Source organism: Dendrobates tinctorius, unplaced genomic scaffold, assembly GCF_039654945.1.
Source record: "Dendrobates tinctorius isolate UK_male_01 unplaced genomic scaffold, ASM3965494v1 ptg000019l, whole genome shotgun sequence".
NCBI lineage: Eukaryota > Metazoa > Chordata > Amphibia > Anura > Dendrobatidae > Dendrobates > Dendrobates tinctorius.
In genome coordinates, this window is record NW_027361687.1 from 67,230,318 (window position 1) to 67,374,496 (window position 144,179).

The 144,179-nt window shown below is 45.7% G+C and overlaps 1 protein-coding gene across 1 annotated transcript; it reads left to right on the top strand.

Annotated features, from left to right (window-relative positions):
- Positions 1-821: 821 nt before the first annotated feature.
- On the top strand, positions 822-58,605 carry LOC141082725 (SLAM family member 5-like). The gene is made up of 4 exons (XM_073566654.1): positions 822-867; positions 1,736-2,062; positions 55,874-56,131; positions 58,151-58,605. Exons 1-4 carry the CDS (start codon positions 825-827, stop codon positions 58,291-58,293), a joined length of 771 nt encoding a protein of 256 aa, XP_073422755.1. The 5' UTR covers positions 822-824; the 3' UTR covers positions 58,294-58,605.
- Positions 58,606-144,179: the final 85,574 nt, after the last annotated feature.

The window sequence follows — 144,179 nt, forward strand, 5'->3', positions numbered from 1 at the left end:
GGCTGTTTCTCGGCAAAGGGACCAGGACTACTGATCCTTGTACATGAAAGAATGAATGGAGCCATGTATCGTGAGATTTTGAGTGCAAACCTCCTTCCATCAGCAAGGGAATTGAAGATGAAATGTGGATGGGTCTTTCAGCATGATAATGATCCCAAGCACACTGCCAGGGCAACAAAGGAGTGGCTTTGTAAGAAGCATATGAAGGTCCTGGAGAGGCCTAGCCAGTCTCCAGATCTCAACCCCATAGAAAAGCTTTGGAGGGATTTGAAAATCCGTGTTGCCAAGCCACAGGTCCAAAACATCACTGCTCTAGAGGAGATCTTCATTGAGGAATGGGCCAACATACCACCAACACTGTGTGCCAACCTTGTCAAGGCTTACAGAAAACGTTTGACCTCTGTCATTGCCAACAAAGGATATACAGTATAACAAAATATTGAGATGAACTTTTGTTAATGAACAAATACTTGTTTTCCACCATAATTTGCTAAATAAATCTTGATAAATCAGACCAAGGAGATTTTCTGGATTTGTTTTCTCATTTTGACTCTCATAGTTTTGGTCTACCTATGACGTCAATTACAGGCCTCTCTCATCTTTTTGAAGTGGGAGAACTGGCACAATTGGTGGCTGACTAAATACTTTTTCCCCCACTGTACGTTGTACCAAAATCACAGCCTGGTCACATTGCATATTAACTTTTGGAACTAGATGTTACGAAGTAGAAAGTTCCCCTTTGGATGGGTGTTTACTCTGCAGAATGAAATTCCTTGTCAGCTCTCACTATGGTCATAATAGACAGGAGAGCATGACCAAAGAAGATGCTCTGTCTTTTGGGAATATTAATGAGCATTTACCTAAAATGTGAGTCCTTATCTCTTGTGTTTCCTTTCAAATTTCTATATTTCTTAAAGTTTTTTCTTTAACATTAAGTTTGTCATTTGCTGTCACAGCTTTTGAAATGCTTGAATTTCTGATGATGCGAATTTACATCAATGAAATATTACTGGACACCCATAGCTGCCATTGATATTACTAATTATATCTAAAGTGCTAATCTTAATCAGTATCATACCAATTAGCATGGGTCACCACCATGACGTGTTCAGAGAGGACCCCAACGCAGAGCAGGGAGAACGTCCAAAATCCATGCTGATGGATCTGAGGTTGGATTTGAACCCAGAACCTCATTGTTTTAAAATAAAGTACACAAAATTTAGTGCAAATCTTGTGGATGTAGTTGTGGTTTCACAATCCAAAAACATAGTCAAATGTCCTTCAACTACTTGTTTTCATTACTTCCAAACTTGGATTGCAAATATGAAACACTTTACTGCTGTTACTGCAATGAACCATGTCCATATTATCTCTTCTATAGAATGCAAAACACTGTTTTTATTTGATAGTATGTCACCAGTAATGAGCAAAAAAGATTTGCCAGACTCTGGATCTAGCATCCATGCCGGTACTCCGTTCCAACCAGATGAACTTCCTCTGCCGGCACTAGACCACCAGCATTGTGGACGTCTCTAGCGTTTATAACCTAGTCGCTGGCCAACACATGACATCATGATGTTTCAGGGTTGCCCAGGATGCTGGCATTCAAGTACCCACCGAAGAAGTTTACACGACCCAGGTCACGGAGTACCAACTTCGACACTGAACCAGGGTCCTGCAAATATTTTTGCTTCTTTCTTTAAGTCACTTTTTAACCTGTTTTATCAAATTACAGGTATATTATGTGAAGCTTCCTGCGGAGAGAAGAATTATGTTGTCGGTTCCTTGGGCAGTGACATCATACTTCAGGTGGATCCAGTTGGAATCGTTGGAGATATCACTTGGCTCATTTCTGGAAATCATTTTGCCACCACCGAACCTGGAAAAAATATAGAAATTCGAGACAATCGATACAAGGGGAAAGTGTACAGCATGGAGAATGGGTCGCTACTAGTGAAAAACTTGGTCAGTAAAGACCAAGGAACCTATATAGCGAGCACCCTGAAAGGCTCCTCCGGAAAAGAAAAACTGTGTGCGCTGATCTATGACCTCAGAGTATATGGTAAGTGAAAGGTCTGAAGAAGGACTGTGCAGTGTAAAATAGATACAGTGCCTTGAAAAAGTATTCATAAACATTTTCCACTTTTCTACATTTTTTCACGTTACATCCACAAACTATTTTATTGGGATTTTAAGTGATATTAACACAGATATTTGTGATGCGTAAAGGAAATGATACAAGGTTTTCTAAATATTTAAAAAATATAAATCTAAAAATTGTGAGGTGCATTTGTATTCAGCCCCAGAGTCCATACTTTGCAGGGAAAAAAAAAATCGGCAAGTTTTCTTTAAATAGCGTAAGAAAAAAACTAAAATCTATCACCGACTTAACACTAATTGTAAATATTTAATATAAAATATCACCTTTATGGACATATTAGAAGGAAGAAAATTTCTCTATCATATTAGATTAATATGTAAGGGGTTACAAAGACTGCTATACGACCCTACCCCTTTAAGCACTCCCGATTCTTAATGTAGTTAGAGTATGTAAATGTGATTTCATGCTGTTATGTATGTAGTGTTTTCCAATCGTTATATATAATGTTTTATAATATTGTGTAATGTATTTCCATAGTTGTCTAGGGACAGTGTAGTACCTTAGTTGGTCCACTAGATGGGGTACATGACACCTTAGCATAATAAATAGTGTATATAGTAAACTATAGGCAGAGTTAACTGGGGGTAAGGCAGGAATAGTTTCCTAGTTAGAATCAGAGGGGGATTGATTCAGGTGGGCTTAGAGCCCGAGCTACCCAGTAGCTCCATAATATTCAAAGCCAGGAACCCAGCCATCCAGGGACCACTGGGCCAGAAGTGAAGCTTTAGCAGCCATGTGACAGCAGTGTGGAACAGAGCCTACAGCTGAGGCCATATCAGTACGGGGACGCAGGTGTCTCTATAATGTGGCAGTTTACTGCATGGGCTGATGCCCTCGTATCCAGGTCAAAACGGAAGAGGGAACTCCTAAGCGTAGTAAGTCTGAACAGGGAGGATGCTGTTTTACCGCAAGAGGCAGTACAACCCTGGCACATACTGAAGGCAGTAAAAAGAAGTGCAAGGAAAGTGGACTGCATGGAACCCTATGCTGATGTATCTAAAAAGGATGTGCTGTGTAAAGAAAAAAGTAAAGTTCTGCGTTTTAAGTTGCAACTGGACTGTGTCTCTGTTTGTGCTCAAACGACTGGAGGGGGCCTTAAGCAATGTAGAAAAGACCCTGAATGTGCGGATAATGAAGAAACAGGTACACTGACAATGGGATGTTTTTTGCATGTGATGGTAGACCAGGGCGCGCAAGACCCGATATTCTCAGCCACGACTACTGCCCTGGCGCTCCCTCAAAAATACATTAGGCCCTAACATGTGTCACTCATCTAGGGTAATTGGAGATGATTCTTCACCCTAGTATGGGATCTATCACATCCCTTCCTGGCTGCTAAGGTTGGCACCATACACTTTACGCTGTGGTGCCCATGCTCAGATGTTGACTCACCCTGGATGATGCTGTGAGGCCCTGAGAGGGGACAGATAGATAGAATATTTTTATATATATATATATATTGTGTCAGGGCTAAGGGTCGTGTAATTGATGGGAGATATGTGCCTCATAAATGGCTTGTCTCTATAATGTAAGGCATAAGTAAAGCGTACCAGATATTATTATTGTGGTTGTTTGAAGGACCTGTGGTGAGGTCACAGTCAGGTGACCAGTCAGCTGCTGAGTTTGTGGGTGTGGCTACAGCCTTATAATGTGGCCTGCTCCTGAACCAGGGAGTTGTGTGTGGGGAGGACTAAGCCTCCCATGTGTGCTGAGACTCCTGCTCTGAGTCTACAACTACGGACATTTTGTGTTATTTTGCCTGAGCTAAAAGGCTATTTGTTTGGTGTTACGTTGCCTTGTGCGTTTATGCCGTGAATAAACCGCAAGCACTGTTGAAGAACCTGTCTCATATTTGTCTCCCGCTGCACCTAAGCGAGCCACATCCCCACAATATATATATATACATATACAGTATATATAGGTTGGACTAGTGTATAACCAGATTATGCCACATTCTGTCTCGTGGCTCACTAAAGCTGGCGAGAGGTTGCATGGTTTACTATACAGTGGGTACAGAAAGTATTCAGACCCCTTTAAAGTTTTCACTCTTTGTTTCATTGCATCCATTTGGTAAATTCCATAAAGTTCTTTTTTTTTTTCTCATTAATGTACACTCTGCATCCCATCTTGACTGAAAAAAACAGAAATGTAGAAATTTTTGCAAATTTATTAAAAAAGAAAAACTGAAATATCACATGGTCATAAGTATTCAAACCCTTTGCTCAGTATTGAGTAGAAGCACCTTTTGAGCTAGTACAGCCATGAGTCTTCTTGGGAATGATGTAAAACGTTTTTCACACCAGGACTTGGGGATCCTCTGCCATTCTTCCTTGCAGATCCTCTCCAGTTCCGTCAGGTTGGATGGTGATTGTTGGTGGACAGCCATTTTCAGGTCTCTCCAGAGATGCTCAATTGAGTTTAGGTCAGGGCTCTGGCTGGGCCAGTCAAGAATGGTCACAGAGTTGTTCTGAAGCTACTCCTTTACTTTAGCTGCGTGCTTATGGTCATTGTCTTGTTGAAAGGTGAACCTTCGGCCAAGTCTGAGGTCCATAGAGGTTTTCATCCAGGATATCTCTGTACTTGGCCGCATTTATGTTTCCTTCAATTGCAACCAGTCGTTCTGTCCCTGCAGCTGAAAAACACCCCCAAAGCATGATGCTGCCACCACGTTTCAATGGTGATATTGTATTGGGCTGGTGATGAGCTGTTTCTGGTTTTCTCTACACATACTGCTTAGAATTATCACCAAAAGGTTCTATCTTTGTCTCATCAGACCAGAGAATCTTATTTCTCAGTCTGGGAGTCCTTCATGTGTTTTTTAGCAAACTCTATGTGGGCTTTCATATGTCTTGCACTGAGGAGAGGCTTCCATCGGGCCACTCTGCCATAAAGGCCTGACTGGTGGAGGGTTGCAGTGATAGTTGACTTTGTGGAACATTCTCCCATCTCCCTACTGCATCTTTGGAGCTCAGCCACAGTGATCTTGGGGTTCTTCTTTACCTCTCTTTCCAAGGCTCTTCTCCCACGATTGCTCAGTTTGGCTGGATGGCCACGTCTAGGAAGACTTCTGATGGTCCCAAACTTCTTCCATTTCCGGATAATGGAGGCCACTGTGCTCTTAGGAACCCAGAGTACAGCAGAAATTCTTTTGTAACCTTGGCCAGATGTTGAGCCTTGCCACAATTCTGTCTCTGAGCTCCTTGGCCAGTTCCTTTGGCCTCATGATTCTCATTTGTCTGACATGCACTGTGAGCAGTGAGGTCTTATATAGACAAGTGTGTGCCTTCACAAATCAAGTCTTATCAGTATAATTAAACACAGCTGGACTCCAATGAAGTAGTAGAACCATCTCAAGGAGTATCAAAAGGAAATGGACAGCATGTGACTTAAATATGAGTGTCTGAGCAAAGGGTCTGAATACTTATGACCATGTGATATTTCAGTTTTTCTTTTTTAATACATTTGCAAAAATTTCTACATTTCAGTTTTTTGCAGTCAAGATGGGGTGCAGAGTGTACATTAATGGGAAAAAATTGAACTTTTTTGAAATTACCAAATGGCTGCAATGAAACAAAGAGTGAAAACTTTAAAGGGGTCTGAATACTTTCCTTACCCACTGTAGGGGATGGGAGTGGGCAAAAAGTGCACAGCTGAGAGCCTTCACTCAGGAAAGCTTCCAGGAGCTCTCAAATGAGCAGATTAACCCCTGCACTGCTAAAAGAAACCTGCTCTGTTTAATTTGAAGTTGAAGTGCTTCTAATCAGCACAGGAGTAGGAGAAATCAGATGCTGCGGTCTTCTAGCTCCTTTCTGTCTAGGTAAACCTGTGACAGCTCCGTTCTCAGACATGGATATGCTTTGATCTAAACTCTCAATTGTAGCTCTGGCAGGATGTTTAGGGTTGTTGTCATACTGGTAGGTAAACCACTCCCCAGTCTTAAGTCTTCTGCAGCCTGTAAAGGCTATGTTTACACGTTGCTTTTTTGCTGTTTCTTTTTTCTGCAGCATAAAAGTACAGCAAATAGTGAGATTAAAACGTAGCTTTCAATAGACTGATAAAACAAGTGCTGTCTTAAAGAAGTTGTCCACTGCTGGGACAACTTCTTGTCATACCTTTCGCTTGACCCCATAAAATAGTAAAGCTTATATTCACCTCCCGTGCCCAGAGTGTTGGCACTCTCTCTTGGGGCTATTGCTATAACACGTGACACCAGCGCCCAATCAACACTGGCGTCACTGTCTCATGTCGAATTGAGCATGAAAAGGAAGTCTAGAGATCAGCTGCAGCCCAGACTTCCTCTTCATGGTCGATTTATTCGAAGGTGGGGACAGTGACGCCACCGCTGATTGGGTGCCAGGGTCACATGTCACAACAACTGCACAAGAGCCCTGGGAGAGCAAGTGCCGACACCACGGCAATGTAGCTGGCACGAAAGGTGAGAATAGGCTTTAGTATTTTATCAGGGCCAAACATTTTGATCAAGAAGGGGTTGTCCTAGAAGTGGAAGACTCCTTTAAAGAAGAAGAGAGAGGCCTCCACCCTGGTAAATGGTCAAAGGCTGATCCATAGGCCTGATTCATAAAATAATAAGACACACCCTTAGGGTGTGTGCACACGCTGCGGATTCTGCTGCGGATTTTTAACTTTATCACTAGTTTAATTAAACTGTACTAATCCTAATTGCCATTCTCAGGTGAGAACACTGAGACATTATTATGGTTTAAACTTGAGAAAATCACTAAAATAAATGGGTTTCACATCCTGCTGTACCTTCTTTTTCCACTAAAAATGCAACAAAATGCAACTTTTCTTGTTGCCTTTTTGCTGCTTTTTGGCATTTACTCATTGCTTTCTATGGGTGAAAAAATGCTGCAAAAACACAATGAAAGAATTGACATGCTGCAGTTTTAGAAACAGCAGCAGTTTTCCAATTCAGTCAGGAAAAGGAAACCAATGTGTGTGCATAAGATTTCTGAAATCGCATAGGCTTTGCTGATACTGTAAAAAACAGCTTTTAATTTGCATAAAAACATAGCTTAACAAGTTGTTTTCCAGAATTGCCATGTGTTTATCTTCAATCATTGTCCCATGAAATCTGACCAGCTTCCCTGCCCTTAATATTTTACATTTAGCACAAAAGTTACACTTTGATCTCATCTGACCAAAACACATTCTTCTACATGCCATGTAGGTGACACAGCGAGCATGTGGAAGAAGGTGCACTGGTAGATGAGACCAAACTTGAATTTTTGGGCTACAGGGTAAAACGCTATGTGTGGTGGAAAACTAACACGGCACATCACCCTGAAAACAACATCCCCACCGTCAAACATGGTGGTGCCAGCATCATGCTGTTTGGAGGCTTTTCTTCAGCAGGAACAGAACAGCTGGTCAGATGGGAAGATGGATGGAGCTAAATACAGGGCAATCATGGAGAAAATCTGTTAGAGGCTGCAAAACACTTGAGACTGTGGCATAGATGCCAAACAGCTGTACTCAAAAGTTTACATACTCTGACAGAATTTTTGATTTCTTGGCCTTTTTTTCAGAGAATATGAATGATAACATCAAAAATTTTTCTCCACTCATTGTTAGTGGTTGGGTGAAGCCATTTTTTTGTCAAACTACTGTGTTTTCTCTTTTTAAATCTAAGGGGTAAGGTTTCTCCTTGTGGAGAGTGACATACCAGCTCTGGCTTGTCAAGGTAAGGAGGCTTATTCGCCGTGCAATGCTCCTCTGGGAAATTTAATATGCAAATTGCCTCTTCAGAGAGAAAGAGGACTTTTACTCTACAGCGCCACCCATTGGTACTAGCGATTCTACAAGTCCCAATCAACCCTTTATCGAGTCTTGTAATATGACTTAGGATAAAAGCCAAATCAGAATCTCAATTTGCAGACACGGTGTTTCGGGCTATTTGCCCTCGTCAGTGCAAAGTATGAGATCTGATTTGGCTAGGTGAGAGGCTCTGGACTGAGGTCTAAGGGGTAAGGTTTCTCCTTGTGGAGAGTGACATACCAGCTGATATGGCTTTTATCCTAAGTCATATTACAAGACTCGTTAAAGGGCTGATTGTGACTTGTAGGATCGCTACTACGAATAGGTGGCGCTGTAGAGTAAAAGTCCTCTTTCTCTCTGAAGAGGCAATTTGCATATTAAATTTCCCAAAGGAGCATTGCACGGCGAATAAGCCTCCTTACCTTGACAAGCCAGAGCTGGTATGTCACTCTCCACAAGGAGAAACCTTACCCCTTAGACCTCAGTCCAGAGCCTCTCACCTAGCCAAATCAGATCTCATACTTTGCACTGACGAGGGCCAATAGCCCGAAACACCGTGTCTGCAAATTGAAGTTCTGATTTGGCTTTTATCCGAAGTCAAATTACAAGACTCGTTAAAGGGTTGACTGTGACTTGTAGGATCGCTACTACCAATAGGTGGCGCTGTAGAGTAAAAGTCCTCTTTCTCTCTGAAGAGGCAATTTGAATACTCCTTTTAAATCATAATGACAACCCAAAACATCCAAATGACCATAATCAAAATTTTAAATACCCTGGTGATTTTGGCCTGATAATATGCACAGAAGTTGACACAAATGGGTTTGAATTGCTACTAAAAGTAACATCCTCACTTGTGACCTGTTTGCTAGTAATTAGTGTGTGTGCATAAAAGCTGAGTGAGTTTCTGGGATCCAGACATACTCTTGCATCTTTCATCCAGCCACTGATGTTTCTGGATTGTGAGTCATGTGGAAAGCAAAAGAATTGTCAGCGGATCTACGGCAAAAAGGTAGTTGAACTGTATAAAAGAGGAAAGGGATACAAAAAGATATCCAAGCAATTGATAATGCCAGTCAGCATCGTTCAAACTGTGATTAACAAATGGAAAATCAGGGGCTCTGTAAAAATAAAACCACGGTAAGGTAGACTAGCAATATCGTCGACAACTACCAGGAAAAGTGTTTGGGATATAAAGAAAAACCCATATATAGCATCAACTGAAATACTGGACTCTCTGAAAACTAGCAGTGTGGCTGTTTCAAAATGCACAATAAGGAGGCAGTTGAAGAAAATTGTGCTGCATGGTCGCGTCGCCAGAAGAAAGCCATTACTGCGTAAATGGCACAAAATATCTCACCTACAATACGCAAAACAGCTCAGAGACAAGCCTCAAAACTTCTGGAACATGGTAATTTGGAGTGATGAGACCAAAATTGAACTTTTTGGCCACAACCTTAACTGTTACATTTGGAGAGTGGTCAGCAAGGCCTATGATGAAAGGAACCATTCCTACTGTAAAGCACGGAGGTGGATCGCTGACGTTTTGGGGATGTGTGAGTTACAAAGGCACAGGAAACTTGGTTAAAGTTGAAGGAAAGATGTGTCACGATATGTAAAGACCCAACGAGGGGGTCGGTCGGTGGACAGCACCACACACACATAACTAGATGGAAATGGGGAGAGGAAGGCCCTACTGATAGGGAAATGCTGGATGGACACCTCCTGCTCAAACCTGAGACTGACCGTGCACTACCATAATGCCCTAAGTGGGTCATTCCACACAACGCCATCAGGAACCTCGTTCCTCACTGCTATCTAACACTGCCCTGGCTAGTGCACTGGCCGGCAAGGGCGCTAGCTTCACCACTGCAGATGGAACACAGGGGACAGTGACAAACATAAGATAGATGAGAAAAAAACACCAAACTTAGCTTGATAGCCTCATCTGCTGCAAAGCAGCGCACAAAAGGAGAATGGCACCCAGACTACAAACTCCACAAAACCAGCTGATACACCACAGCAGCCAGAGCGCTGCTTACTCCAGGCTTGGTCAATATAGATTGCTCTATCACCAACAGTCAGCTGATGCATCAGGTGACCATTTAAAGGATGGTCGGAGTGGTCACCATCCACATCAGCTGACCTAGCAACTTTGCAGTTTCAGCAAGCTGCGAGCAAGGGAAACTGACATTAACCCCCACTGGTCTGAAATGAAAAGAGATACATTTACAGTAAATCATACTGGAACCAGAGCTGCCACGAATCCAAAAATGGATCTTGACAGAACTCCATTTTCAATGAGGGGTCTCTGGACCCTCAACACCGGACCTCTTCAGAAACGACGTTTCGCGAGGACGCCTCAATCCACAAAGATTCACTTCCGCAGACACCAGATCCTCAGGTTTACGGCAATCACAGTCCAATAGAGATTGCAATAACGTAGGCTCCAGAGGCAGAACAAATCTCCAGAGCGCCAACCTGTGGAATATGTTGTGTACATACATTACTAGGGGGCAACTCCAGCTGGAAAGTCCCCAAGCTGAGAATGGCCGACACCCAATATGGCCCTATCACCCTAGAACTCCAGGTTCCAGTTGCGTACTTCCACCTGATGTTTATGGTGGACACCGACACATACTCATTCATACACAGGTCCGGACCTGAACGTTTATTTCCATGCATGCGTTTGCCAAAGGATGGTGAATTCTTTAAGGAACCGACAACAGAGGCATCCCCCTCACCAAAACTCATACCCTTACTACATACAGAGGAAACCACCACCCTCCCCTGATCCCTCCTCCTAGTGGACACCGAGACTCAGGTTTACTTGTGGTGAGGGTTGAATCCTGCCCCTATTCCCTGGTAGCACCTTAGCTGCCTCCACTAGAAATGAAGGGGAAGGATTAAGAAGGATGGCAGAGACAGTAGCTCCCAGGCAGAAGTCCTTACAAGACTGGTCCCAACTGACTACTTCCCTGGACTGGCAATTTATGACTGGGTTGTGTTTCTTCAGCCAGGGAAGGCCTAGGACAATGAGAGTTGGCATACCCTACAAGATATAGCACGACAGTGACTCTGCATGAAGAGTCTCTATGTGCAAGTTAATATCCACAACTTGGGTCACTCTCCCCTGGCTGAGAGGAACAGAATCAATTGCCTGAACACTAATGTGTCTCACCAGCGTCCTACCCATCAGACCATGAGTCAGAACAAAGTGAGAATCCACCAAATTGACTCCTGCTCCACTATCCACAAGCACCGGTATATTCTTAGTAACCCAGCCAACCACCACTTCATCAGGATTGGTACACTGATATGAAAAGATAGATGAAATATACACACCCTGGTTGCTTCCCTCCACATGAACAGGGGGCACAGCTTTTGAGATGGTGTACATACTTTGGCATGAGCTGGGCAGACATTGATGTAATGACCTGTAAGTCCACAGTAGAAACATGCTCCCATACCACGGTGAACCGCAGGCAACTCCGTTTGAGGAGACACTCCTCCCACCTGCATAGGTTTGTCCGTCTGCACTAGTGTTTCCTCCTCCCTAGAAAGAACAAGAGGGGGCATATTTTGTGTGTTTCTCCCTGAGGCGTCTATCCACCTGAATTACAAGTACCATGGCGGCTTCCAACAACCCAGGAGTAGCTTACTGCACCCGAGTATCCTGTAGCCTAGCTGACAGATCCTGACAGAAATTACTCTTAAGAGCAGGGTCGTTCCACTGTGTGTCAGTGGCCCATCTCCTAAACTCTGAGCAGTATTCCTCAGCCGGCTGGCCCCCTTGCTTGATCTTACGGAGTCTAGACAGGAGTCTAGCCAGGGAGACACCATCAGGATCCCCATACACTAGCGCCAGTGTCGCAAAAAAACTCATCCACTGACCGCAAAGATGGTGAATTGGTTGGCAGTGAGAAGGCCCAGGATTGGGGATCACCCTTGAGAAGGGAGACTAAAAATTCCCATATGCTGTTCCTCACTCCCTGAAGAACGAGAGAGGAGTCTTAAATATAACTTACAGGCCTCCTTAAAAACCAAATATTTATCTCTCCCTCCAGCGAGAACCTATCTTGGGTTTTGATTGAGCCTGCACATGAGAACCCTGACACCTAGTGAAGTTGCTGCACCACATGACACCGCAGCTACTTAACCTCATCTGTGAGGGTCTGGCTCAGCTGAGCAAAAGCCTGTGCTTGAGCCATCGATTCACCGGAAAAAAGTATCGGTCGGTGATAATGTCACAATCCCACCAGGAGGTTGGTCAGCGGATAGTTAGGTGTCGGGTTCCTGCAGCGGCTCAACAGGAATCCAGAGCCTCACATTCTGCTGTCTCCCATTATTTATCGACCGCAGAGGAGTTTGCTCAGCAGTCCCGGCATCCCAGACGCTCTGCCCTGACCTGCTCTGTGGGTCTGGCTGTTGCTGCCACCTTTGGGTCAGCAATAGCAATGCAGGCTGCTCAGCAGCAAATTGCTCCAGAGGCTAAGTCCTTCTGTCGCTCCACTGAGCATGCTCACGAGACGATCTCCCATTGGAAATCGGGAGTCATATGTCCAGGTCCTTCTCCTGATCTGATTGGTCCATCTCAGGGATCTGGAAGCTTCCGGAAGGTCTTGGCAATAAAAGGTTCGCATGGCCCCTCGGCCATGCGCTAGTATAGACTCTAGTTGCTACTGTGTGAATGGTGATGGATGCATGAACCTGCGAACGACTCATTAAGATCCCCTCCCTCTGATATTACGAGTGTGAATAGGGACTTAGGTTTAGAGTCAGTGCCAGCCAGTGGCAAGCTACAAAGCCACCAGAAGCCTCCTCTACAGTGCTAGCATCCGACAGTGTGCCTGCTACCGGGAATTGTCAAATAGCGGCAGTGTCTCGCCGTGCTGCTGTCTGCAGCTCCTCTTGGTGTCCGCAGTTGCGACGCCGCATGCTCCGTAGGTCTAGATGGACTCTGAACTTCTGCCTAGGCAGCTCCTGTGACCATATACTGTGCGTGCACTTCTCTGAGAACTGTGAATCCAACAGGCTCAGTATTTAAGTTAATGCCTTAGGCGTCTCTGTGAAGTTAACAGAGTGCGCCCAGTACACACCGGGTGACGTTCAACCCTTGTGCGATATACCACCATATAGCGCGTTTACCATTACTTAGCAGCAGATTAACACCTCCTGCACGGTGGATGCCGGGCGGCGAACGCACTTTCCGTTATTTAATATTTAGTGCGTTCCGCCATCGCTAACATTATACTAGCGCCAGGATCTGGCTAGTAATGGCACACCTGCAGCAGCTACAGCGGTACATTCGGCAGCTGGAGGGCAGGTTGGCGGCTATCGAGAGCTCCACCTCAGCTGCGAATGCTACAGTGGCCGCTGCCCAGGCAGTCGCAGAGGCTGTCTCGCATGTGCCCACACCCACGCCTTTGCCGACAATATCCCACCTCCCATTACCCGATAAATTTTCTGGTGACAGCGCCTCCTGCAGGGGTTTCGTGAGCCAGTGCTCTATCCAGCTTGAGATACTGACTGCGCGATTGCCTACAGAGCTGGCTATGGTGGGTTTTATCGTCTCCCTCTTGTCGGGCAAGGCGTTAGAATGGGCCACGCTGCTGTGGGAGCATGGTGATCCCGTGGTTCTGAGCGCTGCTCAGTTCCTCACATCCCTAAAGCAGGTCTTTTTGGGGCCACGGATCACTCACGACACCTCTCTCCAGCGACTAGTGTTAACACAGGGATCCCTCTCTGTCAGCCAGTACGCCGTCCATTTCCGGACACTGGCTTCCGAGTTGGAATGGCCTGATAAAACCCTTATCCCTGTGTTCAGGAGAGGTTTGACGGAGCATGTTAAGGATGCTCTATCTACCAGTGAGGTTCCCGTAAGTCTGGAGAAAGACCTGGACATGTGACTCCCGATCTCCAATGGGAGATCGTCTCGTGAGCATGCTCAGTGGAGTGACAGAAGGACTTAGCCTCTGGAGCGATTTGCTGCTGAGTAGCCTGCATTGCTATTGCTGACCCAAAGGTGGCAGCAACAGCCAGACCCACAGAGCAGGTCTGGGCAGAGCATCTGGGATACCGGGACTGCTGAGCAAACTCCTCTGCGGTCGATAGATAATGGGAGATTGCAAAATGTGAGGCTCTGGATTCCTGTTGAGCTACTGCAGGAACCCGACACCTAACATTACCCCCCCTCCTAGGGCTCCGCTCCTACGTTTGCCCCTGGTGACTTAGCTATCTCTGACACCTTCCATGTGTCTCTTCTCAAACCTGTTCACATGTGCCGGTTTTCCGAGACTTCGGATAAGTCTGAGGCCTATGCCTCTGTGGGACACAAGGTGGTAGGTGGCAAAAAATTTTTTTTGGTGGATTGGAAGGCTCAGAGGGGGAGGGGGCCCTAGGAGGGGGCGTAATGTTAGGCGTCGGGTTCCTGCAGCGGCTCAACAGGAATCCAGAGCCTCACATTCTGCGGTCTCCCATTATCTATTGACACAGAGGAGTTTGCTCAACAGTCCCTGCATCCCAGACGCTCTACCCAGACCTGCTCTGTGGGTCTGGCTGTTGCTGCCACCTTTGGGTCAGCAATAGCAATGCAGGCTGCTCAGCAGCAAATCGCTCCAGAGGCTAAGTCCTTCTGTCGCTCCAATGAGCATGCTCACGAGACGATCTCCCATTGGAGATCGGGAGTCACATGTCCAGGTCCTTCTCCAGATCTGATTGGTCCATCTCAGAGGTCTGGAAGCTTCCGGAAGGTCCTGGCTATAAAAGGTTCACATGGCCGCTCGGCCATGCGCTAGTATAGACTCTAGTTGCTACTGTGTGAATGGTGATGGATGCATGAACCTGCGAATGACTCATGAAGATCCCCTCCCTCTAATATTACAAGTGTGAATAGGGACTGAGGTTTAGAGTCAGCGCCAGCCAGTGGCAAGCTACAAGCCACCATAAGCATCCTCCACAGTGCTAGCGTCCGACAGTGCGCCTGCTACTGGGCATTGTCGAATAGCGGCAGTGTCTCTCGCCGCGCTGCTGTCTGCAGCTCCTCTTGGTGTCCGCAGCTGCGACGCCGCATGCACGGTAGGTCTAGACGGACTCTGACCTTCTGCCTAGGCAGCTCCTGTGACCATATACTGTGCGTGCACTTCTCTGAGACCTGTGAGTCCAACAGGCTCAGTATTTAAGTTAATGCCTTAGGCGTCTCTGTGAATTTAACAGAGTGCGCCCAGTACACACCGGGTGACGTTCAACCCGTGTTCGATATACTGCCATTTAGCACGTCTGCCATTACTTTGCAGCAGATTAACACCTCCTGCACAGTGGACCCCGGGCGGCGAACGCACTTTCTATTATTTAATATTTAATGCGTTCCGCCGTCCCTAACACGGACAGCACGACACTCTCACAACAGGATGGAAACGGGGAGAGGAAGGCAATATTGATAGGGAAATGAGGGATGGACACCTTCTGCTCAAACCTGAGCCTGACCCTGCACTACCCTAATGCCCTAAGTGGGTCCATCACCCCACCGCCATCAGGAACCCCATCCCTCGCTATCACCTAGCACTGCCCTGGCTAGTGCACAGGCCAGCAAGGGCGCTAGCGTCACCACTGCAGATGGAAAAAAACAGGGGACAGTGACAAACATGAGACAGATGAGGAAACAACAACAAACTTACAATATCTTGATAGCCACCTCTGCTGCAAAGCACCGCACAGCAGAAGAAAGGCACCCAGACTACAAGCTCCACAAAATTAGCTGATACATCACAGCAACCAGAGAGCTCCTTATTCCAGGCTTAGTCAATATAGATTGCTCTCCCACCCACAGTCAGCTGATGCATCAAGTTGCCATTTAAAGGATGGTGGGAGTGGTCACCACCCACATAAGCTGACCTAGCAAAGCTGCCAGCAAGGGACACTGACATTAACCCCCGCTGGTCTGAAAGGAAAAAACTACATTTAAATCATAGTGGTACCAGAGCTGCTACGAATCCAAAAATGGATCATGACAAGATGAATGCAGCACATTATCGGCAAATACTGGAGGCAAATTTGCAATCATCGGCCCAGAAGCTGCGCATGGTATGTACTTGAACATTCCAACATGACAACGATCCAAAACACAAGGCCAAGTCGACCTGTCATTTGCTACAGCAGAAAAAAGTGAAGGTTCTGGAGTGGCCATCTCAGTCTCCTGACCTCAATATCGTTGAGCCACTCTGGCGAGATCTTAAGTGCGCTGTTCATGTTCATGTTAGCCCAGGAATTTACAGGACCTAGAGGCTTTTTGCCAAGAAGAGTGGGCAGCTTTACCATCTGAGAAAATAAAGAACCTCATCCACAACTATCATAAAAGACTTCAAGCTGTCACTAATGTTAGAGGGGACAATAAATGGTATTAAGAAATAGGGTATGTGCACTTTTGATCAGGGTCATTTGGATGTTTTGAGTTAACATTATGATTTAAAAAGAGAAAACACAGTAGTTTGACAATAAATGGCTTCACCCAACCACTAACCATGAGTGGAGAAAAAGTTTTGGAGTTATTTGTATTCTCTGAAAAAAGGCCAAGAAAGCAAAAATTCTGCCGGGGTATGTAAGCGTTTGAGAACAACTGTAGCTACAATAGTTTAGATCAGAGCATATTCATGTGTGTGAAAAGTGCATTTACCGTCCAGATACAAATCACATTGAGAATCAATGGCAAGACGTGAAAATTGCAGATCACAGATGTTTCCATCTAATCTCACTGAGCAAGAGCGAGTGTACAAAGAATAAGGGGACAAATGTCACCTCTAGATGTGCAAAGCTGGTAGAGAAAGACCCCAAAAGACTGCAGCAAAAGATGATCCTACAAAATGAGTACTGACTCAGGGGGGCTGAATAAAAATGCACCCCACAATTTCCAGATTTATATTTTTAAGATAACATAGAAAACCTTGTATCATTTCCTTTACACATCACAAATACTTGCTACTGTGTGTTTGTATCACATAATAATCCTAATAAAATACATTTAACCCCTTAGTAACCAAGCCTATTTTGACCTTCATGACCAGGTCAAATTTTTGAAATCTGACAAGTGTACATTTATAAGATAAAAACTCTGGAACGTTTCAACATATCCTACTGATTCTCAGATTATTTTTATGACACATTGTACTTTATAATAGTGGTAACATTTGATCAAAATGATTTGCATTTATTTGTGAAAATATAAAAAAATTTGCAATTTTGAAACTGAATTTTTATGCCTTTAAATCAAAAAGTTATGTTCCACAAAATACATAATAAATAACATTTTTACATGTCCCTTTCTCTACTTCTCACTGCTGGCAAAATATTTCCCAATCCTGGACCCCCACAGGTCATACCTCCCATTACTACCCCCTCCTACAGCTCCATATCTAATATGAACTACTGCAATCTTTCCGACGTAAAACCTGTGCCCTTGACGCCCACCCCCTTGCTCCCTCTCTCTGGAGCACTTTGGAATGCCCGCTCCATCTGCAATAAGCTTCATGTGATTCATTACCTCTTTCTCTTTTGCAATCTTGCCTTCCTCGGCCTCACAGAAACGTGGCTGACACCCTCCTCCCCTGCTACGTTGTGTTACGGTGGCCTCCATTTCACCCACACTCCTCGCTCCGGCAACAGACACGGTGGAGGAGTAGGTCTTCTCCTTTCTTCTAACTGCACCTTTAAACCAATCCCACCTCTTCCCTCCCTAATCCTCCCCTCTTTTGAAGTCCACTCTGTCCGCATCTACTCTCCCTCCAACCTCCAAGTGGCCTTCATATACCGACCTTGGGGCCGACCACTGCCTTTATTGACCAATTCTCTACCTGGCTTCTTTACTTTCTTTCAACTAACATTCGCACTATCATCATGGGTGACTTCAATATCCCCACTGATAGCATTCAGTCAACAGCCTCCAAATTCCTGTCCCTTATTTCATCTTTTGGACTTGCTCAGTGGTCCTTCTCAGCCACCCACACAGACAGACATACATTAGACCTGATCTTCACCAGTCTCTGCTCTCTATCTAACTTCACTACCTCCCCTCTCCCTCTATCCAACCATCATCTACTCACTTTCTCATCCCTGTCATCCTCACGTCATCCCTGTACAGCAACATGCGCACCCCCCGCAGAAACTTTGCACACCTAGACACTCACATGCTCTCTGACTCTATTCTACCACTGGCATTCACATCCTCACTCTACGAAGCAGACAGTGCCACTGCTTTCTACAATGCCACTCTCACATCAGCTATTAATGCAGTTGCCGCTTTTGTTCATGGTAGAGTATCAATAGACAACCCTGGCACAATAACATCACTAAAATGCTCCGGCAAGTGTCCAGGGCTGCAGAACGGCGTTGGAAGAAAATAAATTCACAAGACGACTTTACTGCATTCAAACAGGCAACACTCGCTTTCAAATCTGTCCTCACCTCTGCTAAACAGGCCTTCTTCACAACCCTCATATCTTCCCTAAACTATAACCCCAAACAGTTATTCAATACTTTTAACTCCCTCATCCGCCTACCACTGCCCCCTCCAACCTCCCTCATCTCTGCTGAGGACTTTGCCACACACTTCAAAAATAAGATCGACCAAACAAGGCAAGTCTTCATTGTTCAACCACCACAACCCCTTGTATAGCAGACTAATGCCCAAATAACATAACCTCACTCTCCAACATCACTGAAGGGGAGCTTAATTGTCTCGTCTCCAAATCGCACCTCACTACCTGTGCACTCGACCCCATTCCATCCCACCTCCTCCCCAACCTCACCACCACTCTTATCCCATCTCTAACCCACCTCTTCAAAGTATCATTATCTTCTGGTACCTTCCCTTCTGCTTTCAAAGAAGCCACAATCACGCCTATCCTTAAAGAGCCAACCCTCGACCCAACCGCTAAGTCCAGTTGTCGCCAAATATCACTGCTCCCATTCACTTCCAAACTCTTGGAGCAGCACGTCCACGCTGAACTTTCCTCCCACCTCTCATCTAACTTGCTCTTTGACAATCTACAATCTGGTTTCCATCCCCCATCATTCCACTGAGACAGCCCTGACCAAAATTACTAATGACCTACTTACAGCCAAAGCTAACGGTCAATACTCTATACTTCTCCTTGTAGACCTGTCCTCTGTTTTCAACACAGTTGACCATTGCCTCCTACTACAGATCCTCTCCTCCTTTGGGATCAAAGATCTGGCCCTATCCTGGATCTCCTCATACCTTTCCAACCATACATTCAGCATCTCCCACTCACACACTACCTCTTCATCCCACCCTCTCTCTGTTAAAGTCCGGCAAAGCTCTTTTCTAGGACCCCTACTCTTCTCAATCTATACACTTGTCATGGGACAACTTATAAAGTCCCATGTATTCCAGTACCACATATCTTCCTTCTTCTCCTCTCGCTTTCTCAAACTCAAATCTGAACTCATCATCTTTCCTCCATCTCACAGATCTTCCTTACCTGACCTATCTATCACAATTAATGACATCATGCTTTCCCCTGTACCGGGAGTACACTGCCTCGGAATAACCCTTGACTCTGCCTTGTCCTCAAACCGCACATCCAAGCTCTTTCCACCTCCTATGACCTCTAGCTCAAAAATATTTCCAGAATCCATCCTTTCCTCAACCCTCAATCTACTAAAATACTTGTGCATACCCTCATCATCTCCCACCTCGACTACTGCAACATCCTTTGCTGTGGCCTCCCTGCTAATGCCCTCGCACCTCTCCAGTCCGTCCTTAACTCTGCTGCCAGACTAATTCATCTCTCTCCTCGCTACTCCTCCGCTTCTCCCCTCTGCAAATCTCTTCTCTGGCTCCCATTCCCCCAGCGTATCCACTTCAAATTACTAATACTGACCTACAAGGCCATCTATAACCTGTCTCCTTCATAAATCTCTGAACTAATCTCTCGATATCTTCCCTCACGTAATCTCTGGTCCTCCCAAGACCTCCTTCTCTCCCCAACACTTATTCACTTCTCACCCAACCGCCTCCAAGATTTCTCCCGACTATCAACCACATTCGGGTCCTTCAGACGGAACCTGAAAACCCACCTCTTCTGGAAATCTTACAGCCTGCAATGACCCCGCTGCCTCCTCAACACTACTGCCTCACCATCACCAGAGCTGCTGCAGCCCTACTGTCTCCTTCCCCACCATCCTGAAGAATTTAAGCCTGCAATGGCAGAGTCATCTCTCCAATGTATCTATTTAGCTCCAAATTTGTTATTTTCACAATGGTAACAGGAGGAAATGGACCATATAATTTGTTGTATAATTTCACCTGAGTACGCCGAAACCCATACGTCAGGTCTTAGAAGGGAATGAGTGCTGTTTTGTATTTGAACACAAAAATGCCTGGAATCGAGAGTGGATGCTATGTCATGTTTAGGCCTAATGTGCCTAAACAGTGGAAACCCCCCACAAGTGACCCCATTTTGGAAACTTATCTAGATTTGTGGTGAGGACTTTGCACCCCCAGGTGCTTCACAGAAGTGTATAAGAGAGATCTATGAAAATAAAACAATCACATTTTACCCTCAAAAATGTACAGTATTTTAGTCCCAATTTTATATTTTCACAAGGGTAGCAGGAGAAAATGAACCCCAAAATTTGTTGTGCAATTTCTTTTGAGTATGCCGATACCCCATATTTTGCAAGAAAACTACTGTTTGGGTGCACTGCAGGGCTTGGAAAGGGCAGAGTGACATTCTGGAACCGAGACTTTGATGGAACTGTCTGGAGAGCTCCTGATGTGCCTAAACAGTGAAAAGAAACACAAGTTACCACATTTTCAAAACTACACTCCTCAAGGATTTTATCCATGTTTATGGCAAGCATTTTGAACCCACAGGTACTACACAGATTTTGATAACATTAGGTTGTCATACTCAAAATTTTCATATTTTTCACAAAAATTTTGTTTTGGTTTCAAATTTGTATTTTCACAATGGATCATAGGAGAAAACGAACCCCATAATTTGTTGCGCAATTTGTCCCGGACCAGACTATACCCCATATGTGGTCAAAAGCTTCTGCTTGAGCACATGACAGGGCTAGGAAAGGAAAGAGCACTATTTGACTGGGATAGAGTGTGAATGCTATTTCGTATTAGAAGAGCCCATGACATGTGAAAGCAACAGAAACCCCCAACAAGTGACCCCATTTTGGAAACTAGATCCCACACGGAATTCATCTAGGGGTGTAGTGAGTATTTTTAACCCATAGGTTTGAAACAGAATTTTATAACATTGAAATGTTGAGATATGACATTTTAGTGGTATAAATGTAATTTTTATATTTCCTGCAAATTTGTCAGGTACACAAAGGTTAATAGGTGAAAATAGACCCCACAATTTATTGTGAAATTTCTCCTGAAGGTGGTGCTGCCCCATATGGTGTCAGAAATTACTGTTAGGCCACACGTCAGGGCTGAGAAGGAAGGAGCGCTATTTGACTTTTGGAGCACAGATTTTGCTAGAATAGTTTACGGGCGACATTTTCGGAACCATGAGGGTATGTGCACACGTTGTGGATTTGGCTGCGGATCCTCAGCGGATTTGGCCCTGCGGATCCGCAGCAGTTTTCCATGCGGTGTACAGTACCATGTAAACCTATGGAAAACCAAATCCGATGTGCACATGCTGCAGAAAAACCCTCCTATTTTCCGCAGCATGTCAATTCTTTGTGCGGAATCCGCAGCGTTTTTACACCTCTTCCATTATAGGAATCCGCAGGTGTAAAAACGCAGGGGAAATCCACACAAAATCTGTAGCAAATCCGCAGTAAATCTGCACTAAATCCACAGGTAAAACGCAGGTCATTTTATCTGCGGATTCTGCAGAATCCATGCGGAAATATCCGCAATGGAATCCGCAATGTGTGCACATACCCTGAAGGTGTCAGAACTGCAGGGAAAACCCTCAAAAAGACCACATGAATTAATCTACGGCTACAGCGACTATTATTTTTTTTCTGGAGAATTGCAAATCTGCCAGTCTAATACCCATACTTTGTGTCCTAATGCAGTGTAGAGCCCTCATATATTGTAGCGCCCCCCTATACATTGTAACATAGTAACATAGTAACATAGTTTTGAAGGCTGAAGGAAGACCTTATGTCCATCTAGTTCAGCCTATTTTTAGTGCAGCTGTTCTACATTGTTGATCCTGGAGAAGGCAAAAAACCCACAGAGTAGAAGCCAATTTTCTCCATAGGGAAAAAAATTCCTTCCCCTAAGCTGGGTCAACCATCTACCTATAATATTCTGTTATTCGTAACCTTCTATACTGTTACTCTCTGATATACTTGTACATATATATTAAGTCTCCCCTAAGTCTTCTCTTTTCTAGAGTAAATAAACCTAATTTTGATAACCTTTCTGGGTAATGTAGTGAACCAACTCCATTTATCATTTTAGTAGCTCGCCTTTGAACCCTTTCAAGTTCAGTAATGTCTTTCTTGAGCACCGGCGTCCAAAATTGCAAACAATACTCCAAGTGTGGTCTGACGAGTGATTTGTACAGAGGGAGAATTATGTTTTCATCTCGTGTCCCCAGACCTCTTCTAATGCATCCCATGACCCTATTTGCTTTGGTGGCAGCTGCCTGACACTGGGCACTCCAATTTAGCTTCTTATTGACTAAGATGCCTAAGTCTTTTTCCATGTCTGATTTCCCCAGCAGTTTCCCATTTAGTAAGTAATTGTAGCATCTGTTTCTCCTTCCCATGTGCATAACCTTACACTTATCTGTGTTAAACCTCATTTGCCATTTTTCAGCCCAATTCTCCAATTTACTCAAATCTGTCTGTAGTTGCAAACTGTCCTCCTTTGTGTTAACTACCTTACATAGTTTTGTATCATCTGCAAATACTGATATTTTACTGTGTAAGCCATCCACTAGATCATTAATAAATATATTAAATAGTAGGGGGCCCAATACAGAACCCTGTGGTACCCCACTAGTAACCCTGGCCCAATCTGAGTATGCACCATTAATAACCACTCTTTGTTTTCTATCACTAAGCCAGCTACCTACCCATCTACACACATTTTCCCCTAGCCCAAGCTTTCTCATCTTACTTACCAATCTTTTATGTGGGACAGTGTCAAATGCTTTAGAGAAGTCGAGATAAATGACATCCAATGATTCTCTGATTCTCCTTGGTCCATTTGAGAGCTTACATCCTCATATACTGTGCCCTCATATACTGTAGCCCCCCATACAGTGTAAACCCCCACATATTGTATTGCCCCCTTTACATTGTGTCCCCATACAGTGTAGAACCCCCATATATTGTAGTACCCCTATACATTGTGTCACCATACAGTGTAGAGTGCCCATAAACTGTAGCACCCCCATACAGTTTAGAGCCCCCATATATTGTAGCGCCCCCATACATTTTGTCCCCATACAATGTAGAGCCCCCCCATATATTGTAGCGCACCCATACATTGTGTCCAGCTTGTGCTTCTGGCGATATGCACCCATAAATTAAGTGCCTTCTTTTCATTACAATAATGCAAAACATGTGGCCTCTTATTGTGCTTTAGGCACAGTGGGGCTCAGAAGGGGACATTTGGATTTAGGAACGCAGAATTCACTGGATTTTATTTTGGAGGCGGGAGCTATGTTGCTTTTCCAGAATCTTTGTCTTAGCTGAAATGTGGGACCCCCTATAGTTCCAGTGACAGATGACGGACCCGAGTGAGGACTGGTTTTGTACAGGATAAATTAGGGGTTTTATTGGTAACATTTTGGGGTACGTAATATTTTTTGACCGCTTCCAGAATAAGGCTGGATTACATTCTTGTGTTCTGCACTGAGCGCTAACGTCAGGGGTGTTTGTTCCGGTGATATTCATTTTTTTAGGTGTGCACAGATGTGTAGTCTCTCACACTTGTGCACTAAAAGATGGCTAAAATGATGGGACACCACCGGAACAAAGACCAGTCCAAAGTAGCTCCATCTGACTCATGAGAGAGTGGTTCTATCCGAGGAATTGGGGGAATTTACACAGAAGTCCCAACGGAAGGGCTCAGCGGAGAATGCAGGATAAATGTGACCCAATTCTCATTCTGATTTTTGGGAGATAAAATTAACAAATAGACAACAGTACAGGAATAGTTCTTATTTTCATTTTTCACTGTTTTTCATATGTAGTATAAGTGATGAGGTGGATTTATTCTTCGGGTCGTTGCGATTAGTGATACCAGATTTATAATGGTTTTTTTGGGGGGCAATTGCCAATATCACACAGTAAAAATGCTGTTTTATAAAAAGTAGGTTATATTGTCATCATAGTCTGAGAGCTGTAATTTTTACATTTTTTGGCGAACAGAGCTGTATGAGGGCTTATTTTTAGCGAGAAGTGTTCCAGATATTTTTGGTACCAGTTTGGGGTACATAAAGTTTTTTTGTCGCTTTTTATTCAGATTTTTCAGACACAGAATGAACAAAAACCAGCAATTCAGTTTTATTTTTATGGGAGTTTTTGTGATGTTCACCATGCGGTAAAAGTGATAAGACAGATTGCCATGGACAAGGCTAAACACTTCAAAAAAGACCTCTAGGACATCAGGCATCGAGTAGCAGCAAAGGAGAGGTGAGGAGGATGAGCAGCTGTGTATTTGCTGTGATGGGGAGGCCTGTGAGAGGAGAGAGAAGAGGGCCCTGTTTCTTCAAGCTTGCAGCAGAGGAAGATCCCTCCTGCTGAAACTAAGTCCCCTTGGGACAGATATACTGCAGCCTACTGTGTTTAGAATGGATGTCTTTGCTTCACTTAACAGAACACTCTCATACCTCCCAACTTTTGAAGAAGGGAAAGAGGGTCAAAGGTTGTGGCAAATTTTAGGCCATGCCCCGACCACACCCATTTCACAACTAGCCACACTCATATCCACACCCAACTGCCCCCATTTAGCACTGCTGATCAAACTTACTGGTACTGAGGGCACAGTGGCTGGCATTATGGGCACAGTGGCTGGTACTGTGGGAATACTGACAGGTACTGAGGAAAAGAAAGAAAACAGAGAGAGAGAGAAAAAAGAAAACAGAGAGAGAGAGAAAAAAAGGAGAGTGAGAGAGAAAGAAAGAACAGAGAGAGGAAGAACAGCGAGAGAAGAAAGGACAGAGAGATAAAGAAGAAATAACAGAGAGAGAAAGAAAGAGGGGAAAGAAAGAACAGAGAGAGAAAAAAAGAACTGAGAGGGAATGAAAAAAAGAAAGATTAGAGAGAGAAAGAGTGAACAGAGAGAGAGAAAGAAAGAGCAGAGAGAGGGAAAGAAAGAACAAAAAGAGAGAAAGAAAGAGGGGAGAGAACGAAAGAACAGAAAAGAAGAAAGAAAAAGAAAGAACGAGCAGACAAAAAGAAAGAGAAAGAAATAAGGAACAGAGAGAGAAAGAGGGGACAGAAAAAAAGAACAGAGAGAGAAAGAAATAGGGAAATGAAATAAAGAGAAAAAAGAAAGAGGGGAAAGAAAGAACAGAGAGAGAACAGATAGAAAGAAAGAACAGAGTGAGAGAAAGAAAGAGGGGAAAGAAAGAACAGAGAGAGAAAGAAAGAGGGGACAGAGGTAGAGCAAAAGAAAGAGGGGAAAGAAAGAAAGAACAGAGAGAGAAAGGGGAAAGAAAGAAATAATAGAGAGAAAGAAAGAAAGAAAGACAGAAAGAAGAAAGAAAAAAGGAAAGAACAGAGAAAGAAAGAGGGGAAAGAAAGAACAGCGTGATAGAGAGAAAGAAAGAGGGGAAAGAAAGAACAGAGAGAGAGAAAATAAGAGAAAAAAGAAAGAACAGAGAGAGACAGAGAAAGAACAGAGAGAGAGAAAGAAAGAAGTAAAGAAAGAAAGAAAGATAAAGAACAGAGACAAATAAAGAAAGAAATATAGAGGGGAAAGAAAAAGAAAGAAAGAAAGAAGGGAAAGAAAGAACAGAGAGAAAGAAAAAAGATTAGAGAGAGAAAGAAAAAAGATTAGAGAGAGAAAGAAAGAAAAAGAGAGGGAAAGAAAGAACAGAGAGAGAGAAAGAAACAGATAGAGAAAGAACAGAGAAAGAAAGAAACAGAGAGAGAAGGAAAGAACAGAGAAAGAAACAACGAGAGAGAAATAAATAAATAAAGCTTCTATAAAGATACTATAGCAGCCCGGCTCCCATTGTAGTGCCCACCTGAGCCTCCTGATGCAGGACATATCATGATCCACTCACATGGCCGGCATCCCCGATTCCAAGGTGATCCCTTTGTCCGCGCTGTCGGAGGAGGAAATGGTGATGGATCTGAAGCATTCTCTGAAGTGCCTCCATGGTTCTGTCACAATCTCCTCCCGAAATTACCTAATTTCCCGTTAGCTTTCAGCACGTCACTTCTGGTGGAACGTCACGTGCGAGTTTTAAAGTGCTCCTCAGGGCACCACCGTGTACTCCTGTGTCCGCTGGAAAAGTCCGCTTTGTATGCCTCGTACACACTTGGCTCCGCTCCGTACATCCCGTACACACTTGGCTCCACTCCATACACACAGGCTCTGCTCCACACACCCCATACTCACGTGGCTCTGCTCCATACACCTCGTACACAAACGGCTCCGCTCCTCACACCTTGTACACACACGGCTAGGCTCCGTACACCTCGAACACATGTGGTTCCGTACACCTCGTACACATGCGGTGTGGCTCTTTAAACCTCGTACATGTGCGGCTCTGCTCCGTACACCTCGTACACGCGCAACTCCACTCCATACACCAAGTACACGTGCGGCTCCACTCTTTACACTAAGTACACGCGCGGCTTCGCTCCTTACTCCTCGTACACACGCGGCTCCACTCCATACACCTCGTGCATGCGCGCCTCCACTCCGTACACACGTGGCTCCGTACACCTCGTACACACATGGCTCTGCTCTGTACATATCGTACACACACAGCTCCACTCCGTACACCTCGTAGACACACAGCTCCATTCCGTAAACCTCATACACTTTCGGCTCCGCTCCGTACACCTCATACACTGGGATGATTTAGTGAATCCTGCTTTGAGCAGGGGGTTGGACCAGATGGCCCAGGAGGTCCCTTCCAACTCTACGATTCTAAGATTCTATGATTCTATGATACACACACGGGTCCACTTCGTACACCTCATACACACACGGCTCCGCTCCGTACACATGTGGCTCTGCTCCATACACCTCGTACACATGTGGCTCCACTCCGTACACCTTGTACACACGCGTCTCCGCTCCATACACCTCATACACATGCGGCTCTGCTCCGTACACCTCGTACACACGCGGCTCTGCTCCATACACGTGATACAATACACACATGTGGCTCTGCTCCGTACACCTCGCACTCACACTGCTCCGCTCTATACAGATCATACTCACGTGGCTCCGTCCACCTCGTACATGCACGGCTCCGCTCCGTACACCTCGTACATGCACAGCTCCGCTCGTACACCTCATACACATGTGGCTCCGCTCCGTACACCTCGCACTCACACTGCTCCGCTCCATACAGCTCATACACATGTGGCTCTGCTCCGTACACCTCGCAATCACACTGCTCTGCTCCATACAGCTCATACTCACGTGGCTCCGTCCACCTCTTACACACGCGGCTCCGCTCGTACACCTCATACACATGTGGCTCCGCTCCATACACCTCGCACTCACACTGCTCCACTCCATACAGCTCATACTCACGTGGCTCCGTACACCTCGCACATGCACGGCTCCGCTCCGTACACCTCATACACATGTGGCTCTGCTCTGTACACCTCGCACTCACACTGCTCCGCTCCATACAGCTCATACTCACATGGCTTCGTACACTTCGTACACACGCGGCTCCGCTCTGTACACCTCATACACACGTGGCTCTGCTCCGTACACCTCGCACTCTCACTGCTCCGCTCCATACAGCTTGTACTCACGTGGCTCCGTACACCTCGTACACGCGTGGCTCCGCTCCATACACCTCATGCACACGCGGCTCCTCTCCGTACACCTCGTACGTATGCGGCTCCTCTCCATACACCTCCTACACACGCGGCTCCTCTCCGTACACCTCGTACACACGCGGCTCCTCTCCGTACACCTTGTACACACGCGGCTCCTCTCCGTACACCTCGTATACACGCGGCTCCTCTCCGTACACCTCGTACACACGCGGCTCCTCTCCGTACACCTCGTACACACGCGGCTCCTGTCCGTACACCTCGTACATACGTGGCTCTGCTCGGTACACCTTGTTCACATGGGGCTCTGCTCCGTACACCTCGTACATACACGGCTCCGCTCCGTACACCTCATACACATGGGGCTCCGCTCCGTACACCTCATACACACGTGGCTCTGCTCTACTCCGTACACCTTGTACACACACGGCTCCGCTCAGTACACGTCGTACACATGGGGCTCCGCTCCGTACACCTCATACACACGTGGCTCTGCTCTACTCCGTACACCTTGTACACACTCGGCTCCGCTCAGTACACGTCGTACACATGGGGCTCCGCTCCGTACACCTCATACACACATGGCTCTGCTCCCTACACCTCGTACACACGTGGCTCCATACACCTCGTACATACACCTCTCCACTCCATACACCTCATACACACACAGTTCTGCTACATCCACCGTGTAAACCCCTCCTGACCCCACACAGAAACTTCACCTCATCCAGCACCATGACAACCAGCACAGCAGAGTCCTGCAGAGTGCAGACACGGAGCCCCCTGATCATGTGACCCCTGACTCCTCCCCTCCTGTGACCTCATCACAGGTCCTGTGCTCACAGCCACAGAAAAACAGCCTAGGACGTCATTGCAGGCTGCGGTGGGTCTGTCTGGGAGGACGAGGATGGGGTGCATGAAGGGGCGTGGTGGCTCAGTGCAGTGCGGGGAGAAATAGAGTGCCGGGCGGCACGCGAGTGGGGGGGTCAAAAACGGGACTGTCCCGCGAGAATCGGGATGGTTGGGAGCTATGCACTCTGCTCTCTGGCTGACCACATGTCTTGAGACACTGTGAATAGGTCTGGACAGCATGCCTCACCCCTCCTGTCAGGGGTTAAAAAGTGAAACTAAATATTGTGCCCTATTAACACTGTTAGGCTGGAATATGGGCAGGAAATGCAGGAAGCCCTCCACATCATTAACCTCAGCTTCTTCCAGATCAGGCAGTATCCAAATATACTTAACAGAGATACTTAACAGACAAGCCAGGCTCTACCCCAGATCAAGATTCTAAAATGGCATCTGATGCTCCCTCTCGCACTGCCTCCCCTTCCTCACAAGAGGATTACTCCAGAGAAAATATGCAAGAAGATGCAGGAAGGAGAGACACCCACTCCAACACCTCTACTATACCTTCAACAAGCTCTGCTAATGCCCCTGCGGTGACACCATCTTAGAATTTGGCATTGGTGATGTAAGAAATCAAAGTTCTCCGTTCTCAAATGGGGAATATACTGACCAAAACAGAAGGTAATATTACCCGCTTGGAAAATTTATAAGCTTGAGATACAAGGCCTGAATGCATCAATCTCTCAATCTCACAAGTTGCCGATAGACTGACCCATAGTGTTGAGCGATACCTACCGATATCGGGAAATATCGGATCGGATTGGATCGGACCGATACCCCAAAAATATCGGATATCACCAATTCCGATACCGGAAACTAATGCAAGTCAATGGGACACAAATATCGGAATGAAAATAAACCCTTACTTTCCTTGTAGGTTAATTCTACATGAAGGAAAACAACTAAGAATAATGTAGAATGTGTTGGGGGAGGTGGAGGAGACATTAAAGGCATAGAGGTTTAGCCCAATCAAATGGAATAGCAGGAATTAATTTTTTTAAGACGTTCGGAGTTACAAAGATATTGACTATGTTAAACGGGTTGTCCGGGCTTTTCACATAATCTCAGTGCATATCTGGGCTGCAGAATGCTGACAATAAGTAATTTACCTTCTGTGGCTAGTCTGCACGGTTTCCAAGAAATCATCTCTTGCTTCTAAGATAAACGTCCGGGGGTGTGTGTTCTGGCATTGAAATGAGAACTGGTCTTTTCCTCCTCCCTCACTAGTTTCACTTTCCATAGATCACTGTTCAGTGTGTGTCTGGGGGAGGAGCAGTTGGGTGGTCTGGTCGCAGCCAATCACAGCCATGCCATTAGTTAACATGCCTAACATGCATAACAGGATGTGCCCACACTTCTTAGGATTCCTCATTGGCTGAATAAAATCAAACTGGCTCATTGCATTATGGGAACTTCCAATTCCGGTATTCGATATTCTAAAAGTATCGGAACTCCGATACAGCGAATATCGGCCGATACCCGATATTGCAGTATCGGAATGCTCAACACTACTGACCCAGTTTTTAATCTCTGCCACAGCTGCTGCAGAACAAAAGGTGCAAAGTCAAATAATAGAGCGCCACTCTACACAGATTGACTCATTATTTGATATGATAGAGGACCTCGAAAATCAAAACCTCCAAAATCATATTCGCATACGGGGTTTACCTGAAGCAACTGGCACAGCCGATCTTATTCCCACCCTTTGCGGTATCTTTAATACGCTCCTGGAAAGGCCACCTACAGAAATACTTATGGACAGAGGACACCGCGCTTTAAGACCCCACAACAATGACTCAGACATCCCCAGAGATGTAATTTGCCGAGTTCATTATTTCAAAACCAAAGAAGAAATTATGAAACCGGCTCAGTCCAAAGGACCTATGGATTTTGATGGGGCCTATTTACATTTTATGGTGGACCTATCTAGGTCCACCTTAGCAAAACGTAAGGCTCTGCGCCAACTGTTGGATGTTCTCAGAGAAGTCCCCTACTCGTGGGGTTTTCCCTTCCAATTTCAAGTGCACAACCAGTATGAAACTTTGTTACTGAAGAACCCACATGGATTGCGGTCATTCCTAGAGGACATGGATCTTCCTGAAATTATTATCTCTGATTGGCCCACAAACCCATTGACTCCTTCGGACTCTTACGTGAATTGTTGAGAAATACAACAATTCCAAAGACCCAGAAGATGACCATCCTCTCATTCTCATCCAGTTGAACAATGATATCTCTGGTTGTTTCTGTTTCATTCTAGAAGATTCAATGAAAGCTTGTCCATTGAATTTAATGTATATTCACCAAGTTCCTTTTTTTAGTGTTTATATTGTGGACTTAGGCATACCTCCCAAGTTTTGAAGAAGGGAAAGAGGGACAAAGGTTGCGGCAAATTTTAGGCCACGGCCCCGACCACACCCATTTCACAACTAGTCACACCCATGTTAACGCCCCAACCACACCCAATTAGCACTGCTGATCACACTGACTGGTACTGAGGGCACAGTGGCTAGCATTATGGGCACAGTGGCTGGCGTTATGGGCACAGTGGCTGGTACTGTTGGCACATTGACTAGTACTGAGGAAAAGAAAGAACAGGAAAGAACAGAGAGAGAAAAAAGAAAACAGAGAGAAAGAAAGAACAGAGAGAAAGAAACAAAAGAAAGAAAGAGGAAAGAGAGAACAGAGAGAAAGAAAGAGGGGAAAGAAAGAACAGAAAAAAAAGAAGGAAACAGAGAGAAAGAAATAACAGAGAGAGAAAGAAAGAGAGGACAGAAAAAAGAACAGAGAAAGAGAAAAAGAGAAAGAAAGAACAGAGAGAAAGAAAGAGGGGAAAGAAAGAGAACAGAGAGAGAAAGAAAGAACAGGGATAAAGGAAGGAAGAACAGGGGAAAGAAAGAAATAGAGAACAGAGCGAAAGAAAAAACAAAGAAAGAGAAAGAAAGAGGGGAAAGAAAGAACAGAGAGAAAGAAAGAGGGGACAGAATAAGAACAGAGAGAGAAAAAAGAAAGAGGGGAAAGAAAGAACAGAGAGATAAAGAGAAAGAAAGATGGGAAAGAAAGAACAGAGAGAAAGAACAGAGAAAGAGAAAGAAAGAGGGGAAAGAAAGAACAGAGAAAGAAAGAGAGAAAAAGAAAGAGAAAGAAAGGGGAAAGAAAAAAACAGAGAGAGAGAGAAAGAAAACAGAAAGAAAGAGGGGATATAAAAAAAGAGAGAGAAAAAAAGAAAGAGGGGAAAGAAAGAACAGAGAGGGAGAGAGAAAGAAAGAGGGAAAGAAAGGGGAAAGAAAGAATGAACAGAGAGAGAAAGAAAGAGGGGAAAGAAAGAACAGAGAGAAAGAAACGAATGAAAGAAAGAAAGAAAGAAAGAAAGAGGGGAAAGAAAGAGAGAACAGTGAAAGAAAGAGGGGAAAGAATGAACAGAGAGAAAAGAAAAAGAAAGAAACAGAGAGAAAGAAAGAAAAACAGAGAGAAAGAAAGAGGGGACAGAAAAATGAACAGAGAAAGAGTAAGAAAGAACAGAGAGAAAGAAAGAGGGGAAAGAAAGAGAACAGAGAGAGAAAGAAAGAACAGAGATAAAGAAAGGAAGAACAGAGAGAGAAAGAGAGAACAGAGAGAGAAAAAAAATTAGAGAAAGAAAGAAAGAAAAAGAGAACAGAGTGAAAGAAAGAACAGAGAAAAAGAAAGAAAGAGGGGAAAGAAAGAACAGAGAGAAAGAGGTGACAGAAAAAAGAACACAGAGAGAAAAAAGAAAGAGGAAAGAAAGAACAGAGATATAAAGAGAACGAAAGATGGGAAAGAAAGAAAGAAAGAAAGAACAGAGAGAGAGAAAAAAAGAGAAAGAACAGAGAGAGAAAGAACAGAGAAAGAAAGAACAGAGAAAGAGAGGAAAGAAAGAATGGAGAGAAAGAAAGAGGGGAAACATAGAATGGAGAGAAAGAAAGAGGGAAAAGAAAGAGAACAAAGAAAAAGAAAGAACAGAGAGGGAGAGAAAGAGGGAAAGAAAGAACAGAGAGAAAGAAACGAAAGAAAGAAAGAGGGGAAAGAAAGAGAGAACAGTGAAAGAAAGAGGGGAAAGAAAGAACAGAGAGAAAGAAAAAAGAAAGAGACAGAGAGAAAGAAAGAAAAACAGAGAGAAAGAAAGAGGGGACAGAAAAATGAACAGAGAAAGAGTAAGAAAGAACAGAGAGAAAGAAAGAGGGGAAAGAAAGAGAACAGAGAGAGAAAGAAAGAACAGAGATAAAGAAAGGAAGAACATAGAGAGAAAGAAAGAACAGAGAGAGAAAAAAAATTAGAGAAAGAAAGAAAGAAAAAGAGAACAGAGTGAAAGAAAGAACAGAGAAAGAGAAAGAAAGAGGGGAAAGAAAGAACAGAGAGAAAGAGGGGACAGAAAAAAGAACACAGAGAGAAAAAAGAAAGAGGAAAGAAAGAACAGAGATATAAAGAGAACGAAAGATGGGAAAGAAAGAAAGAAAGAACAGAGAGAGAGAGAAAAAGAGAAAGAACAGAGAGAGAAAGAACAGAGAAAGAAAGAACAGAGAGAGAAAGAGAGGAAAGAAAGAATGGAGAGAAAGAAAGAGGGGAAACATAGAATGGAGAGAAAGAAAGAGGGAAAAGAAGGAGAACAAAGAGAAAGAAAGAACAGAGAGGGAGAGAAAGAGGGAAAGAAAGAACAGAGAGAAAGAAACGAAAGAAAGAAAGAAAGAAAGAAAGAAAGAGGGGAAAGAAAGAGAGAACAGTGAAAGAAAGAGGGGAAAGAAAGAACAGAGAGAAAGAAAAAAGAAAGAAACAGAGAGAAAGAAAGAAAAACAGAGAGAAAGAAAGAGGGGACAGAAAAATGAACAGAGAAAGAGTAAGAAAGAACAGAGAGAAAGAAAGAGGGGAAAGAAAGAGAACAGAGAGAGAAAGAAAGAACAGAGATAAAGAAAGGAAGAACATAGAGAGATAGAAAGAACAGAGAGAGAAAAAAATTAGAGAAAGAAAGAAAGAAAAAGAGAACAGAGTGAAAGAAAGAACAGAGAAAGAGAAAGAAAGAGGGGAAAGAAAGAACACAGAGAAAGAGGGGACAGAAAAAAGAACACAGAGAGAAAAAAGAAAGAGGAAAGAAAGAACAGAGATATAAAGAGAAAAAAAGATGGGAAAGAAAGAAAGAACAGAGAGAGAGAAAAAAAGAGAAAGCACAGAGAGAGAAAGAACAGAGAGAGAAAGAACAGAGAGAGAAAGAGAGGAAAGAAAGAATGGAGAGAAAGAAAGAGGGGAAACATAGAATGGAGAGAAAGAAAGGGAAAAGAAAGAGAACAAAGAGAAAGAAAGAACAGAGAGGGAGAGAAAGAGGGGAAAGAAAGAACAGAGAGAAAGAAACGAAAGAAAGAAAGAAAGAGGGGAAAGAAAGAGAGAACAGTGAAAGAAAGAGGGGAAAGAAAGAACAGAGAGAAAGAAAAAAGAAAGAAACAGAGAGAAAGAAAGAAAAACAGAGAAAGAAAGAGGGGACAGAAAAATGAACAGAGAAAGAGTAAGAAAGAACAGAGAGAAAGAAAGAGGGGAAAGAAAGAGAACAGAGAGAGAAAGAAAGAACAGAGATAAAGAAAGGAAGAACATAGAGAGAAAGAAAGAACAGAGAGAGAAAAAAAATTAGAGAAAGAAAGAAAGAAAGAAAAAGAGAACAGAGTGAAAGAAAGAACAGAGAAAGAGAAAGAAAGAGGGGAAAGAAAGAACAGAGAGAAAGAGGGGACAGAAAAAAGAACACAGAGAGAAAAAAGAAAGAGGAAAGAAAGAACAGAGATATAAAGAGAAAGAAAGATGGGAAAGAAAGAACAGAGAGAGAGAAAAAAGAGAAAGAACAGAGAGAGAAAGAACAGAGAAAGAAAGAACAGAGAGAGAAAGAGAGGAAAGAAAGAATGGAGAGAAAGAAAGAGGGGAAACATAGAATGGAGAGAAAGAAAGAGGGAAAAGAAAGAGAACAAAGAGAAAGAAAGAACAGAGAGGGAGAGAAAGAGGGGAAAGAAAGAACAGAGAGAAAGAAACGAAAGAAAGAAAGAAAGAAAGAGAGAACAGTGAAAGAAAGAGGGGAAAGAAAGAACAGAGAGAAAGAAAAAAGAAACAGAGAGAAAGAAAGAAAAACAGAGAGAAAGAAAGAGGGGACAGAAAAATGAACAGAGAAAGAGTAAGAAAGAACAGAGAGAAAGAAAGAGGGGAAAGAAAGAGAACAGAGAGAGAAAGAAAGAACAGAGATAAAGAAAGGAAGAACACAGAGAGAAAGAAAGAACAGAGAGAGAAAAAAATTAGAGAAAGAAAGAAAGAAAAAGAGAACAGAGTGAAAGAAAGAACAGAGAAAGAGAAAGAAAGAGGGGAAAGAAAGAACAGAGAGAAAGAGGGGACAGAAAAAAGAACACAGAGAGAAAAAAGAAAGAGGAAAGAAAGAACAGAGATATAAAGAGAACGAAAGATGGGAAAGAAAGAAAGAACAGAGAGAAATAAAAACATAGAGAAAGAGAAAGAAAGAAAGAAAGAAAGAAAGAAAGAAAGAAAGAAAGAGGGGAAAGAAAGAAGCAGAGAGAGAAAGAACAGATAGAAGGAAAGAGGGGATAGAAAGAAAGAGAGAGAAAAAAAGAAAGAAGGGAAAGAAATAAAGAACAGAGAGAGAAAGAAAGAGGGGAAAGAAAGAAAGAAAAACAGATAGAGAAAAAAGAAAGCAGGGAAAGAAAGAACAGAGAGAGAGAAAGAACAGAGAAAGAAAGAACAGAGAGAGAAAGGAAGAACGGAAAGAGAGAAATAAAGAGAGCAGAGAAAGAAAGAACAGAGAGCGAGAAAGGAAGAATAGAGAGAGAAAGAAAGAGATTAGAGAGAGAGAAAGAGGGGAAAGAAAGAAAGAACAGAGAGAGATAAAAAAGAGAAAGAACAGAGAGAGAAAGAACAGAGAAAGAAAGAACAGAGAGAGAAAGAGAGGAAAGAAAGAATGGAGAGAAAGAAAGAGGGGAAACATAGAATGGAGAGAAAGAAAGAGGGAAAAGAAAGAGAACAAAGAGAAAGAAAGAACAGAGAGGGAGAGAAAGGAAGAAAGATTAGAGACAGAGAGAAAGAGGGGAAAAAAGAACAGAGCGATAGAACAGAGAGAGAGAGAAAGGAAGAGGGGAAAGAAAGAAAGAAGAGAGAGAAAGAAACAGAGAGAGAAAGAAATAAAGATTCTATAAAGATACTATAGCAGCCCGGCTCCCATTGTAGTGCCCACCTGAGTCTCCTGATGCAGGACATATCATGATCCGCTCACATGGTCAACATCCCTGAGTCCAAGGCGATCCCGCTGTCCGCGCTGTCGGAGGAGGACACGTTGATGGATCTGAAGCATTCCTTGAAGTGCCTCCATGGTTCCATCACAATCTCCTCCCGAAATTACCTCATTTCTGGTCAGCTTCCAGCATGTAACTTCCGGTGGAACGTCACATGCAGAATTTTAAACTGCTCCTCGGGGCTCCGCCGTGTACTCCTGTGTCCACGGGAAAAGTAACCTCCCGGCCGGGGCAGTCTCAAAATCGAGACTGACCTGCTGGATCCGGGACGGTTGGGAGGTAAGAATGCTCCCCACCATACACCTTGTACACGCATGGTTCCGCACACCTCATACTCACACGGTTCGGCTTTGTATGCCTCGTACACACACGGCTCCGTACAACTCGCGCACACACATGGCTCCACTCCGCAAACCTCATACACATGCGGCTCTGCTTCATACACCTTGTACACATGTGGCCACGCTCTGTACATGTACACACATGGCTCCACTCCGTAAACCTTGTACACATGTAGCTTTGCTCCGTACACCACGTACACATGCGGTTCTGCTCCGTACACCTCGTACACATGCGGCTCTGCTCCATATACATGCAGCTCCACTCCAAGCACCCCGTACACACACATGGCTCTTCTCCATACACACGTGGCTCCGCTCCATACACACACGGCTCTGCTCCGTACACCGCGTACACACACGGCTCTGCTCAGCTCCGTAAACACATGGCTCAGCTCCATACACTTTGTACACACAGGGCTCCGTTCTGTACACCTCAGGCTCCATTCCGAACACCCGGTACGCACATGGCTCCGCTCCATACACATGCGACTCCACTCCATACACTCCGTACACACACGGCTCAGCTCCGTACACTTTGTACACACAGGGCTCCGTTCCATACACCTCGTACACACAGGGCTCCATTCTGTACACCCATGGCTCCAGTTCGTACACACACGGCTCCGCTCCATACACACGCGGATCCACTATGTACACCCCATACACACACGGCTCTGCTCAGCTTCGTAAACACACGGCTCAGGTCCGAGATCGCTGTGTGACGGGGATCAGCGACTGGCCTCCCTGCCGGTTATCGCTAATCATGCAGCATCGGCCAGGGCCGTTTTTCGGTCGCTGGTCTCCCGTTGCCCAGCACGCATCGCTGCGTGTGGCAGCAAGAGACCAGCGATCACCGACGCTGGACGCTGGTTTCTGATGTAAACATCGGGTATCCAGGAGCAGCGGGACTCCTGGATACCCACTGTTTACCTTGGAAACCGGCATACACGCTGGTTTCCATGTAAAACATCGGGTATCCAGGAGTCGCGCGGCTCTTAGATATCCGATGTTTACATTAGAAACCAGCGTGTACGCCGGTTTCCAAGGTAAACAGCGGTTATCCAGGAGTCGCGCTGCTCCTGGATACCCGATGTTTACATTAGTTACCAGCGTCCAGCGTCGCTGGTCCTGATCGCTGGGGCTGTCTTGTGACAGCTCACCAGCGATCAGCCTAACGATGTCCCAGCGATCCCATTATGTCGGATCATTGGTGGGATCGCTGGGACATCATTATGTGTAACAGGGGCTTTAAACTTTGTACACACAGGGCTCCGTTCCATACACACATTGCTCCGTACATCTCACACACGTGGCTCCGCTTCGTACACCTCGTACACACACGGCTCCGCTCCATACACCTCGTACATATGTGGCTCTGCTCCGTAGGCCTCATACACACGCGGCTCCGCTCCGTACACATCATACACACTCGGCTCTACTTCGTACACACACGGCTCCGCTCCATACACCCCATACACATACAGCTCCGCTCCGAACACCTCGCTTACACTCGGCTCCGCTCCGTACACCTCATACACACAAGGCTCAGCTCCGAACACCTCGCACACACTCGACTTCGCTCCGCTCACCTCATACACACACGGCTCCGCTCCGAACACCTCGCACACACTCGTCTCCGCTCTGTAAACCCTGTACACACAAGACTCTGCTCCGTACACCTCATACACATGCGGCTCCGCTCCGAACACCTCGCACACGCTCCACTCCGTACACCTCGTACACACGCGGCTCTGCTCCGAACACCTCGCACACACTCAACTCCGCTCCATACACCTCATACACACACGGCTCCGCTCCAAACACCTCGCACACACTCGGCTCCACTCCGCTCACTGGAACACACACGGCTCTGCTCCGAACACCTCGCACACACTCCGCTCTGCTCTGTACACCCTGTACACACAGCTCTGCTCCATACACCTCGCACACATGCGGCTCCGCTCCGAACATCTTGAACACACTCTGCTCTGCTCCGTACACCTCGTACACACACGGCTTCACTCCGTACACCTCGCACACACATAGCTCTGCTCCGTACACCTCGTACACACAGCTCTGCTACGTACACCTTGTACACACACGCTCCACTCCGAACACCTCGTACAAACTCGGCTCCGCTCCGTACACCCATGGCTCTGCTTCGTACACCTCACACACACTCAGCTCCGCTCCGTACACCCCGTACGCAAACGGCTCTGCTCCATACACCTCATACACACACAGCTCCGCTCCGAACACCTTGCACACACACAGCTCCGCTCCGTACACCTCGCATACACACACGTGGCTCCGCTCTGAACACATCGCACACACACTGCTCCGCTCCGTATACACACCTCTGCTACATCCACCCTGTAAACCCCTCATGAACCCAAACACAAACTTTACCTCATCCAGCACCATGACAACCAGCACAGCAGAGTCCTGCAGACACGTAGGCCTCTGATCATGTGATCCCTGACTCCTCCCCTCCTGTGACCTCATCATAGGTCCTGTGCACACAGAAGAGAACAGAGCCTAGCAATGTTGCTGCAAGCTGTGAGCAGCTGCGGGGGGATCTCTGGAAGGGCGAGGATGAGGTCGATGCATGGAGGGGCGTGGAGGCTTATCTCTCTGCAGTGCGGGACAAATAGAGTCTTGGGCAGGACAGCGGGTGGGCAGGGCAAAAACGGGACTGTCCTGCAGAAAACGGGACGGTTGGGAGCTATGACTTAGGTGTAGCTGGAACTGTTAGAATCATGACACTTTATTTTATATAATGTGATCTGTACTGTGGATATCCGAGGGTAATGTCATTCGATCTATCTTGCCTGTGAAGGAGATTCTACTGAGATTCTACTGAGTCCTTAGACTAATAAGTTAGACACAAATATGCGATGTACACCGTGTGAATGTGAGATTTATGAACATACAAGTAGATACCTGTAGTTAATATGAAAGACTAACACAACTTTCAGAAACACCTAATGGTCTAGAATGAACACTGGAATATGTTCTAATAGAGTTAATTACTGCATTTTCCTTTCCTTACAGGTTGCCTAGTGTTATGCATCTTTAAATCCTTGTGATAGTTGAAACATAGGGTTCTTGTTTTTGTTAGCATTTTTATATTTGTGAGGGGAGTACAGGGCGGTAGTCATAGCTGATAGCATTTGCATTAGCATGCCCGGAACATCACTTAAGGGGTTAGTGAGAGATGATGGACTTTACAACCAGGCCAAGATCCCTGGGAGTTATTCAATGTTGCTTTGAAAGACACTTCCCAATTAGGGCAACTTGTTTTATGCAAGTTTACTTGGGAATGACTCCGCTATCACAGGTTTCCTTTTCCCTTCTTTACTTCCTCGGCCTAGGATCGAGGATTTGGCCTATTCTCTATATAGGCTCATTTCAACCTCTTCTATCTTTATGCTTTACCTATTTCTTCTCTATATCTGTACATTCTTCCTTGCCCATCCACCCAGTCTAAGTTGAAATTGGTAATATCAGACATGGCATTAATTAAGATAGTTTCTCTAAATGTTAAAGGGTTTAATGTCCCGCAAAAAGGTTCTCAAATTCTATATGGGATGTATAAAATGAGAGTGCAAATTCTTGTTTTACAGGAGACCAATTTTAAAAGTAATCACTTCCCAGAAATGAAGAACCGGTACTACACAAAATGGTATCATAGTTCGAATCCGATTGCTAAATCTAAAGGGGTCAGCATTGCTATTCACAAAAATTTCCCCTTCACCCTACTAGGGCTTGAAACTGATGACAACAGACTTGTTTGTTATTGGAGATCTCTTTTTTGAATCAGATCTACACACTAGCTAACTTTTATCATCCAAGCAAAGAGCAGGTGAAGACTAGGCTGAGATACCTGTGGCAACTGGAGGGTTTTATGGAAGGCCTTTAGATTTTGGGGGGGAGACCTCAACCTGACGATGGATAAGATGTGGGACCAAAGGTCACACCACAAAGTGAACAAGACTAAACAACAACGTGTCCAATGACATCCAATTACATAAAACATGTAAAGGGGATTAACTAGGAGTCCCTAATGCAGTCTAACGCTCGATCCTTCCTAGCCGCGGAGGTTGGCACCCTAAGGGGGAACGTTGTGGCGCCCCCGCTCAACGGTGGCTGCCCCTAGGGACCCTGATAAACCCTGCAGCCACTAGGGATCCCTTCCCCGATGCTAGAGGGACCCCTATCATTAGACAGAGACCAACTATAATAAGGAGGACCCTAATCCCCAAAAGGATTAAAAACAAAAGGAACACATTAATATGATGGCACTATAGTGATGGCATCGTAGTGACACGAATCAAATAAATACAGTGAAGGAGATCCACAGCATATAGTGTATCAAATTTCATTTACATGAGGTTAAAACCAATGGCACCAAAATGCAAACTCCACAAATGGTAATAATTATATGATAAGTCACTAGATAACCCAAAACTTGCATGAAAGGTGACAATGATCATGCCACTAGATTAAAAAGTCAGGTACCATTAGAGACATAATTCAGACACTCAGTAATCAATGCTGCAAATACTCATCATGTCACACGCCATCTGCCATATATGTGAAGCGCCTCAAAGCATTTCGCCCCATCTGGGCTCATCAGGAGGGCCGATCTCAATAACAATTGTGTCCTGATGTGGTATAGTAGATGTGCTGGCATGATAGCCCTTATTTTATAGTTACCACCACAGCGTTCGCCAGCTCCGGACGCTGTGTAGGGACACACCCCCTTAACCCTACTGCGCATGTCCCAACTCGAAAGGACTCATCCATTGGTTATACGGAGTGTCTCATTTACTTCCTCTCATCGAGTAAGCATATCATGCTTTGATTAACGCCCCTGTCACGGATGTATAATACGGATAAAACCATCCTGAAAAGAGAGTGTGAATGGATCTTTAGGATGGAGAGTCTTGAACCAAGGGGATTAAATGAACAACTGTCCTTTGCCTGTTTTTTGTGATTTTTCATCCTTTTTCAAGGGTTTTCTGTATATTATTTTTATACTAAACCCAGATATAGTTCCTATGAGGACCAATATGTAAGACTGGACTGTTTTCCAAATTCTTGTTAAGGTCTAGGATAAAGACCTACATGGATCTACCATGACAAATTCTTTTGAGGATTATTTTCTCCCTTATATCATTAGGGACTTGACACCCCGCTCTGAGACCACCCAGATGATTAAGTTAGCTTGAGGTCTGATAATGGCCAATCATAGATGTATACATTAGCCAAATATACATAAATAAAGGACATAATGCACCTACTAACATGATGCTTTGATCATGGATTTATACTGTATGTGTCCTATTTGGCACTGTATATAAGAGACGAATATGGGCATCAAATGTATGTCATTTATGGGGCTGGCAGTTTATATTGCCCTTGCTCTGCTAACTAAAATATAAGATTGGGTTCACCTATTGAAATTGTGCTTGGTTATGGATGAATCCTGCCGGTTTTCATTGAGTGCTATGCACCCGCTCTGAATACGGGCATTGAATGGCCGGTGGTGGACAGGCGTAGTAATAGGGATCTGTAATGGTGGTGCCTTCCAGCTTGAGCCTGCACGTTAGACACTTGTGTGTCATAGATGCAGTGAGTGCGCGTTTGAGAGGCCGTGAGTTTGCACGGTGAGATCCACCTTTGTCTTACCCGGAAATAATACAATCAGTTCCGGGTTGTACATACGCAAGCCCCATACATTGGTATATTGGTGAGCGACATGCGCAGTAAGAACTAGGTCAAACTGACCCGGAAACACCAATACATGTTCCGGTTAATACATATGCATCCCCCGGTAACTGGCGCGTTTATCATCAAACGCAGCATAATGACGGGGTATGGTGGGATTGTTTATACATCCGTGACAGGGGCGTTAATCAAAGCATGATATGCTTACTCGATGAGAGGAAGTCAATGAGACACTCCGTATAACCAATGGATGAGTCCTTTCGAGTTGGGACATGCGCAGTAGGGTTAAGGGGGTGTGTCCCTACACAGCGTCCGGAGCTGGCGAACGCTGTGGCGGTAACTATAAAATAAGGGCTATCATGCCAGCACATCTACTATACCACATCAGGACACAATTGTTATTGAGATCGGCCCTCCTGATGAGCCCAGATGGGGCGAAACGCGTTGAGGCGCTTCACATATATGGCAGATGGCGTGTGACATGATGAGTATTTGCAGCATTGATTACTGAGTGTCTGAATTATGTCTCTAATGGTACCTGACTTTTTAATCTAGTGGCATGATCATTGTCACCTTTCATGCAAGTTTTGGGTTATCTAGTGACTTATCATATAATTATTACCATTTGTGGAGTTTGCATTTTGGTGCCATTGGTTTTAACCTCATGTAAATGAAATTTGATACACTATATGCTGTGGATCTCCTTCACTGTATTTATTTGATTCGTGTCACTACGATGCCATCACTATAATGCCATCATATTAATGTGTTCCTTTTGTTTTTAATCCTTTTGGGGATTAGGGTCCTCCTTATTATAGTTGGTCTCTGTCTAATGATAGGGGTCCCTCTAGCATCGGGGAAGGGATCCCTAGTGGCTGCAGGGTTTATCAGGGTCCCTAGGGACAGCCACCGTTGAGCGGGGGCACCACAACGTTCCCCCTTAGGGTGCCAACCTCCGCGGCTAGGAAGGATCGAGCGTTAGACTGCATTAGGGACTCCTAGTTAATCCCCTTTACATGTTTTATGTAATTGGATGTCATTGGACACGTTGTTGTTTAGTCTTGTTCACTTTGTGGTGTGACCTTTGGTCTTTTAATAATAAAGTATTGATTTTAGGGTCTTTCATATGATTTTTGGTTTGAGACCCTTTCTATTTGATAGTGATTTTTATAAGATGTGGGACTCCTAACTGGGTAAGTCTACGATTCCCCCTACGCAATTATAATCCTGGAAAAACAATATCTTCAAATTGCAGGCAGTGGATGTGTGGAGTGTCTTACATCCTAAAGATAGAGATTACACCTACTATTCATCAGTTCACAACTCACATAGTAGAATCGACTACTTTTTGGTTAGTCATCCTTTGCTTAGCTGGGGTACCTCCGCTTCTGTGGGCACTATGACCTGATCAGACCATGCTCCCATCTTCTTTACTTTCCAGCCACGCACCTACTTACCATGCCCATGGCATTGGCGTTTGAACCCAAACCTTCTTGAAGACATTAACACCAAAAATGATGTAGAAGAAGCCATCGCTGAGTTTTTGCATCATTACAATACAATACCCCCCTATCTATCCAATGAGAAGCTCGAAAATCCGTAATTAGGGGTGTCCTAATCAAAGAAGGCACTAGACTTAAGAAAGCAAAAACCCATGCGATAGAAGTTCTTTTCTTTACTTTGTCAGACTTGACAAAGCCCAACAACTTTTGCAAAAAGTTAATGAACAATTGGTTAATATGGCATACTTTTCTTAAAAAAAGAGGTATTCTGATATGTATGTATACAGTTGTGGCCAAAAGTATTGACATCCCTGCAATTCTGTCAGATAATACTCAGTTTCTTCCTGAAAATGATTGCAAACACAAATTCTTTGGTATTATTATCTTCATTTAATTTGTCTTAAATGAAAAAACACAAAAGAGAATGAAGCAAAAAGCAAAACATTGTTCATTTCACACAAAACTCCAAAAATGGGCCAGACAAAAGTATTGGCACCCTCAGCCTAATACTTGGTTGCACAACCTTTAGCCAAAATAACTGCGACCAACCGCTTCCGGTAACCATCAATGAGTTTCTTACAATGCTCTGCTGGAATTTTAGACCATTCTTCTTTGGCAAACTGCTCCAGGTCCCTGGTATTTGAAGGGTGCCTTCTCCAAACTGCCATTTTTAGATCTCTCCACAGGTGTTCTATGAGATTCAGGTCTGGACTCATTGCTGGCCACCTTAGAAGTCTCCAGTGCTTTCTGTCAAACCATTTTCTAGTGCTTTTTGAAGTGTGTTTTGGGTCATTGCCCTGCTGGAAGACCCATGACCTCTGAGGGAGACCCAGCTTTCTCACACTGGGCCCTACATTATGCTGCAAAATTTGTTGGTAGTCTTCAGACTTCATAATGCCATGCACACGGTCAAGCAGTCCAGTGCCAGAGGCAGCAAAGCAACCCCAAAACATCAGGGAACCTCCGCCATGTTTGACTGTAGGGACCATGTTCTTTTCTTTGAATGCCTCTTTTTTTCTCCTGTAAACTCTATGTTGATGCCTTTGCCCAAAAAGCTCTACTTTTGTCTCATCTGACCAGAGAAAATTCTTCCAAAACGTTTTAGGCTTTTTCAGGTAAGTTTTGGCAAACTCCAGCCTGGCTTTTTTATGTCTCGGGGTAAGAAGTGGGGTCTTCCTGGGTCTCCTACCATACAGTGCCTTTTCATTCAGATGCCGACAGATAGTACGGGTTGACACTGTTGTACCCTCAGACTGCAGGGCAGCTTGAACTTGTTTGTATGTTAGTCGAGGTTCTTTATCCAACATCCGCACAATCTTGCGTTGAAATCTCTTGTCAATTTTTCTTTTCCATCCACATCTAGGGAGGTTAGCAACAGTGCCATGGGCTTTAAACTTCTTGATGACACTGCGCACGGTAGACACAGGAATATTCAGGTCTTTGGAGATGGACTTGTAGCCTTGAGATTGCTCATGCTTCCTCACAAGTTGGTTTCTCAAGTCCTCAGACAGTTCTTTGGTCTACTTTCTTTTCTCCATGCTCAATGTGGTACACACAAGGACACAGGACAGAGGTTGAGTCAACTTGAATCCATGTCAACTGGCTGCAAGTGTGATTTAGTTATTTCCAACACCTGTTAGGTGCCACAGGTAAGTTACAGGTGCTGTTAATTACACAAATTAGAGAAGCATCACATGATTTTTCGAATAGTGCCAAGACTTTTGTCCACCCTCTTTTTTATGTTTGGTGTGGAATTATATCCAATTTGGCTTTAGGACAATTCTTTTTGTGTTTTTTCATTTAAGACAAATTAAATGAAGATAATAATACCAAAGAATTTGTGTTTGCAATCATTTTCAGGAAGAAACTGAGTATTATCTGACAGAATTGCAGGGGTGTCAATACTTTTGGCCATAACTGTATTTACAAAAATACTTGGCACTCAAAATTGGAGAAGCAATTTTATCTTTATTGTGCATCCAGACAAAAATAGACTCATATCATATGAACGTTTTCGGTCCAACAATGGACCTTCATCAGAAAGGTCTTTTTGTTTCCTTAGAGTAGACTATTAGTTACAAAAAAGTAAACAAGAGAACAAAACAATATGTCAGAACAATGCTATAGACATATAATACACTTTCACAATAATAAATAATAATCTGACGTCAGAAGCAGGATCTATAGTGAAGGAAAGTGACTGCAGAAATTCATCCCATAAGTGTAGATGCAGTTTTCAGATTTCATCTGTGCCATAAATGAGGGTAAGAACATGGTTAAGGAAAACGGATTTATGAGTAACAGAAATTTTTTTTGAGGGACCGAAGTCCATAACTATGGTGAACTTTTGTGTGAATCAATATGATGTAAGGCTGGTTTCACATTTGCGTTTTTTAGCGCTGGAAAAAAACGCTAACCTGCGCATGCGTTTTTTCCCCTATATTTAACATGGGTGCGCATACCTGCGCGCTTGTAAGCGCATGTATGCGATTTTCATGCGCTGCGTTTTTTTGGGGTGTGCGATTGGATTTTCCAGACGCATCATGTTGCATTTTTTGGCCCTGCAAAAAAGCGCATGCGCACATATGCGCACGTTTTGCGCTAAAAATGGCCATTATAGCCTATGGATGCGCATATGTGCGCACTGGCATGCTCATGTAAGCGTTTTTTTGCATATGCGTTTTTTTTTTTTAACCATGGAATTTAGGGGTTTGAGTTAGAGTTAGGGTTAGTTAAGGGGGTTTAGGGTTAGGGTTAGGGTCAGGGTTAGGGTTAGGGTTGGGTTTTGGGTCAGGGTTAGGGTTTAGTATGGTTTGGTTAAGGGTTAGGGTCAGGGTTAGGGTCAGGATTAGGGTTAAGTATGGTTTTGTTAAGGGTTAGGGTCAGGGTTAGGGTTAGGGTTAGGGTCAGGGTTAGGGTTAGGGTTAGGGTCAGGGTTAGGGTTAGGGTCAGGGTTAGGGTTAAGTATGGTTTTGTTAAGGATTAGGGTCAGGGTTAGGGTCAGGATTAGGGTTAAGTATGGTTTGGTTAAGGGTTAGGGTCAGGGTTAGGGTTAGGGTTAGGGTTAGGGTCAGGGTTAGGGTTAGGGTTAGGGTTAGGGTCAGGGTTAGGGTTAGGGTCAGGGTTAGGGTTAAGTATGGTTTTGTTAAGGATTAGGGTCAGGGTTAGGGTCAGGATTAGGGTTAAGTATGGTTTGGTTAAGGGTTAGGGTCAGGGTTAGGGTTAGGGTTAGGGTTAGGGTCAGGGTTAGGGTCAGGATTAGGGTTAGGGTTAGGGTTAGGGTTAGGGTTAGGGTTAGGGTCAGGGTTAGGGTTAAGTATGGTTTTGTTAAGGGTTAGGGTCAGGGTTAGGGTTAGGGTTAGGGTCAGGGTTAGGGTTAGGGTTAGGGTTAGGGTTAGGGTCAGGGTTAGGGTTAGGGTTAGGGTCAGGGTTAGGGTTAGGGTTAGGGTTAGTTAGGGTTTAGGGTTTGGGTTAGGGTTAAGTATGATTTGGTTAAGGGTTAGGGTCAGGGTTAGGGTTAGGGTTAGGGTCAGGGTTAGGGTTAGGGTTAGGGTCAGGGTTAGGGTTAGTAAAGTCAGGGTTTGGGTAGTGTGAGGGTCCACCTAAAAATGTTGGAAAAAAACGCAAACGTGGTAAAAACGCGCTAAAAACGCATACAAACGCATAAAAACGCTGCGTTTTTTTCATGCATGCTCATAAAAATGCTTGAAAAAAACGCAGCAGTTGTATGCTTATGTATGCGTTTTTTCAATGCGTTTTTTTGCGGGAAAAACGCGCTGCAAAAAAAAGCAAGTGTGAAACTAGCCTTAGAACAACATTTTTAGAGTGTTTTTTATTTATTTTTAAGGCGTTAGCCAAACGGAATAACGAACATGCCAGTTTTATAAAGCAGCTTGTTCTGAATGTGGCGATACCAATTATGTGTGCGTTTGCTTATTTTTGTTTTAGCGGAAACGCTGCATTTTGAACCGCAAAATGGATTTTAGTGATTTGTGTGCGCTTTTTCTTGTGTTTATTTTACTTTTTTACATATTTTATTATTTTTTTTAACCTTTTTACTTAGTCCCTGTCATGATAGAACTCCTAAGGTTGTCTGGGATAAAGTTACTGACAGCTCTGCCATCCAATCCAGTACAGGGGGCGTGCTGAAGCTGTCAGTACTTTGATTAACAGCATGGCCATCCAATCTGGTTTAGGGGTGTGCTGAGCTGTCAGTGTGTTGATTGACAGCTTAACTAGCCAATCTGTGACTGGATGGCGTCGGCTGCCTCCAACTGGTCACTATTCCAGGTAATTGCCATGCCTACTTAATTGAGCGGCTTCTCCCAGACCACTGCCAAATGTACATTCAACAAGTGAGGTTTGTGCTCCCCTGTGGCTCGAGTGCTGTATGCTTTATCTGTTGCCTGACCTTGGACTTCATTCTGACCATCTTCCTGTTTAACCCCTTCTGCTCCGATCCATTATCCTCACGGTACTTTGACCTCGAAACGTTACCTGACTATGCTTTTGTCTCTTCCTTCTGTTTATAACATACCCTCCTGGCTTCTGACCTTGGACTCCTTGACCACTCTGACTCACGGCTTGACCGTGAGAAGTGACTAGCATCACAGTCCCACAGGACATGTATAATTTTTAATTTTATTTTGATCACTGGTCACATACACTGCTGTACTCATGTAGATCAGTGCATGAAACTGTCAGTGTCTCACTGACTGTGCCTGTGAGACTCAGCTTAGAGCTGGATTTCACAGGCCACCATACCCTGGGGTCATCACGTGAGCTCAGGGTACCATGGTAACCATTGAGACACGTGATTCTCATCACGGGGGTCCGATGGTTACTAAGGGGGCCTTGTGTAAAGCCGACACCCACAGGAACCACCCGGCGGCATTATTCCCTCATTCTCCATTGCCATTTTAAAATGGCAATGAGTGAATAAGGCCCCTTAATGACTGCCATTTGAATGCTTATTGGTGGTCATTAAGAGATTAAGTTTGTGGATGTAACACGAAATATGTGGGTAAACTTCACAGATGTGAATACTTTTTCAAGGCACTGAATATACTTAGAAACAACAGACCACAGTTTTTACTGCATTTCATAACAAATACCTCAGTAGTGTAGCTACCAGGGGGAAGATGGGGCTGTCGCCCTGTGCCCCATGCTCTGAGGGGGCCCACCCGTAGCTACGCTACTGTAACTGTGTCGGCGTGCGCAGAGCGCCAATACAGTTACATTCTGTGGCAGAGCAGGGAGTATTGATCTCACTGCTCTACCACCCGGCCGCTATGGGGCCCCTGAACAGGTGATATGGGGCCCAACGCCAGCAGTATGCCCCCGCACGTCATCGCAGGTTCAACTGTATCGGGTAGATGCCGATACAGCTGACCGCATTGATGAGAGGAGCATTACGCTCCCTCTCCCATCATCCCCCTGTCAGCGTCTGACATCACTGACACTAACAGCAGGCGCGATGACGTCACTACTCAGCGCCTGCAGTCAGGAGATGTGCGGGAGCAGTGGAGAAAGCAGAAGGAAGTGAGGTGAATATTTATGTTTTATGAGCCTGCATTATACTATAGAAGCTGCCTATGGGGGTGCATTATATTAGGGGCTGCATTACACTATATAGGCTGCCTTTAGGGGTGCATTATGCTATAGAGGCTGCCTATGGGAGTGCATTATGCTATAGAGGCTGCCTATGGGGGTGCATTATGCTATAGAGGTTGCCTATGGGGCTGCATTATGCTATAGAAGTTGCCTATGGGGGTAAATTATGCTATAGAGGCTGCCTATGGGGGTGCATTATATTAGGGGCTGCATTACACTATAGAGGCTGCTTATGGGGAGTGCATTATTCTATAGAGGTTGTCTAATGGGAGTGCATTATGCTATAGAGGCTGCCTATGGGGGTGAATTATGCTATAGAAGCTGCATATTGGGGTTTATTATTCTATAGAGGCTGCCTATGGGGCTGCATTATGCTATAGAGGCTGCCTATGGGGGTGCATTATGCTATAGAGATTGCCTATGGGGCTGCATTATGCTATAGAAGCTGCCTATGGGGGTAAATTATGCTATAGAGGCTGCCTATGGGAGTGCATTATATTAGGGGCGGCATTACACTATAGAGGCTGCTTATGGGGAGTGCATTATTCTATAGAGGCTGCCTATGGGGTGCATTATGCTGTAGAAGCTGCATATTGGGGTGTATTATTCTTTAGAAGCTGCCTATGGGGCTGCATTATACTATAGAGGCTGCTTCTTGGAGTGCATTATGCTATAGAGGCTGCCTATGAGGGTGCATTATACTATAGAAGCTGCCTATGGGGAGTGCACTATACTATATGGAGACCTATGGGGAGTGCACTATACTATATGGAGACCTATGGGGAGTGCATTATACTATATGGAGGCCTATAGGGAGTGTATTATACTATATAGAGTCTGCCTATGAGGAATGCATTATATAATATAGAGTCTACCTATGGGGAGTGCGTTATACTATATGGAGACCTATGGGGAGTGCACTATACTATATAGTGTGCCTATGGGGAATGCATTATGCAATATAGAGTCAAGCTATGGGGAGTGCATTATACTATATGGAGTTCCTTGGGGAGTTCATTATACTACATTGAGGACTATCTGGTGCATTATGCTATATGGAGACTATCTAGGGGGCCATCTTACAGTGTGGGGATTACAGTGACAGGGCCATCATACAGTGTTAGAGCCATTAAACAGTTTGGGGGTTATTAAGGGGTCAGTATATAAACAGTGAGGGGGCATCATACTGTGTATAAGAACATCATGCAGTGTATAAGAGAGCTAGCTGTACAGGAGGAGACAGGACATTATTAAATGTAAAGTGGGCACTTATTGTTATAGGGGAACTCAGGTTACTGTGACTCTCAAAGGGGCACCCATGCCATTATTACTTTTTAGGGGACAAAATGTGGGCACTGTTTTTCTAGGGCACTAGCACCCGGCATTACTATTTTCTAGAGGGTTGCTTTACAAATTAGAGGGCACACAGAACCACACAATAGGTGCAGTAATAGGGACACATACGGCAGCAGCGACTCAGCATTGGGGTATCCGCAGGATGAGTTGTTTGTGCAGGTTGAGGGTATTGTCCCATTGGAGACAGTGCTGAAAATGTGAAGTGAAATGTGTCTTTGTTGTAATCTCTGCAGCCAAGTCGTGGATGGAAGAAGTTGTCGGTCTGGGCCAGATGGAAAAGACGTGAAAAGTGAACAATTCCATCAGAAAGATCGTCAGCGGTAAGTCATTATCTGTAACTGTGCAGTAATCTCTTATATGCTCTGTAGGACTGGTATCTACCACTGACCATATGGCGGTAATAACAATGTTGGTCTTTATATAGAGATTCTTTTCAACAACAGCGCAGTCATCTGCTGAGGTTCTCCTCCTGTGTCATCCAGTTGGTACCAGGGTTACCTGGTTAGGGGCCCAATGAGAAGTTTTGCATCCCTGAACCAAAACCCTAGCTATGTCTCTGCAATACCTACTCCCGTTCTATATGTAATGTAGCAATAAAATACTGAAGTGCTTTCTGACACCTTATAAGTTTTTTATGACGATGCCACAACTTCCTTTACTGCTGCTTACTGATATTAAGCTGTTTTAAAGAAATAGAGTCGTTTTCTATTGTATCACTAGAGGGTGCTGCATTAACATTCAGCAGGCTGAACGTCTGGACCTCCACTTAGTAGGTGAAGTTCAGCGTGGATAAGTGTAAAGTTCTGCATTTGAGCACAAATGATCTACTGGGATGGAATGGTTCTTATGGGATGAAAACTAGGAGAGTCACCTGTATAGAAGGATCTCGGTGTTCATGCAATGCCTACCTGATGCTTGTATGTTCAGTTCTGGGAGCCAGATCATTGCAGGGATGCTTGGAGATAAATATCAAGTACAAAGAAGGGCCACAAAGCTGACGAGGGGCAGGGGCACGCGCTTCCATCAGAACAAGGCGATGCGATCGCATTGGCATGATGGACTCCATGGAGACCCCCAGCACCAAGATGGCCGCGGGGTCCTTCCGGGTCCTGAAAGGAAGTTGGCCTGTGAGCATGCCTCTTTCCCTGCCTGTGTCAGATCCTCATCTGAAATTCTGCAGTGCAAAGTATCAGATCAGCGATCTGATGTACAGTAGCAATGTACCATCCTGGGACAATGTAAAAAAAATTAAAAAAATAGAATGTGTAAAAATATTTTTTTTAAAATCCCTAAAAAAATAAAAAAATATTTTTCCAATATATTTATGTAAATAAAAAAACAATAAAAGTACACTTATTTGGTATCACCGCATCCGTAACGACCCGCTATATAAAACTGTCCCACTAGTTAACCCTTTCAGTGAACATCGTAAAAAAAAAGGCGAGGCAAAAAACAATGCTTTATCATCATACCGCCAAATAAAAAGTGCAAAAAAAGCGATCAAAAAGACGTATATAAATAAAAGTGGTACCGCTGAAACAGTCATCTTGTCCTGCAAAAAAGCAAGCCTCCATACAGCTCCATCAAAAGAAAAATAAAAAAGTTATTGCTCTCAGAATAAAGTGATGCAAAAATAATTATTTTTTTTATAAAATAGCTTTTATTGTGTAAAAGCGCCAAAACATAAAAAGAATATAAATGAGGTATCTCTGTAATTGTATTGACTCAAAGAATAAAGTGTCACAGACGTGGTTTGTGGAACCACTGTGCCACGGACCGTGGAGAGCCTGGAGGGCCGTGACTAAGCAATCTCCTTACTATTCACTAGAGCCTCTGATGGTGAGGTTAGACTTGGCTCCCGACAAATGCCAGGTGCCACTCAAAGACAGACCAATGGATGCACACCAGCTGGAGCCAGAAGGACAGACTGGAGGGAGCGGCTGGCAGAGTTTGTATTAGAGTGCAGGAGACAGAGATTGCATCAGAGTGCAGCAGACAGAGTTCGAACCAGAGTGCAGCAGACAGAGTTTGTAACACAGTTCAGCAGACAGTGTTTGTAACAGAGTCCAGTAAGCAGGACTTGCACCAGAGTGCAGCAGGCAGGACTTGCACCAGAGTGCAGCAGGCAGGACTTGCACCAGAGTGCAGCAGGGACTGGTATGCAACCTTACACAACTTAGACTGCAACTCAAGAAGGCTGCTCAGGCACCTCGCCAGTGGAGAGGAAGCAATATATACATAATGCCTCTCAACCATTGGCTAAGGAGGAAATAGCAAGTGCACGCGATGGTCCTCTAAGAGGGCGAGAGCGCACATGCGCATGTGCACTTAGGACACGGCTGGAAGTGCTGCTGCGCACATTTATCCTGCCCTGTGCACTGAACTCTTACACCGGGGTTTCAGTGTAAATCTCTGAAATACTTGATTCAGACAGAGTCACTGGCAGAAAATTCCCTACAATGAGGCAGATGGAGGCACTGTGGATGCCATATGACCTGTGATCTGGCGGTGTCCGTCTTTTTAGGATTGCAGAAAAGTGCCGTTGGCCACAGTTTTGTGCACTTTTGAAAAGGACCATGCTGAACAGAGGCCAAACGAGTCTAGAGTAAATCAGCTGCCTCATTATAGTGAATGGATTCCTTGGTGGTTTCATCTGTTGCGTCACTCAGAGATTTATCCCTAATGTAAAATGTTCCCAATAAAAGCTTCCACTCAATCCACAAAAAAGCAAGTCCTCACTCAGGTCTGTCATCTGTTAACAGAAATATAGGGGACTTCTATGTTACTGGTAGCACAAAGGCTCTGGAAAAGATAAATGGCTCCTCGCCCACCAAAAGAAATTCAGCAAATTCTCTGCTCCCAAATCCAAATGCCACCATTGCTTCTGAGCCCCACAGTGTGCCTAAACAACATATAGCACCCACTTGTTTGGCATTTCTGTAGTGATAAGAACCTGCCTAATATACAGGTGCTTATTTCCAGAAACACGGACTGGGCATAATGTACTGGTCACTACAGCGTGCATACTGGTCACTACAGCGTGCGTACTGGTCACTACAGCGTGCGTACTGGTCACTACAGCAGCAGTTTGCAATTTTCACTCCGCAACATCCACTGCTGCCTGTTTCTGGAAAATGCCCATGGAGTCAAAATCGTCATCTGTAGATAAATTCCCAAACGGTTATAATTTCCAAAATTGGGGGGGGGGGGATTCTGCTTTCCTAGCACTTAGGGTATCTCCGTATGGCTAACTAGTATTGTACAGCCACATATGGGTTATTTCAACATTGAGAAGAGATTTTGGAACAAATTTTGAGGCCATTTTTACCTATTTCCCAGTGTGAAAATGAAAAACTTGGGGCTAACACACAAACTTGGTGGTAAAAATGTAAATTATTTTTTCTTCACTGCATAATGGTATAAAAGTTTGTGACACACCTGTGGTATCAATATAATCACTGCACCCCTAGATAAATTCATTGAGAGGTTTAGTTTGTAAAATGGGGTCACTTATGGGGGGGTTCTGCTGTTCTGTCACCTCAGGGGCTCTATCAATGTAACATGGCACCCTCAAACAAGTGCACCAAAATCTGCATGGAAATACGGCGTTTCTTCCCTTCTAAGCTTTGCACTCTGTCTCAGAAGTAGGTTTCGACCACATATGGGCTGTGAACTTGGGAGAAATTGAACAACAAACTTTGAGGTCCATGTTCTCCTTTTGCTCTTGTGAAAATACAAAATTTGTAGCTAAAAAAAGATTTTTGTGGGGAAAAACGTGATTTTTTTTATTTTTACCGCTTTACTACCAAGGGTGGTTTGCATGTTAATGCCCGGGCCAAGTTTTACAATTCTGACCACTGTCCCTTAATGAGGAAATAACTCTGGAATGCTTCCATGGATCCCGGTGATTCTGACATTATTTTCTCGTGAAAAAGGAAAAGTCCAGCTGATAAACAAAAGGCTATTTATTGAAAAAATTCAAGTTAAGATCAGCATCCCGCAGACAATTAGCGGTAACGCAGCTACGCGTTTCGAACACTGCATGTGTTTTTTGATCGCGGTGTGCCAGGGGTTAACATGCTGGGGGTGGTCCATGACCGCCCCTGACACATAGTGCCGGGTGTCAGCTGTGATAAATAGCTGACACCCGGCCGCGATCGCTATGACGTACTATTCCGTCCTTGGGACTTAAGTCCGAGGTCACATGGATGGAATAGTACATATAATGTAGGAAAGGGGTTAAGGGCTTAACGTTATAAACTTCTGTGAAGCTCCATGGGTTCAACATGCTCAATACACATCTAGATAGGTTCCCTAAGGGGTCTAGTTTCAAAAATGGTGTCACTTATTGGGGGGTTTCCACTGTTTAGGCACATCAGGGCTCTCCAAATGCGACATGGCGACTGCTATGCCAGCAAATTTTACGTTCAAAAAGTGAAATGGCACTCCTTCCCTTCCGAGCCCTGCCGTGTGCCAAAACAGTAGATTTCCCACACATATGGGGTTTCGGCATGCTCAGAAGAAATTGCACAACAAAATGTATGGTCCATTTTCTCCTGTTACCCTTGCGAAAGTAAAAAAAAATAGGTCTAAAGGAAAATTTTTGTGAAAGAAAGTAAATGTTTTTTTCTTCCACATCCCAAAAATTCCTGTGAAGCACCCGAAGGGTTAATAAACTTCTTGAATGTGGTTTTGAGTACCGTCAGGGGTGCAGTTTTTAGAATGGTGTCATTTTGGGGTATTTTCTGTCATATAGGCAAAAAAAATGGTTTTGCAAATTTTGTTGTAAAAATGAGAAATTTCTGGCAAACTTTTAACCCATATAACTTCCTAACAAAAAAAAAAGTTTCCAAAATCATGCTGATGTAAAGTAGACATGTGGGAAATGTTATTTATTAACTATTTTGTGCGATATGTCTCCCTGATTTAAGGGCATAACAAGATTGCAAAATTTCGCCAAATTTCCTTTCTTTTTTAACAAAGAAACGCAAGTCATATCAAATAAATTTTACCACTAACATAAAGTACAATATGTCATGAGAAAACATTCTCAGAATCACCAGGATCTATTGAAGCATTCTAGAGTTATGACCTCATAAAGAGACAGTGGTCAGAAAGGATTTGGGGTGAAGGGGTTAATTCTTTGAAACGATCAAATAAGAAAAGGGGCTTATACCCGAAACATAAATTTCCTTTTAATATTTCTTCCAGGAATGCTATTAGATCATAATATTGAGATTGAGCATGAGGTTTCCAAGAATGAGACTTGCACCATGACATTCCGCTGCATGGTGAGGGGATCAGATGTGACCATTACATGGGAGAGTTCAGATGGAAGTTATGTAAATGTGACCAATAATGTTGTAGATGTACGAAACCCCGATCCAGAAGTCACCTACACCTGTACAGCATGGAACTCCACGACGAGCACCTCCAAATCTGTCACCCCCTGGGAATACTGCAAGAAAGGTAAAGCTATACTTTACAGATTGTTCCTATGAATTATTAATCATACACAGTATTATACACTCTTATTGGATCGCCACGTAAAAGATTATAAAACATTCCAACCACTTGATATCAGGGCAAATTTGCATAAATTTAAGCTTGTAAGATTTAGGGCGAAGTATTACTGCTTGAGAAAACTGCATATAATTTCTTTGGAGCTTCTATCCATAGAAACATATAAATCGGCACTGGAGCTGTAGACACAGAAAGGTGGAATATTAGTAATCAAACAATATCAAAAAATTGTTTAAAATGTGTAAATTTTATGCATATTTGCCAACTTTTTCCAATTGTTCCTGAAGAGATGTGGCTCAATATACGAATACCATCATCTATTTTCTACAAGACCCATAAATGGGCCTCTAAATGTCGGCACTCATCATGGGAATAAAAATGCTTTCCTCCTTTGGTACCTGGTTGGTCTCTGGGGATGGCAGAAAGTTTAAGAAGTCAGGGAAGTTTCCACTTTAGGGTCAGAAAAAGCACTAAATACATGCTAGATGCTTTGGAGGTTTCCAAAGACACCAAGCAGTGAAAATAAGCTACTCAACTTGTCTTGTGGCTACTGCGACAGTGTGGAGCCAGTAGACCGCAGCATTTGATTGCTCCTACTCCGGCACTGAGAAGAAGCACTTCTTCATTTCAAATGTGTTAATTTCTTCTGGCAGAACAGGGGTTAATTGGCCATGTTGGAAATACCTATGCTCACAGTTGTGCTTGGTTAGCCACTCCTTACCCCTTTATAATCTAGGCTCTGTTATAAATCCTTGTCAGAGCTAGCATTTGCCGCATGGCTAATAGTGGGAGATGAGCACATATGAGAAAGCAATTTGAAGGAGTTATTAGTGACAGTTTGGATTGTATATAATTCCCTATGCTTCTCTATTTTGGTTTATTCCCCTACCTCCACGCCCCAGTGCAAACCTCTGTTAAATGTGAGTGAATATTTTGCATGACTGGAGTTTTCTGTTAACCCTTGTTTTTTGGGTTGGTGTACTACGGTGCACAATAGCGCCCCTCTACCCTGCGTGGGAGAAGAGAACAGACGGAAGATAAGGCAAGTGTGAAGGCCCTGGCATCTTCACCTTCAGAAGTATCCCGTAGAATAGGGCGATCTTGGGCAACCCCTAGTGTTAGGGACAGGGAATGAGACCCTGGTCCTGGGTCACCTGACAGCTGTGCTGTGACACAGCCATTTTTTAGGCAGCTTCAGCTTGGAAGCCGCTCACTACTTTATACCATGTCAATTTAAAAAAAAAAAAGGCAGCTAAAGATGTTGCAAAAAGCACCCGGGAAACCACCGGAAAGAATCAGACAAAGATGCTTCAGGACAAAAGACGCCGGTGTGTCATGACGATTGTACCTCCATACCATACCCGTACACTTCAGGAAAAAAAATCATCCAAAATGAGACAGGAAACGCTTTGAAAAAAGAAAATGATGGCTAAAATCCAGCATGATAAAATCAGTAACAGCTTCAGTTAAAGGCCACAAGGGAGTAAGTTTTTACGAGCCGTAGGAATGACTATTTTCCCGTTTTGCACCCAAATTCCAGTAGAAGCCTACTAAAAAAAAGGCCCATCAACCATGTGGCACTAGGATCAGGGGTTATCGTTTCTCCTTTTGGAGGCCACCAATTGACATAGGGAGATTTATAGTACAGGTTTGTTAGAAAAATTAGTTCTCCAAAAGGAATCACAATAGCCTGTGGTGCTACCCTCTAAATCAATGTTTGACCCTTTTACAGGTCTTACCTCATGACTTTGGATATTTAGAGCAAAGTTTATTTGAAAAGAAAAAGTTCTCTATGCACAGACAGCTGTTTTTTTTTTTGCCAAAAGTGTAGAGTAGGACGCTGGCTGGCGAAATGAAAGGAATACCAAGTCTGTTTCACCTTGTGTAGACCGACACCTAGAGTAATAACCATTTTAAGTCACACCAATTTTACATTATGTCTTTTTTCGTTTTCCTTCATTTCAGGGAGACAACAGAAACCTGGAGACTATACCATTGTGAACATAATAAGGATTAACCTGGCTGGTTGCATATTGATAATTATCGGCTTGATTCTTGGGCATCACATAAAAACCGAGGTGGTAGCATCCTCGGGAGACAATGGATAAAGGTTCTACAATGGCCAATCCTGGACTTTGAATAACAGAAGCAATAGTTTCTACGAGTCATCTTCTGAGCTTCTAAACATGGACTTAAAGGGTTAGAAACTTTTTTCCATAAAACTGGGCCTACTCTAGTCTAAAACAACAAAAATCTTTAAATATTTAACAATCCCCAACTGCTCCTGTGTGGAACTGTCCAGGTCCCCAGTCAGTCTCACAGTTTACTCTTGGCCTTGAAGTTCTCATGTATGTATGGACCATCATACATTCATTTATTGCCCAAATGTCAAGTAACTTGACTGCCTTCCTACACATTACATTTATGGTCTTTTTTTTCTATAAAAATAAACATTTTAATTAATATGTATAATTTTAGCGCAATTTTTTGTTTTAATGAAGCTCTGCAAGTAGTCGCTTAGCAGCTCTAAAAATGTCTTCCACACACAAGCTTAGGGCAAGCCACAGATCCCATGAGTTGCCTTCTTTCCTTACACAGGGGCACCTGGGCTGGGGCCAAGGAGTCAGCTGCTGTATGGTAGTGCACGATGGCAGAAGCCATCAGTTAGCTGGGTCAGAACCAAGAGGGAAGAGAAGGTGCAAAGTCAGAAGACGCAAAATAAGTCAGTAAAACATGTTGAGGTCAAAACAGGAAACCAACACTAGACATAAGCTGAGTGCACATGACATAAACAGAGGGGTACAAGGTTATGCAGCTGGCAGTTTCCAGCAGCAAGCTGGGAATTTAATGGTGTTTGTCCGGTTGCAAGTACATTAAAAATTTTGCATTAAGGCATAAACTGACATATTTCAGACATATATTTCCTTAATCATGGTGTATCATTTTTGTATGATAACCTGTCAATCGTTAATTTAAGTGCCCCCCATCACATCACTTTCTGTTTTCCTCTTTTTGGCACCTTAGTCCATTTCTGTCATTTCCTCAACCCCAGACAGCTGCATTTTTTTACATCAAGTTGCCTGTAAATTCTTCTAAACTGAAGCTGCAAAATTTTTTTAAGTCCAAAAAAAAAAAATATTTTTGATATGAGTCTCAGAACTGCTGGAGAGGTTTACCACATAAAATAACCCCGTGCAGTTCATTTCCTCTCTTTTGTCATGCTTTATGTTTTTGTAAAATGAACTTCTGACTTTTTAGTTTTTAGAAGAATATTGAGTAACATGTATAAATGTATTATAGCCATCTTCACGAGAGGGTGGAGGGTAGAGGTATCCAGTGTACCCCCCACCTCCCACACAGCTTTCCTGTGCCTGTAGAGCAACTCCAAGTTACAAGTAACTATAAGTACCAACAACATGTAGAGATGAAATAGAAAAATCCAACAGGGGCCGATAGTAGTAGTTTTTGTTTGCTTTTAACTCTCCCCCTCATTGCCTTCTATGGTGAAGTAATTTCCCATCCAATAACTCTATGAACCCACATTTCTCCTTTTCCCCAGTGAGAGCTGCTCCTGTTCTCCATGTATAGCTAAACAACTGGGTAGTCAGCAGGTGGCACCGTGGCAGGTGTCTGCAGCCATGAAGGCAGGTCTGGGAATTAACAGGAAACTCTCCAGTCCAGTGTATACCCACCATAGCTGCTGAAACAGCGCTCCACTACTGTCCTAGTAAAAAAATATGTATGTGTGCGTAATACATGTGTAATGTATGTAACATACATGTTTTTATATATTGTGTGTATATATATATATATATATATATATACACTGTATATATATATATACATACAGTGGGGAAAATAAGTATTTGATACACTGCCGATTTTGCGAGTTTCCCCACCTACAAAGAATGGAGAGGTCTGTAAATTTTATTGTTGGTACACTTCAACTGTGAAAGGTAAAATCTTAAAAGAAAATCCAGAAAATCACATTGTATAATTTTTACATCATTAATTTGCATTTTATGGCATGAAATAATTATTTGATACAATAAAAACAGAACTTAAGATTTGGTACAGAAACTTTTGTTTGCAATTACAGACGTTTCCTGTAGTTCATGACCAAGTTTGCAGACACTGCCGCAGGGATTTTGGCCCCTTCCTCCATACAGATCTTCTCCAGATGTTTCAGGTTTCGGTGCTGTCACTGGGCAACATTGAGTTTCAGCTGCTTCCAAAGATTTTCTATTAGGTGCACATCATCAGACGGGCTAGTCCACTCCAGGACCTTGAAATGCTTCTTATGGAGCCTCTCCTTTGTTGTTCTGGTTGTGTGTTTCAGGTCAATGTCATGCGGGAAGACCCTGCCATGACCCATCTTCAATGCACTTACAGATGGAAGGAGGTTGTTTGCTAAAATCTTTCGATACATGTCCCCATCCATATTCCCTTAAATTCGGTGCAGTCATCCTCTCCTCTTTCCAGAAAAGCACCACCAAAGTATGACATTTCACCCACCATGCTTCACTGGAGGGGGCGCGGCCGGGGGCAGAGTTTAGCGGCGTCCATGCGCTGCGCCTGGTAACGCTAGTCTGAAAGTAGCCTTAGATAGCGCTTTGGTCTTGGCTATGGTGGAAAGGTTGGAATGTGATTGAACTCATTATCTGTATAAAAGACACCTGTCCACACACTCAAACAGGCGCAATTAATAAAGGTAATGAGTGGAGAGTAGGAGGGTTTCTAGAAGAAAAACTAACAGGTCTGTGAGAACCAGAATTCTTGCTGGTTGGTCGGTGATTAAATACTTATTTCATGCAATAAAATGAAATTTAATTATGTAAAAATCATATAATGGGATTGTCTGGATTTTATTTTTAGATTCTGTCTCTATAACACTGAGCAACATTGAGTGTCAGCTGCTTCCAAAGATTTTCTATTGGGTGCAGATCTGGAGACTGGCTATGCCACTCCAGGACCTTGAAATGCTTCTTAGTGCAACTGCTCAGTTGCCTTGGCTGTGTGATTCAGGTCAATGTCATGCTGGAGGACCCTGCCATGACCCATCTTTAATGCTCTTACAGAAGGAAGGGGGTTGTTCGCTAAAATCTTTCAATACATGTCCCCATCCATATTCCCTTCAATTCGGTGCAGTCGTCCTCTCTAGAGTTGAGCAAAACGAGTCGAAAAAATTCAAAAGTCGCCGACTTTTGGCAAAGTCGGGTTTCATGAAACGAAATCCGACCCTAGGATGAGGTCGGCCACGAGGTCGGCGACTTACGCGCCAAAGTCGCGTTTCAAAAGTTTGTTTTGCGCTCTTTTTCAGCCAATCAGGATCCACGGACACTGTGGGCAACGTGATGACATAGGCACGGGTCACCACCATCTTTCAGAAGGGCATGCAAGTGATTGGCTTGCTTTGGTGGGCGTCACAGGGGGTATAAAAGGGCGTGCACGCCGACCGCCATCTTACTTCTGCCGATCTTAGTATAGGGAGAGGTTGCTGCTGATTCTGTAGGGAGAGCGTTAGGCAGGGAAGAAGACAAAAAAACTGCTTCTGCTGCTAGCGATTTGGCCTGCACAACACACCAGTCACTGTGTGTGCAGTGCAAGGGGAGGCTATATAGTGGTGTATCAGCGGTGTTGGTTGTTGGGCTGCCTTCTAAGGCTTCCTGACATTCCTGCATTGCTGTTTACCCACTGCTCCGCAAACTGCTTTTTTAAAAGCAATCCCAATTTTTTTTTTTTGTCCTGCTGAGAAGACAAAAAAACTGCTTCTGCTGCTAGCAATTTGGCCTGCACAACACACCATTCACTGTGTGTGCAGTGCAAGGGGAGGCTATATAGTGGTGTATCAGTGGTGTTGGTTGTTGGGCTGCCTTCTAAGGCTTCCTGACATTCCTGCATTGCTGTTTACCCACTGCTCCGCAAACTGCCTTTTTAAAAGCAATCCAATCTCCCTTATCCTCTAGTCACTTTTGTCACAGCTGTGCCATCGAGCCTGTCACATAGCGCTCAGATATTCATTGGGCCTCACACACTCCAAAAGTGTCCAGTGTCCAAAAGTGTGTGCAGAGATTCAAAATCTCCCTTATCCTCTAGTCACTTTGGTCACAGCTGTGCCATCGAGCCTGTCACATAGCGCTCAGATATCAGTGGGCCTCACACAATCCAAAAGTGTCCATCCAGTGTCCAAAAGTGTGTGCAGAGATTCAAAATCTCCCTTATCCTCTAGTCACTTTGGTCACAGCTGTGCCATCGAGCCTGTCACATAGCGCTCAGATATCAGTGGGCCTCACACAATCCAAAAGTGTCCAGTGTCCAAAAGTGTGTGCAGAGATTCAAAATCTCCCTTATCCTCTAGTCACTTTGGTCACAGCTGTGCCATCGAGCCTGTCACATAGCGCTCAGATATCAGTGGGCCTCACACAATCCAAAAGTGTCCATCCAGTGTCCAAAAGTGTGTGCAGAGATTCAAAATCTCCCTTATCCTCTAGTCACTTTGGTCACAGCTGTGCCATCGAGCCTGTCACATAGCGCTCAGATATCAGTGGGCCTCACACAATCCAAAAGTGTCCATCCAGTGTCCAAAAGTGTGTGCAGAGATTCAAAATCTCCCTTATCCTCTAGTCACTTTGGTGACAGCTGTGCCATCGAGCCTGTGACATAGCACTCAGATATCAGTGGGCCTCACACAATCCAAAAGTGTCCATCCAGTATCCAAAAGTGTGTGCAGAGATTCAAAATCTCCCTTATCCTCTAGTCACTTTGGTCACAGCTGTGCCATCGAGCCTGTCACATAGCGCTCAGATATCAGTGGGCCTCACACAATCCAAAAGTGTCCATCCAGTGTCCAAAAGTGTGTGCAGAGATTCAAAATCTCCCTTATCCTCTAGTCACTTTGGTCACAGCTGTGCCATCGAGCCTGTCACATAGCGCTCAGATATCAGTGGGCCTCACACAATCCAAAAGTGTCCAGTGTCCAAAAGTGTGTGCAGAGATTCAAAATCTCCCTTATCCTCTAGTCACTTTGGTCACAGCTGTGCCATCGAGCCTGTCACATAGCGCTCAGTTATCAGTGGGCCTCACACAATCCAAAAGTGTCCATCCAGTGTCCAAAAGTGTGTGCAGAGATTCAAAATCTCCCTTATCCTCTAGTCACTTTGGTCACAGCTGTGCCATCGAGCATGTCACATAGCGCTCAGATATCAGTGGGCCTCACACAATCCAAAAGTGTCCATCCAGTGTCCAAAAGTGTGTGCAGAGATTCAAAATCTCCCTTATCCTCTAGTCACTTTGGTCACAGCTGTGCCATCGAGCCTGTCACATAGCGCTCAGATATCAGTGGGCCTCACACAATCCAAAAGTGTCCATCCAGTGTCCAAAAGTGTGTGCAGAGATTCAAAATCTCCCTTATCCTCTAGTCACTTTGGTCACAGCTGTGCCATCGAGCCTGTCACATAGCGCTCAGATATCAGTGGGCCTCACACAATCCAAAAGTGTCCACTGTCCACAAGTGTGTGCAGAAATTCTAAATCTCCCCTGTCCTATAGACACCTTGTACCTTGTTTTACATTACTATATAGTTTGTTGGATTTTGTCTACATTTCTACCAAAAATGAGGAAGGCTGGTGGAAGAGGCCGTGGAATTGGGCGGGGGTTGGCAGCTGGTAATGATGGTGTTGGTGGTGGATCTGATGGTAGTGGCAAGAGCAAAATAGGACCGAATGCAGGAGGTGCTGACCCTGCGTCATCGTCTGGCTACATAAGGCCTCGAACGCTTAGTTTTCTAGGAGTTGGCAAACCGCTTTTAAAGCCAGAGCATCAGGAAAAAGTTTTGTCTTACATTGCTGACTCAGCCTCCAGCTCTATCGCCTCCTCTTCTTCAGTTGTAAAAAGTAAAAGCACTGAGTCGTCATTGGAGGCTCATGTTCATGAACCACACCTTTCCTTGTGTCCTTCACCCCAACCAAGATTGAAGGATGACGCAGGCCATACTACTGATTACTCCATGGAGCTGTTTTCACATACCATGCCTGGATTATCAAGTGAAATGGTGAATTACCCAGGCCAAGATGAATCTGACATGGAGTGCACTGATGCACAGCCGCTGATGGATGATTCTGCTGGTACATTCACTCAGAGCACTACATTGTCCTCGCAGTGTACAGAGCCAGATTCTGACCCTGATGAGACTCAGGTGCCCCTTCCCGCACACTATACAACCATACACGGTGACACAGAGGAAGGTGCACATGACATAGAAGAGGAGGTGATGGATGACCCAGTTGTTGACCCAGATTGGCATCCATTGGGGGAAGAGGGTGCTGCTTCCAATAGCTCAGATGAGGAGCATCCACAGCAGACATCGACATCGCAACAGCTGTTATCTGGCAGGCCCGGAGCACTCCAAAGACTGGTTCCAAACATCAAAATAGTTGCTGGACAGCTTGTCCAGAGGGTCAAAAGATCACAGCGTGCTAGGCCGCAAAATGTCTGCCAAAGTAGGAAGAGTGCAGTGTGGCACTTTTTTGAACAAAATCCTCATGATCAGGCCAAGGTTATCTGTAAGAAGTGCGCAAAGACCTTTAGCCGAGGGAAAAATCTGAAAAATTTGAATACCAGTTGCATGCTTAGACATTTAACCAGCATGCACTTGCAAGCGTGGACACAACACCAAACCTCAAGTGCCACATGTGCAACTGATCACAACGAAGGTAGTCAGCAACGCTACATTGTTTCCCCCACTGTAAGCCCACCGGTTAGCACAGCAGCAAATGTTGAGGTGTCGTTGCAAGACCACAGCAGTCAGGGAATCCCACTGTTATATCAACGAAAGACTGATTCTAGGCCATCAGAAAGAACACCAACTCCATCACCATCATCAACCCTCTCTCAGTCCGCCCTGTCCACCGCTACTTCCACCATATGCAGCTCTCAAGTCCAGCTCACCCTCCCAGACACTATGAGTAGGTCAAGAAAGTACTCAGTCTCTCATCCGCGTACACTGGGTTTGAACGCCCACATTGCCAAACTAATCTCATTTGAGATGATGCCCTTTCGGTTGGTGGAAAGCACAGCTTTCCGCGAACTCATGGCCTATGCAGTACCCTGCTATGACCTACCCAGTCGCCACTTCTTCTCTCGCAAAGCCATCCAAGCCCTCCACCATCATGTGAAAGACCGCATTGTCCATGCACTCAAGCAGTCAGTGAGCGGAAAGGTGCACCTCACAACTGATGCATGGTCCAGTCGGCATGGCCAGGGCCGTTACGTGTCCATCACTGCGCACTGGGTTAATGTGGTGGATGCAGGGTCCACAGGGGACAGCGGTGGTGGGACAGTGCTGCCTAGCCCACGGTATAGGAAACAGTTGGCTGTAGGCGTTCGACCCTCCTCCTCCTCCTCCTCCTCCAGAAGCGAAAGCTCGTCCACAGAGCGCAGTCGTACGAGCACTCCATCTGCAGCTGCCACTGTTGCACACGATGTGTCCCCCTATCGAGCAGCTAGTGGAAAGCGTCAGCAGGCTGTGTTGCAGATGATGTGTTTGGGCGACAGACACACCGCCGAGGTGCTGGCCGAGTACTTGAAGCGACAAACTGGGTCATGGCTGGGCAGTGTACATCTTGAGGCAGGCAAGGTAGTTAGTGATAACGGCCGTAATTTTGTGGCAGCCATAGCCCTTTCAAAACTCAGCCACATACCTTGCTTGGCTCACACCTTGAACCTGGTGGTGCAGTGCTTCCTCAAAAATTATCCGGAGTTAACAGCCCTGCTCCAGAAGGTGCGAAGACTGTGCGCGCACATCCGCCGGTCGCCTGTACACTCCGTTCGTATGCAGAAGCTGCAGCGATTGCTCCACCTTCCCAACCACCGCCTCATTATCGACATTGCAACAAGGTGGAACTCCACCCTGCACATGGTGGAGCGGCTGTGCGAGCAGAGGCAGGCCATAATGCATTTGTGGGAGGATACACGGCCAGGCACTTTGAGAGCAGACATGGAGTTGACAGGTGTGCAGTGGTCGAAGCTGAAAGACCTTTGTAAAGTCCTTCAGTGTTTTGAGGAATGCACACGGCTGGTAAGCGCAGACGACGCCATCCTAAGCATGAGCATCCCACTTATGCGTCTGCTCATGCAAACTTTGACGCACCTTAAGGAGCAGGCGTCTGCAGCCAATGTTGATGAGGAGGAAGAGGAGGAGGGAATCCTTGATGACATTCAGCCATTGTCTGCTCAGGGACCTCTCCTGGACGAGGTGGAGGAAGAAGAGGAGGAGGAGGAGGATGATTGGGATGATTACTTAGGGGAGGAGGATGCATCTCGTGGGGCAAGTGAAAATGTTGGCGTGGCAAGGTCTGGTACAGGGTTTGTGCGTGACTGGAGGGATGTGGATTTGCCAGAAAGTGCTCCTCCACCCAGCACTCGCAGTGCATCACTGACACCGGGAACATTGGCCCACATGTCAGATTATGCCTTGCCGATCCTAAAAAGGGACCCCCGCATTGCCAAAATGATGAATGATGACGACTACTGGTTGGCCAGCATCCTGGATCCACGCTATAAAGGCAAATTACAAAACATCATGCCACAGGAGAACCTTGACCTAATATTGGCTAATAAACAAGCAACTCTGGTAAATCGGTTGCTTGAGGCATTCCCAGCACACAGCAGCGGTGATGGTTCTCACACGAGCCGTACGGGCCGGGGGCAGCTTAGCAGAGGTGTTCGTGGTGCACACAGCAGAAGTGGCGTTGGAGACAGGGGTTTCATGACAATGTTGTGGACTGATTTTTCAAATACCGCTCACACAACTGGTAATACTGCATCGATGGAAAGTGACAGGAGACAGCAGTTGTCAACTATGGTTACAAACTACTTTTCCTCCCATATCGATGTTCTCCCACACAGGTCATTCCCCTTTGACTATTGGGCCGCTAAACTGGACACCTGGCCTGAATTGGCCTTATATGCCTTACAGGAGCTCGCTTGCCCAGCTGCAAGTGTGCTATCGGAAAGAGTCTTCAGTGCAGCTGGATCAATCCTGACAGAAAAAAGGACCCGTCTGTCAACCCAAAATGTGGATGATCTAACCTTCATTAAAATGAACCACGCATGGGTTTCCAAGGATTTTGTCCCACCTTCCCCTGATGACACATAGGGTGACAGAAAAATGGCTTGCTTTGGTCCACCTCTTCCTGGTACTTCACCTATTTCGCCTTTTGCATCAGCTGAATGTCCAACATCAACATATGCCACTTTCTAAAACTCCCTAACTGTGCTGCCTCCCCCCCCATGGCCGGGGTCACCACCTAGCGCACGACACCGTGCGAGTGCCGTTGCCCTGGACAGGTGGGTAGGCCGACTCTTGGGCGCGGGCACTGGCACAGGGTCCCTCATAGTGCAATCAAGTGTCTCTGACGGTGGTGGTGCACACCCGCCGTCAGACACACCGCTGTACTATGAGGGGCCCAGTGCCAGTACCGACGCCCCCCTTGCTTGGGCAGGGCCCCAGCATTTGCAATCTTTACCTCTCCCTGCTCCTCCGCTGTGTAATCTGGACCGTCAAATCCATACTGTGCCTGACATCGTCTGAGCCTGCCTCCTGATGTATAGACATATATTTTGAATGTGTACGCTATCCATACATGTTATCCGGGGATACGGTACCCTTTCTAACCTTTGTGCAATCACGTGAAATCTATACTGGGCCTAACACCATCTGAGCCTGCCTCCTGAGACATATATTTTGAATGTGTACGCTATCCATACATGTTATCTGGGGATACGGTACCCTTTCTAACCTTTGTGCAATCACGTGCAATCCATACTGGGCCTAACACCGTCTGAGCCTGCCTCCTGAGACATATATTTTGAATGTGTACGCTATCCATACATGTTATCCGGGGATACGGTACCCTTTCTAACCTTTGTGCAATCACGTGCAATCCATACTGGGCCTAACACCGTCTGAGCCTGCCTCCTGATGTATAGACATATATTTTGAATGTGTACGCTATCCATACATGTTATCCGGGGATACGGTACCCTTTCTAACCTTTGTGCAATCACGTGCAATCCATACTGGGCCTAACACCGTCTGAGCCTGCCTCCTGAGACATATATTTTGAATGTGTACGCTATCCATACATGTTATCTGGGGATACGGTACCCTTTCTAACCTTTGTGCAATCACGTGCAATCCATACTGGGCCTAACACCGTCTGAGCCTGCCTCCTGAGACATATATTTTGAATGTGTACGCTATCCATACATGTTATCTGGGGATACAGTACCCTTTCTAACCTTTGTGCAATCACGTGCAATCCATACTGGGCCTAACACCGTCTGAGCCTGCCTCCTGAGACATATATTTTGAATGTGTACGCTATCCATACATGTTATCTGGGGATACGGTACCCTTTCTAACCTTTGTGCAATCATGTGCAATCCATACTGGGCCTAACACCGTCTGAGAATGATAGATGGGGCCCACCATACACTGGAACATTCCAAAGGTGGACATCAGACACTGGAGCAGCATTTACAGGGCCCATTATACACTAGAGCATTAGAAATGGGGCCCATTATGTTTGGAGCATTATTTGGGCCCATAAGACAGTAGAGCTTCATCCATGGGGACCAACATATACTGTAGCATTATGTGGAGCTCATCATATACTGTTTCAAACATTATATGGGACCAATGATTCTGTATGGAGAAATAGATGGGCCTCGTCATGAGATGTAAAAAGTGAGGTATTTTTCATTGTACTATACCGCTATTTCTCTGCCGTATCGGAGCATGATGAGTTGTGGTATGTGTTAAAGGGGCGCTCTTTCGCCCAGGGCACATGAAAACCTGGAGCCAGCCCTCCCCCCCCACAGTCTGTAGCCAAATAACCCCCATTTTTCAGTGCGTAACTTGTATTATGAAGTTAATTAAGGTTGACAAGCTTAAGTAAGAAGAATTGATGCTTTTGGCATTCAAATGGGCACTGTTGGTGTGTTTCCTGTCCTCCTCTCACTGCCGACTTTTATTCCCCATTGACTTACATTGGGTTTCGTGTTTCAGGACGACCCCGACTTTTCCCTATAATCGGACGATCTTGCTCGACCCGACTTTTGGAAAAGTCGGGTTTCACGAAACGAAACGCGACCCTAAAAAACCAAAAGTCGCTCAACTCTAGTCCTCTCCTCTTTGCAGAAAAGCACCACCAAAGTATGACATTTCACCCACCATGGTTCACAATTGGGACAGTACCCTGCTGCTAGTGTGCTATCCAAAAGAGTCTTCAGTGCTGCTGGATCAATCCTGACAGAAAAAAGGACCCGTCTGTCGACCCAAAATGTTGATGATCTAACCTTCATTAAAATGAACCATGCATGGGTTTCAAAGGATTTTGTCCCACCTTCCCCTGCTGACACGTAGGTTGCCGGAAAAATGGCTCGCTTTTGTCCTCCTCTTCCTCAGACTTCTCCAATTCCTCCATTTGCAACTGCTGAATGTCCAACATCAACATATGCCATTTTTTCAACAAGGCTAACTGGGCTGCATCCCCCCAGGGCCAGGGTCACCACCTGGTGCGCGCACCCGTGCGAGTGCCGTTGCCCTGGACAGGTGGGTGGGCCCACTCTTGGGCGACGGCATGGCACAGGGTCCCTCATAGTACAATCAAGTGTATCTGACGGTGGGGGTGCACACCCACCGTCAGACACACCGCTGTACTATGAGGGGCCCTTTGCCAGTACCGCCGTCCACGAGTGGGCCCCCCTGCTTGCTCAGGGCCCCAGCACTTGCAATACCTACCTCTCCCTGCTCCACCGCTGTGTAGTCTGGGCTGTTAAATCCTGCACTGGAACTGCCAATACAAATTTGGTGAACTGATAGATGATGGTTAAGACGTAGCTGTGCCCTGTCCTGCTGGGCTCTATCTTCAGATGATCAATGGCTTCCATTTGTTATGGACGTTGACTCACAATGAGATGCAGTGGTGGTTTATCATCAGCTTTCACAGTTTTCCTACTCACAGACATGTGACATTCCTGCCCACATTTCTAAATGTGTCCTCTCATGCCAATCCAATAGAATCGCCTACGGCCTGTGGCTTCTGTCTTTTGCACTCCAAAGTTAAATGAAAGATCATGATAGGCAGTGAGGACAATGTCTACATCTCTCCCTGTGATCACAATTTGATGGAGATGGTACTGCGATACAGCAAACCTTTCTTCACAAGAACTGTTTTCGCTGTCTCCACAGACAAAGTAATTGAGGGTCAGCATCACCTCTGAGAATTCTCCCGGGAGTTTTTCCTGTGATTAGCAATTCCAAAATTTCTGCAATCACTCGACTTTCTGTCTGTACTTGTATCCATCTCGTTTCCTCTTGCGGAGAGTCTGGACTGTCTTACTGAGACTGAAATATACATGAAGATTGAAAAACACCCCAACAGTGTATACTGGTGTACGCTTCGAATACATTACCCTTTTTCCACTTTTTAGATTCTTGTCTAATCCATACTGAGGCTGTGAGTGTCTTTGTCGGACTGCCACTACCTTCAGTAATCACCAGAGGAAAGTCAGAGAGAGAATTCACAACAGTACCCCCCCCTTGAGGAGTGGTCACCGAACGCTCATCCACGCCACCAGGCCGGTCAGGATGGGCCCAGTGAAAAGCACAAACCAATCTTTCGGCATGAATGTCAGAAGCAGAGACCCAAGAATTATCCTCCTGGCCAAAACCCTTCCATTTGACCAAGTACTGGAGTCTCCGTCTAGCCAAGCGAGAATCCAATATTTTCTCTACCTCACACTCCAAATTACCTTTAACCAATACAGGGTCAGGAGGCGCCGCCATGGGAACTACTGGCTCTACAAACCTCTTCAACAAGGATTTATGGAACACGTTATGAATCTTAAATGTAACTGGAAGAGCCAAACGGAAAGAAACGGGATTAAGGATTTCCAAAATCTTATAAGGTCCAATGAATCTTGGCTTGAATTTTGGAGATGCCACTTTCATAGGAATATTCTTTGAAGACAACCAAACCATATCACCCACTTTAAACCGGGGACCAATGGTCCTATGCAGGTTGGAAAACCGTTGGGCTTTTTCCTGAGAGTGGGACAACTTATCCACCACTTGGTCCCAAATCTACTGCATTCTCTCTACCACAGAATCCACACTTGGGCAAGCCGAAGATTCCACCTGCCATGAAGAAAATCGAGGATGAAACCCAAAGGTACAGAAAAAGGGCGACATCAAAGTGGCAGAACTAGCCCTATTGTTTAGCGCAAATTCGGCCAAGGGCAAAAATGAAACCCAGTCATCCTGATCAGCAGATATGAAGCATCTCAAATAGGATTCCAAAGTCTGGTTTGTTCTCTCAGTCTGCCCATTGGTCTGAGGATGAAATGCAGAGGAGAAAGATAACTGAATTCCCAGTTTGGAACAAAAAGCTCTCCAAAATCTGGAAACAAACTGGACTCCTCTGTCCGACACAATGTTCTCAGGAATCCCGTGCAACCGAACCACCTGTTGTAAAAATAAGGGCACCAACTCAGAAGAAGATGGCAACTTTGGAAGTGGTATAAGATGGATCATCTTAGAAAATCTATCACAGATCACCCAGATAACAGTCATTCTTTGAGAGACAGGAAGATCAGAAATAAAATCCATTGAGATATGAGTCTATGGCATCCTGGGCACCGGCAGGGGCATCAACAAACCACTAGAACGAGAACAGGGTTTGGACCGAGAACAAGTCCCACAGGACTGCACAAAATTCCTGACATCACGAGATAAGGCAGGCCACCAAAAAGACCGACTCAACAAAACTCTGGTACTAAAAATACCTGGATGACCAGCCAACGCGGAGCAATGAATTTCAGACATTACTCTTTTGCTCCACTGGTCAGGGACATACAATTTTCCCATAGGGCAACATTCAGGTTTGTCTTCCTGAAAATTCCTCCAGGGTACATCTCAAATCGGGTGAGATGGCGGAAAGAACTACCCCCTCATTTAGAATGGTAGCAGGCTCGGTCACATTAAGAGAATCCGCAAAGAAACTCCTAGAAAGGACATCCGCCTTAACATTCTTAGTGCCCGGAAGAAAAGAGACCACAAAATTAAAACGCGTAAAAAACAAGGCCAACCTAGCCTGTCTAGGATTCAAGCGTTTGGCTGATTCAAGATAAGTCAAATTCTTGTGGTCGGTGAGGACCACAACTTGATGTCTAGCTCCCTCCAACCAATGTCTCCACTCTTCAAATGCCCATTTCATGGCCAACATTTCCTGATTCCCCACGTCATAGTTACATTTAGATGGGGAGAATTTTCGAGAAAAGAAGGCACAGGGATTCATCTTAGAGGTCACAGGATCTCTTTGGGACAAAACAGCTCCTGCACCAATCTCAGAAGTATCTACCTCCATCTGAAATGGGAGTGAGGCAGCAGGCTGCCGTAGAACAGGAGCAGAAGTGAATCTCCGCTTAAGCTCCTGAAATGCCGAAACTGCCTCTAGAGACCAATTCACCATATCAGCGCCCTTTTTGGTCAAATCAGTGAGTGGTTTAACAATACCAGAAAAATTACTTATAAATTTACGGTAGAAATTAGCAAAACCCAAAAACTTCTGGAGAGCCTTCAAAGAAGTGGGCTGAACCCAATCATAAATGGCCTGTACCTTGGCCGAGTCCATTTCAATAGCAGACGGAAACAAAATGAATCCCAAAAATGAAATCCTCTGTACACCAAAGAGGCACTTCGATCCCTTAACATAAAGAGAATTTTCCCTCAAAATCCGGAACACAGTCCGGACATGTTCCACATGAGAATCCCAATCACTGGAAAAGATCAAAATATCATCCAGATAAATGATCAAAAACTTATCCACAAATTCAAGGAAAATATTGTTTATGAAAGACTGGAAGACAAAAGGGGCATTAGTGAGCCCAAAAGGCATCACCAGGTACTCAAAATGTCTCTCCGGAGTATTAAACGCCGTCTTCCATTCATCCCCGTGCTTGATGCGAATAAGATTATACGCCCCCCTGAGGTCAAGCTTGGTAAACCAACAGGCACTTTTAACTCTGGAAAATAAATCAGAAATCAGGGATAACGGGTACTGATATTTAACAGTGATAGTTAATACATGGCCTTAATGAACCATCTTTCTTGGCCACAAAAAAACCCCAGCTCCTATAGGTGAAGAGGATGGTCTAATATGACCATTCTCCAATGACTCCTTGATATAAGATCGCATAGCATCATGTTCTGGTACCGATAAGTTGAAAAGCCGACCCTTGGGAAATTTACATCCGGGCATTAACTCAATTGCACAGTCATATCTCCTATGAGGAGGCAAAGATGCAGACTTACTCTCACTGAATACATCAGAAAAATCAGCCAAATAGTCAGGAATATCATGAGACTGGGGAGAGGTGGAGAAAACAGGAGTGTCACTAAGAACACATTGACAACCCCAACTCACCACAGACACAGATTTCCAATCTAAAACAGGATTATGAGTTTGCAACCAAGGAAAACCCAAAACACTAGTATCATGCAAATTGTGCAACACCAAAAATTTACAATTTTCTTGGTGGTCCGGGGCGACCCGCATTATCACCTGGGTCCAAACCTGGGGTTTATTCTCCGCCAAAGGAGTAGCATCAATACCCCTCAAAAGGATAGGATTTCGCAGGGGTATCATGGGAAAACCACAACATTTAGCAAAGTCCAAATCCATCAGATTCAAAGCTGCTCCTAAATCAACAAAAGCCTTAGCGGAAAATGTAGACAAGGAGCAGATCAGGGTAATCACCAAAAGGAACTTAGGCTGTACACTGCCCACCGCAAATGTGGGAGCAAAACGCTTTTCTCATTTAGGGCAGACAGCAATAGTATGAGAGGCGTCCTCACAGAAAAAACAACTTATTATGCCTTCTAAACTCCTGACGTTGCGTCCTAGACAAAACCCTATGGCATTGCATGGGATCAGAAGTTCGTTCGAAAGGCAGCAACACCTCTCGTGCAGTTTTACGTTCACGCAAACACCGATCAATTTGAATGGCCAATGACATAGAGTCGTCAAGACCAGAGGGAACAGGAAATCCCACCATAACATCTTTTATGGTTTCTGCCAAACCCTTCCGAAAGAGAGCTGCTAGGCATCGTCATTCCATTTAGTAAGGACCGCCCAATTTCGGAATTTTTGACAATATAACTGCAGAATCCTGACCCTGGTTTAATGCCAATAATATTTTCTCAGCTTGATCAATAGCATTAGGTTCATCATACAACAACCCCAAGGCTTGAAAAAACGTGTCCACATTAGCCAGAATAGGATCTCCGGGTGTCAAAGAAAAGGCCCAATCCTGGGGATCGCCGCGTAGCAGGGATATGACAATTTTAACCTGCTGCACAGAGCTCCCCGATGAGTTAGGTTTCAAAGCAAAAAATAGTTTACAATTATTCTTAAAATTCAAAAATTTAGACCGATCCCCAGAAAACACATCAGTAGGGATTTTCGGTTCAACAGCAGATGATTGAGCGAGATAGGCAGAAATTCCCCGCACTTCAGCAGCGAGCTGCTCAACACGATCAGACAATTGCTTAGTCTCCATTTAGACAAAAAATATCCTCCTACGGGTCCCAGAAAAAAAAGAGGAAAAAATATATAAAAAAATTCTGACACTTTTTTTTTTTTTTAAATTCTTTCCTTCTTTAGAGTACCCTAGAGTCTACAATTAGGCTGGTTAGGCAGGCCCAGGCTAAGCCACAGAAAAATCAGAGTGGTTGGAAACTAAGCAGATTGCAGACCCCTGATCCTGTCCACACAACTAGCAGTAGCAGTGGAGCGTACCTACGATGATCCTAGATGCCTCTGCACAGCCGGAGAGCTAACTAAGCCTGAAGCAAGAAAGGGGAAATCTGAACTGCCCCGGAGCAGACCCCAAAGGAATAGATAGCCCCCAAACATATATTGTCAGTGAGACAAGATGAAAACACAAATGCAGGCAGGAAAATAGACTGAGCAAACGATGGGGCCCACACTGACTAGACAGGACAGGAAAGGAAAGACACTGTCTGCAATCCGCAAAAAACCCTGCAAAAAGTCCAACACGTCTGATGCAAAAAACACTGAAGTCGCACGACTTCGCCCCCACTATATTAGCACTCTGGTATATTCTGAAAGCAAAGCAAAAAGAGACCAATAAAACAGGGAAAAAAACAAACTGGCACATGCAGTAACATATGGGCGTTGATTCAGCACAGCCCCAGCCGGTGCTGGCTGACCTGCTCAAAGCTGAAATAAACAAAACCAGATCAAATGCAAACAGAATAGCAAATGAACCACTTAGCTGACCATGCAGGGAAAGAGTAGGAGACCTCAGACCTCAGAAGGCACAGGAAGAAAATCACCAGCAGGGATAGAGGGAGTCAGCTGTCTTAAATCCCAATCAGAAACCCCAGATCTACAATCGTCCTCCTTATTATCAGGTGGCAAGCCTCTGTCAATCAGATCAGCTCCACTACCTCCAGTAACCACCAGAGGGAGCCCAGAAAGAGAACTCGCAACTCCTCTGTCAATCTGACCAGTTCCACTACCTTCAGTAATCACCAGAGGAAAGCCATAGAGAAAATTCACAATAATGCCCCATCATGATCCCCTTCTTGCAGAAATATGCCCCATCATGATCCCCTCCATGCAGAAATATGCCCCATCATAATTCCCTTCATGCAGAAATATGCCCCATCATGATCCCCTTCATGCAGAAATATTCCCCATCATGATCCCCTTCATGTAGAAATTGCCCATTCCACCACCTCCATCATTTCCTCCTCCCCATCACCCCATCATTTCCTCCTCCCCATCACCCCATCATTGTCCCTCTCCCCATCACTCCTATCACTGGCCCTCTCCCCATCACCCCCATCATTGGCCCTCTCTCCACCCCCATCACTGGCCCTATCCCCATTACTGGCCCTCTCCTCATCACTGGCCATCTCCCCATCAATGGCCCTCTACCCATCACTCCCTTCATTGGCCCTCTCCCCATCAATGGCCATCTCCGCATCACTGGCCCTCACACAGCGGCCACACACACATACCACAGCGGCCACCAGCCACACTCACCTCCGCACGCCGGCAGCTTCCTTCCTCTCGCTTCCTCTCACACATCGAGAGGCGCGGCCGCGGCTGGATGACATCATCATTCAGCTCCGTGGCCGCGCCGCTCAATGTGTGAGAGCCTGAGAGGCAGGAAGCTGCAGCTCCAGATCAGTAAGGCAAGGCCTTGTGCCAGCTGAGAGGGTTCTGCGTGCCCTCTCTGGCACACATGCCATAGGTTCGCCATCACTGATATAGGTGTTTTGTACATACATTTTTTTGGTTCGTGCATAACAGCAAATAACAGAATACATAGCAGCATGATAGGAAGTAAAAGACACTCCCCGTGTCCATCATGCTTACTCACACCCATGAGCAAGTCTTTATTTCAGTGTGTTCTCATGAGAATTACTACAGGCCTAAGAAGAATAACCCCTTCTGCAAAGCAACAGCGGTATAGTGTTATTTATACATGTGACTGACATATGGGAGCATTTTTTATTAGTACTCATAAGGACATTTTTGCACAAAACCATTTTTTTGTAATAATTGCACCACATTCACTTACTCGACCACATGATTTTTTTTTTCCGCAGTCAGAGTTTAACCCTGTATTACTCATTGCTGGGTTAGTACAATATTTTACACCCAGACGTTTGATCAGACTGAAACATTATTTTTCTCCTTACATTTCTGAGATGCAGAGAAGTAGAAATCTGGAGAATTTCACTGATCAAAGATGCACGGGATGTCAGGAACATCCCAATGCTTTCCTTGGTATTCTAAAAAATCTGAAGACAGCCATGCCTCACCCTACACAATGAGGGATCGATTCAACATTCAAAAGGCAACAGAACTCAGGAACACAATATGTGCACCTCATCTAAAAAGTGAATTGAATTAGCAAAAAAGGGCCACGGTTTAAGGTGTTTAATTATTTTGGCACCAAAAAAGATCAAATGTAAAGTAGTAGTGACATACAGTAAAAAAAATCTCTAAAGAAATGTTAAATATTTATCATCCAACATAAAGCAGAGATGATAAATTCAGCATCTAGAGACTAATTCTACATTCTAAGATGTGTAAATATATAACAATATTACTAAATCTGCATCTTATTTTCCCAAAACCACTATATGATGATGCATATCTACGTTATTCTTGTTTTAAGTTTCCTTATTTGTGAGGATTTAAAAAAATGATTTCAGCTGTTTATTCAAAGTGAATGAAGTCAGCAAATACCGTGCAAGGTATGTATATTGTTATACAGTGGGTACGGAAATTATTCAGACCCCTTTAAATTTTTCACTCTTTCATTGCAGCCATTTGGTAAATTCAAAAAAGTTCATTTTTTTCTCATTAATGTACACTCTGCACCCCATCTTGACTGAAAAAAACAGAAATGTAGAAATTTTTGCAAATTTATTAAAAAAAGAAAAACTGACATATCACATGGTCATAAGTATTCAGACCTTTGCTCAGTACTGAGTAGAAGCACCCTTTTGAGCTAGGTACATCCATGAGTCTTCTTCGGAATGATGCAACAAGTTTTTCACACCTGGATTTGGGGATCAGGGCTCTGGCTGGGCTAGTCAAAAATGGTCACAGAGTTGTTCTGAAGCCACTCCTTTATTATTTTAGCTGTGTGCTTAGGGTCATTGTCTTGTTAGAAGGTGAATCTTCGGCCAAGTCTGAGGTCCAGAGCACTCTGGAAGAGGTTTTCATCAAAGATATCTCTGTACTTGGCCGCATTCATGTTTCCTTCGATTGCAACCAGCTGTCCTGTTCCTGCAGATGAAAAACACCCCCATAGCATGTTGCTGCCACCACCATGTTTCACTGTTGGGATTGTGTGGCGCCCCTGAGGCTCAGTCGCCACAGAGGTACTGCACCTCCTCCTGAGGTGTAGTATCCCACCATCCAGGTAAGGTGGAGACTCCTGACCACACTCCAACACCTGCACCCCACACCACAAAGTAGTGTAGCAAAGCACCTTCGGCGGCTCCCTGCTTGGAGTATAGCAAAGCACCCATTGGTGGCTCCCTGCTTGGAGTATAGCAAAGCACCCATTGGTGGCTCCCTGCTTGGAGCACGAAACATGCTGGGAGGTGGGTGGAGTTAGTTTACATTACAAGGAGCGGGAAGAGTTTAGGATTAGAGGTCAGTTGGTTAGAGAGTTGGAGAGGAGAAGATCCCCGGAGAGAGGGATGGATGGATGGAGGTGCTGCAGCAGATCCCAGTGACCTGAGTCTGCTGGTATGGGAGAGGAAGAGAAGGAGCAACGTAGCCTGAAAGCCTGATTCTCCATAGAAGGAAAGATTAGTACGGAACGTGAGGAGTAAAAGGGAACAGAGGATGGGGGTTAGAAGAGAATCCTTCCAAGAAGTTCTAAGCACAAGGCCGGGGCCCGGTCCCCGAGGTTGTATGGATACTTATGGTCCTGCAGCAGACACCAGAGGAATAGAAGTAGTGACCACTTTATTCCAACACAAGACTTGGGGGCACAACAGCAACTGGATAGTGAGCCGGAACTTAGTAGCAAGGAGTCCCCGAAGCAAGCTACAGCTGTCTGCCGTACAAGTAGAGTTCATAAGAACATCTTACAGGAGGCACTCCAGCGTAACTCAGTACTAGGAGAACTTCACTTAAAGGCGCTATAAGAGGAGACGTTCAAAAAGACACATGTTGGCGGAGTGTTGGAAAGGAGTATTCCATCTGGCCTGGAGGTTGACTGAGTCCCTGACCCGGAGGACACGGCACGGAGGCAGGCACCTGTTTGTACAAGAGACTGTGAGTAAAGCTTTGGAACTACATGCCCTGGTATCCTCCACTCATTCCTGTGCCAACCTGCCCAGCACTGCTGCATCCTCTGCGCCTGACACTACACCATCTGCGTGTCACCTCACTTACACTGCCCTGGGACTACAGCCCTGCCTGTGGAGGGCTATAACATCATTGCTGCACCACAGCATCTGTCCCAGAGGATCTGTCTGCAGCGTCGGCTTACATCCTTATTGCTGAATACCACAGGTTGCGGCACGAATCACTGATAATCTTTCACTACCACAAGCACACTGAAACAACCCCCTTTTATAATGGGCGTTCAGGGCCACGGGCCGGGTCACAGCTGCTGTGACATCTCCCATTGAAGCTCATCGGGCTCGGTACCGAGTACCCCACAGGGTGTGAGGGCGTCCCATTTTTGGCGTCACGAACAGGATGACGAGACCCGATGCCATCAGGTTCTGTGTGCCTAAGACTCAAACTGTTTTAAAATGTGCAGAAGACCCAATTTAATAGACTGTAAAATGAACGCTAAACATGGCCGCCGGTGCGGCGAAGAAGGGCGTGACAATATGGGTGGTCCTAAGAAAAGAGTGCGGACCGTCCTGGGTCTCCCCTGTCTGAACTTCTATGCAACAGCAACATGGCCCACCCCCCGAGGGGTTCGTATACTGGCTTGGTATGGAGGAGTTGGAAAAAGATTCCGCCCCCAGAAGGAGGAGCGAGAGCCAGTGGCGCGAAGAGAACCCAGGAAGGAGGAAGAACACCAGAACGCCATATTGGAAGGAGAAGGAGAAGGGGCCTGCGGAGCATGAGGAGATTGAGCTGAACCTCCCCGGCGCCATGGCTGAAGGCTCTGACCTGGCTTCCAGGATGAACCGCCAGCAGCTGGAGGAGGAAATAGCCCAGCTGACGCATCGTTTATGACTGAGGCAGTAAGCCTTATGGACCTTGAACCTGTAGCGCGCCTAGGAGGGGCCTACACCCGCGGTACCCCAGTGATCGGTACCCGCTGTCGCTGCACTGGATCTCCCCCAGGAAGACTCCGTAGCACCTGAGATGGCTGCCATGACCACGGCAGCGTCTGGGGGCATCTCCACGCCGCTCCCCGCTGCCAAGGGAGCTGAAGCGGAGGAAGGGGAACTCCCGTCTGGACCTGACGCAGCTGCACAGGTCCCACCAGACATTCCCGTGGACCGGACAACCACAGCCACCGCCGCTGCCACTCGGGCCCGCACCGTGCCTGTTCCGGGAACGGGACTGCACCACCGGGAGGCACCAGGTATAGATCTGGGTCCTCCTAATGGGTTACCCTCTGAATTTACATTGCCGGAGGCTGGCCTGCGGGAGCTTGAAATGGGGGTGCTGGATGAGCCGTCCGGAGGCAGCAGACTGTCGGAAATGGGGAGGTGGATGAGGTCCCTGCTGAGAAGGGTCCTGCTGAAGCAGACGCGCACGAGTCGACACCTTCAGGGCTTGGAGGAGTCCACGCCGCTTGGGGATATAGAAATCCCTTGGCCACAAAGCCCCCGTGTAGCTGCCTACCAATGCCAACAGACCGCGGCATCCCTAGATGTCAGGCCACGCACCAGAGCAGCAGTACCAACCGCAAGGAAGGAACAGTATCCATCAGTGCCAGCTGCTACTCCTACTGAACTCCTGGTAGCAGAGACACCAGTAGCAACCTTTGATATCACCATCCCTGCTGTACCTCAGGCAGCAGCCATGCCAGATGAGAATCGGCAATTCCTCAACCCATCTGGACACCCAGAGCATCTCCCCTGGAAGCAGCCCAAGCAATCCGCTTCCAGAAACCCAGGAGGGGATAACCAGCCATGATGTTGATCTAAACTAACTTTTCTTGCCCAGGAGGGTATTAGCAAGTTCCAGTTTTTCTATTTTTGATTATGATGTTAATTTGTTGATCCTGTTGTTGCCCAGTTTTTATTGGCAGCGTTTTTCATACTTGAACTGTGGAGATCATGGACGCTGAGTGACCCAGAACTGTACTTGTAAATAGTTTGCACCTCTTTAGGTGCTCTCTCTTGGTTTTACATAGGAACCTTTCCCTTGGTACAAGGACTACCTCATTATAAGGACATTTCCAGACATGATGGCTGCCACAATGTCTATTCTTTGCACTTATGAATAATGCTTAGTATTTTTGAATGAGAAAATAGAAAGTGATAATGTGTAGTAACAGTATTAATGACAGATTTTATAGGGTCCAATCGAGCAAGAAATATAGAGAATGTTTTAATAAAGATGAGAGAATTGAGTAAAAGTATGCAGGTGATGAACCAGGTGTTGACGGTTGTCACTCCTTAAAAAAGTAAAAAATGTGACAGATAATAAAGAAAAGAAATGTGATGATAGAAAATATGTTACCCAAGCTGATAGTGAATTTGCTCCAGAGTACATTAAAATTAGGTAGCATAACTTTAAATATAGATAGATAGTTAAATTGTTTGCAACGTTCAAGGAACAGTGCCTCCCACAGTGAGAAGTTTAGTATAAGACCTGTTTATCATGCAATATAAAATTTTTGTATGTTCCTGTATTGTCAACTATGTTTGCTTTGCAGCCCGCAGACGTGCTGTGCTTAACGGGGGGATATGTGGCGCCCCTGAGGCTCAGTCTCCACAGAGGTACTGCACCTCCTCCTGAGGTGTAGTATCCCACCATCCAGGTAAGGTGGAGACTCCTGACCACACTCCAACACCTGCACCCCACATCACAAAGTAGTGTAGCAAAGCACCTTCGGCAGCTCCCTGCTTGGAGTATAGCAAAGCATCCATTGGTGGCTCCCTGCTTGGAACACGAAACATGCTGGGAGGTGGGTGGAGTTAGTTTACATTACAAGGAGCGGGAAGAGTTTAGGATTAGAGGTCAGTTGGTTAGAGAGTTGGAGAGGAGAAGATCCCCGGAGAGAGGGATGGATGGAGGTGCTACAGCAGATCCCAGTGACCTGAGTCTGCTGGCACGGGAGAGGAAGAGAACGAGCAACGTAGCCTGAAAGCCTGATTCTCCATAGAAGGAAAGATTAGTATGGAACGTGAGGAGTAAAAGGGAACAGAGGATGTGGGCTAGAAGAGAACCCTTCCTAGAAGTTCTAAGCACAAGGCTGGGGCCCGGTCCCCGAGATTGTATGGATACTAATGGCCCTGCAGCAGACACTGGAGGAATAGAAGTAGTGACCACTTTATTCCAACACAAGACTTGGGGGCACAACAGCAACTGGATAGTGAGCCGGGACTTAGTAGCAAGGAGTCCCCGAAGCAGGCTACAGCTGTCTGCCGTACAAGTAGAGTTCATAAGAACATCTTACAGGAGGCACTCCAGTGTAACTCAGTACTAGGAGTACTTCACTTAAAGGCGCTATAAGAGGAGACGTTCAGAAAGACACATGTTGGCGGAGTGTTGGAAAGGAGTATTCCATCTGACCTGGAAGTTGACTGAGTCCCTGATCCGGAGGACACGGCACGGAGGCAGGCACCTGTTTCTACAAGAGACTGTGAGTAAAGCTTTGGAACTTCATGCCCTGGTGTCCTCCACTCATTCCTGCGCGAACCTGCCCAGCACTGCTGCATCCTCTGCGCCTGACACTACACCATCTGCGTGTCACCTCACTTACACTGCTCTGGGACTACAGCCCTGCCTGTGGAGGGCTATAACATCATTGCTGCACCACGCCATATGTCCCAAAGGATCTGTCTGCAGCGTTGGCTTGCATCCTCATTGCCGAACACCACAGTTGGCGTCACGAATCACTGATAAACTTTCACTACCACAAGCACACTGAAACAACCCCCTTTTATAATGGGTGCCCATGGCCACGGGCCGGGTCACAGCTGCCGTGACATCTCCCATTGAAGCTCATCGGGCCCGGTACCGAATACCCCACAGCCCTGGGTGTGAGGGCGTTCCAATTGTGTTGGGCAGGTGATGAGCAGGGCTTGGTTTTCTTCACAAATATCACTTAGTATTAACACCAAAAGTTCTATCTTCATCTTATCAGACCAGAGAATCTTATTTCTTATAGTCTGGGAGTCCTTCATGTGTTTTTTAGCAAACTCTATGCAGGCTTTCATATGTCTTGCACTGATGAGAGGCTTCTGTCAGGCCACTCTGCCATAAAGGCCCAACTGGTGGAGGGCTGCAGTGATAGTTGACTTTGAGGAACTTTCTCCCATCTCCCTACTGCATCTGTGGAGCTCAGCCACAGTGATGTTGGGGTTCTTCTTTACCTATCTCGCCAAGGCTCTTCACCCATGATTGCTCAGTTTGGATGGACGGCCAGGTCTAGGAAGACTTCTGGTGGTCCCAAACTTCTTCCATTTAAGGATTATGGAGGCCACTGTGCTCTTAGGAACCTTGAGTGCAGCAGAAATTGTTTTGTAACCTTGGCCAGATTTGGGCATTGCCACAATTCTGTCTCTGAGCTCCTTGGCCACTTCCTTTGACCTCATGATTCTCATTTGGTCTGACATGCACTGTGAGCTGTGAGGTCTTATATAGACAGGTGTGCGCCTTTACAAATCAAGTCCTATCAGTTTAGTTAAACACAGCTGGACTCCAATGAAGGAGTAGAACCATCTCAAGGAGGATCACAAGGAAATGGACAGGATGTGACTTAAATATAAGTGTCTGAGCAAAGGGTCTGAATACTTATGACCATGTGATATTTCATTTTTCTTTTTTAATAAATTTGCAAAAATTTCTACATTTCTGTTTATTTCAGTCAAGATGGGGTGCAGAGTGCACATTAATGAGAAAAAAATGAACTTTTTTGAATTTACCAAATGGCTGCAATGAAACAGAGTGAAAAATTTAAAGGGGGTCTGAATACTTTCCGTACCCACTGTATGGAACATGCCGGTACAACCTGGGCATCTCCTGTATATAGTGATATGAAGCATGCTGATATAACCTGGTGCAGGGTTTTGTACTCATTCAGCTACGGTTGAGGTAGGCACAGGAAGCTGTTTCATTGTGATAGAGCAGCTCCCAGCCCAACATCTGAACATCTGGATCACAAACTCCAGAGAAATCCGGTGACACCATCACTGGCTGTTTACACAGAGCTAGCTTCAGTTCCTGGAATGCTGTCTCAGCTTCTGGAGACAACTTAGCCATAGCTGACTAGTCAGAGAAGTAGCTATCATGGTGAAACTACGTATAAATCAGCAGTAGTAGCCCACGATGCCTAGAAATGCTCTAACCTGTTTCTTTGATAGAGGTTGTGGCCAACTCTGGATCGCCTCAACTTTATTTATTTGGAACTTTATTTCACCCCTGCCTATGACATAGCCCAAGTATTTAGCTTCCTCCATTCCCATGGCATATTTCTTCGGCTTTATGGAAAACCTCGCTTTCCGTAGAGCATCAAGTACTGCTTGGACTTTGCATATAACTGCACAACATATTCTGGGTGCTGAGTGGTTCTGTAACACGTAACATTGGGCATCTCCTTTATATAATTATATATGTACAGCCAGTATAACCTTGGCATCTCCTGTACATAATCCTACATGTACAGCCAGTATAACCTGAGCATCTCCTGTATAGAGTGATATCGATTATTCTGGTATAACCTGGACATCTCCTGTAAATAATCATATATGTACAGCTGATATATAATTATATACAGGAGATACCCAGGTTATATGTGCAGCTGGTATAACTTGGGCATCTCCTGTACATAATGACATATGGACCATACTAATATAACCTTGGCATCTTCTGTCTATAATTATGATATGCATGTATGTACAGCTGACATAAGTTATACACACGTGGTCAAAATTGTTGGTACCCCTTGTTTAATGACAGAAAAACCAACAATGGTCACAGAAATAACTTCAATCTGTCAAAATTAATAATTCATTAAAAATCTATGAAACTGAACAGACATTGCTTTTCAATCATGCTTCCACAGAATTTAAAAAAAAATAAAACTCATGAAATAGGCCTGGACAAAAATGATGGTATCCCTGAAAATAATGTGACAAAAGGGACAAGTTAAATCAAGGTGTGTCCACTAATTAGCATCACAGGTATCTACAATCTTGGAATCAGTGAGTGGGCCTATATAGAGAGCTACAGATACTCACTGTGCTGTTTGGTGGCATGGTGTGTATCACACTCAACATGGACCAGAAGAAGCGAAGGAAAGAGTTGTCTCAGAAGGTTACAAAAAAAATTATAGACAAATGTTAAAGGTAAAAGTTATAAGACCATCTCCAAGCAGTTTGATGTTTCTTTGACTACAGTTGCACATATTATTTAGAAATTTAAGACCTATGGGACTGTAGCCAACCTCCCTGGACATGGCCGCAGGAGGAAAATTAATGACAAATTAAAGAGACAGATAATACGAATGGTAACAAAAGAGCCCAGAAAACTTCTAAACAGATTAAAGGTGAACTTCAAGCTCAAGGAACATCAGCGTCAGATCGCACCATCCGTCGTTGTATGAGCCAAAGTGGAATTCATGGGAGATGACCAAGGAGGACACCATTGTTGAAGAGAAATCATTAAAAAGCCAGACTGGAATTTGCTAAACTACATGTTGACTAGCCACAAAGCTTATGGGAGAATGTCCTATAGTCAGATGAGACAAAAATGGATTTTTTTGGCAAGGCACATCAGCTCTATATTCACAGGTGGAGAAATTAAGAATATCAAGAGAAGAACACTGTCCCTACTGAGAAACATGGAGGAGGCTTTTGTATGTTCTGGGGCTGCTTTTGCTGCATCTTGGAGAGGGTGTCTAGAATCTGTGCAGGATACAATGAAATCTGAAGACTATGTAGGTATTCTAGAGAGAAATGTGCTGCCGAGTAACAGTAAGCTTGGTCTCAGTCACAGGTCATGGGTCTTGCAACAGGATAATGACCTAAAGCACACAGCTAAAAATGCCAAAGAATGACTAAGAGGAAAACATTGGACTATTCTGAAGTGGCCTTCTATGAGCCCTGACCCAACTCCTATTGAGCATCTTTGGAAAGAGCTGAAACATGCCGTCTGGAAAAGGCAATCTTCAAACACTAGACAGCAGAAGCAGTTTGCTCTTGAATAGTGGGCCAAAACACCAGTCGAGAGGTCCAGAAGTCTTATTGACAGTTACAGGAATCGTTTGATTGCAGCAATTGCCTCAAAAGACTGTGCAACAAAATATTAACCCCTTTACCCCCAAGAGTGGTTTGCACGTTAATGACGGGGCCAATTTTTACAATTCTGACTGCTGTCCCTTTATGAGGTAATAACTCTGGGACGCTTTCACGGATCCTGGTGCTTCTGACACTGTTTTCTCATGACATATTGTACTTTATGCTGGTGGTAAAATTTCATTAATATAACTTGCGTTTATTTGTGAAAAAAACAGAAATTTGGCGAAAATTTTTTATATTTTGCAATTTTCCAAATTTGATTTTTTTTGCCCTTAAATCACAGAGATATGTCGCACAAAAAACTTAATAAGTAACATTTCCCACATGTTTACATCAGCACAATTTTGGAACCAAAATTTTTTTTTGTTTATTAACCCTTCAGGTGCTTCACAGGAATTTTTTGAATGTTTAAAAAAAATGAACATTTAACTTTTATTCACAAAAAAATTACTTCAGGTCCAAATTTTTTTATTTTACCAAGGGTAACAGGAGAAATTGGACTGCAAAAGTTATTGAGCAATTTGTCCTGAGTACGCTGATAACTGATATGTGAGGGGAACCACTGTTTCGGCGCATGGCAGAGCTCAGAAAGGAAGGAGCGCCGTTTGGCTTTTTCAACGCAAAATTGGCTGAAATTGAGATCGGACGCCATGTCGCGTTTGGAGAGCCCCTGATGTGCCTAAACAGTGGAAACCCCCCACAAATGACACTCTTTTGGAAAATAGACCCTGCAAGGAACTTATCTAGATGTGTGGTGAGAACTTTGAACCCCCAAGGGCTTCACAGAACTTTATAATGTACAGCCGTACATTTAAAAAATCATATTTTTTCCAGAAAAATGATCTTTTCACCCCCAATTTTCATTTTCCAAAGGGAAACAGGACCCCAAAAATTATTGTGCAATGTGTCCTGAGTATGCTGATACCCCATATGCGATGGTAAACCAGTTTGGGCGCATGGCAGAGCTCAGAAGGGAATGAGCGCCGTTTAACTTTTTCAACACAGAATTGGCTTGACGACATATCGCATTTGGAGAGCCCCTGATGTGCCTAAACAGTGAAAACTCCACACAAGTGACCCTATTTTGGAAATTATACCCCCCACAGAACTTATCTAGATGTGTGGTGAAAACTTTGAACCCCCAAGGGCTTCACAGAAGTTTATAATGTACAGCTGTATAATAAAAAAATATTTTTTCCACAAAAATGATCTTTTCACCCACAATTTTTATTTTCCCAAGGGAAACAGGACCCCAAAAGTTATTGTGCAATTTATCCTGAGTACGCTGATAACCCATATGTGGGGGTAAACCACTCTTTGGGCGCAAGGCAGAGCTCGGAAGGGAAGGAGCGACATTTGACTTTTTCAATGCAAAATTGGCTGGAATTGAGAGACCCCCCAAGGAACTTATCTAGATGTGTGGTGAGCACTTTGAACCCCCAAGTCATTCACAGAAGTTTATAACGCCCAGGCGTGAAAATAAAAAAAACTATATTTTTTCCACAAACATGATCTTTTAGTCCCCAATTTTTTCCTTTTCGCAAGGGTAACAGGAAAAATTGGACCCCAAAAGTTGTTGTCCAGTTTGTCCTGAGAACGCTGATATCCCATATGTGGGAGAAAACTACTGTATGGGCACACGTTGAGGCTCGGAAGGGAAGTAGTGATGTTTTGGAATGAAGACTTTGATGGAATGGTCTGCAGGTGTCATGTCATGTTTGGGGAGCCCCTGATGTGCCTAAACAGTGGAAACACCCCATAAGTGACCCCATTTTGGAAACTAGACCCCCCAAGGAACTTATCTAGATGTGTGGTGTGAGCACTTTGAACCCCCAAGTGTTTCACAGAAGTTTATAACTTCGAGCCATAAAAATTTAAAAAATCATATTTTTTTCTACAAAAATTATATTTTTGCCGGCAATTTTTTTATTTTCTCAAGGGTAACAGGAGAAATTGGACCCCAAAAGTTGTTGTCCAATTTGTCCTGAGTATGCTAATACCCCATATGTTGGAGAAAACTACTGTATGGGCACACGTCAGGGCTCGAATAGAAGTAGTGATGTTTTGGGATGCAGACTTTAATGGAATGGTCTGCGGGTGTCATGTCGCGTTTGGAGAGCCCCTGATGTGCCTAAACTGTGGAAACTCCCCATAAGTGACCACATTTTGGAAACTAGACCCCTGTTATGATTGAGTCACCGTAGGAGGTAAAAACAGAAATGCTAGCTAGTCCTGAAAACCAGAGAAGTTGGCAACTATCAGATTGCAGACCCCTGAACCTATCAACACAACTAGCAGTAGCCGTGGGGGGTTCCTACGATGACCTAGACCCCTCGATCACAGCCGGAGAGATACATAGGCCTAAAGAAGGAAAGGGGAAATCTAACTGCCCCAGAGCAGACCCCAAAGCAATAGGCAGCCCCCCACATATAATGACGGTGAAGCAAGATGAAAACACTTACACAGACAGAAAGACAGGCTGAGCAAAGACGGGGCCCAAAAACTACCTAGATAGGAACGGATAGGAAGACTGCTGTCTGCAATCTGCCAAAAACCCTATCAGAGACAAAAGCCAACAAGCTGATATAAAAATGGCCCTGAAGCAACTAAGCTCCTCCTGACCATAACCCTTCCACTTAACCAAATACTGGAGTCTCCGTCTAGCCAGACGGGAATCCAGAATTTTCTCTACCTCATATTCAAAGTTACCTTCAACCAATACAGGATCCGGAGGTGCCACCTCAGGCACAACTGGCTCAACAAACCTCTTCAACAAGGACTTATGGAACACATTATGGATCTTAAATGTGACAGGAAGAGCCAAACGAAAAGAGACCGGATTAATAATCGCCAAAATCTTGTAAGGTCCAATAAATCTAGGCTTAAACTTAGGAGAAGCCACCTTCATAGCAATATTTTTTGATGACAACCACACCATATCACCAATCCCAAACTGGGGACCAATGGTCCTATGTCGATTGGAAAACCGCTGGGCCTTTTCCTGGGAGAGAGATAACTTATCCACCACTTGGTCCCAGATCTGGTGCATTCTCTCCACCACAGTGTCAACACCTGGGCAGGCAGAAGGCTCCACCTGCCCTGAAGAAAATCGAGGGTGAAAACCAAAGTTACAAAAAAAAGGTGACATCAAAGTGGCAGAACTAGCTCTATTATTTAAAGCAAATTCGGCCAAGGGCAAAAATGAAACCCAATCATCCTGATCAGCGGAAATAAAACATCTCAAATACGACTCCAAGGTCTGGTTTGTTCTCTCTGTCTGCCCATTGGTCTGAGGGTGAAAAGCAGAGGAGAAGGACAACTGAATTCCCAACTTGGAACAGAACGTCCTCCAAAATTTAGACACAAATTGAACTCCTCTGTCAGATACAATGTTCTCAGGAATCCCGTGCAAGCGAACCACCTGTTGCAAAAACAGAGGCACCAACTCAGAGGAAGATGGCAACTTAGGGAGTGGTACAAGATGAACCATCTTAGAGAACCTATCACAAATCACCCAAATAACAGTCATTCTTTGAGAGACCGGCATATCAGAAATGAAATCCATTGAAATATGGGTCCATGGCCTCCTGGGGACCGGCAAAGGCATCAACAACCCACTAGAGCGAGAACAAGATTTAGACCGGGAGCAAGTCCCACAGGACTGCACAAAATTCCTGACATCATGAGACAAGGTGGGCCACCAAAAAGAGCGACTCACCAGATCTCTAGTACCAAAAATACCTGGATGACCAGCCAATGCAGAGCAATGAACTTCAGACATCACTCTCTTCTTCCACTGGTCAGGAACATACAACTTTCCACTGGGGCAACTCTCAGGTTTGTCCTCCTGGAACTCTTGCAGAGTAAGTCTCAAATCGGGCGAGATGGCAGAAAGAACTACCCCTTCGCCTAAGATGGTGGCAGACTTGGTCACCACAGGAGAATCAGCAAAGAAACTCCTAGAGAGGGCGTCAGCCTTGACATTCTTAGTTCCAGGAAGGAAAGAGACCACAAAATCAAAACGTGTAAAAAACAAGGCCCACCTAGCCTGTCTAGGGTTCAAGCGTTTAGCCGACTCTAGGTAAATCAAATTTTTGTGGTCAGTGAGGACCACAACTTGATGTTTGGCTCCCTCCAACCAATGTCTCCACTCCTCAAATGCCCATTTCATGGCCAACAGTTACCGATTCCCCACATCATAGTTACGTTCAGATGAAGAGAACTTACGGGAAAAGAAAGCACAGGGATTCATTTTAGATGTTACCGGATCCTTTTGGGACAACACCGCTCCTGCACCAATCTCAGAAGCATCCACCTCTACCTGGAACGGGAGTGAGACATCAGGTTGCCGCAGAACCGGGGCGGAGGTAAATCTACGCTTCAGCTCCTGAAAGGAAGCAACCGCCTCCGGAGACCAATTCAACACATCCGCACCCTTCCTGGTCAGGTCAGTCAATGGTTTGGCAATACTAGAAAATTTTGCTATAAATTTCCGATAAAAATTAGCAAAACCCAAAAACTTCTGGAGGGCCTTCAAAGAAGTGGGCTGAACCCAATCATAAATGGCCTGTACCTTGGCCGGGTCCATTTCAATAGTTGACGGAGACAAAATAAATTCCAAAAAAGAAATTCTCTGTACTCCAAAAAGGCATTTTGATCCTTTGACATACAGAGAATTCTCTCTCAAGATCCGGAACACAGTCCGAATATGTTCCACATGAGAATCCCAATCCTTGGAGAATATCAAAATATCATCCAGATAGATAATCAAAAATTTATCGACAAAGTCTCGGAAAATATCGTTCATGAAGCACTGGAAGACAGAAGGGGCATTAGTGAGCCCAAAAGGCATCACCAGGTACTCAAAATGTCCCTCCGGAGTAATAAACGCCGTCATCCATTCATCCCCCTGCTTAATGCGGATAAGATTATACACCCCCCTGAGGTCAAGCTTGGTAAACCAGCAAGCACCTCTGACTCTAGAGAATAGATCTGAAATCAGGGGTAACGGATACTGATATTTAATAGTAATTTTATTGAGGGCACGATAATCAATACAAGGCCTTAAAGAACCATCCTTCTTGGCCACAAAAAAAAAAACCGGCACCTAACGGTGAAGAGGATGGTCTAATATGACCCTTCTCCAACGCCTCCTTAATATAGGACCGCATAGCCTCGTGCTCGGGTACAGATAAATTGAAGAGCCGACCCTTAGGAAATTTACACCCCGGGTTTAGTTCAATTGCACAGTCATAACTCCTATGAGGAGGCAAGGACGCAGACTCATTCTCACTAAATACATCATAGTAGTCCGCCAAATAGTCAGGAACCTCATGCGACTGAGGAGAGGTGGAAAAAACCGGAGCCTCACTAAAGGTACACCGGCAACCCCAACTCACCACAGACACAGACTTCCAATCCAAAACTGGATTATGAATCTGCAAACAGGGAAACCCCAGAACAACGGCATCATGCAGACCATGCAACACCAAAAATCTGCAATTTTCTTGGTGGTCTGGGGCGACCCGCATGACCAACTGGGTCCAAAACTGAGGTTTATTTTTAGCCAGAGGGGTAGCATCAATCCCCCTCAAAGGGATAGGCGTCTGCAGAGGTGTCAACGGAAATCCACAACGTTTAGCAAAATCCAAGTCCATTAGGTTTAGCGCTGCTCCCGAATCCACAAAAGCCTTGGCGGAAAATGTGGACAGGGAACAGATCAGAGTAATCGCCAAAAGAAACTTAGGCTGAACCCCACCAACAGAAAACGTGTGTGCAAAGCGTTTCTCATGTTTAGGACAAACAGAAATAACATGTGGCAACACCTCTCGTGTAATCCTGCGTTCACGTAAACGCCGATCAACCTGAATGGCTAAAGACATAGAATCGTCCAGACCAGAGGGAACAGGAAATCCCACCATAGTATCTTTTACGGCTTCTGACAAACCCTTCCGAAAGAGAGCAGCCAAGGCACTATCATTCCAGGTAGTAAGGACCGCCCACTTTCGGAACTTTTGACAGTACAACTCTGAAGATTCTCGACCCTGGTTCAATGCTAACAGGGTCTTTTCAGCCTGATCAATAGCATTAGGTTCGTCGTACAGCAACCCCAAGGCTTGAAAAAATGCGTTCACATTAGTCAGAATAGGGTCATCTGGATTCAAAGAAAACGCCCAATCCTGGGGATCGCCGCGCAGCAAAGAGATGACAATTTTAACCTGCTGTGTGGGGCTCCCTGACGAGTTAGGCTTCAAAGCAAAAAATAATTTACAATTATTTTTGAACCTCAAAAATTTAGATCGATCCCCAAAAAATAAATCAGGTGTGGAGATCTTTGGTTCAACAGCATGTGAACGAGCAAGATAGGCAGAAATTCCTCGCACTTCAGCAGCGAGCTGCTCCACACGATCAGACACTTGCTTTATCTCCATTGAGAGAAAAAAAATTCCCCCTACGGCATCAGAGAAATAGAGGAAAGAATATACACACACTTTTTTTCTTTTTCTTTTTTTTTTTTTTTTTTAAACAAAATTCTTTCCTGCTATAGAGTACCCCAGGATCAGCGGTTTGGCGGGTGATTCTGTTATGATTGAGTCACCGTAGGAGGCAAAAACAGAAATGCTAGCTAGTCCTGAAAACCAGAGAAGTTGGCAACTATCAGATTGCAGACCCCTGAACCTATCAACACAACTAGCAGTAGCCGTGGGGGGTTCCTACGATGACCTAGACCCCTCGATCACAGCCGGAGAGATACATAGGCCTAAAGAAGGAAAGGGGAAATCTAACTGCCCCAGAGCAGACCCCAAAGCAATAGGCAGCCCCCCACATATAATGACGGTGAAGCAAGATGAAAACACTTACACAGACAGAAAGACAGGCTGAGCAAAGACGGGGCCCAAAAACTACCTAGATAGGAACGGATAGGAAGGCTGCTGTCTGCAATCTGCCAAAACCCTATCAGAGACAAAAGCCAACAAGTTGATATAAAAATGGCCCTGAAGCAACTAAGCTTCAAAAATTAAATCAGCACTCAGGTACTTTCAGAAGACAAAGCTCTAGGAACACTGCACACTCCAGCAGGGAGTGGCAGAATCCAAAAAGCAAGAAAAACAAAAACAAATCTTAGATGCAAAAAGGCAAAACAGAAAACTTAGCTTTAGGACAGCAGGAATCAGACTGGTGTCCAAGAGTCCACAGAGAAATCACCCGCAGGGCAGAAAGGGCGTAGGCTGCCTTAAATCCAGTCAGTGACTCCACTCAGCCAATCGTCTTCATTAGTCTCAGGTGCCTGATAATCAGGCTCACTACCTTCCTTCACTAGAATAGGGAGTTCACCAGGCCTCAGTGACGGAGGGGAAAATGAACTCACAACTAGTGTTGAGCATTCCGATACCGCAAGTATCGGGTATCGGCCGATATTAGCGGTATCGGAATTCCGATACTTAGTTCCGATACTTTTGTCATATCGGATTCCGGAATCGGAATCGGAATCGGAAGTTCCCATCATGCTATGAGCCTGCTTGCTTTGATTAAGCCAATGGGAATCCTCCGAAGTGTGGGCACATCCTGTTAGGCATGTAGGCATGTTAACTATTGGCATGGCTGTGATTGGCTGCCGAAATGATGTCATGATGCACTATAAAAGCCACCGCAGCCGCCATTTCTGGTCACTCTACTGTGAATTCAGTTAGGGACAGGCTGCTGTAGAAGACTGTGAGGGACAGTTAGAAATAGCGATTCCACCAAACATCTAGTGCTTTACCCAGGCTACATAAACCACCACTGTAGCCTTCTTTGCCCTAGCAGCAGTGTTCACAGCTGTCTGCAAGGGCTGTGTGAGTGCAGCTCACGCTGTGGAGTGGGTCCTGCAGCCACGTCAGGCTGTAGGCCACCCAGTGTGATCACTGCTGCCTCATACATCTTTTATTTTTTGAGCTGCATTTTTTACATAATTTCAATCTAGTGTGCTTCCATCCGTATCCATATACGTTGGTTGCAAACACTAGTAGTAGACAGCGGAGCCTTTCTGCAGCCTTTCAGTGCTAGTGTCCACTTTGCTGCACTGTTCACGGCTGTCTGAGAGGTCTCTGACTGTGTGTGAGTGCAGCTCACGCTGAGTAGTGTGTCCTGCAGCTACGTCTGGCTGTAGGACGCTCAGCGTGCGTCAGTGCCTCACACATATTTTTATTTGAGTGCAGCTCATTTTTTCTTCTATTAGTGTGCATCCATCCGTCTCCATCTACGGTGGTTGCAAACACTATATAGGAGTACACAGCGGAGCCTTTCTGCAGCCTGTCAGTGCCAGTGCCCACTTAGCTGCACTGTTGACGGCTGTCTGAGAGGTCTCTGACTGTGTGTGAGTGCAGCTCACGCTGAGTAGAGTGTCCTGCAGCTACGTCTGGTTGTAGGACGCTCAACGTGCGTCACTGCCTCACACATATTTGTCTTTGAGTGCAGCTCATTTTTTCTTCTCCTATTAGTGTGCATCCATCCGTATCCATCAACATTGGTTGGTTGCAAACACTATATAGGAGTAGATAGAGGAGCCTTTTTTTCTGGCTTGTGCCCTGCCGGCGCAGCCAGATTAGTATTACCCAATTTTTTTGGAGCCTCATCTTTTGCATTGTAGGTTACCTGCCTGCATTGTAATAGCTCCAAAAAGTTGGTGATACTATCATTTTCAATTCTTTGTTCACATACTTTGAGTTTGTTTCCAACAAAGAAACCACAAAAAAAGTTCACCAAACACTACATTTGGAACTTGTGTAGGCCACATCAGCTCCTATTAAAGTCTAGTACACACACACACACTTCATAAAATTAGTGTTTCTTGTACCTGTAACCAGCTGTTCAGGAATAAGCACACTAAGTCCCCCCTTTGTACTTTTTTGCCTATCTTAAGCAGTCTTGCAAGATGAAGAAGGCAGGGAGTAAGGCGCGGGGGCGTGGGCGTGGAGTTTCAGCAGGGAGAGGACGTGGGGATTCTGCAGGGAGAGGACGTGGGGATTCTACAGGTAGAGGACGTGGGGATTCTGGGCCTGCTGTGGGCACCAGTGGATCAGCATCCCCCAGTTTTAGCAGGCAACAGTCCTTTATGCGCAGCTTTGTAGGACCTCAACGTACCCCACTGCTGCGGGAGGAACAAATTGAAGCCGTTGTCGGATGGATGGCAGCTAACGCATCGACTTCAATTACTTCCGCATCCTCTCAGGGTCAGAGCACCGAAGAGCAACCATCTGTCTCTTCACCACTTGCCAAAGTGCCCAGGCAGTCAGAGAGACATGGACAGGAGCCATCACAGTCTCTACTTCTGTTCTCGGAATCTGTTGGCTTGGAAAGAGGGGGCCAGCCAAGCAGCATTCCTGAATGTGAAGAAGAGGGAGTATGCAGTGATGCGCAACTTCTTTGTCCCTCTGAATCTGAAGAGGCGAGTGGGCCAGTGCCTATGGTCAGCACACCTCAGTACGCATCAGATGATGACGAGACTCAGTTGCCACTTTCTGGTGCGTACGGTGCTGGCGAGACAACCCCGGAGAAGCAGCTGTTTGAAGAGGGGAGGGAAGATGATGAGGTCCTTGACCCATCATGGCGTGAGCAACAGGAAGGTGGTGGGAGCAGCTCGGAGGAAGAGATTCCCCTACCGGCCAAAACAGGAGGCAGAGGGAGGGGGAAGACTTGGTTGCCTGTACCCTCCACTTCGGCACCCATTAGGAGCATTCCTCCTTCCAAAGGCAAACCGGGCGCTCACAAGAGTTGCAGTGCGTGGTCCTTTTTTGACACAGTTGCAGATGACATTTGCTTTGTCAAATGCAAGCTGTGTCATCAGAGAGTCAAAAGAGGGAGAAATGTCAGCAACCTCAATACCACAAATATGTGGAAACATGTGCGCACCAAGCACGAGTTGGAGTTGCAGAGACACCCTGAAGACGTAGGCCAACGTACAGCACCACCTACCACCTCTTCAGTTCGTGTTGGGCCCTCTTCCTCCAGCTCACACACTGCTGGTTCGGCTTCCTCACAGGATCGCCAAGGAAGAACCTCTGCCACTGTTGTCCGGAGACCCTGTCAGATTACACCCATAGCAGCACGTTCCCATCCATCACAGCCATCGGTAGCACAGGCATGGGATAAAAGGCGCCCTTACTCGGCAAACCATCCCCGAGCACAGTCTCTGAATGCTGGCATTGCCAAACTTCTGGCAGTTGAAATGCTGTCATTCAGGCTGGTGGACACTGACACCTTCCGGGACTTAATGGCATTGGCAGTCCCCCAATACAACGTGCCCAGCCGCTTTTATTTCAGCAGGCGAGCCGTCCCTGCCCTGCAGAAACATGTTGAGGGCAAAATAAAACATGCGCTACTAAACGCCGTTAGTAGCAAGGTCCACCTGACCACCGATGCGTGGACCAGTAACCATGGACAGGGACGATACCTTTCCCTCACTGCCCACTGGGTCAATGTTGTGGAGCCGGGTACGGATCTGGAGAGTGGCGCTGTACATGTTCTTCCAATGCCACGGATTGCAGGACTCCAGTCTGTACACATAGACTCCTCCTCCTACTCAAGTTCCTCAGAAACAGCAGAGCAGGAGCCTGTTACGACCGATATGAGCACAGCCGTGGCCAAACGTCAACAGGCTGTACTCAAATTAATTTCTTTGGGGAATCGAAGCCACACAGCGCAGGAGCTCTGGAATGCTATCAAGCTGGAGAGCGATGTGTGGTTTGGGCCAGCGAATCTCCAGCCGGGCTTGGTAGTGTGTGACAATGGCCGAAATCTGGTGGCAGCTCTTGGACTAGGCAACCTCACACACATCCCATGTCTGGCACATGTTCTTAACTTGGTCGTGCAGAGCTTTCTGAGGGACTATCCGGATCTTGCTGCACTGTTGCACAAGGTCCGCATAGAGTGCGCTCACTTGCGACGTTCCAGCACGGCAAGATCGCGCCTCGCTGCTCTGCAGCGACGATTTGGCCTTCCGGAACATCGCATCATATGTGACCTACCCACCCGGTGGAATTCAACGTTACATATGTTGGAGCGGTTGTGTGAGCAGCAGGCAGCAGTCATGGAGTACCAGCTGCATCAGGCGCAAACAAGTCGCACTGTGCGCCGTTCACACTTCAGCACCATTGAGTGGGCCTCTATGAAGGACATCTGCCTCGTTTTGCGTGCCTTCGATGAATCCACGCGGATGGCGAGTGCAGATGATGCACTAGTCAGCATGACTGTCCCCCTTATCTGCCTGCTTCAACAAACACTGCAAGCACTAAGGGATGAGGTTTCAGAAGAGGTGGAGGATGAGGAGTCCCAAATGCCATCTGCTTCTGGACAGTCTGCGCTACGTGTTTCCTCACAAAGGCCTAGGCAGGGGACACTTTGTGAGGAGGATGAGGAGGAGTCGATGGAGGAGGAAGACATCTCTCCAGAGGAGGGAGGTACACAAACCTCTACTCAGTATGTACAGCGAGGGTGGGGTGATGCAGAGCAGGCCGAGGTCACGCCTCAAACAGGGGACAGCGGTTCTTTGGCAGTTGGGAGTCTGCAGCACATGGTTGATTTCATGCTGCAGTGCCTGAGAAACGACCGCCGCATCGCCCACATTCTCGTCTCGGCTGATTATTGGGTGTACACCCTCCTAGATCCTCGCTACCGGGACAGCGTACAAAGGCTCATACCAACGTTGAACCGGGAGCGTAAAATGCGGGAGTACGAAGAGTCACTGGTGCAGTCCATAATGTTTTCCATTCCACCCGACAGCATTGTTGCTAGTGCTTTACAAAGCAGCTCTGTGCGTCGAGGCAGTGGAGGAAACTCTGCACAAAGAGGGAGCAGAGGCAGTGCCGCAGCACAAGGCAAGACCACTATGGCCCAAATGTGGCAAAGTTTTGTGTGTCCACCACAATTGTCTACACCATCAGCGACGCCTCGAGTCAGCAGGAGGCAACGCTTCCGTCAGATGGTGTCAGACTACATGTCTTGCCCTGTCGCTGTACTCCCAGATGGCTCTTCCCCCTTCAAGTTTTGGGTCTCTAAGCTGGATACATGGCCAGAGCTTAGCCAGTATGCATTGGAGGTGCTGGCTTGCCCTGCTGCCAGTGTATTATCGGAACGTGTCTTTAGTGCCGCAGGTGGTGTACTAACAGACCGTCGCACGCGACTATCTTCCGATAATGTTGACCGGCTGACTTTTCTGAAAATGAACAAGGCCTGGATCTCCAAAGACTTTGCCATTCCTCTTACAGACTAAATTAGTGGTTGGCAACTGTATCCAGGTCTGCTGGTGTGTTCATTTTTCTACCACCTGGACTATAATCCCTGTGCTTCAACACAGCCAGTTGTCGCTCAGATGTGTCGTCTGCACAGAGAAACACACTAGCTCCTGTGTTAGTGGGGTTCAGTAATGCCAGCTGATCCCCTGCTGTGTGGACGGCAGAGTCACCAGCTCCATCAACATTCAAACCACTACTGATTTTTAACCGTGCCCAACTTAGGTCTCTGGCTCCACTGTCTCTACTATTTCCCCTGACCTCCAACCCCGCCATCTACATCTCTGAAGTGGCGTCAGCACAATCTACACTTGTTCCTGTGTTCCTGTGGCTCAGTCCCATCAGTTTATCCCCTGATGTGTGTCCGGCAAGGTCTCCTGCTCTGTCCACATTCCCATAACCAGTAGTGGGAATGAGGACAGAGCTGGCGAACTTGCCGGACAAACATCAGGGGATCAACTGACGGGACTGAGCACCAGTAACACAGGAACAAGTGTAGATTGTGCTGACGCCACTTCAGAGATGTAGCTGGCGGGGTTGGAGGCCAGGGTAAATAGTAGAGACAGTGGAGCCAGAGGCCTAAGTGGAGCATGGTTAGAATCAGTAGTAGTCCACAACCTCCATAAAAACCGCTGCCCATTGGCCTCTGCATGCGGCATGCGTAATCCTGGGCTCCAACAGCGTCAGTTGGTGTTCAGAAGTGTCGTCTCCACAGAGCCAAACACATTCGTTCAAGTGTTAGTGGGTTTCAGCACTGCCAGCTGTTCCCCTGCTGTGGAGATGGCAAGTCTCCTGCTGCCTTCACCTGCCAAAATCCAGTAGGCCCCAGCCTGCTCCTCGCCTAATCCTGGGCTCCAACAGCGTCAGTTGGTGTTCAGAAGTGTCGTCTCCACAGAGCCAAACACATTCGTTCAAGTGTTAGTGGGGTTCAGCACTGCCAGCTGTTCCCCTGCTGTGGAGATGGCAAGTCTCCTGCTGCCTTCACCTGCCAAAATCCAGTAGGCCCCAGCCTGCTCCTCGCCTAATCCTGGGCTCCAACAGCGTCAGTTGGTGTTCAGAAGTGTCGTCTCCACAGAGCCAAACACATTCGTTCAAGTGTTAGTGGGGTTCAGCACTGCCAGCTGTTCCCCTGCTGTGGAGATGGCAAGTCTCCTGCTGCCTTCACCTGCCAAAATCCAGTAGGCCCCAGCCTGCTCCTCGCCTAATCCTGGGCTCCAACAGCGTCAGTTGGTGTTCAGAAGTGTCGTCTCCACAGAGTCAAACACATTCGTTCAAGTGTTAGTGGGGTTCATCATTGCCAGCTGATCCCCTGCTGTGGAGATGGCAGTCTCTCCTGCTGTCTCCGCATTACAAAGACAGTAGGCCTCTGCCTACACCCTCCTATTTCCTGGGCTTCAACTCAGCCAGTTGTAGTTCGGAAGTGCCGTCCACACGGAAAGAGATACTTGCTCCCGTGTCTCAGTGGGGTTCAGTAATGTCAGCTGATCCCCTGCTGTGTGGATGGCAGTCTCTCCTGCTGTCACCTCATTCAAAATACAGTAGGCCTCTGCCTACACCCTCCTATTTCCTGGGCTTCAACACAGCCAGTTGTAGCTCGGAAATGCCGTCCACACAGAAAGAGATACTTGCTCCCGTGTCTCAGTGGGGTTCAGTAACGTCAGCTGATCCCCTGCTTTGTGGATGGCAGTCTCTCCTGCTGTCACCTAATTCAAAATACAGTAGGCCTCTGCCTACACCCTCCTATTTCCTGGGCTTCAACACAGCCAGTTGTAGTTCGGAAGTGCCGTCCACACGGAAAGAGATACTTGCTCCCGTGTCTCAGTGGGGTTCAGTAATGTCAGCTGATCCCCTGCTGTGTGGATGGCAGTCTCTCCTGCTGTCACCTCATTCAAAATACAGTAGGCCTCTGCCTACACCCTCCTATTTCCTGGGCTTCAACACAGCCAGTTGTAGTTCGGAAGTGCCGTCCACACGGAAAGAGATACTTGCTCCCGTGTCTCAGTGGGGTTCAGTAATGTCAGCTGATCCCCTGCTGTGTGGATGGCAGTCTCTCCTGCTGTCACCTCATTCAAAATACAGTAGGCCTCTGCCTACACCCTCCTATTTCCTGGGCTTCAACACAGCCAGTTGTAGCTCGGAAGTGCCGTCCACACGGAAAGAGACACTTGCTCCCGTGTCTCAGTGGGGTTCAGTAACGTCAGCTGATCCCCTGCTGTGTGGATGGCAGTCTCTCCTGCTGTCACCTCATTCAAAATACAGTAGGCCTCTGCCTACACTCTCCTATTTCCTGGGCTTCAACACAGCCAGTTGTAGTTCGGAAGTGCAGTCCACACGGAAAGAGATACTTGCTCCCGTGTCTCAGTGGGGTTCAGTAATGTCAGCTGATCCCCTGCTGTGTGGATGGCAGTCTCTCCTGCTGTCACCTCATTCAAAATACAGTAGGCCTCTGCCTACACCCTCCTATTTCCTGGGCTTCAACACAGCCAATTGTAGTTCGGAAGTGCCGTCCACACGGAAAGAGATACTTGCTACCGTGTCTCAGTGGGGTTCAGTAATGTCAGCTGATCCCCTGCTGTGTGGATGGCAGTCTCTCCTGCTGTCACCTCATTCAAAATACAGTAGGCCTCTGCCTACACCCTCCTATTTCCTGGGCTTCAACACAGCCAGTTGTAGCTCGGAAGTGCCGTCCACACGGAAAGAGACACTTGCTCCCGTGTCTCAGTGGGGTTCAGTAACGTCAGCTGATCCCCTGCTTTGTGGATGGCAGTCTCTCCTGCTGTCACCTCATTCAAAATACAGTAGGCCTCTGCCTACACCCTCCTATTTCCTGGGCTTCAACACAGCCAGTTGTAGTTCGGAAGTGCCGTCCACACGGAAAGAGACACTTGCTCCCGTGTCTCAGTGGGGTTCAGTAACGTCAGCTGATCCCCTGCTGTGTAGATGGCAAAGTCTCCTGCTGCCTACACAGTCGTACCACTACTGATTTTTAACCGTGCTCCAATTAGGCCTGTGGCTCCACTGTCTCTCGTATTTCCCCTGTCCTCCAACCCTGCCAGTTACAGCTCCGAAGTGGCGTCTGCACAATCCACACTTGTTCCTGTGTTACAGGTGTTCAGTCCGGTCAGTTAATCCCCTGATGTGTGTCCGGCAATGTCGCCTGCTCTGTCCACATTCCCATTATGGGAATGTGGACAGAGCAGGCGACATTGCCGGACACACATCAGGGGCTTAACTGACCGGACTGAACACCTGTAACACAGGAACAAGTGTGGATTGTGCAGACGCCACTTCGGAGCTGTAACTGGCGGGGTTGGAGGACAGGGGAAATACGAAAATCAGTGAAGCCACAGGCCTAAGTGGAGCTTGGTTCAAATTAGTAGTCTACAACCGATCTTAAAATTTCTTCAATGCAGCCTCAGCCTGCTCCGTGCTTGTACCTGGGCTTCAACACAGCCAGTTGTAGTTCGGAAGTGCCGTCCACACGGAAAGAGATACTTGCTCCCGTGTCTCAGTGGGGTTCAGTAACGTCAGCTGATCCCCTGCTGTGTGGATGGCAGTCTCTCCTGCTGTCACCTCATTCAAAATACAGTAGGCCTCTGCCTACACCCTCCTATTTCCTGGGCTTCAACACAGCCAGTTGTAGCTCGGAAGTGCCGTCCACACGGAAAGAGACACTTGCTCCCGTGTCTCAGTGGGGTTCAGTAACGTCAGCTGATCCCCTGCTTTGTGGATGGCAGTCTCTCCTGCTGTCACCTCATTCAAAATACAGTAGGCCTCTGCCTACACCCTCCTATTTCCTGGGCTTCAACACAGCCAGTTGTAGTTCGGAAGTGCCGTCCACACGGAAAGAGACACTTGCTCCCGTGTCTCAGTGGGGTTCAGTAACGTCAGCTGATCCCCTGCTGTGTGGATGGCAGTCTCTCCTGCTGTCACCTCATTCAAAATACAGTAGGCCTCTGCCTACACCCTCCTATTTCCTGGGCTTCAACACAGCCAGTTGTAGCTCGGAAGTGCCGTCCACACGGAAAGAGACACTTGCTCCCGTGTCTCAGTGGGGTTCAGTAACGTCAGCTGATCCCCTGCTTTGTGGATGGCAGTCTCTCCTGCTGTCACCTCATTCAAAATACAGTAGGCCTCTGCCTACACCATCCTATTTCCTGGGCTTCAACACAGCCAGTTGTAGTTCGGAAGTGCCGTCCACACGGAAAGAGACACTTGCTCCCGTGTCTCAGTGGGGTTCAGTAACGTCAGCTGATCCCCTGCTGTGTAGATGGCAAAGTCTCCTGCTGCCTACACAGTCGTACCACTACTGATTTTTAACCGTGCTCCAATTAGGCCTGTGGCTCCACTGTCTCTCGTATTTCCCCTGTCCTCCAACCCTGCCAGTTACAGCTCCGAAGTGGCGTCTGCACAATCCACACTTGTTCCTGTGTTACAGGTGTTCAGTCCGGTCAGTTAATCCCCTGATGTGTGTCCGGCAATGTCGCCTGCTCTGTCCACATTCCCATTATGGGAATGTGGACAGAGCAGGCGACATTGCCGGACACACATCAGGGGATTAACTGACCGGACTGAACACCTGTAACACAGGAACAAGTGTGGATTGTGCAGACGCCACTTCGGAGCTGTAACTGGCGGGGTTGGAGGACAGGGGAAATACGAAAATCAGTGAAGCCACAGGCCTAAGTGGAGCTTGGTTCAAATTAGTAGTCTACAACCGATCTTAAAATTTCTTCAATGCAGCCTCAGCCTGCTCCATGCTTGTCCCTGGGCTTCAACACAGCCAGTTGTTGCTCGGAAGTGCCGTCTTCACAGAGTAAAACACTAGCTCCTGTGTTTGTGGGGTTCAGTAACGTCAGCTGTTCCCCTGCTGTTTTGATGGCAATCTGTCCTGCTGCCTCCCAATTGACAGCACATCAGGCCTCAGCCTGCTAAGTGCTTGTCCTGGGCTCCAACATCGCCAGTTGCTGCTCATAACTGACTTTGGCACGGGTACTCCCTCCTGCCCAGCTTGGTTCCAGCCCTGCCTGCTGTTTCCGGGAAGTGTCAATGTCAGTTTGCCACCCCAAGTTGCCATGTCGTGTTGCGGTTGGGTTAGCCGAGGCTAGGGTGCCAGCAGTTTAGGTGCTTCCTATGTGGACTGCGGGTTCTGGTAAGAAAGGCTTGTTCCATAGTGCCAGTAGGACAAGCACCCCCTGTAGGACTGTGTGATTCGGTAACTGCGGCCAGCTTGCGGCATGCCAACTTTGCTTTTCAGGGGTAACTTCTGATACCCCTCCGGGTTCCAGCACCGTCAGCTGGTTCTCGTCAGAGCCTTTGGCCTAGGTGCCTCCATCTCGGTATCCGAGTTCCGGCAACGTCTGCTGGTCCTTGGTAGTGCTTTGTAGCACAGGTACCTCCTGCTTAGTAACCGGGTTCCAGCACCGTCAGCTGGTCCTCGGTTGTGCCATTGGCTCTTATTCCTTCTGCTGCCCCTCCGAGTGCCAGCACTGTCAGCTGGTCCTCGCTATTTCCATTTGCTCTTGCAGCTTATGCTACCCCTCCGGGTTCCAGCACCGTCAGCTGGTTCTCGTCAGAGCCTTTGGCCTAGGTGCCTCCATCTCGGTATCCAAGTTCCGGCAACGTCTGCTGGTCCTTGGTAGTGCTTTGTAGCACAGGTACCTCCTGCTTAGTAACCGGGTTCCAGCACCGTCAGCTGGTCCTCGGTTGTGCCATTGGCTCTTATTCCTTCTGCTGCCCCTCCGGGTGCCAGCACTGTCAGCTGGTCCTCGCTATTTCCATTTGCTCTTGCAGCTTATGCTACCCCTCCGGGTTCCAGCACCGTCAGCTGGTTCTCGTCAGAGCCTTTGGCCTAGGTGCCTCCATCTCGGTATCCGAGTTCCGGCAACGTCTGCTGGTCCTTGGTAGTGCTTTGTAGCACAGGTACCTCCTGCTTAGTAACCGGGTTCCAGCACCGTCAGCTGGTCCTCGGTTGTGCCATTGGCTCTTATTCCTTCTGCTGCCCCTCCGGGTGCCAGCACTGTCAGCTGGTCCTCGCTATTTCCATTTGCTCTTGCAGCTTATGCTACCCCTCCGGGTTCCAGCACCGTCAGCTGGTTCTCGTCAGAGCCTTTGGCCTAGGTGCCTCCATCTCGGTATCCGAGTTCCGGCAACGTCTGCTGGTCCTTGGTAGTGCCTTGTAGCACAGGTACCTCCTGCTTAGTAACCGGGTTCCAGCACCGTCAGCTGGTCCTCGGTAGTGCCATTGGCTCTTGTTCCTTCTGCTGCCCCTCCGGGTGCCAGTACCGTCAGCTGGTTCAAGAGGACAAAGAACAGGAAGACAACCACCAAGATGCAGAACAACAAGAGAGAGAAGACAAAGAAGCATAAAAAAAAACAAAGCAGAAGAACATTAAGCATAAGACTAATACTCTGAGCAAATGATATTATCTTATTTATAAGCAGAAGAAGACTAAGCAGTGTATGGGGGTGAGTCCGTTCCTCCTCGTGGTGCCCCTGGAAAAGGCCTGCTGCTGCAGGCCAAACTGAACGCGGACAAATCCTGTTGTAAATCTTTTGTGACAGGCAGAACGGAAGGTGTAAACTTCTAACTTTTCTAGATAACAACTACAGGAAAGCCTGACACAAACAAGAATATGATGAAGAAGAATAGGAAGAAGATGAAGAAGTTGAATATGTAGAATAATAATTGTTGAATAAGAAGAATATGAAGAATGTAAGAAAAGGAAGAAGAAGAAGAAGAATGTAAAAAAAGGAAGTAGAAGAATTTAAAAAAGGAAGAAGAAGAAGAATGTAAAAAAAGGAATAAGAAGAAGAATGTAAAAAAAGGAAGAAGAAGAAGAATGTAAAAAAAGGAAGTAGAAGAATGTAAAAAAAGGAAGAAGAAGAAGAAGAATGTAAAAAAAGGAATAAGAAGAAGAAGAAGAAGGTAAAAAAAAGGAAGAAGAATAAGAAAGAAGAAGAAAGAAGAAAGAAGAAGAAGACATACATGTCTGGCAAAATATAAATGAGGCTAACATAGTCAATATCTTTGTAACTCCTAACATCTTTAAAAAAAAAGTTTAATTCCTGCTATTCCATTTGATTGGGCTAAACCTCTATGGCTTTAATGTCTCCTCCACCTCCCACAATACATTCTACATTATTCTTAGTTGTTTTTCTTCATGTAGAATTAACCTACAAGGAAAGAAAGGGTTTTTTTTAATTCCGATATTTTGGCCCCATTGACTTGCATTGGTTCCCGGTATCGGAATCGGCGATACCGATACTTTTTTTTAAGATCGGCCGATCCATTCCGATCCGATATTTTCAAGTATCGGCTGGTATCGCTCAACTCTACTCACAACAGACCCCCCAATGAACTTATCGAGATGTGTGGTGGTGAGCTTGTTTTTTTTGCGGGGCAAGATGACGTTTTCAGCGTTACCATGTTTATTTATATCCGTCTTTTTGATCACACATTATTGCACTTTTTATTCGGCGGTATGATGATAAAGCATTGCTTTTTGCCATTTTTTTAAAGGGGTTCACTAAAGGGGTTAACTTGTGGGACAGTTTTATTGGGCGGGTCGTTACAGACACGGTGATTCTAAATATGTGAATTTTTATTGTTTTGGGGTTTTTATGTGCAAAAAAAAAAAATTTATTAGGGAATCTTTTTTTGGTTTTTTTTTAACTATTTTTACACTTATTTATTTTTTTTTACATTTATTATATTGTCCCGGGGGGCACATTACTATAAAGTGTCAGATCACTGATCTGACACTTTGCAACGCACTGTGTCAGATCAGCGATCTGACATGCACTGAGGAGGCTTTCTCAGTGCCTACTCTCAGCATTCACTGAGAAAGCCGCCTCCCTGCAGGACCCAGAAGGCCCTCACGGCCATATTGGATCTGGACACCTGCAGGGAAGAGGCCCTTGGCACAGCGCAATCACATTGCGCTGTTCCGAGAGGCTCAGGGAAGCACGCAGGGAGCCCCCTTCATGCGTGATTCTTCCCTATGCCCCCTGTACACTGCAATCAGGATTGATCGCAATGTGCCAGGGGTTAATGTGCCAGGGTCAGTCCGTGACCGCCCCTGGCCCATAATGCCAGGTGTCAGCTGTGATAATCAGCTGACACCCGGCCGCAATCAGCGGTGCTCCCCCTGTGAGCACTGCAGATCGCATATGACGTACTATCCCGTCCTTGGGATTTAAGTCCCAGGGCATATGGACGGGATAGTACGTCATATGGCAGAAAGGGGTTAAGTTAAGGATACCATCATTTCTGTCCAGGCCTATTTCATGAGTTTTATTTTTTTTTAAATTCTGTGGAAGCATGGTTGAAAAGCAATGTCTGACTTTCATTTGTTCATTTTCATAGATTTTTGATTATTACTTTTGTCAGATTGAATTTATTTCTGTGACCATTGTGGGTTTTTCTGTCATTAAATGAGGGGTACCAACAATTTTGACCACGTGTGTACATAGACACACGTATATCTGATCAGTAAATTAGGAAAGTGTAGTCTCATGATGATGATGATGATGATGATGCTTGTGTCATGGGTTTTGTGTGAGGTCAGCAGACGAAGACAGATGTAATTACAGATGAAGAGTCAGACTCAGACGTTCACTTCCTTCTCCTTCGTCTCCCCATATGTGATCATCGATAGTGGTGGTGACCACGATGCTTTTGTTCCGGAGCTTCATGATTCTTCTTTGTGCCACATGTGAGTTCTGTGATTTAATACCATGTTATCAGATAGTTGTCGGTCATGGAGCGGAGGTCTGTGGTGGAGGGAGCCTGTGCCAGCTGAGGATGTGGGTAAGGGGCATGGCAGCTGGTGCTGCTACCACTGCCTAGAACAGGGTGCTGGCATTACAACTTCTCCAGTACTATGGGCGTTATACTCTTTATACGAAGAAGTAAATCTCCAGCACTAGAGTTGAGCGACTTTTGGTTTTTTAGGGTCGCGTTTCGTTTCGTGAAACCCGACTTTTCCAAAAGTCGGGTCGAGCAAGATCGTCCGATTATAGGGAAAAGTCGGGGTCGTCCCGAAACACGAAACCCAATGTAAGTCAATGGGGAATAAAAGTCGGCAGTGAGAGGAGGACAGGAAACACACCTACAGTGCCCATTTGAATGCCAAAAGCATCAATTCTTCTTTCTTAAGCTTGTCAACCTTAATTAACTTCATAATACAAGTTACGCACTGAAAAATGGGGGTTATTTGGCTACAAACTGTGGGGGGGAGGGCTGGCTCCAGGTTTTCATGTGCCCTGGGCGAAAGAGCGCCCCTTTAACACATACCACAACTCATCATGCTCCAATACGGCAGAGAAATAGCGGTATAGTACAATGAAAAATACCTCACTTTTTACATCTCATGACGAGGCCCATCTATTTCTCCATACAGAATCATTGGTCCCATATAATGTTTGAAACAGTATATGATGAGCTCCACATAATGCTACAGTAAATGTTGGTCCCCATGGATGAAGCTCCACTGTCTTATGGGCCCAAATAATGCTCCAAACATAATGGGCCCCATTTCTAATGCTCTAGTGTATAATGGGCCCTGTAAATGCTGCTCCAGTGTCTGATGTCCACCTTTGGAATGTTCCAGTGTATGGTGGGCCCCATCTATCATTCTCCAGAGTATATATCTCCCCAAAAATTGCTGTCCCAACATTGAAAACAATCAAATAAGTCTCCTCGCTAGGGAATCCCTGTACTTGTCTGGACAGGTGCTGTAGCTTGCTTAACAGCTCGCGAGCCGTTCTCACGCCCAGTATGGATTACACGTGATTGCACAAAGGTGAGAAAGGGTACCGTATCCCCAGATAACATGTATGGATAGCGTACACATTCAAAATATATGTCTCAGGAGGCAGGCTCAGACGGTGTTAGGCCCAGTATGGATTGCACGTGATTGCACAAAGGTTAGAAAGGGTACCGTATCCCTGGATAACATGTATGGATAGCGTACAAATTCAAAATATATGTCTATACAGCATGAGGCAGGCTCAGACGGTGTTAGGCCCAGTATGGATTGCACGTGATTGCACAAAGGTTAGAAAGGGTACAGTATCCCTGGATAACATGTATGGATAGCGTACACATTCAAAATATATGTCTCAGGAGGCAGGCTCAGACGGTGTTAGGCCCAGTATGGATTGCACGTGATTGCACAAAGGTTAGAAAGGGTACCGTATCCCCGGATAACATGTATGGATAGCGTACACATTCAAAATATATGTCTATACAGCATGAGGCAGGCTCAGACGGTGTTAGGCCCAGTATGGATTGCACGTGATTGCACAAAGGTTAGAAAGGGTACCGTATCCCCGGATAACATGTATGGATAGCGTACACATTCAAAATATATGTCTATACAGCATGAGGCAGGCTCAGACGGTGTTAGGCCCAGTATGGATTGCACGTGATTGCACAAAGGTTAGAAAGGGTACCGTATCCCCGGATAACATGTATGGATAGCATACACATTCAAAATATATGTCTATACAGCATGAGGCAGGCTCAGACGGTGTTAGGCCCAGTATGGATTGCACGTGAATGCACAAAGGTTAGAAAGGGTACCGTATCCTTGGATAACATGTATGGATAGCGTACACATTCAAAATATATGTCTATACAGCATGAGGCAGGCTCAGACAGTGTTAGGCCCAGTATGGATTGCACGTGATTGCACAAAGGTTAGAAAGGGTACCGTATCCCTGGATAACATGTATGGATAGCGTACACATTCAAAATATATGTCTCAGGAGGCAGGCTCAGACGGTGTTAGGCCCAGTATGGATTGCACGTGATTGCACAAAGGTTAGAAAGGGTACCGTATCCCCGGATAACATGTATGGATAGCGTACACATTCAAAATATATGTCTATACAGCATGAGGCAGGCTCAGACGGTGTTAGGCCCAGTATGGATTGCACGTGATTGCACAAAGGTTAGAAAGGGTACCGTTTCCTGGATAACATGTATGGATAGCGTACACATTCAAAATATATGTCTATACAGCATGAGGCAGGCTCAGACGGTGTTAGGCCCAGTATGGATTGCACGTGATTGCACAAAGGTTAGAAAGGGTACCGTATCCCTGGATAACATGTATGGATAGCGTACACATTCAAAATATATGTCTCAGGAGGCAGGCTCAGACGGTGTTAGGCCCAGTATGGATCGCACGTGATTGCACAAAGGTTAGAAAGGGTACCGTATCCCTGGATAACAAGTATGGATAGCGTTCACATTCAAAATATATGTCTCAGGAGGCAGGCTCAGACGGTGTTAGGCCCAGTATGGATTGCACGTGATTGCACAAAGGTTAGAAAGGGTACCGTATCCCTGGATAACATGTATGGATAGCGTACACATTCAAAATATATGTCTCAGGAGGCAGGCTCAGACGGTGTTAGGCCCAGTATGGATTGCACGTGATTGCACAAAGGTTAGAAAGGGTACCGTATCCCTGGATAACATGTATGGATAGTGTACACATTCAAAATATATGTCTATACAGCATGAGGCAGGCTCAGACGGTGTTAGGCCCAGTATAGATTGCACGTGATTGCACAAAGGTTAGAAAGGGTACCGTATCCCTGGATAACATGTATGGATAGCGTACACATTCAAAATATATGTCTCAGGAGGCAGGCTCAGACGGTGTCAGGCACAGTATGGATTTGACGGCCCAGATTACACAGCGGAGGAGAAGGGAGAGGTAAAGATTGCAAATGCTGGGGCCCTACCCAAGCAATGGGGGCCCACTCGTGGGCGTCGGTACTGGCACTGGGCCCCTCATAGTACAGCGGTGTGTCTGACGGCGGGTGTGCACCACCACCGTCAGAGACACTTGATTGCACTATGAGGGACCCTGTGCCAGTGCCCGCGCCCAAGAGTCGGCCTACCCACCTGTCCAGGGCAACGGCACTCGCACGGTGTCGTGCGGTAGGTGGTGACCCCGGCCATGGGGGGGGAGGCAGCACAGTTAGGGAGTTTTAGAAAGTGGCATATGTTGATGTTGGACATTCAGCTGATGCAAAAGGCGAAATAGGTGAAGTACCAGGAAGAGGTGGACCAAAGCAAGCCATTTTTCTGTCACCCTATGTGTCATCAGGGGAAGGTGGGACAAAATCCTTGGAAACCCATGCGTGGTTCATTTTAATGAAGGTTAGATCATCCACATTTTGGGTTGACAGACGGGTCCTTTTTTCTGTCAGGATTGATCCAGCTGCACTGAAGACTCTTTTCGATAGCACACTTGCAGCTGGGCAAGCGAGCTCCTGTAAGGCATATTGGGCCAATTCAGGCCAGGTGTCCAGTTTAGCGGCCCAATAGTCAAAGGGGAATGACCTGTGTGGGAGAACATCGATATGGGAGGAAAAGTAGTTTGTTACCATAGTTGACAACTGCTGTCTCCTGTCACTTTCCATCGATGCAGTATTACCAGTTGTGTGAGCGGTATTTGAAAAATCAGTCCACAACATTGTCATGAAACCCCTGTCTCCAACGCCACTTCTGCTGTGTGCACCACGAACACCTCTGCCAAGCTGCCCCCGGCCCGTACGGCTCGTGTGAGAACCATCACCGCTGCTGTGTGCTGGGAATGCCTCAAGCAACCGATTTACCAGAGTTGCTTGTTTATTAGCCAATATTAGGTCAAGGTTCTCCTGTGGCATGATGTTTTGTAATTTGCCTTTATAGCGTGGATCCAGGATGCTGGCCAAACAGTAGTCGTCATCGTTCATCATTTTGGCAATGCGGGGGTCCCTTTTTAGGATCTGCAAGGCATAATCTGACATGTGGGCCAATGTTCCCGGTGTCAATGATGCACTGCGAGTGCTGGGTGGAGGAGCACTTTCTGGCAAATCCACATCCCTCCAGTCACGCACAAACCCTGTACCAGACCTTGCCACGCCAACATTTTCACTTGCCCCACGAGATGCATCCTCCTCCCCTAAGTAATCATCCCCATCATCATCCTCCTCCTCCTCTTCTTCCTCCACCTCGTCCAGGAGAGGTCCCTGAGCAGACAATGGCTGAATGTCATCAAGGATTCCCTCCTCCTCTTCCTCCTCATCAACATTGGCTGCAGACGCCTGCTCCTTAAGGTGCGTCAAAGTTTGCATGAGCAGACGCATAAGTGGGATGCTCATGCTTAGGATGGCGTCGTCTGCGCTTACCAGCCGTGTGCATTCCTCAAAACACTGAAGGACTTTACAAAGGTCTTTCAGCTTCGACCACTGCACACCTGTCAACTCCATGTCTGCTCTCAAAGTGCCTGGCCATGTATCCTCCCACAAATGCATTATGGCCTGCCTCTGCTCGCACAGCCGCTCCACCATGTGCAGGGTGGAGTTCCACCTTGTTGCAATGTCGATAATGAGGCGGTGGTTGGGAAGGTGGAGCAATCGCTGCAGCTTCTGCATACGAACGGAGTGTACAGGCGACCGGCGGATGTGCGCGCACAGTCTTCGCACCTTCTGGAGCAGGGCTGTTAACTCCGGATAATTTTTGAGGAAGCACTGCACCACCAGGTTCAAGGTGTGAGCCAAGCAAGGTATGTGGCTGAGTTTTGAAAGGGCTATGGCTGCCACAAAATTACGGCCGTTATCACTAACTACCTTGCCTGCCTCAAGATGTACACTGCCCAGCCATGACTCAGTTTGTCGCTTCAAGTACTCGGCCAGCACCTCGGCGGTGTGTCTGTCGCCCAAACACATCATCTGCAACACAGCCTGCTGACGCTTTCCACTAGCTGCTCGATAGGGGGACACATTGTGTGCAACAGTGGCAGCTGCAGATGGAGTGCTCGTACGACTGCGCTCTGTGGACGAGCTTTCGCTTCTGGAGGAGGTGGAGTAGGAGGGTCGAACGCCTACAGCCAACTGTTTCCTATACCGTGGGCTAGGCAGCACTGTCCCACCACCGCTGTCCCCTGTGGACCCTGCATCCACCACATTAACCCAGTGCGCAGTGATGGACACGTAACGGCCCTGGCCATGCCGACTGGACCATGCATCAGTTGTGAGGTGCACCTTTCCGCTCACTGACTGCTTGAGTGCATGGACAATGCAGTCTTTCACATGATGGTGGAGGGCTGGGATGGCTTTGCGAGAGAAGAAGTGGCGACTGGGTAGGTCATAGCGTGGTACTGCATAGGCCATGAGTTCGTGGAAAGCTGTGCTTTCCACCAACCGAAAGGGCATCATCTCAAACGAGATTAGTTTGGCAATGTGGGCGTTCAAACCCAGTGTACGCGGATGAGAGACTGAGTACTTTCTTGACCTACTCATAGTGTCTGGGAGGGTGAGCTGGACTTGAGAGCTGCATATGGTGGAAGTAGCGGTGGACAGGGCGGACTGAGAGAGGGTTGATGATGGTGATGGAGTTGGTGTTCTTTCTGATGGCCTAGAATCAGTCTTTCGTTGATATAACAGTGGGATTCCCTGACTGCTGTGGCCTTGCAACGACACCTCAACATTTGCTGCTGTGCTAACCGGTGGGCTTACAGTGGGGGAAACAATGTAGCGTTGCTGACTACCTTCGTTGTGATCAGTTGCACATGTGGCACTTGAGGTTTGGTGTTGTGTCCACGCTTGCAAGTGCATGCTAGTTAAATGTCTAAGCATGCAACTGGTATTCAAATTTTTCAGATTTTTCCCTCGGCTAAAGGTCTTTGCGCACTTCTTACAGATAACCTTGGCCAGATCATGAGGATTTTGTTCAAAAAAGTGCCACACTGCACTCTTCCTACTTTGGCAGACATTTTGCGGCCTAGCACGCTGTGATCTTTTGACCCTCTGGACAAGCTGTCCAGCAACTCTTTTGATGTTTGGAACCTGTCTTTGGAGTGCTCCGGGCCTGCCAGATAACAGCTGTTGCGATGTCGATGTCTGCTGTGGATGCTCCTCATCTGAGCTATTGGAAGCAGCACCCTCTTCCCCCAATGGATGCCAATCTGGGTCAACAACTGGGTCATCCATCACCTCCTCTCCTATGTCATGTGCACCTTCCTCTGTGTCACCGTGTATGGTGGTATAGTGTGCGGGAAGGGGCACCTGAGTCTCATCAGGGTCAGAATCTGGCTCTGTACACTGCGAGGACAATGTAGTGCTCTGAGTGAATGTACCAGCAGAATCATCCATCAGCGGCTGTGCATCAGTGCACTCCATGTCAGATTCATCTTGGCCTGGGTAATTCACCATTTCACTTGATAATCCAGGCATGGTATGTGAAAACAGCTCCATGGAGTAATCAGCAGTATGGCCTGCGTCATCCTTCAATCTTGGTTGGGGTGAAGGACACAAGGAAAGGTGTGGTTCATGAACATGATCCTCCAATGACGACTCAGTGCTTTTACTTTTTACAACTGAAGAAGAGGAGGCGATAGAGCTGGAGGCTGAGTCAGCAATGTAAGGCAAAACTTTTTCCTGATGCTCTGGCTTTAAAAGCGGTTTGCCAACTCCTAGAAAACTAAGCGTTCGAGGCCTTATGTAGCTAGACGATGACGCAGGCTCAACACCTCCTGCATTCGGTCCTATTTTGCTCTTGCCACTACCATCAGATCCACCACCAACACCATCATTACCAGCTGCCAACCCCCGCCCAATTCCACGGCCTCTTCCACCAGCCTTCCTCATTTTTGGTAGAAATGTAGACAAAATCCAACAAACTATATAGTATGTAAAACAAGGTGTCTATAGGACAGGGGAAATTTTGAATTTCTGCACACACTTTTGGACACTGGACACTTTTGGATTGTGTGAGGCCCACTGATATCTGAGCGCTATGTGACAGGCTCGATGGCACAGCTGTGACCTAAGTGACTAGAGGGTAAGTGAGAGTTTGAATCTCTGCACACACTTTTGGACACTGGACACTTTTGGATTGTGTGAGGCCCAATGAATATCTGAGCGCTATGTGACAAGCTCGATGGCACAGCTGTGACCTAAGTGACTAGAGGATAAGTGAGAGTTTGAATCTCTGCACACACTTTTGGACACTGGACACTTTTGGATTGTGTGAGGCCCAATGAATATCTGAGCGCTATGTGACAAGCTCGATGGCACAGCTGTGACCTAAGTGACTAGAGGATAAGTGAGAGTTTGAATCTCTGCACACACTTTTGGACACTGGACACTTTTGGATTGTGTGAGGCCCAATGAATATCTGAGCGCTATGTGACAGGCTCGATGGCACAGCTGTGACCTAAGTGACTAGAGGATAAGTGAGAGTTTGAATCTCTGCACACACTTTTGGACACTGGACACTTTTGGATTGTGTGAGGCCCAATGAATATCTGAGCGCTATGTGACAAGCTCGATGGCACAGCTGTGACCTAAGTGACTAGAGGATAAGTGAGAGTTTGAATCTCTGCACACACTTTTGGACACTGGACACTTTTGGATTGTGTGAGGCCCAATGAATATCTGAGCGCTATGTGACCGGCTCGATGGCACAGCTGTGACCTAAGTGACTAGAGAATAAGTGAGATTTTGAATCTCTGCACACACTTTTTGACACTGGACACTTTTGGATTGTGTGAGGCCCAATGAATATCTGAGCGCTATGTGACAAGCTCGATGGCACAGCTGTGACCTAAGTGACTAGAGGATAAGTGAGAGTTTGAATCTCTGCACACACTTTTGGACACTGGACACTTTTGGATTGTGTGAGGCCCAATGAATATCTGAGCGCTATGTGACAAGCTCGATGGCACAGCTGTGACCTAAGTGACTAGAGGTTAAGTGAGAGTTTGAATCTCTGCACACACTTTTGGACACTGGACACTTTTGGATTGTGTGAGGCCCAATGAATATCTGAGCGCTATGTGACAAGCTCGATGGCACAGCTGTGACCTAAGTGACTAGAGGATAAGTGAGAGTTTGAATCTCTGCACACACTTTTGGACACTGGACACTTTTGGATTGTGTGAGGCCCAATGAATATCTGAGCGCTATGTGACAAGCTCGATGGCACAGCTGTGACCTAAGTGACTAGAGAATAAGTGAGATTTTGAATCTCTGCACACACTTTTGGACACTGGACACTTTTGGATTGTGTGAGGCCCAATGAATATCTGAGCGCTATGTGACAGGCTCGATGGCACAGCTGTGACCTAAGTGACTAGAGGATAAGTGAGAGTTTGAATCTCTGCACACACTTTTGGACACTGGACACTTTTGGATTGTGTGAGGCCCAATGAATATCTGAGCGCTATGTGACAAGCTCGATGGCACAGCTGTGACCTAAGTGACTAGAGGATAAGTGAGAGTTTGAATCTCTGCACACACTTTTGGACACTGGACACTTTTGGATTGTGTGAGGCCCAATGAATATCTGAGCGCTATGTGACAAGCTCGATGGCACAGCTGTGACCTAAGTGACTAGAGGATAAGTGAGATTGGATTGCTTTTAAAAAAGCAGTTTGCGGAGCAGTGGGTAAACAGCAATGCCAGCCTGTCAGGAAGCATTAAAAGGCAGCCCAACAACCAACACCACTGATACACCACTATATAGCCTCCCCTTGCACTGCACACAGTGACTGGTGTGTTGTGCAGGCCAAATTGCTATCAGCAGCAGAAGCAGTTTTTTTTTCTTCTCAGCAGGACAAAAAAAAAAAATTGGGATTGCTTTTAAAAAAGCAGTTTGAGGCCCAATGAATATCTGAGCGCTATGTGACATGCTCGATGGCACAGCTGTGACCAAAGTGACTAGAGGATAAGGGAGATTGGATTGCTTTTAAAAAAGCAGTTTGCGGAGCAGTGGGTAAACAGCAATGCCAGCCTGTCAGGAAGCCTTAGAAGGCAGCCCAACAACCAACACCACTGATACACCACTATATAGCCTCCCCTTGCACTGCACTCACAGTGACTGGTGTGTTGTGCAGGCCAAATCGCTAGCAGCAGAAGCAGTTTTTTGGTCTTCTTCCCTGCCTAACGCTCTCCCTACAGAATCAGCAGCAACCTCTCCCTATACTGAGATCGGCAGAAGTAAGATGGCGGTCGGCGTGCACGCCCTTTTATTCCCCCTCTGACGCCCACCAAAGCAAGCCAATCACTTGCATGCCCTTCTGAAAGATGGTGGTGACCCGTGCCTATGTCATCACATTGCCCACAGTGTCCGTGGATCCTGATTGGCTGAAAAAGAGCGCAAAACAAACTTTTGAAACGCGACTTTGGCGCGTAAGTCGCCGACCTCATCCTAGGGTTTCGTTTCATGAAACCCGACTTTGCCAAAAGTCGTCGACTTTTGAATTTTTTCGACCCGTTTCGCTCAACTCTATCCAGCACTGGATCCTCAGGTGAAAAAAATCTTTTTTTTTTTTTTTGTGTATGATGATATGAGGTGCAGCTTATCTGGCCATGTATATAAAATCCTTCTAAAGAGAGCCAAGCAGTGCAAGATGTACTTTTATCCAAAGAAGAAAAAAGAAAAGGGAATGTAAGAGCCCAATGTCAGCAAATTCTGGCTACTTACCTAATAAGAGGGACATAATGAGATTAGGTAACGTGGGATCCGGCTTCACTGCAGGGAGATATTTTTATGATGGTGATGATATTCTCAGCTTGGTTAAGAGTCCAGTTGGAAAAAACCCCTTTCTTAATCGGAGTTTCACTTTCCCAGACTCAGTAGCAGAATCCTGCTGGTGTGAACACTGACCTATTCATTCTCCCACTGGAATATTTGTAATAATATGTGAGGGATGGCAGGACTGTGCTTTGACTATAGAGTTGGGAGCAGTGGGTTTTCTACAATGTACTATGTTAACCCTTTTGGAAGAGGGATTCCCAATAAACAAAATATCCAAAAAAATAATTTTGTTAAAGTTAAAAAGGTAAATTTAAGATTATATAGATTGGAGTTAATACAACTGAAAAAGTGTCTTTTTTTCTTACTTGCATCATCCCGTATCAAAAGAAAGTCATCTACGAAACGACCATACCACCATAATACTGGTATCAAAAGGCCTGAAATCGGTAGAAATATCTCTTCCCAGACCTCTATAACAATGTTTGCTAAAGAAGGGGAATATTTTGCCCCCATACTCACACCCTGTTTTTGCAGAAAAAAAAAATTACCAAAAGAAAATAAAATGTGTGTGAGTAAAAATCGAACCTCTGAAATGAGAAAATCCTGAATAAATGTTAGATATGTGTTTTTTTTTTTAAATTATGCAGTATAGATGGATACACATCATAACTAGAGTTGAGCGACTTTTGTTTTTTTAGGGTCGAGTTTCGTTTCGTGAAACCCGACTTTTCCAAAAGTCGGGTCGAGCAAGATCGGCCGATTATAGGGAAAAGTCGGGGTCGTCCCGAAACGCGAAACCCAATGTAAGTCAATGGGGAATAAAAGTCGGCAGTGAGAGGAGGACAGAAAACACACCTACAGTGCCCATTTGAATGCCAAAAGCATCAATTCTTCTTACTTAAGCTTGTCAACCTTAATTAACTTCATAATACAAGTTACGCACTGAAAAATGGGGGTTATTTGGCTAAAGTTGTGGGGGGGTAGGGCTGGATCCAGGTTTTCATGTGCCCTGGGCAAAAGAGCGCCCCTTTAACACATACCACAACTCATCATGCTCCGGTACGGCAGAGAAATAGCGGTATAGTACAATGAAAAATACTTCACTTTTTACATCTCATGACGAGGCCCATCTATTTCTCCATACAGAATCATTGGTCCCATATAATGTTGGAAACAGTATATGATGAGCTCCACATAATGCTACAGTATATGTTGGTCCCCATGGATGAAGCTCCACTGTCTTATGGGCCCAAATAATGCTCCAAACATAATGGGCCCCATTTCTAATGCTCTAGTGTATAATGGGCCCTGTAAATGCTGCTCCAGTGTCTGATGTCCACCTTTGGAATGTTCCAGTGTATGGTGGGCCCCATCTATCATTCTCCAGAGTATAGTGCTCCCCAAAAATTGCTGTCCCAACATTGAAAACAATCAAATACTGATTGGGCGGCGTTATTCCCACGAGTCATGACCCTCCAAACAGCGTTCATGAAGGCAAAGTGTTTGTTTTACGTGGGCAGTATGGTTGCAAAGCTGAACCTTAAAGGAATGTCCAGAAGGGCGCCACCAGGAGTGGAGCCTACGGTTAAATTCGACTCCACCTGGGAAACCTCAACCATGCCAGCTACAGAAAATATGCACACATTGCAAGCTTAATTCCGTTAACGAATGAGACTCCATCATGCCCCGCGGTCCGAGTCCGGCTTACTAGAGGGACACGTGAGGCTCTGGCACATGAGATTGGCCAATAACTGGTGTGTCATGCCCTTACATGTCCGTGGCTGCATGTGCGCTACACTGAAAAGGCCAGCGTTTGTCGCTTACAGGTGCAGATAACCCGCTGAACAACGTTAGTGATGGGGATCACTGATTACAATTATTACCCGCGAACGATGATTTCCCAGTAAGTGCAGGTCAACCGCAGTTCCGGAATTAGGCCTAACCGTCATTCCTGAAAAAATGAAAAACTTACGTGTGCAAACCACAGGTGCTGTAGCTTGCTTAACAGCTCGCCAGCCGTTCTCACGCCCAGTATGGATTACACGTGATTGCACAAAGGTGAGAAAGGGTACCGTATCCCCGGATAACATGTATGGATAGCGTACACATTCAAAATATATGTCTATACATCAGGAGGCAGGCTCAGATGGTGTTAGGCCCAGTATGGCTTGCACGTGATGGCACAAAGGTGAGAAAGGGTACCGTATCCCCGGATAACATGTATGGATAGCGTACACATTCAAAATATATGTCTATACATCAGGAGGCAGGCTCAGAAGGTGTTAGGCCCAGTATGGTTTGCACGTGATTGCACAAAGGTGAGAAAGAGTACCGTATCCCCGGATAACATGTATGGATAGCGTACACATTCAAAATATATGTCTATACATCAGGAGGCAGGCTCAGACGGTGTCAGGCACAGTATGGATTTGACGGCCCAGACTACACAGCGGAGGAGCAGGGAGAGGTAAAGATTGCAAATGCTGGGGCCCTGCCCAAGCAAGGGGGGCCCACTCGTGGGCGTCGGTACTGGCACTGGGACCCTCATAGTACAGCGGTGTGTCTGATGGCGGGTGTGCACCACCACCGTCAGAGACACTTGATTGCACTATGAGGAACCCTGTGCCAGTGCCCGCGCCCAAGAGTCGGCCTACCCACCTGTCCAGGGCAACGGCACCCGCACGGTGTCATGCGCTAGGTGGTGACCCCGGCCATGGGGGGGGGGAGGCAGCACAGTTAGGGAGTTTTAGAAAGTGGCATATGTTGAGTTGGACATTCAGCTGATGCAAAAGGCGAAATAGGTCAAGTCCCAGGAAGAGGTGGACCAAAGCAAGCCATTTTTCTATCACCCTATGTGTCATCAGGGGAAGGTGGGACAAAATCCTTGGAAACCCATGCATGGTTCATTTTAATGAAGGTTAGATCATCCACATTTTGGGTTGACAGACGGGTCCTTTTTTCTGTCAGGATTGATCCAGCTGCACTGAAGACTCTTTCCGATAGCACACTTGCAGCTGGGCAAGCCAGCTCCTGTAAGGCATATTGTGCCAATTCAGACCAAGTGTCCAGTTTAGCGGCCCAATAGTCAAAGGGGAATGACCTGTGTGGGAGAACATCGATATGGGAGGAATAGTAGTTTGTAACCATAGTTGACAACTGCTGTCTCCTGTCACTTTCCATCGATGCAGTATTACCAGTTGTGTGAGCGGTATTTGAAAAATCAGTCCACAACATTGTCATGAAACCCCTGTCTCCAACGCCACTTCTGCTGTGTGCACCACGAACACCTCTGCCAAGCTGCCCCCGGCCCGTACGGCTCGTGTGAGAACCATCACCGCTGCTGTGTGCTGGGAATGCCTCAAGCAACCGATTTACCAGAGTTGCTTGTTTATTAGCCAATATTAGGTCAAGGTTCTCCTGTGGCATGATATTTTGTAATTTGCCTTTATAGCGTGGATCCAGGATGCTGGCCAACCAGTAGTCGTCATCGTTCATCATTTTGGCAATGCGGGGATCCCTTTTTAGGATCTGCAAGGCATAATCTGACATGTGGGCCAATGTTCCCGGTGTCAATGATGCAATGCGAGTGCTGGTTGGAGGAGCACTTTCTGGCAAATCCACATCCCTCCAGTCACGCACAAACCCTGTACCAGACCTTGCCACGCCAACATTTTCACTTGCCCCACGAAATGCATCCTCCTCCCCTAAGTAATCATCCCCATCATCCTCCTCCTCCTCTTCTTCCTCCACCTCGTCCAGGAGAGGTCCCTGAGCAGACAATGGCTGAATGTCATCAAGGATTCCCTCCTCGTCAACATTGGCTGCAGACGCCTGCTCCTTAAGGTGCGTCAAAGTTTGCATGAGCAGACGCATAAGTGGGATGCTCATGCTTAGGATGGCGTCATCTGCGCTTACCAGCCGTGTGCATTCCTCAAAACACTGAAGGACTTTACAGAGGTCTTTCAGCTTCGACCACTGCACACCTGTCAACTCCATGTCTGCTCTCAAAGTGCCTGGCCGTGTATCCTCCCACAAATGCATTATGGCCTGCCTCTGCTCGCACAGCCGCTCCACCATGTGCAGGGTGGAGTTCCACCTTGTTGCAATGTCGATAATGAGGCGGTGGTTGGGAAGATGGAGCAATCGCTGCAGCTTCTGCATACGAACGGAGTGTACAGGCGACCGGCGGATGTGCGCGCACAGTCTTCTCACCTTCTGGAGCAGGGCTGTTAACTCCGGATAATTTTTGAGGAAGCACTGCACCACCAGGTTCAAGGTGTGAGCCAAGCAAGGTATGTGGCTGAGTTTTGAAAGGGCTATGGCTGCCACAAAATTACGGCCGTTATCACTAACTACCTTGCCTGCCTCAAGATGTACACTGCCCAGCCATGACTCAGTTTGTCGCTTCAAGTACTCGGCCAGCACCTCGGCGGTGTGTCTGTCGCCCAAACACATCATCTGCAACACAGCCTGCTGACGCTTTCCACTAGCTGCTCGATAGGGGGACACCTCGTGTGCAACAGTGGCAGCTGCAGATGGAGTGCTCGTACGACTGCGCTCTGTGGACGAGCTTTCGCTTCTGGAGGAGGAGGAGGAGGAGGGTCGAACGCCTACAGCCAACTGTTTCCTTTACCGTGGGCTAGGCAGCACTGTCCCACCACCGCTGTCCCCTGTGGACCCTGCATCCATCACATTAACCCAGTGCGCAGTGATGGACACGTAACGGCCCTGGCCATGCCGACTGGACCATGCATCAGTTGTGAGGTGCACCTTTCCACTCACTGACTGCTTGTGTGCATGGACAATGCGGTCTTTTACATGATGGTGGAGGGCTGGGATGGCTTTGCGAGAGAAGAAGTGGCGACTGGGTAGGTCATAGCGTGGTACTGCATAGGCCATGAGTTCGCGGAAAGCTGCGCTTTCCACCAACCGATAGGACATCATCTCAAACGAGATTAGTTTGGCAATGTGGGCGTTCAAACCCAGTGTACGCGGATGAGACACTGAGTACTTTCTTGACCTACTCATAGTGTCTGGGAGGGTGAGCTGGACTTGAGAGCTGCATATGGTGGAAGTAGCGGTGGACAGGGCGGACTGAGAGAGGGTTGATGATGGTGATGGAGTTGGTGTTCTTTCTGATGGCCTAGATTCAGTATTTCGTTGATATAACAGTGGGATTCCCTGACTGCTGTGGCCTTGCAACGACACCTCAACATTTGCTGCTGTGCTAACCGGTGGGCTTACAGTGGGGGAAACAATGTAGCATTGCTGACTACCTTCTTTGTGATCAGTTGCACATGTGGCACTTGATGTTTGGTGTTGTGTCCACGCTTGCAAGTGCATGGTGTTTAAATGTCTAAGCATGCAACTGGTATTCAAATTTTTCAGATTTTTCCCTCGGCTAAAGGTCTTTGCGCACTTCTTACAGATAACCTTGGCCTGATCATGAGGATTTTGTTCAAAAAAGTGCCACACTGCACTCTTCCTACTTTGGCAGACATTTTGCGGCCTAGCACGCTGTGATCTTTTGACCCTCTGGACAAGCTGTCCAGCAACTCTTTTGATTTTTGGAACCTGTCTTTGGAGTGCTCCGGGCCTGCCAGATAACAGCTGTTGCGATGTTGATGTCTGCTGTGGATGCTCCTCATCTGAGCTATTGGAAGCAGCACCCTCTTCCCCCAATGGATGCCAATCTGGGTCAACAACTGGGTCATCCATCACCTCCTCTTCAATGTCATGTGCACCTTCCTCTGTGTCACCGTGTATGGTGGTATAGTGTGCGGGAAGGGGCACCTGAGTCTCACCAGGGTCAGAATCTGGCTCTGTACACTGCGAGGACAATGTAGTGCTCTGAGTGAATGTACCAGCAGAATCATCTATCAGCGGCTGTGCATCAGTGCACTCCATGTCAGATTCATCTTGGCCTGGGTAATTCACCATTTCACTTGATAATCCAGGCATGGTATGTGAAAACAGCTCCATGGAGTAATCAGTAGTATGGCCTGCGTCATCCTTCAATCTTGGTTGGGGTGAAGGACACAAGGAAAGGTGTGGTTCATGAACATGAGCCTCCAATGATGACTCAGTGCTTTTACTTTTTACAACTTCAGAAGAGGAGGCGATAGAGCTGGAGGCTGAGTCAGCAATGTAAGACAAAACTTTTTCCTGATGCTCTAGCGGGCTTAAAAAGCGGTTTGCCAACTCCTAGAAAACTAAGCCTTCGAAGCCTTATGGAGCCTGACGATGACGCAGGCTCAACACCTCCTGCATTCGGTCCTATTTTGCTCTTGCCACTACCATCAGATCCACCACCAACACCATCATTACCAGCTGCCAACCCCCGCCCAATTCCACGGCCTCTTCCACCAGCCTTCCTCATTTTTTGTAGAAATGTAGACAAAATCCAACAAACTATATAGTAATGTAAAACAAGGTACAAGGTGTCTATAGGACAGGGGAGATTTTGAATTTCTGCACACACTTGTGGACACTGGACACTTTTGGATTGTGTGAGGCCCACTGAATATCAGAGCGCTATGTCACAGGCTCGATGGCACAAATGTGAAAAAAGTGACTACAGGATCACAGAGATTTTGAATTTCTGCACACACTTGTGGACACTGGACACTTATGGATTGTGTGAGGCCCACTGAATATCACAGCGCTATGTCACAGGCTCAATGGCACAGGTGTGAAAAAAGTGACTACAGGATAAAGGAGATTTTGAATTTCTGCACACACTAGTGGACACTGGACACTTTTGGATTGTGTGAGGCCCACTGAATATCAGAACGCTATGTCACAGGCTCGATGGCACAGGTGTGAAAAAAGTGACTACAGGATAAGGGAGATTTTGAATTTCTGCACACACTTGTGGACACTGGACACTTTTGGATTGTGTGAGGCTCACTGAATATCAGAGCGCTAAAATTGTCAAGCTCCGTGTTTTTTAAGTATACGGACTGACGCACGCTGTCTCTCTATAGTTTTAAATGTGATCAAACAGCAAATATATTTAACTGTTTGAAAGCTAGACAAAACTAGTAGGTGCAGGTCTGTTAGAACGGAACATGTCCTCCACTTATCCTTCCACAGTGACACACAGATAGATTCACTGTGGCCGTGATAACAGCCGTTACACGGTACTGAGAGGAGCGTGCACGTACACGGCTGTCCGGTGTACGTAAAATTGTCAAGCTCCGTGTTTTTTAAGTATACGGACTGACAAACGCTGTCTCTCTATAGTTTTGAATGTGATCAAACAGCAAATATATTTAACTGTTTGAAAGTTAGACAAAACTAGTAGGTGCAGGTCTGTAAGAACGGAACATGTCCTCGACTTATTCTCACAGAGTGACACACAGATAGCTCCACTGTGGCTGTGATAACAGCCGTTACACGGTACTGTGTGAGGAGCATACACCGCTGTATGGTGTGAAAAAATGCACGCTCAGTACCTCAGCAGGACAAAAAAAAAAATTGGGATTGCTTTTAAAAAAGCAGTTTGCAGAGCAGTGGGTAAACAGCAATGCAGCTGTCAGGAAGCCTTAGAAGGCAGCCTAACAACCAACACCGCTGATCCACCACAATATAGCCTCCCCTTGCACTGCACACACAGTGACTGGTGTGTTGTACAGGCAAAATCGCTAGCAGCAGAAGCAGTTTTTTTTTCTTCTTCCCTGCCTAACGCTCTCCCTACAGAATCAGCAGCAGCAACCTCTCCCTATGCTAAGATCGGCAGAAGTAAGATGGCGGTCGGTGTGCACGCCCTTTTATAACCCCTGTGACGCCCACCAAAGCAAGCCAATCACTTGCATGCCCTTCTGAAAGATGGTGGTGACCCCTGCCTATGTCATCACGTTGCCCACAGTGTCCGTGGATCCTGATTGGCTGAAAAAGAGTGCAAAACAAACTTTTGAAACGCGACTTTGGCGCGTAAGTCGCCGACCTCGTGGCCGACCTCATCCTAGGGTCGGGTTTCGTTTCATGAAACCCGACTTTGCCAAAAGTCGGCGACTTTTGAAATTTTTCAACCCGTTTCGCTCAACTCTAATCGTAACCAATGATATGAAGAATTCCATTCAAAATTGCCAAAAGTAGAAATGTCAGCCTTAGTGTCGCTAATATAGACTGGATTGAAGATAATGGTCCACCCAGGCTCCCAATATTTCACCTAATAAGATAAGATAAGATAAGATAATCCTTTAATCGTCCCACCATGGGGAAATTCAGAGCATTACAGCAGCAAGGCAGGAACAAGTACAGATACAGATGCATAAAGGCATTACATTGACAGTAGGTAGGTACATATACGAGAAAAAAAAAAAAAAAGATATAACCGGACTATCACAACTTTGGATCTACCAGTTCACTGTTTGGGTCGTTCTCCGTTTTGGACACTGCTGGTTATACAGCCTAACTGCAGCAGGAAGGAAGGACTTTCGATAGCGCTCCATCTCACATTTAGGATGAAGTAGCCGGTGACTGACAGTACTGCTCATCTTTGTCACGGTCTCATGCATGGGATGGGAATCATTCTGCACCATGTAGCTCACCTTGGCCAGTATCCTCCAGTCGCCTACTTCCTGAACTAGATCAAGGGGGCATCCCAGGACAGAGCTGGCCCTTCTAATCAGTTTGTCCAGCCTATTCCTGTCCCTGGTTGATATGCCACTACCCCAGCACGCCACACCAAAGAAGATGACTGATGCCACAACAGAGTTGAAGAAGGATGCAAGGAGTGCCCCCTATTGTGAGTTCATTTTCCCCTTCACCATTGAGGTCTGATGAACTCCCTCTTCTGGTGAAGGAAGGTAGTGAGGCTGATTACCAAGCACCTGAGCAGGATGATGATGACTGGGTGACTGGAATTGCTGACTGGATATAAGGCAGCCGATGCCCTTCTGCCTTGCTGGTAATTTCTCAGAGGGATTCTAGAAGACCAGTCTGATTCCTGCTCCTCAAAAGCTAAGTTTTCTGCTCTGCTTTTTGCATTTGTGTTTTGGTTTTGTTTTGCCTTGTTTTTCTGGATTTCTGCCATTCCCTGCTGGGGTGAGCTGAATTCCTTTTTGCTCTGTCTTCAGAAAATACCTAGGGTACTCAATAGCAGGAAAGAATTGTAAAAAAAAAAGTGTGTGTATATTTTTTCCTCTATATCTCTGAGGCCGTAGGGGGAATTTTTTTTCTCTCAATGGAGATAAAGCAATTGTCTGATCGTGTGGAGCAGCTCGCTGCGGAAGTGCGGGGAATTTCCGCCTACCTTGCACATTCACATGCTGCTGAACCAAAGATCCCGACTCCTGATGTGTTTTTTGGGGATCGGTCAAAATTTTGGAATTTCAAAAATAATTGTAAATTATTTTTTGCTTTAAAGCTTAACTCGTCAGGGAGCTCCGCGCAGCGGGTTAAAATTGTCATCTCTTTGCTGCGTGGCGATCTCCAGGATTGGGCATTTTCTTTGAAACCAGATGATCCTATTCTGACTAATGTGAATGCATTTTTTCAAGCCTTGGGGTTGTTGTATGACAACCCTAATGCTATTGATCAGGCTGAAAAGACCCTGTTGGCATTGAGCCAGGGTCGAGATTCTGCAGAATTGTACTGTCAAAAATTCCGAAAGTGGGCGGTCCTTACTACCTGGAATGATAATGCCTTGGCAGCTCTCTTTCGGAAGGGTTTGTCAGAAGCCGTAAAAGATACTATGGTGGGATTTCCAGTTCCCTCTGGTCTTGACGATTCTGTCATTAGCCATTCAGGTTGATCGGCGTTTATGTGAACGCAGGACTGCACGAGAGGTGTTGCCACCTGTTGAACAAGTGTCTGAACCTATGCAATGTGATAGAGTTTTGTCCAGGGAGCAACATCAGGAGTTCAGAAGGCGTAATAAGCTGTGTTTTTTTTGTGGAGATGCCTCGCATATTATTTCTGTCTGTCCTAAACGAGAGAAACGTTTTGCACACACGTTTTCTGTGGGTGGTGTTCAACCTAAGTTTCTTCCGGCAATTACTCTGATCTGCTCCCTGTCCACATTTTCCGCCAAGGCTTTTGTGGATTCGGGAGCAGCCCTGAACCTAATGGACTTGGATTTTGCTAAACGTCGTGGATTTCCGATGACACCTCTGCGGACGCCTATCCCTTTGAGGGGGATTGATGCTACTCCTTTGGCGAAAAATAAACCTCAGTTTTGGACTCAGGTGGTAATGCGGGTCGCCCCAGACCATCAAGAAAATTGCAGATTTTTGGTGTTGCATAATTTGCATGATACCATTGTTCTGGGGTTTCCCTGGTTGCAAATTCATAATCCAGTTTTGGATTGGAAATCTGTGTCTGTGGTGAGTTGGGGTTGTCGGTGTGCCCTTAGTGAGGCTCCGGTTTTTTCCACCTCTCCTCAGTCGCATGATGTTCCTGACTATTTGGCGGACTTTTATGATGTGTTTAGTGAGAATGAGTCTGCGTCTTTGCCTCCTCATAGGAGTTATGACTGTGCAATTGAACTGAGCCCGGGGTGTAAATTTCCCAAGGGTCGGCTCTTCAATTTATCTGTACCCGAGCACGAGGCTATGCGATCCTATATTAAGGAGGCGTTGGAGAAGGGTCATATTAGACCATCCTCTTCACCCTTAGGTGCCGGGTTTTTTTTCGTGGCCAAAAAGGATGGTTTATTAAGGCCTTGTATTGATTATCGTGCCCTCAACAAAATTACTATTAAATATCAGTATCCGTTACCCCTGATTTCGGATCTATTCTCCAGAGTTAAAGGTGCTTGCTGGTTTACCAAGCTTGACCTCAGGGGGGCGTATAATCTTATCCGCATTAAGCAGGGGGATGAATGGAAGACGGCGTTTAATACTCCGGAGGGACATTTTGAGTACCTGGTGATGCCTTTTGGGCTCACTAATGCCCCTTCTGTCTTCCAATGTTTCATGGATGACATTTTCCGGGACTTTGTGGATAAATTTTTGATTATCTATCTGGATGATATTTTGATCTTCTCCAAGGATTGGGATTCTCATGTGGAACATGTTCGGACTGTGTTCCGGATCTTGAGGGAGAATTCCCTGTATGTCAAAGGATCGAAATGCCTTTTTGGGGTACAGAGGATTTCATTTTTGGGATTTATTTTTTCTCCCTCAACTATTGAAATGGACCCGGCCAAGGTACAGGCCATTTATGATTGGGTTCAGCCCACTTCTTTGAAGGCCCTCCAGAAGTTTTTGGGTTTTGCTAATTTTTATTGGAAATTTACAGCAAAATTTTCTAGTATTGCCAAGCCATTGACTGATCTGACTAAGAAGGGTGCTGATGTGTTGAATTGGTCTCCGGAGGCTGTTTCTTCCTTTCAGGAGCTGAAGCGAAGATTCACTTCTTACCCGGTTTTGCAGCAACCTGATGTCTCACTCCCATTCCAGGTAGAGGTGGACGCTTCTGAGATTGGTGCAGGAGCTGTTTTGTCCCAAAAGGATCCTGTAGCATCTAAAATGAATCCCTGTGCTTTCTTTTCCCGAAAGTTCTCTCCATCTGAGCGTAACTATGATGTGGGGAATCGGGAACTGTTAGCCATGAAATGGACATTTGAGGAGTGGAGACATTGGTTGGAGGGAGCTAAACATCAAGTCGTGGTTCTCACTGACCACAGGAATTTGATTTACCTGGAGTCGGCCAAACGCTTGAACCCTAGACAGGCTAGGTGGGCCTTGTTTTTTACACGTTTTGATTTTGTGGTCTCTTTTCTTCCTGGCACTAAGAATGTCAAGGCTGACGCTCTCTCTAGGAGCTTCTTTGCTGATTCTCCTGTGATGACCAAGCCTGCTACCATCTTAGGCGAAGGGGTAGTTCTTTCTGCCATCTCGCCCGATTTGAGACGTGCTCTGGAAGAGTTCCAGGAGGACAAACCTGAGAATTGTCCCAGTGGAAAGTTGTATGTTCATGACTAGTGGAAGAAGAGAGAGATGTCTGAAGTTCATTGCTCTGCATTGGCTGGTCATCCCGGTATTTTTGGTACTAGAGATCTGGTGAGTCAGTCTTTTTGGTGGCCCGCCTTGTCTCTTGATGTCAGGAATTTTGTGCAGTCCTGTGAGACTTGCTCCCGGTCTAAACCTTGTTCTCGCTCTAGTGGGTTGTTGATGCCTTTGCCGGTCCCCAGGAGGCCATGTACCCATATTTCAATGGATTTCATCTCTGATATGCCTGTCTCTCAGAGAATGACTGTTATTTGGGTCATTTGTGATAGGTTCTCTAAGATGGTTCATCTTGTACCACTCCCTAAGTTGCCATCTTCCTCTGAGTTGGTGCCCCTGTTTTTGCAACAGGTGGTTCGCTTGCACGGGATTCCTGAGAACATTGTATCTGACAGAGGAGTTCAGTTTGTGTCTTGATTTTGGAGGACTTTCTGTTCCAACTGGGAATTCAGTTGTCCTTCTCCTCTGCTTTTCACCCTCAGACCAATGGGCAGACAGAGAGAACAAACCAGACCTTGGAGTTGTATTTGAGATGTTTTATTTCCGCTGATCAGGATGATTGGGTTTCATTTTTGCCCTTGGCCGAATTTGCTTTAAATAATAGAGCTAGTTCTGCCACTTTGATGTCACCTTTTTTTCGCAACTTTGGGTTTCATCCTCGATTTTCTTCAGGGCAGGTGGAGCCTTCTGCCTGCCCAGGTGTTGACACTGTGGTGGAGAGAATGCACCAGATCTGGCACCCAGTCATCATCATCCTGCTCAGGTGCTTGGTAATCAGCCTCACTACCTTCCTTCACCAGAACATAGTAACATAGTAACATAGTTATTAAGGTTGAAGGGAGACTTTAAGTCCATCTAGTTCAACCCATATCCTATCCTAACTTGCCCTAACATGTTGATCCAGAGGAAGGCAAAAAAATCCCATGTGGCAACAGTAAGCTTCACATTGGGGAAAAAAATTCCTTCCCGACTCCACATACGGCAATCAGACTAGCTCCCTGGATCAACGCAATATTAAGGAGACTAGTGTATATACCCTGTAATATTATACTTTTCAAGAAAGGCATCCAGTCCCTTCTTAAATTTTAGTAGTGAATCACTCATTACAACATCATATGGCAGAGAGTTCCATAGTCTCACTGCTCTTACAGTAAAGAATCCGCATCTGTGAGTATGCTTAAACCTTCTTTCCTCCAGATGTAGAGGATGCCCCCTTGTCCCCGTCACAGGTCTAAGAGTAAAAAGATCATTAGAAAGGTCTTTGTATTGTCCCCACATATATTTATACATTGTAATAAGATCACCCCTAAGCCTTCGATTCTCCAAACTAAATAACCCCAAGTGTAATAACCTGTCTTGGTATTGCAGACCCCCTAGTTCCCTAATAACCTTGGTCGCTCTTCTCTGCACCCGCTCCAGTTCAGCTATGTCTTTCTTATACACCGGAGACCAGAACTGTACACAGTATTCTAAGTGTGGTCGCACTAGTGACTTATATAGAGGTAAAATTATGTTCTCCTCATGAGAATCTATGCCTCTTTTAATGTATCCCATTATTTTATTTGCCTTTGCAGCAGCTGCTTGGCTATGGCCACTAAATGTGAGTTTGTCGTCCACCCATACACCCAGGTCTTTTTCAGTGACTGTTTTGCCCAGTGTTTTACAATTAAGCACATAATTATACAACTTGTTCGTTCTACCCAAGTGCATGACCTTACATTTATCCCCATTAAAGCTCATTTGCCATTTATCAGCCCAAGCTTCTAGTTTACATAAATCCTCCTGTAATATAAAATTGTCCTCCTCTGTATTAATTACCCTGCAGAGTTTAGTGTCATCTGCAAATATTGAAATTCTACTCTCTATGCCCCCTACAAGGTCATTAATAAATATGTTAAAAAGAAGCGGGCCCAAAACTGACCCCTGTGGTACCCCACTGCTAACCGTGACCCAGTCCGAGTGTGCTCCATTAATAACCACCCTTTGTTTCCTATCCCTGAGCCAGCTCTTAACCCACCTACACATATTTTCCCCTATCCCCATTGTTCTCATTTTATGTATCAACCTTTTGTGTGGCACCGTATCAAAAGCTTTTGAAAAGTCCATGTACACGACGTCCACTGCATTCCCTTGGTCCAGTCCGGAACTTACCTCTTCATAAAAGCTTATCAGATTAGTCTGACAGGAACGGTCTCTTGTAAACCCATGTTGATATTGGGTCATAAGGTTATTCTTCTCCAGATACTCCAGTATAGTATCTCTTAGAAAACCCTCCAGGATTTTACCCACAGTTGAGGTTAAACTTACTGGCCTATAATTTCCAATTTCAGTTTTTGTCCCCTTTTTGAATATTGGCACCACATTTGCTATACGCCAGTCCTGTGGTACAGACCCTGTTATTATGGAATCTTTAAAGATTAAAAATAGTGGTCTATCTATGACTGTGCTTAATTCCTGCAGTACTCGGGGGTGTATCCCATCCGGGCCCGGGGATTTGTCAATTTTAGTGATTTGTAGACGCCGCCGTACTTCCTGCTGGGTTAAGCAGGTGACATTTAATGGAGAATTTTTATCCCTAATCATGTTATCCGTCATGGGATTTTCTTGTGTAAATACTGTTGAAAAAAAGTCATTTAGCATATTGGCTTTTTCCTCATCCTCATCCACCATTTCACCCAGACTATTTTTAAGGGGACCAACACTATCATTTTTTAGCTTCTTACTATTTATGTAGTAAAAGAATATTTTGGGATTATTTTTACTTTCTCTGGCAATGAGTCTCTCTGTCTCAATCTTTGCTGTCTTGATTTGCTTTTTACAGAATTTATTTAATCTTCTGTATTTATTTAATGCCTCATCACTACCTACTTGCTTTAATTCTCTAAATGCTTTATTTTTATCTCTTATTGCGCCCCTTACAGCTCTATTTAGCCATAGTGGTTTCCTCCTATTTCTCGCATGTTTATTCCCATACGGTATATATTGTGCACAGGTCCTATTCAGGATGCTAATAAACGTCTCCCATTTTCTTTCTGTATTTTTATGTCTCAGGATATCGTCCCAGTTAATTGCACCAAGATCATCTCTCATCCGTTGGAAATTTGCCTTCCTGAAGTTTAGTGTCCTTGTAACCCCTCTACTACACATCTTATTAAAGGATACATGAAAACTTATTAATTTGTGATCACTATTACCCAAGTGACCCTCAACCCTTACATTTGATATGCGGTCTGGCCTGTTGGTTAATATTAGGTCTAGCAGTGCCCCCCCTCTTGTTGGGTCCTGAACCAGTTGTGAAAGGTAATTGTCTCTCATCGTTGTCAGACACCTATTACCTTTGCTGGAACTGCAGGTTTCGGTTCCCCAATGTATTTCAGGGTAGTTGAAGTCCCCCATAATAATGACTTCTCCTTGAGTCGTTGCTTCATCTATTTGCTTAATGAGGATATTCTCTGTAGCTTCCATTATTTTTGGAGATTTATAACAAACCCCTATCAGTAATTTATTATTTTTCCCCCCTCCCCTTATCTCTACCCACAGGGACTCTACATTTTCATTAGATTCATATATATTATCACGAAGGATGGGTTTTAAGGATGATTTTACATATAAACACACGCCTCCCCCTCGCTTATTTGTACGGTCATTTCTGAACAGACTATAGCCCTGTAAATTAACAGCCCAGTCGTGGCTCTCATCCAGCCATGTCTCAGATATCCCCACCATGTCATAATTATGCTCCAACAACATTAACTCCAATTCCTCCATTTTGTTGGCGAGACTTCTGGCATTAGTATACATGCACTTTATGTATCTCTCTGTACCTCTATTCTTTCTTAAATTATTAACTGTTCTAACCCCACCCCCCATGCCACCTCCACCCCCAATGTCATTATTTGTGCCCAGGTCTCTATCTGCACTGTCTTCCCCTCCTATAAAAGGAATACCCTCCCCCCCCCGTCCCTAGTTTAAACACTCCTCCAACCTTCTAGCCATTTTCTCCCCCAGCACAGCTGCACCCTCCCCATTGAGGTGCAGCCCGTCCCTAGCGTAGAACCTGTAGCCAACTGAGAAGTCGGCCCAGTTCTGCAGGAACCCAAACCCCTCCTTCCTACACCAATTCCTGAGCCACTTATTAACCTCCCTAATCTCCCGTTGCCTCTCTGGCGTGGCACGTGGTACAGGAAGTATTTCCGAAAATACCACCTTGGAGGTCCTTGCTTTAAGCTTACAGCCTAATTCCCTGAAATCATCTTTAAGGACCTTCCACCTACCTCTAACTTTGTCATTTGTGCCAATGTGCACCATGACCGCTGGATCCTCTCCAGCCCCTCCCAGTAATCTGTCAACCCGATCAGTGATGTGTCGGACTCGAGCGCCAGGTAGGCAGCACACCGTTCGACGATCCCTGTCTTTGTGACAGATTGCCCTATCTGTTCCCCTAATAATTGAGTCTCCCACTACCAGAACCTGTCTGGCCTGCCCTGCTCTCCTATTTCCCCCCTTACTGGAGCAGACACTCCTCCGACTTTCAGAGGACATGCCTTGCTGCAGCAGTGCTACTCCTGCACTAACACTCCCCTCTTCTGCCAACTTAGCAAACTTATTGGGGTGTGCCAGATCAGGACTAGCCTCCCTGGTGCTCTTCCCTCTACCCCGCCTTCTAACTGTCACCCAGCTAGCTGCTTCATTGTCCTGCAGCTCCAACCTAGCATCCCCCCCCTCATCTATCCCATTGAGCGTCTGCTCAGTGAGCAGAAGACTCCTTTCCATATTGTCTATGGATCTCAGTGTTGCCAGCTGCACATTTAGATCCAGTATCTGGGTTTCCAAATGCACAACGTGCTCACATCTTGCACAGCAGTATGCACCCTCGACCGGCTGTTCAAGGATTTCATACATGCGGCAAGATGTGCACTGGATGGCATTGGCAATAGTGGAGCACATCCTAATGGGGATTGCACCAGACAATAAGATAAGCAAAAATAAATTAAAAGAAAAAAAAAAAAAAGTATTAATATAACAGCAATTCAGTAAGACCTCCCTAGGAAACTCCCTGAATCTAAAGTCACTGAATTTCAAGTCACACACTTACCACAGTTCGCACTTACGCTCAGGTCACACTCAGCTCGTTCACACTCGCTCAGGAAAAAGATTTAAAAGAGTTTTTTTTTTTTTGTTTTTTTTTTTTTTTCCCTTTTACCAGCACACCACCTTGCTGCTCAATGCACTTCCAAAAGGAGGGAGTTGCTGACTGTTATGATCGAGTCACCGTAGGAGGCAAAAACAGAAATGCTAGCTAGTCCTGAAAACCAGAGAAGTTGGCAACTATCAGATTGCAGACCCCTGAACCTATCAACACAACTAGCAGTAGCCGTGGGGGGTTCCTACGATGACCTAGACCCCTCAATCACAGCCGGAGAGATACATAGGCCTAAAGAAGGAAAGGGGAAATCTAACTGCCCCAGAGCAGACCCCAAAGTAAAAGGCAGCCCCCCACATATAATGACGGTGAAGCAAGATGAAAACACTTACACAGACAGAAAGACAGGCTGAGCAAAGACGGGGCCCAAAAACTGCCTAGATAGGAACGGATAGGAAGGCTGCTGTCTGCAATCTGCCAAAACCCTATCAGAGACAAAAGCCAACAAGCTGATATAAAAATGGCCCTGAAGCAACTAAGCTTCAAAAACTAAATCAGCACTCAGGTACCTTCAGAAGACAGAGCTCACGGAACACTGCACACTCCAGCAGGGAGTGGCAGAATCCAAAAAGCAAGAAAAACAAAAACAAATCTTAGATGCAAAAAGGCAAAACAGAAAACTTAGCTTTAGGAGAGCAGGAATCAGACTGGTGTCCAAGAGTCCACAGAGAAATCACCCGCAGGGCAGAAAGGGCGTAGGCTGCCTTAAATCCAGTCAGTGACTCCACTCAGCCAATCGTCTTGATTAGTCCCAGGTGTCTGATAATCAGGCTCACTACCTTCCTTCACTAGAATAGGGAGTTCACCAGGCCTCAGTGACGGAGGGGAAAATGAACTCACAACAGTACCCCCCCCCCTTGAGGAGGGGTCACCGAACCCTCAACAACGCTACCAGGGCGATCAGGGTGAGCCCGATGAAAGGCACGCACCAATCTTTTGGCATGAATATCAGAGGCAGAGACCCAGGAATTATCCTCCTGACCATAACCCTTCCACTTAACCAAATACTGGAGTCTCCGTCTAGCCAGACGGGAATCCAGAATTTTCTCTACCTCATATTCCAAGTTACCTTCAACCAATACAGGGTCCGGAGGTGCCACCTCAGGCACAACTGGCTCAACAAACCTCTTCAACAAGGACTTATGGAACACATTATGGATCTTAAATGTGACAGGAAGAGCCAAACGAAAAGAGACCGGATTAATAAACTCCAAAATCTTGTAAGGTCAAATAAATCTAGGCTTAAACTTAGGAGAAGCCACCTTCATAGCAATATTTTTTGATGATAACCACACCATATCACCAACCTTAAACTGGGGACCAATGGTCCTATGTCGATTGGAAAACCGCTGGGCCTTTTCCAGGGAGAGAGATAACTTATCCACCACTTGGTCCCAGATCTGGTGCATTCTCTCCACCACAGTGTCAACACCTGGGCAGGCAGAAGGCTCCTCCTGCCCTGAAGAAAATCGAGGGTGAAAACCAAAGTTACAAAAAAAAGGTGACATCAAAGTGGCAGAACTAGCTCTATTATTTAAAGCAAATTCGGCCAAGGGCAAAAATGAAACCCAATCATCCTGATCAGCGGAAATAAAACATCTCAAATACGACTCCAAGGTCTGGTTTGTTCTCTCTGTCTGCCCATTGGTCTGAGGGTGAAAAGCAGAGGAGAAGGACAACTGAATTCCCAACTTGGAACAGAACGTCCTCCAAAATTTAGACACAAATTGAACTCCTCTGTCAGATACAATGTTCTCAGGAATCCCGTGCAAGCGAACCACCTGTTGCAAAAACAGAGGCACCAACTCAGAGGAAGATGGCAACTTAGGGAGTGGTACAAGATGAACCATCTTAGAGAACCTATCACAAGTCACCCAAATAACAGTCATTCTTTGAGAGACCGGCATATCAGAGATGAAATCCATTGAAATATGGGTCTATGGCCTCCTGGGGACCGGCAAAGGCATCAACAACCCACTAGAGCAAGAACAAGATTTAGACCGGGAACAAGTCCCACAGGGCTGCACAAAATTCCTGACATCATGAGACAAGGTAGGCCACCAAAAAGAGCGACTCACCAGATCTCTAGTACCAAAAATACCTGGATGACCAGCCAATGCAGAGCAATGAACTTCAGACATCACTCTCTTCTTCCACTGGTCAGGAACATACAACTTTCCACTGGGGCAATGCTCAGGTTTGTCCTCCTGGAACTCTTGCAGAGCAAGTCTCAAATCGGGCGAGATGGCAGAAAGAACTACCCCTTCGCCTAAGATGGTGGCAGGCTTGGTCACCACAGGAGAATCAGCAAAGAAACTCCTAGAGAGGGCGTCTGCCTTGACATTCTTAGTTCCAGGAAGGAAAGAGACCACAAAATCAAAACGTGTAAAAAACAAGGCCCACCTAGCCTGTCTAGGGTTCAAGCGTTTAGCCGACTCTAGGTAAGTCAAATTTTTGTGGTCAGTGAGGACCACAACTTGATGTTTGGCTCCCTCCAACCAATGTCTCCACTCCTCAAATGCCCATTTCATGGCCAACAGTTCCCGATTACCCACATCATAGTTACGTTCAGATGAAGAGAACTTACGGGAAAAGAAAGCACAGGGATTCATTTTAGATGTTACCGGATCCTTTTGGGACAACACCGCTCCTGCACCAATCTCAGAAGCATCCACTTCTACCTGGAACGGGAGTGAGACATCAGGTTGCCGCAGAATCAGGGCGGAGGTAAATCTACGCTTCAGCTCCTGAAAGGAAGCAACCGCCTCCGGAGACCAATTCAACACATCCGCACCCTTCCTGGTCAGGTCAGTCAATGGTTTGGCAATACTAGAAAATTTTGCTATAAATTTCCGATAAAAATTAGCAAAACCCAAAAACTTCTCGAGGGCCTTCAAAGAAGTGGGCTGAACCCAATCATAAATGGCCAATACCTTGGCCGGGTCCATTTCAATAGTTGATGGAGACAAAATAAATCCCAAAAAAGAAATTCTCTGTACTCCAAAAAGGCATTTTGATCCTTTGACATACAGAGAATTCTCTCTGAAGATCCGGAACACAGTCCGAACATGTTCCACATGAGAATCCCGATCCTTGGAGAAGATCAAAATATCATCCAGATAGATAATCAAAAATTTATCCACAAAGTCTCGGAAAATATCGTTCATGAAGCATTGGAAGACAGAAGGGGCATTAGTGAGCCCAAAAGGCATTACCAGGTACTCAAAATGTCCCTCCGGAGTATTAAACGCCGTCTTCCATTCATCCCCCTGCTTAATGCGGATAAGATTATACGCCCCCCTGAGGTCAAGCTTGGTAAACCAGCAAGCACCTCTGACTCTAGAGAATAGATCTGAAATCAGGGGTAACGGATACTGATATTTAATAGTAATTTTATTGAGGGCACGATAATCAATACAAGGCCTTAAAGAACCATCCTTCTTGGCCACAAAAAAAAAACCGGCACCTAAGGGTGAAGAGGATGGTCTAATATGACCCTTCTCCAACGCCTCCTTAATATAGGACCGCATAGCCTCGTGCTCGGGTACAGATAAATTGAAGAGCCGACCCTTAGGAAATTTACACCCCGGGTTTAGTTCAATTGCACAGTCATAACTCCTATGAGGAGGCAAGGACGCAGACTCATTCTCACTAAATACATCATAGTAGTCCGCCAAATAGTCAGGAACCTCATGCGACTGAGGAGAGGTGGAAAAAACCAGAGCCTCACTAAAGGTACACCGGCAACCCCAACTCACCACAGACACAGACTTCCAATCCAAAACTGGATTATGAATCTGCAACCAGGGAAACCCCAGAACAACGGCATCATGCAGACCATGCAACGCCAAAAATCTGCAATTTTCTTGGTGGTCTGGGGCGACCCGCATGACCAACTGGGTCCAAAACTGAGGTTTATTTTTAGCCAGAGGGGTAGCATCAATCCCCCTCAAAGGGATAGGCGTCTGCAGAGGTGTCAACGGAAATCCACAACGTTTAGCAAAATCCAAGTCCATTAGGTTTAGCGCTGCTCCCGAATCCACAAAAGCCTTGGCGGAAAATGTGGACAGGGAACAGATCAGAGTAATCACCAAAAGAAACTTAGGCTGAACCCCACCAACAGAAAACGTGTGTGCAAAGCGTTTCTCACGTTTAGGACAAACAGAAATAACATGTGAGGCATCTCCACAGAAAAAACACAGCTTATTACGCCTTCTGAATTCCTGACGTTGTGCCTTAGACAAAACTCTATCACATTGCATAGGTTCAGACGTCTGTTTAACCGCTGGCAACACCTCTCGTGTAATCCTGCGTTCACGTAAACGCCGATCAACCTGAATGGCTAAAGACATAGAATCGTCCAGACCAGAGGGAGCAGGAAATCTCACCATAGTATCTTTTACGGCTTCTGACAAACCCTTCCGAAAGAGAGCAGCCAAGGAACTATCATTTCAGGTAGTAAGGACTGCCCACTTTCGGAACTTTTGACAGTACAACTCTGCAGATTCTCGACCCTGGTTCAATGCTAACAGGCTCTTTTCAGCCTGATCAATAGCATTAGGTTCGTCGTACAGCAACCCCAAGGCTTGAAAAAATGCGTTCACATTAGTCAGAATAGGGTCATCTGGTTTCAAAGAAAACGCCCAATCCTGGGGATCGCCGCGCAGCAAAGAGATGACAATTTTAACCTGCTGCGCGGGGCTCCCTGACGAGTTAGGCTTCAAAGCAAAAAATAATTTACAATTATTTTTGAAACTCAAAAATTTAGATCGATCCCCAAAAAATACATCAGGTGTGGGGATCTTTGGTTCAACAGCATGTGAACGAGCAAGATAGGCGGAAATTCCTCGCACTTCAGCAGCGAGCTGCTCCACACGATCAGACACTTGCTTTATCTCCATTGAGAGAAAAAAAAATTCCTCCTACGGCCTCAGAGATATAGAGGAAAGAATATACACACACCTTTTTTTTTTTTTTTTTAAACACAATTCTTTCCTGCTATTGAGTACCTCAGGATCTGCGGTTTGGCGGGTGATTCTGTTATGATCGAGTCACCGTAGGAGGCAAAAACAGAAATGCTAGCTAAGTCCTGAAAACCAGAGAAGTTGGCAACTATCAGATTGCAGACCCCTGAACCTATCAACACAACTAGCAGTAGCCGTGGGCGGTTCCTACGATGACCTAGGCCCCTCGATCACAGCCGGAGAGATACATAGGCCTAAAGAAGGAAAGGGGAAATCTAACTGCCCCAGAGCAGACCCCAAAGCAATAGGCAGCCCCCCACATATAATGACGGTGAAGCAAGATGAAAACACTTACACAGACAGAAAGACAGGCTGAGCAAAGACGGGGCCCAAAAACTACCTAGATAGGAACGGATAGGAAGGCTGCTGTCTGCAATCTGCCAAAACCCTATCAGAGACAAAAGCCAACAAGCTGATATAAAAATGGCCCTGAAGCAACTAAGCTTCAAAAACTAAATCAGCACTCAGGTTCCTTCAGAAGACAGAGCTCACGGAACACTGCACACTCCAGCAGGGAGTGGCAGAAACCAAAAAGCAAGAAAAACAAAAACAAATCTTAGATGCAAAAAGGCAAAACAGAAAACTTAGCTTTAGGAGAGCAGGAATCAGACTGGTGTCCAAGAGTCCACAGAGAAATCACCCGCAGGGCAGAAAGGGCGTAGGCTGCCTTAAATCCAGTCAGTGACTCCACTCAGCCAATCATCTTCATTAGTCCCAGGTGTCTGATAATCAGGCTCACTACCTTCCTTCACTAGAATAGGGAGTTCACCAGGCCTCAGTGACGGAGGGGAAAATGAACTCACAACAGCTGACTGGATATAAGGCAGCCGACGCCCTTCTGCCTTGCTGGTGATTTCTCAGAGGGATTCTAGGAGACCAGTCTGATTCCTGCTCCTCAAAAGCTAAGTTTTCTGCTCTGCTTTTTGCATTTGTGTTTTGGTTTTGTTTTGCCTTGTTTTTCTGGATTTCTGCCATTCCCTGCTGGGGTGAGCTGAATTCCTTTTTGCTCTGTCTTCAGAAAATACCTTAGTACTGATATAGTCTTTTTGAAGCTTAGCGTCTTCAGGGCTTTTTTCCTTATCAGTCTGTTGGCTCTTGTTTTGATATGGTTTTGGCGGATTGCAGACAGCAGCTTTTCTATCCTGTCCTATTTAGTTAGCTTGGGCCCCATCATTTGCTCAGCCTATCTTTCTATCTGTGTGAGTGTTTTTCATCTTGCTTCACCGTCATTATATGTTGGGGGCTGCCTATTGCTTTGGGGTCTGCTCTGGGGCAGTTTAGATTTCCCTTTCTGTCTTTAGGCTATTTAGTTCTCCGGCTGTGATCGAGGGGTCTAGGGCACGGTAGGAACCCCCCACGGCTACTGCTAGTTGTTGTTGATAGGTTCAGGGGTCTGCATTCCGATAGCTGCCAACTTCTCTGGTTTTCTGGACTTAGCTAGTATTTCTGTTTTTGCCTCCTACGGTGACTCATTCATAACAGACCCCTAACTCCGAAGGCTCTCAGCCTTCTGAGCAGATAAAGCCTTCTAATGACCCAATACCCGCTATAATATGTCTAAATGGTGGTGAAAAAATCCATCTGTGTGGATTTTCGGAAGTCAGTGATAAATACAGATAATGGGACACTCCACATATAGATATTCTGACCATTTTTTATCTATTGCCCTTAGGGATACACCCTCTTCTTGTTGCTTCAGATGTATCAGAACATTTTTTGCATGTGCACAAAGGAGATATCTTTCCATTAAAATTAGCAGGCATTGAAAGGGTGTTGAAGCCAATTAGGGAAGGAGATCGAAAAAGAAAAATCCTCAGAAGAATCATCCTGGATTTTTCCCTTGATGTAATATTACAATATAATGAGGAATGTTTCTCTTTCGATGCCTTATTTGTATTTCGATATTCTTCTGTTTATAATTTAGTATGTTGGACCTACAGTTTCCTCTGATTGGATGCTATACGTACAAGTGACGAAAATCCAGGCGTATTTATTGCCGTTGTATATTCATTCCTTTCATAGCATGATTAGGGCTATACACCGAAACGCGCTGGTTTTCATAGATTCTGTGTGAATCGGTCTGTCTGCTTTATGGAGTTTACATTTTCTCTTAATAAACTGAAGATTTTATTTCCTGAGCATCCATCGCTGGAGATTTTCTTCTTTGTATTACTGCTGTTTGCAGCCCTGGCCTGGGTGGCTTTGTGCGTTGCTCCTTCCACAGTACTGGTGTCATTGTAGCTGGTGAGCTGACTCCCTTCTCTTTTCTCCCTTTTTTTAATGCTGCTTTATAGATGTCAAGACAACAAATGTAACTGGGGAGAATGGCAACAATGTAACACTCAGACTATGTGCCCACGATGCGATTTTTAAGCATTTTTGCCCCGATTTTCGGTGCAAAAACGCTGTGAAAACGTTTACAAATCGTGTACAGAACGCCACCCATGCATTCCTATGGCATTCCGCACATGCTGTGCTAATGCTGCGCTTTTTTCTACGACGGAATCGCATCGCGGAAAAAATCGCAGCATGCTCATTCTTTTGTGCGGAATCGCAAAGAATTGCCGCAATTCTGCACCCATAGGAATGCATGAGAATCACTTACTTCCCGCATGTGGCTATGGCCACCATGCGGGAAGTTAAGCGTCTCATGTGCGGTTGGTACCCACGGTGTGGAGGAGAGGAGACTGTCCTCCAGGCCCTGGGTACCATACCCCTGTAAAAAAAAGAATAAAAAATAAAAAATCGGGGTATATTTACCTTCCGGCGTCTCGCGCTGCATTCCCGGCCTAAGCGTTCCCAGTAATGCCTTGCGGCAAGGTCCTGTGATGACGTAGTCTCGCGTGACTCTAGCGGTCTCGCGAGATCACTATAGTAACGCGAGACCAACGTCATCACAGGTCTCGCAAGGCATTACTGGGAACGCTGAGGCCTGGGATGGCAGCACGGGACGCCGGAAGGTAAATATACCCCGATTTTTTATTTTTTTATCATTTTTAACATTTTATCTTTTACTATTGATGCCGCATAGGCAGCCTCAATAGTAAAAAGCTGCTCACACTTGTCAAACACTATGTTTGACGAGTGTGACCAACCTGTCAATCACTTTCCAAGCGATGCTTCAAATCGCTTGGAAAGTGCTTGAGAAAATCACGGCAAAATCGCGAACAGAATTGCGGCAAAATCGCGGTGAAATCGCGCGGAAAGGAGTCCGGTTTTCAGTGTGCGTTTTAACACGCAACGTGGGCACATAGCCTAAAAGTGCCTGAGATGAACATAAACAATATCACCTGGCTTTATGGTCATAATTACATTGCATCAACAGGACCAGAAAAACCCATCAACGCAGTGAGAACATATAGGGGGAAGCTCGTGAGTAGAGTTGAGCGATACCGTCCGATACTTCAAAGTATCGTATCGGATGGTATCGGCCGATCTTTAAAAAAAAGTATCGGTATCGCCGATTCCGATACCGGAAGTCCCATTCAAGTCTATGGGACTTCCGGTATCGGAATAAGAAAAACCCTTTCCTGCCCTTGTACAGCCTCTCTGGGGTCTGTACGGGCCTTTCGGGGGGCTGTGCCGGCCTGCCAGGGGGTCTGTGCAGGCTCCGGTGGTCTGTGCCGGCCTGCCGGGGGTCTGTGCAGGCTCCGGGGGGCTGTGCCGGCCTGCCGGGGGGCTGTGCCGGCCTGCCGGGGGGCTGTGCAGGCTCCGGGGGGCTGTGCCGGCCTGCCGGGGGGCTGTGCCGGCCTGCCGGTGGTCTGTGCAGGCTCCGGGGGTCTGTGCAGGCATCGTCCGATGGGACTACAAGTCCCATCGGGCGATGCCTGCTACCATGACAGTGATTGACACATTAGCCAATGATGGGACAGTAGTAGTCCCATCATCCGGCTAATGTGTTAAATGTAAAAAAAAAAAAAGAATTACATGCTACATACATACAACATGCATACTACATAAATACTACATGCAACATACATACTACATATATACTACATGCATGCTACATACATACTGCATGCTACATACATACCACATATATACTACATACATACTACATGCATGCTACATGCATGCTACATGCTACATACATAACACATATATACTACATGCATGCTACATACATACTACATGCTACATACTACATATATACTACATGCATGCTACATACTACATGCTACATACATACTACATATATACTACATGCATGCTACATACATACTGCATGCTACATGCATGCTACATATATACTACATGCATGCTACATGCATGCTACATACATACCACATACATAACACATATATACTACATGCATGCTACATACATACTACATGCTACATACATACCATATACATACTACATGCATGCTACATACATACTACATGCATGCTACATACATACTACATGCATGCTACATACATACTACATGCTACATACATACTACATATATACTACATGCATGCTACATACATACTACATGCTACATACATACTACATATATACTACATGCATGCTACATACTACATGCTACATACATACTACATATATACTACATGCATGCTACATACATACTACATGCTACATACATACCACATACATACTACATATATACTACATGCATGCTACATACATACTACATATATACTACATGCATGCTACATACATACTACATGCATGCTACATACATACTACATGCTACATACATACCACATACATGCTACATATATACTACATGCATGCTACATACATACTACATATATACTACATGCATGCTACATACATACTGCATGCTACATGCATGCTACATACATACTACATACATACTACATGCTACATACATACCACATATATACTACATACATACAATACATTCATACAATACATACATAGACATACAGTACATATAACATAGAGTAACATACTTACC

Bases quoted from the DNA above. Each gene is read 5' to 3' on its own strand.
- LOC141082725 (XM_073566654.1), top strand. From the start codon at position 825: ATGCTCTGTCTTTTGGGAATATTAATGAGCATTTACCTAAAAT. The intron at 2,063-55,873 runs GTAAGTGAAAGG...TATTTCTTCCAG, and splicing joins CTATGACCTCAGAGTATATG to GAATGCTATTAGATCATAAT. The intron at 56,132-58,150 runs GTAAAGCTATAC...CCTTCATTTCAG, and splicing joins CTGGGAATACTGCAAGAAAG to GGAGACAACAGAAACCTGGA.